Genomic DNA, 119,685 nt, shown 5'->3' with positions numbered 1-119,685 from the left:
TACATGCTGGGAAAGAAGGAGCGGGGAGCCAGCACTAGGAAGCACCTAAGTAGGCTTTCGCCTTCGCAAGTCTGTCCCCCTCCTACAAAGGTGCTCATCCCTTTTAAGGATGACTAAGGGCTCATGCACACGACCGTATGTATTTTGCTGCCCGCAAAAAAAGGGTGACATCCGTATTGCATCCGTTTTTTTTTGTCGATCTATTGTAACAATACCTGTGCTTAAAACGGACAAGAATAGGACATTTGTGTGTTTTTGTTTTTTTTTTGTTTGTTTTTTTTTTATGCAGAATGCACACGGTGTCATTTCCGTGTTTTTTTTTCAAGCCCCCTTGAAGCGAATGGTTGCATTTACGGATCTGTAAAAGGACGGAAACGGAACAAAATAAGCCCAATTTCAGAGATATTGCCAGCCCTTACATTGTTGTAGATGCCCAGCGACCAGTCCTAAAATATACATGCCTTTATGAACACCAGCCTGACATTGGGAACTGAAATCTAGGAGGCGTGTTTCACACGGGGCGTATGATGAATTTATGTCCCCGCCCGACGGAAGGTTCGTACACCCGGCCATAACTACACGTGTGTATCCGGCTGAATGATGCACAACCCCCAAGACCCCCCACGGTGAGTTTTGGGCACCATTGAACCTTATGGCCGTCCATGCTCGTGGTTGGGGTCGGTGGTCTTAAAGGTATAGTCCGACCAACTTGGTTCAGTTCGTTCTCCCCACGTTTGGTAGCTATCAGCCATAGGAGTCACATTTGATGAGGTCGATGACATTTTGTCGCGTTTAGCTGGGGCTTTTTTTTTTTTTTTTTATCATATGTGGTATTTATTGGTCTAGTTTTATGCTTTTATCAGCCATGTGCCTGTCGCATGAGATTCTGCAGTCAAAGACTTGATCTTTCAGCTGCGGCGCTACGCTCATGTCTTCCATACTCTGCGGAGGATCAAGAGAATTAATTTGCTTTTTTTTATTTATTTTTTTTGCATTTTCTTTTACATTGCCCCAAGGGTTTTCTATCTGACTTGTTACGTGGAGCTGCCTGCATCAGGTGGCTTTTTTTATTTTGTTTTATTTTTTATTTGTTCCAGTCTGGCTGGGGTTGTCACTTTTTTTTTTTTTTTTTTTTTTTTTTTTTTTTTTTTCTTTTTTTTTTTCTTTAACCCAGCAGCAAGCAGGACCTGTTTGAGGAACCCATACTTCCCACTAGCTCCTGGGCCGTCTTCACTGGACCTCCGGGCCCCCTCTGTCAACTTCACGTCTGGGGTCACATGTGCTGCTACGGCCAATGACTGGCCTCAGTGGTGACGTTTCCCCAATGCATCACCGCTGAGGCCAGGCATTGGCTGCAGCGGCACACATGACCTTGTCCATGCAGAAGTTTACAGACCAGTACGGGAAATCCAGAGAAGACAGACCAGGACCTCCGTAGCGGGTTTCTCCAAAGGTCCTGCTTGCTGGAGAAAAACGTAAAAAAAAAAAAAAAAAAAACTTGGGCAACCCCTTTAAGGAAAAACTCATATGTAAATCACTCTATGTTTGCATCTTGATTAAAGCGATACTTTAGTCCAAATGACATTTTGGTTTCTATGCGAGTTTTTATTTTCCCATCGACTCCCAGGCAGCGAACCCAACGCTCGTGATAAACGATAAGACCACCAAGTTCACAAATATGTCCACAGACCATCTATGAGTAAGTGATGCAACTTAGAATTTTTAGGACATGTCACAGTCGCATTTAGAAAGTGGCCGTCCTCTGTAAAGGGGCTTTATGGGCTCGATATCCAATCGGTGGCGATTCTGACTCTGAGCGCCTCCTTCGAACAGCTGGTCAAAGAGACTTTGGCGCACTCTGCGCCCCTTTTCGTTGTTTTTTCTGGCACAGCGCCATACATTTGATAGTGGCTGTGAGTAGTATGGCAACTCAGTCCCATTCACTTGAATAGGACTAAGCCGTGAAGAGCTGCAGGACCAGGCACCGCTCACAAACGCCCCTTTAATCAGCTGATCGTTGGAGGAGTCGGGATTCAGACCCCCATGATCTGATATTGATGCCCCTTTACTGGAACACTGTGCTAATATGAGACCCTATGTTATGTCTGGTGCAAATCATGGGACAAAATGTATAACTGATTATGCCTTTGGTGGTGTTTGAACCCCTGTATCGTGCTCTGCCCCCTCGGCTCTGCCCCAACGAGAGCACAGTTAAAGGGGTTATGGGAAAAAAAATAAAACCTAACAAAATTAATCAGGATATACATATACATTAGTCAAGCTTGATTTTTTGAAAAAAGAACGATCCTTACACCTTTTCCAGGTTCTGTTATTGCTGTGTTTACATGCAGCAGTAACAATGACTCATCTCTCCCTCATGAATATTTGTGGGAGGGGTTGATTTCAAGTGGGCGGTCTTCACTGGAACGGAGCAGCCAGCCATACAAGTGCCGAATGAAGAGCTGCGGCAGTGGTGAGGATCGCGCATATGCGATCAGCTATTAGCCGCAGGGAGGAACTTGGAGGGAGCCGCGGCACAAGTGAGGATCGCGCATGCGCGATCAACTCACAGCCGCACGGACTGTAATGCAGAGAGGTGGGGGCGTGGCCAAGGCTGATGACGTTCCGTTGACATGGCTTAGTCACTCCGACAAGCAGAGAGCTCCATGTCAACGGAACGTCACAGCTGATGACGTGGGCGGTCACATGACTGTTTAGTGTAGCAGAGAAACGGCACAAGATAGGTACAGTAAGTGATTTAGGAAAACTAAGGTATAGGAGAGATAAAGCCATAAAGATAAGGTTAAGTTAACTCGGATAACCCCTTTAAGGGTACTTTCACACTTGCAGCAGAGGAGATTTCCGGAAGGCAGTTCCGTCGCCGGAACTGCCTGCCGGATCCGGCAATCCGGACGCAAACTGGCATTTGTCAGACTGATCCGGATCCGTCTGACAAATGCATTGAAATACAGGATCCGTCTCTCCGGTGTCATCCGTAAAAAACGGATCTGGCATTTAATTTTTTTTTGCATGCGCAGACCGGAAAGCTGGATCCGTTTTGCCGGAACACTTAATCCGGCCCTAATACACGTCAATGTAAATTAATGCCGGATCCGGCAAGTGTTCAGTATTTTTGGCCGGAGAGAAAACTGCAGCATGCTGCAGTATTTTCTCCGTCAAAAAAAACGTTGCTCTCCATTCAGAATGCATTAGGATAAAACTGATCCGTTTTTTTCCGATATTGAGCTCCTGTGACGGAACTCAATACCGGAAAACAAAAACGCTAGTGTGAAAGTACCCTAAGCCTCATACACACGTCCGTGCTCAAATCCGTGAGCAGGTGGTCAGTGATGCATCTGTGAAGGATCAGTGTTGGGTCCATGTGTCCTTTTTTTGCTGTCCATGTTGCATCTGTGTTTCGCTGACGCTGATCCGCTAAAAACTGATTTTTAAAGCATCTCTTCTTAATGATCTGTGCAACACGGATGGCATCTGTATTGCATCAGTGGTTTTCACAGACATGTCGTAGTTTTATTCCGGCTGCCTCTCGGCATGTTTGCCGTGCTGCCGCCGGAATTCCGGCCCGCCCCCATTATAGTCAATGGGGCCGGAGCAGACCTCCGGAGGCACTCGTGCGCTAGCGGCAACACGGATCCGGCTGGCTGGTCTTCCGCCGGAGAAGGCTGCCGCTAGTGTGAAACTAGCCTAACCGTATAAGAAAATACCCACATGATTATATGTATTTATAAGTATCTCATCATTAATTATTAATTAACAGCTATCAGCCTACAGCAGGGCATGGTGGGAGTTGTAGTTTTACAACAGCTGGAGGGCCGCAGGTTGGGCATCACTGCTTTAAGGGGTTTTCAGAGCTACGGATATTGATGACCTATCCTCAGGATAAGTCATTAGTATACGATCGGCACCCTCGCCGATCAGCTGTCTGAAGGGGATGCTGCGTCCTCTTCAAGGTTTACTTCCACACTGTCTGCCTTGTAACAGTGGTGCAATGTAGTGACTGGCAGCTGAGCTGCAGTACCGTGGCGCGGCCACTACATGGTGGACGGAGCCTTCTGCTTTCAGCTCCGTACACTGTAGCGTTTACACGCCTCCTGGTGCACCACACATCGGAAAGCAGTGTTAGCGATACGGAAGGCCGCCTGCCACTGGTCCTCTGAGAAGGATTGGTGGAGATCCATTTCCTATCTTGTCAAGGGGGTCGGTTTAGTCCATTCCTTTCCTTGGGTTAGGATATTATAGAAGAGGGAGATACCTCCTCTTTTGGGGAACCTGTCATGTAGATATCTTTTAGCTATCTTAGGGATTTGTAGTGAGGTTTTCGCTCTCCTCCCCAAGAAGGATCTGATCTGCAGGAATTTGTAAAAGTCTTTGGGGGGGATTTGATACGTGTCATGGATGTGGGAGAAGGCTAATATATTCTCTGGGCCTATCATATCCTGTACTGACTTTATGCCTCGGGTGATCCACATCCGGAGGTCCAGTCCTGGGATGTGGTCCATAAGGCAGGTTGTGGATATTGTTGGGGGCTTAGTCTCTCTAAGTAGACTTCCCAAGCCTTAATGGATGATTTTACTGTGAGTTGTGTGGATGTGTATGGCCCAAGTTTCCAAGCTGTACCTATCAACGGGGAGCGAAGAGTGGTTAGCTTAAGCGAGGACCTCTCCATTGCCACCCATTGTTTGTCTGCTGAGTCGTTCCACCAGTGGACTGCTGTGTGATAGTTTTTCAGGTTGGGTACTCCTAGTCCTCCTTCGTTTTTATGTCTGGTTAGGGTTGAGTACGCTACTCTGGGGTGTTTATAGTTCCAGATGAAGTCCATCATCTGTTCCCGGGCTTTCTTAAAGAAAGGCTCAGGGATTGGGATAGGGAGGGTTCTGAAAAGGTAAAGAAGCTTGGGCAAGAGTAGCATCTTGTAAGCTGCCAACCCAAGAAATTAGATGCCATTTCATACTAGTAGTATGGTATGGTATGGTATGGAAAGTCTTTGACACTTGGGTTAATTGGATACCAAGGTAAGCTATGCTTTCTTCTTGCCAGTCTAAGGGAAATACGTTTTTAAGTTGTAGCAGTTGATCAGTTGGAATATTTATTGGGAGGCTCTAAGATTTATCTATATTCAGTTTGTAGTATGAGAAATGTCCTAAGGCCTTTAGTAAGTCAAAAACTCTGAGGAGGGAGTGTTTAGGGTGCGTATAGACCACAATAATATCAGCGAATAACGCCAGATTGTGTTCCGTGGATCCCTCCTCTACTCGGGTCTTGACGAATTAGCTCTGCTAATAACTAGGTAGCTTATAACTAGGCCAAAACACGGACGTGGGGATTTGTGATCGAGGTAGAAAACAGCACAAGATTAAATTATATATTTAATCGCTGTAAGGGCACACTAGATATAACACAATATACACAGAGAATATATACAGTGGTCTGAGGTTACAGATACAGGTTATATGGGTACAACAGGGTTAAGCAGAGTAAAAGTCAGTTACCGGGTAATTGAAAGTTCTATGATGGTGGAATAGTCCTTAGCTGCAGTCACGTGGGGGGCGGTGATGTCAGCGGTTTCCAGGTCTCTCCAAACACATTTGCACGATGTGACCCCCTTTCAGAAAAAGACACCGCCCTCTAGCTTGCATGGGCTTATGACCTGTAGCCGGCTGCTCCCCTCCCCGCCTATGGGTAGGGTCCACCCCTCCTTCTCTGGTGCTGGGAGCAAATGACCCATAGGGCTCATAGCCCCAGACCAGAATGTCGCAGGAAGATGGTTCCGGGCCCAATTGATCCGCCTGGGTTCCGGCTACAACTAGAGTCCAAACACGGTACTGTTATTTGGTTTCTGTGGGGAGATATGGATATCTCCCTTCCCTGACATCCCCCCATCAAACAAAGTCCATGGGCATGTACATTGTGGCCACCGGGGCACAAATATGTGTCCGGTTTCCGACTGAGATGGCCGGGCGATTCAAGGGCTGATACCTCCTGCAGGATTTAGCTTGCCTCCAAACTAAGTGATTGAGGTGTGATCTTCTCCACCTGGGGCCTCCTTGAAGCCTGGACCCCTAGGGCTTTCTTCCTTGTCAGCTAACAATCAGATGGCTGGGGATGGGAACTTATTTTGCATGTACACTGATGTACATGCCAAAGGTGAATCAAATGACAATCAGGGCTGCCAGTAAATAATAATAAATTTTCCTCACAAGGGGATAATCGACAAGAGTCTATTTGCTAATATCTTAGCATAGATCTTCACATCCCAATTTAGCAATGAAATTGGTCGGTAACTGGTGGTTTGCAGGGGTGATTTGCTAGGTTTTGGGATAGTTACTATGAGTGCCTCCAGCATCTTTGATGGGAGGGGACCAGTTTCCATTGCCATAGAACATACTGATAGGAGGTATTTGTTTGAGGGCCATATTTCTTGTAGTATAATGTGGAGAAACCATCAGGGCCCGGGGCTTTGTTTAGAGGGAGGGAGCGAATTACTGCCTGTATCTCTGCAGAGGAGATTGGCCTATTTAGGGCTTCTAGGTCTTCTGGGCGTACTTTTGGAAGGTTGACCTGTTCTAAAAAGGAGTTAATATTCTGTTGGGCAGTATTGGCATCTTCACTTAGGTTATATACAGTCAGGTCCATAAATATTGGGACACCGACACAATTCTAATATTTTTGGCTCTATACACCACCACAATGGATTTAAAATGAAACGAACAAGATGTGCTTTAACATGCCAAGTGTCAGCTTTAATTTGAGGGTATTTACATCCAAATCATGTGAATGGAGTAGGAATTACAACAGTTTACATATGTGCCTCCCACTTGTTAAGGAACCAAAAGTAATGGGACAATTGGCTTCTCGGCTGTTCCATGGCCAGGTGTGTGTTATTCCCTCATTATCCCAATTACAATGAGCAGATAAAAGGTCCTGAGGTCATTTCCAGTCTGCTATTTGTATTTGGAATCTGTTGCTGTCAACTCTCAAGATGAGATCCAAAGAGCTGTCACTATCAGTGAAGCAAGCCATCATTAGGCTGAAAAAACACAACAAACCCATCAGAGAGATAGCAAAAACATTAGGCGCGGCCAAAATAACTGTTTGGAACATTCTTAAAAAGAAGGAACGCACCGGTGAGGTCAGCAACACCAAAAGACCTGGAAGACCACTGAAAACAACTGTGGTGGATGACCGAAGAATTCTTTCTCTGGTGAAGAAAACACCCTTCACAACAGTTGGCCAGACCAAGAACACTCTCCAGGAGGTAGGTGTATGTGTGTCAAAGTCAACAATCAGGAGAAGACTTCACCAGAGTGAATACAGAGGGTTCACCACAAGATGTAAACCATTGGTGAGCCTCAAAAACAGGAAGGCCAGATTAGAGTTTGCCAAACGACATCTAAAAAAGCCTTCACAGTTCTGGAACAACATCCTATGGACAGATGAGACCAAGATAAACTGGTACCAGAGTGATGAGAAGGAAAGGAACTGCTCATGATCCTAAGCATACCACCTCATCAGTGAAGCATGGTGGTGGTAGTGCCATGGCGTGGGCATGTATGGCTGCCAATGGAACTGGTTCTCTTGTATTTATTGATGATGTGACTGCTGACAAAAGCAGCAGGATGAATTCTGAAGTGCTTCAGGGAATATTATCTGCTCATATTCAGCCAAATGCTTCAGAACTCATTGGACGGTGCTTCACAGTGCAGATGGACAATGACCCAAAGCATACTGCAAAAGCAACCAAAGAGTTTTTTTAAGGGAAAGAAGTGGAATGTAATGCTATGGCCAAGTCAATCACCGGACCTGAATCCGATTGAGCATTTCACTTGCTGAAGACAAAACTGAAGGGAAAATGCCCCAAGAACAAGCAGGAACTGAAGACAGTTGCAGTAGAGGCCTGGCAGAGCATCACCAGGAATGAAACCCAACGTCTGGTGATGTCTATGCGTTCCAGACTTCAGGCTGTAATTGACTGCAAAGGATTTGCAACCAAGTATTAAAAAGTGAAAGTTTGATTTATGATTATTCTGTCCCATTACTTTTGGTTCCTTAACAAGTGGGAGGCACATCTGCAAACTGCTGTAATTCCTGCACCGTTCACCTGATTTGGAAAAATGTTAGAATTGTGTCGATGTCCCAATATTTATGGACCTGACTGTAGGAGAGAGTAGTAATCTCAAAAGGTGTTGGCTATGTCTCTAGGGGCGTAGGTTGGGTTCCATGTGGTGGATACACTGTATTTTTTATTTTAGCGTCTGAGACTTAAGTCTTTTCGCCAGGAGCGCCCCGGCTTTGTTGTCTTGGGCATAATATTGGAACTTAAGGCGGCTAAGAGATTTCTCATGGGCATACATGAGGAGGCTTCTCAGACGCAGCCTGGCTTTGGAGAGCGAAGTTAAATGAGAATCCGAAAGGGATTGTTTATTCATTGTCTCGAGCTTTTGAATAGTTTGCATCGTGTTCTGGATGTCTTTATCTCTTTGGTTATGGCATATGCTGCTCTGTTTGATAATCGCCCCCCTCATGTATGCCTTGTGGCAGTTTCACAGGGTATAGGGTTGGATCTCTGAGGTACAGTTTATAGCAAAGAAACTCTCTAAAGGACGACTCCACTTCTGGCACCGACAGAAGGTACGTACAGTCAGGCCCATAAATATTGGGACACTGACACAATTCTAACATTTTTGGCTCTATACACCACCACAATGGATTAGAAATGAAACGAACAAGATGTGCTTTACCTGCAGACTGTCAGCTTTAATTTGAGGGAATTTACATCCAAATCAGGTGACACCCGGGACCCCCGACGATCAGGTGCTGATGATCTATCCAGAGGATAGATCATCAGTTTAAACAAACTGCAGAACCCCTTTAAGTATTATTTTGAGTTACCCAGAAATGATAGGTGTTGTTGGTGAACCTAGTACTCGGGCAACTAGGGGGTTGCCCTAGTTGCCCGAGTACTAGGTCAACTAGGGGGTTGCCCAGCTCCCCCAATCGGTCTATCACAAAGAAAGCCTTCACCCGGACATCCGACATATGAAAATACTACAAAAGTAAAAAGAGAAGTTAACAAGCAGTGAACCGCGGTATAACATTAACAGTACCCACCCGGTCCTGGAGGTACTGTGTGAACTGGGGGTGAAAACAGTTGACATCTTAGTTTACTTCAAAGGGATCCCACCTTCTCCCTCGCCCTAATTAGGGGGCTCTTGGGAGGCAAAGGATGATAGAATAGAAGGCCCGGTATAGGGCTAAGGTTCAGGATGTAGGGATTGCATGCCACTCCTTGGCTAACTTCGCAGGGGGAATGTTTTTGGTCTGCGGGGGTTCTTCTTCCATAGGAAGGTGCCATTTGGAAAGGAGAGTTTTCCTTCTATCGATGTAACTGCATGAAGCGTCCCTTTCCTGTTAATGAGGACTGTAGTGGGAGATCCCCACCGGTAGGGGATAGCTTGCTGTCTCAGGATGGAGGTAAGTGGTGCGAGACGTCTGCGGGCTTGCAGGGTGGCAGCCGATAAGTCAGTGTGAATAATTTCAGGTAGTGGCTGTTCTTTTCGCATCTTTTCCATGAGCCTCTCCTTTATATGGTAGAAGGTGTATCGGGCCAGTACGTCCCTGGGCCGGTAGGTGAGGTGGCTTGGGAAATATGTGCGCTCTGTCTATGCTGAGCTCGTAATCCGCACAGTCGGGGAGTAGAAGTTTGGTGAACTGTTGTATTTTCTGAGTTCTGGGCCCGGAAAGGACTCCGGGATGTTGTGGAACTTTATGTTGTTCCTGTGGCTGCGATCCTCATACTCCACCTGCTTCGCTTGTAGAGAGGCCACTTTATCATCTAGGTTATTGTGGGAGTCTACCAGCTTATTGTGAGCTTCAGCAAAGGAAGCCATTTTAGATTCCACGTGGGATACTCTATCTCCAATGTCATTGATCACCGTGTGGAGCGGAGAGAAAAGCTTAGTAAGGTCCTTGTGCAAGGAGGATCGCAGGGCTCATCTCATCCCCTTCAGTGTATGTTCAGATGCAGCTTTGTCTGACGTTTTGGTTCAGGTTCCTCTGTTGAAGCAGTGGATGGGGGTAAGGCAGCACTTTGTTCTTACCAGCGCTGCGCCTCGGCCATCTCTGGGGGTGGAGGAATGGCTTCCCTCCTCTCCAGGTGCCGTGGCTCCTGCAGGGCCTGTGTCGTAGTTTCAAGGGGGACAGGCGAGTCCCAGTCGCCATCTAGGGAGAACTGCCGAGCGGCTGAGGGAGTCGGGGTTGAGATGGCAGCGGGGTGAGTTGCTGGCGGCGGGAGCTCTGCAAGGGCCATAGTACTGCGCGCACGCGCTCCCTCATACACGCCATCTTTGCCTACTGCCTTTAGTTTTCGGCCCCTTTCTTTCCCCCAGCTGTTTCGCAGCCATTCTTGGGCTTGAGGGAATGCCTTAGGTTGCTGTGGCAGTCGCTAGATGAGGGAGATGGACGGTGGGAGCCGGAGCTCTCTCACCAGGTGGCCATCTCAGTTGTTTTTTTTGTTTGTTTTTTTAAACCAGCCCCTGGATCTGAAAACTTTTGTTATTTCTTGTAATAAAAAATGAATTATACCCTCTGAGTTATTCAATAAAACCTATCTGTATGGCGCCACCTGCTGTTTGTTCTTTTCCTTATTTCTCTGTCCTTGCTGAAGTGGTCGCCCGCGCTCAATTCCCTCTTCAACTGCCACCAGCCGTATCTACTGTTGGAAGCTGTGACAGTTACGGGGGAGAGCTGTTGCAGAAAGTACATGCCCCCCTGGGCTGTGATAGGGAATGAGAGCTGCAGCAGGGCTGTGATAGGGAGAGGCCTCCAGCTGAAAGGACAAGCCCAATCAGCTATGATAGGGAGAGAGCTGCAGAAGAAAAGACAGGTCGCTTGAGTGGTGATAGGGGGAAAAAAAAATAACCACAGCAGAAAGGACACACCCCTTTGAGCTGTGATGGGGAGATAGCTGCAAAAGAAAAGACACGCCCCCCCTGAGTTGTGATAGAAAAAAAAGAACTGCAGCAGAAAGGACACACCCTTGAGCTGTGATGGGGAGAGAGCTGCAGAAGAAAAGACACGCCCCCCTGAGTTGTGATAGAAAAAAGAACTGCAGCAGAAAGGACACACCCCCTTGAGCTGTGATGGGGAGAGAGCTGCAGAAGAAAAGACACACCCCCCCTGAGTTGTGATAGAAAAAAAAAGAACTGCAGCAGAAAGGACACACCCTTGAGCTGTGATGGGGAGAGAGCTGCAAAAGGAAAGACACGCCCCCCTGAGTTGTCATAGAAAAAAAGAACTGCAGCAGAAAGGACACACCCTTGAGCTGTGATGGGGAGAGAGCTGCAGAAGAAAAGACATGCCCCCCTGAGTTGTGATAGAAAAAAGAACTGCAGCAGAAAGGACACACCCCTTGAGCTGTGATGGGGAGAGAGCTGCAGAAGAAAAGACACTCCCACCTGAGTTGTGATAGAAAAAGAACTGAAGCATAAAGGACACACCCCCTTGAGCTGTGATAGGGAGAGAGAGAGATGCAGAAGAAAAGACACGCCCCCTGAGTTGTGATAGAAAAATAATAATAATAAAGGACACACCCCCCTGAGCTTCCAGCTTGAAATAAATATAGCAATGACTGGGGAGATCTCTGGATCCATGTGAGGTCCGGGGCTGGTTCTAGCTTTGTTAAAAAGAGGTTGTCATGTACTATAGGATGTCTGATTTTTCATTTCTACATCCGTCATGGGAGAACCCCTTTAAGTATACATTGATGGCTTTAAACATGAAGATCTACTGAACAACACTTGATAATAAAGGGATTGTCCAGGATTAGAAAAACATGGCTGCTTTCTTCCAGAAACAGCGCCACCCCTGTCCACAGGTTGTGTGCAGTATTGCAGCTTAGTCTCATTCTGTTCAGCGAAGTCGAATTGCGATACCACACAACGCCTCGTTGACAGGAGTGGCGCTGTTTGTGAATGAGAGCAGCCAAATTATTCTATTTCTGGGGAGCCCTGGTTCCACAGCGCCCTCCTCTGGTGTCACACAATCCATCAAGGGTTGAGGAGGTCGTTCAGCAGGACTGATCAAAATAAAAAATTTAGTTTTGTTTTTTTTTGTTTGTTTCTTAGCTAAATTCCCTTCCGGCAGGTCAGCTGACAGTGATCACATGACGGGTGCTGGTATGCTGGGGCCTCTCATTATCTGGCAGCTTCATCTGTTGTCTCCCATCCTCCACTGGTCAGAAGGTTGCAGGCAGCTCTGTCCTCCTCGACATGGCTCTGGTGACGGACGAGCAGATGCAGAAGGTGAGATCTGGTTCTGCTCCACCTGTACAGGCGGAGCAGACGGTGCACGTAGGCTCCTATGGATGTACTACACGTATAATTATACCTAAGGGTCGGGAAGAAGCAGCCACGGCACAGAGGGAGCAGGATTAGTGCAGCACATGGCCGTCCCTATGTCACTGCCACCGGGCGGATTAACCTTCGGCTTGGTCACGGACAAGCAATATCATACATGGGTGTCCGGAGCCTATATGGCGGTACGTAGAGTCCCTACAGGACCATGTGGTGGGCCTGTGAATAGCGCCATAGTGCATCATTCGATGGAGCACAGTGAAAGTACCCCCGTGTGTCTCCATATGAAATGAGCGACATATGGCGGTACAGAATGGACCTTTACGAATGCACTGCTGATTGGCTGATTTAAAGGGGTCTTCACACGATAAGTGTCTGATCGATGGGACCTCCACCAATGATTAGAAAGGGGGAGGGGGGGTCCAGAGCCCCTGGTGCCTCCTCACGGCATAACCGTATGACCGGATTGGTGATCGAGCGCGCCCCCTGATCAACCATAGGCAGCCCCAGGGCGAGTGGCGTGACCACCGCTGCAATCCAACTCATCGCCCCCGCCGGTCTCGCAGTGAGGAACGACGAAGGCTTGGGACCCCCATTCTATTGATCATGAGGGGTTTCAGCTCTGGGACCCCCCCCCCCCCCCACTGACAAAGTAACAGCTGATTACTGGGGGGTCCTAGCTCTGGGACCCCCAGCAATCAGAATATTGTCGTATGATGTGAAGCATGAGCATTTTGCTGCAGATGGGGGTCATTTCCAAAGGCTTTACGCTTGTTAAAAAAAATTTGCAAAATTTGCACAAAAAAAAGAAAAAAAAGATTTGCAATTTTTTTTTTTTTTTTTTTTACTGCCCTCACCACTTTTTAAAAGTGGCGTAGGTAATAAATTGGTGGCGCCTATTAAGATGCCAGTCTTAAGTCAATGAGAAAATGGCGCCACCTGCTGGAGGACAAAACTTGCAGCGCCTGAAAAATTCCTGATCATTTTGTCTAAAACTGGATGCTTTTTGCAGTTCCGTGAAGATGGCTACCTGGTCCTGGAAGGACTTTTCAGCCATGAAGAGTGCGAGTCTATGAAGGAGGAGATCAGGAGGATAATATGGGACACGGACGTTCCCCCGCACTGCCGCACAGAGTTTTCTACGCAGCAGGAAGAACAACTGAAAGCTCAGGTTTTTAGCTATTTTATGTTTTTTGAAATAGTATTCAATGGTTTTATCGTTCACCCCATGTCTAAAATGAAAGGGGGTTGCACAGGATTAGATAAAGATGTCTGCTTTCTTCTCGAAACAGTGCCACACCTGACCAGAGGTGGTTTGTGGTATTGCAGGTCAGCCACCATATAAGTGAGCTGCAATACCAGACACAACCTATGGACTGTCGTACACACTGGAGATCTCAGCCCGGCCATGTAGTACTCGGACGGCCATTCATTTGCCCCACATCGGCCGCTACCTCCGAGTATGGCCACTTTAAGTGGAAATTGCATAAGTTTGGGAGAAGGAAGTCGAAGGTGTGACCGCTTTCCATTGTTTCCCTGACAGGGAAGCGCTGATTATTTCCTGCATAGCGGGGACAAGATCCGCTTCTTCTTTGAGAAAGGAGTGTTCAGTGACCAAGGTAAGAGCGGTTTTATTTATATGGACAAGAAGGCTGAAGGCACAGGGGTCTGAGAAAAGGGGTCTGCTTTGATCCAGAAACCACTCCTCCGCCGTCTTGGGTTTTGCATTTAAAGGGCATCTGTCAGCAGTTTTGTACCTATGACACTGGCTGACCTGTTACATGTGCGCTTGGCAGCTGAAGGCGTCTGTGTTGGTCCTATGTTCCTATGTGCCCGCATTGCTGAGAAAAGTGAAGTTTTATTATATGCAAATGAGCCTCTAGGAGCAACGGGGGCGTTACCGTTACACCTAGAGGCTCTGCTCTCTCTCTCTCTCTGCAACTGTCACGCTCCCTGCATTTTGATTGGTGTGATGACATTTTCACTGTCTGGCCCAGTTGCAGAGAAAGCAGAGCCTCTAGGTGTAACGGCAACGCCCCCGTTGCTCCTAGAGGCTCATTTGCATATAATAAAACTTCATTTTTCTCATATGAACATAGGAACAACACAGATGCCTTCAGCTGCCAAGCGCACATGTAACAGGTCAGTCAGTGTCATAGGTACAAAACTGCTGACAGATGCCCTTTTAAATGGAATAAACTGCAATACCAGACACACCCTGTGGACTAGAGGGGCACTGTTTCTGCAAAAATAACTTTTTTGCATCTGTGTACCACTCTCCATTAGTGGTTGGCTCTTGGCATTGCAGGCATCATGGTGGGACCCGCCGTGCCGGTAATATTTATGCCGCATTATCTGTTCTTCAGGTGACTTTCTGGTGGAAAGAGAAAAATCTGTGAATAAAATAGGACATGGTAAGAAAAATACTTTTCATTCCTATCGTTAATAGTTTCTATTAAAGGGATTTTGCGGCATTTAAATATTGATCATTAGGGGTACGGCTCCCGGCTCCAAGCCGATCAGTTGCCTGAAGGGGGGTGGCGGTGTTTGGACAAGATCTTCAACCTATGCCTCGGCCTGTGACGTCACGTGGGCCCATTCAAGTGAATAGGATTGAGCCGCAGTACCCAGCACAGCCACTATACAATGGGTGGCGCTGTGCTTAGTATAGTATAAAGAGGCTGCAGCCATAGTTTGAACGCCACGGCTGATCTTGGGTGTGCCAGGAGTTGGGCTCCCACCGATCTGATATTGATGACAAGAGGATCCCCTTTAAAGTGAGGCGTGTGCTTTAGATAGGGGTTTTTAACCGCCCTCAAACTGACCCTTGGGGGGTGCTGTAAGCTGCTTTAGCCAAGGCGAGGAGTGGGTGTTGCAGTAGGAGGGGAGCACTGCCGGGTGTTTCAGTGTAATGTAAATGCTGCAGTACCAGACATAGCTCCTAGGTGGCGCTGTTTCTGCGGGGAAAGATGCAACTCTCACACAGTCCCTTTAATTGTGACCAATCTGACAGTAAATACAGGAGACAGCGGTTATGTCCAGCTTGGTATAGGAAGTCTTACTCTATCCCAAATCCTTAGGGATAGAGTCCAGGATTAGAAAAACATGGCTGCTTTCAGCGTCGCCCCAGTCCGCTGCCGCTCAGCTCCATGGAAGTGAATGGGACTGAGCTGCATTACCGCACACCACCTGTGGACGGGGGTGGTGCTGTTTTGTGGAAGGAAGCAGCCACCTTTTTAGAATCCTGGACCTGGGTTACTCAGAACACAAGCGCCATTATGGTGAATACGAATTTATCCTACAACATGGCTACACGCATGTGACTTCTTCCTTTATGTGTTTCATGCATGTGCTCTTGTTTGCTTCTTGCAGCTTTACACGCACATAACCTGGTATATAAAAGGGTAACGCACTCCCCAAAAATACAGGTGAGCAGACAAATCATCAAAACTGTACCCCCTGAAAATGAATGGGATAAGCCTTTGTGATAAAGGGGTTTAGTGCAATGAGGGCGTCACCGTTGCACCTAGTCACACAAAAAGCTCCGCTCCTTATCGCGGCTATCCCCGCCCCCTGCTTTGATTGACAGGGCCAGGCAGTGGCAATGGAATCTCTCCCGGCTCTGTGTACTTGCACCTGAGCTGTCGCTTTGGCAATCGGCGCATGCGCAGTATAGCCCTGATGCTTGCCCGGGCTTAAGTCGCTTGTGCCGCATTAGGACTGTACTGCGCGTGCGACGATTGCCAAAGTGACAGCACAGGGCCAGAAGAGATCACATTGCCACTGCCTGGCCCTGTCAATCAAGGCAGAAGGGACTGGCTGCCATAAGGAGTGGATCTTTGTGACAAGGTGCAACGGTGAGACCCTCGTTGCACCAAACTACTCATTTTCATATTATAATATTACAAATATCACATGCTGTCCCTACTGGGTCCCAGAAAACAACTTCACACGTCTGTTGCAAAACGGACAAGAATAGGGCATTTTCTATTTTTTTTTTTTTTTTTTTTTTTTTACGGAATGCGTCATTTCCGGGTTTTTTTCAAGCTCTATTGAAATAAATGAACCTGTAAAAAAAAAAAAGAATGGAAACGGAAAAAAAGATACGCTTGTGTGCATGAGCCCTTATTCATATGGCCCATTCTGAGCTGCAATACGAAGCTCAGCCACTATACAATGGACGGCGCTGTGATTGGTAAGCTGCGAGGCCATGTTGATCCTTGGATCGGCGGGAGTCCCGAGTGTCAGACCCCTGCCGATCACATACTGATGTCCCGTCCTGAGGATAAGTCATCAGTCTACGACACTCGGAAAACCCCCTTATAATCCTAGATTGGAAACAACTTTACCGTTATTCCACCACTAGGTGGCAGCACAAAAAGCTCCGATCTGAACTCACACTGAGTAAAAGTAGACTAGTTCGTGTAGCCTTCATCTGTGCATTTCTGTCCACAGGAGGTGGGTCGGCGGCTGGGCCTGGTGAAGCCTGTGATAGTGCAGAGCATGTATATATTTAAGGTAACCCTATAGTATCTGTATAGCACCAGAGATGCCGGTTATTACATATATAATATGTCATTCATTATGCATTTTTTTATTAATTTTTTCCCCCAGCAACCTAACATTGGAGGGGAAGGTAAGAACCAGAATAATGCAATGTGGAAAATGTGCCAGAACCAGTTAAGGCGGCCACCCGATGCCTATGGGGGTATCCCGACTTTCTCCCAATGGTAAAGATGGATCGGGCATTTAGATATCAGCATGCTCAATCCTATGTTCTCAAGGAAGCCTGCGGCTTCTTCCGCTTTCCCTATTCAGAACATGTGCATGCTTGGCCCGAGCTGAGCATGCATGTGTATGGATGGATGGGGGAGGGAGTAATAGCCTTCCACTGGCACCAGTCCTAGGTGTATGACCGCCTCTGTCTTCTGTATCAGTGACCCCGCACCAAGATGCCACCTTCCTGCACACGGAGCCTCTCGGTCGGATGGTAGGGTTCTGGATCGCGGTAGAAGATGCTAATGAAGACAATGGCTGCCTGTGGTTTATTCCAGGTTCACACCGGGGTAAGACGTGAGAGGGGAGCACCCCCCCCCCCCCCATGTAAATGCTGATCTCGCCCCATTTTATGGATCGGGTGGAAGGTTATAGCAAAATCCAGAGATAAGCGGCATCATGTTTTATGTCCTCTGTTCCGCTGGAATATACTGGCTGAGCATGCATGTACGTAATAGTCATACCAGTCTATACAAATACTGGGCTCCTGAATACCGCCATATGGTTGTGTTTGTATTACAGCCATAAATCCTGCCCTGAGCCCAGGTCTTATGATCCCTCTGATGCTATTTGGGTCAATAGACCCACGGTTGGTCCGGGATTTGAGCCTTTTTAATATGGACCTAAAAGAGATCACTATGGCTGCCGCTTCACCGCTATCTATCTTCTTCCTAAGCTGGAATATCACGTCGTATGGTGCGCACACCGCCAGGCTCCATACCCTGCACGGCGTTCATTGGGGAAGAGCCCATCTACAGCGATGACCAGTTTGTTCCAGCCCCGGTGCCCAAAGGTACATTAAGCTTATCATAAAAATCACTATATCAATACATGGGGTTATAATTAAAGGAATTGTCCAGTCAGGAGCTCAGGATAGGTCGTCAATATCTGACTGGTGAGGGGTCCGAACCCCCCACTTATCAGTTATTTCGGCCCGGAAACTAAACGGTGGATGGAGCTGGAAGCAGAAGACGCCATGTACGGTGTAGAGGGGACAATATACAGTATAAGTCATACCATTACCCAGAATGCTTTGTTCCTACCTTCACTTACCACTAGGAGGACTAGTTCTGATCCACGGAGAAGTTGTGCACAAAAGTGATCTGAACACTTCACCGAACTCTCGTCACGCCTACTCCTTCCATGTCATGGAGTCCCAGAGTACGACCTGGAATCCGGAGAACTGGTAAGGACCGGCCCGACCACCAGAAAACATGGCCGTCCATCCAGGCCTTCAGTGTCGCACTCACAAGTGTGCAGGAAGCTGAGATTGGGAGGGCTGTTTGATAGATCCGCTCAATGGAAAGAAAAATGGTGACCATAGTCTTCCAATCCTAGGCTGATTCATAGTGTTAGTGCTGGAGCATATATCCCTTTAAGGAATTGCACTATACCTCTTGGGGATGGGTTGGCTATAATTAAAGTCTAAGAACACCTTTGGGGGGCATAATTTTTTTGTATTGTACACATTCTGAGTTCAACTGGTCTTTATTAAAAATGTTGAGCCCTTTTCTCTGTACAGCCTTGAGATTCTCTAGAAGCAGGCTCTGTATTTTTCCCGTCTGGCAGCTCAGCTCACGGCTCCTTATCTCTGATCTCCTGACCTCATAAACACTCATCATAGCAGAATTCTTATCTGACTTTAAGCCACGTTCTTATCAGTAAGACAGTGGTGACATATCTCTAGGATATGCCCTAAATGTCTGATAGGTGTAAAACCCGTACCTATCTTTAGCACAGAGCCTGCAAAGTGAAGGAGGGCACACTGTGCATGCGTGGCCGCCCTCAATTCATTCCTATGGGGCTGCCGAAAATAGCCAAGCCAGCATAGAAGTGAACAGATCGGTGGCCGCGCTGTGCTCTTCCCATTCATTTCAATGGGACTGCGTGCTCGGCAATTTTTGGCGCTCCCATAGGAATGAGTGGAGGGTGGCCGCACATGCGTTGGGGGCTCTGTTCTAGACATAGGTGCGGGTCCCAGAGGATCAGACAGTGGGGGCATATCCTATCTGAGGTGAGACAGCCCCTTTAAATAAGTCTTTATGACCTTTTTAGAGGTTTATCACAGGAGCAGCTAGACAAACAGTTAACCCTTTATGATAGAAGGGTTAAATATTTTTAATAAAGGCATTGCCCCTGAAGGTCTAAATGGCCAGGCGTCGCCTCTACGGTTCGTATGTCAGGTACTTGTCAGTGGTTTGTCTACTGAAAGGAAAAGCCGCAGGGGAAATGTAATATTACACAGTGCACATGACATCCCAATGTCCTGAGGTAGAGGCTGCGCAATTAGGACTATGCCTTAAAGGGATTGTCCAGGATTACAAAAAAACATGGCTGCTTTCTTTCAAAAACAGCGCCACAACTATCCAGAGGATATGTGCGGTACTGCAGCTCAGCGCTGTCCACTTAATGGAGCTGAGTTGCAATACAACATACATCCTGTTGACAGGTGTGGCGCAGTTTTATTTATTTATTTTTATCCTGGACCTCTTTCTTACTTCGGACTCTCTAATTACATCATTTCTTCTCTCCAGGTTACAACCAAGCCAAGAACTCCCCTTTCCATCCTTATACACATGAGAAGAGCCAGCGATGAGAACAAGATGTGTCCTTCTCCTTCATATGTATAACCATAGTAATGATCAGGTCCCCGCTCCTCCTATTCCTGACTTTCTGGTCCTGCTCAACCCACAGGATACAACCGCTCGGCCAATCACTAGCTGAAGCAAGTCACCAGTGCGGCCAGTGATTGGCTGAGTAGTCATTTCCCGCGGGTTGAGAGGTATAAGGAAGTACTGATTGCCCGAGTGTAACAGCAGCTGCAGTACGCTGCTGTTCCCCCGCTTACCGCTGTGCTCAGCAATGATTCTTCTGTCCGCCGCTGCAGTCCTGGACTCGGTCGCCTGTACGTGCTGAGGATTCCGCTCCACGGGTTCCATTCAGCCCTGGCCACAGAATGCTTGTGTCTGGGGGCGTCACGCGTCACTCCCTGGGCTGCAGGGGTTGGGTCATGTGACCTCACTGACCAACCCAGGCTCCCCGGCAAGTATTAAGGTGGCTCAGCCCCCTTTCCCAGGTCCCTTAGTGTCAAGGTCCTTGTGCTGGTTAAGTTCATGATACTCACGTGTGCTCCTGATTTACGCTTCTTTCCTGGACTCTGCTTCTCGTCTGTTCCCTGCCTGCTTGCATTGACTCTCCTGTTGCCGACCCGCATTGCCTGCCCTGACCTTTTTGCCTGTCTGACTACGCCTCTGCTTCATCCTTGATCCTACACTGTTGCTCCTGGTAACGACCCCGCTGTACTGCTGGTACCCACTCAGGTATCTCCTGGTCCGCCCGGACCAGCTGCCTCTGACTCGGGGATTCCTCTGGAGTAGCCCCTGGCAACTACCCTAACGGCCCAAGTCTATCCTCACCATCTGAGGCTCTAGTAAAAACCAGGTAGTTGCTTAGACAAGCGCCTCCAGAGGATAGCCAGTCAGTGGCACAGTGGGTTCACATCCGCTGATCCGTAACACCGAGGACCAGAAAGCATTGTAATGGGAGCAGGGATTGGTAAGATTTTATTTTTTAGCATTTTACACCTTTCTGAGCTGTTTTTTAACAAAATATTGAAAATCGACCAGACAACCCCAAGCAACTTCCTTGATCGTCTTCAATAAAAATTTCCTAACATTTTGCTGCTGCAGAGCATGTGTATGTCCTTCACCTAGCTGGCTGCCCTGCTGATACAGATAGGTCAGAACAGGGCTGGAGCCTCCACAGACACAAGGTATAAGGGAAAGATCTGCACCTGGTTTTGGCTCAAAATCACTGACCAAACACTGATGTGTGAATAAGGTAGCAACAGAAAGGAGAATGCACAGGGCAGATCAGCGTGTGGCTGGGGGGGAAAGCATTCATGTTTTCAGGGAAGTCAGATCCCAAAGGCTGTAGCTAGGGAGGCAAGCACACACATGGTAGTCTGAAGGGAGAGAAGAGGGAACCCATGACAGAATCTGTAGGCAGAGGATGAGGAGGATTAAGTCACACAGTCCTCGGCATCAGTGTATGCTGGTACAAGGGTTGGTACGAAATTTCCCATCGGAGGTGGAAGGAGTAAGCCGTCCAGGAATGAAGTTGTGCTAAAACATGAGAGCTAGTGAAGATAGCAGCATCCTGGACACACAGATCCGGCATATATTACATAGAAGAACATCTAGAAAAACTAGCAGGGGGTCCGATAATGAATGAGGATTGCAGTCGAACTTAGAACAACTTTTAAGGTAACTACTAACCTATGTAAAAAGGGGTCCAAAGCCTTAAAGGATAAGTGTCACATTTAGACCCCAATTTCAATTTTCATATATGTAGTTACTAATAACATGATATTCCAGAATCAGTTACTATTAGACTGACTTACCCCATATTTAATAAGGTTCAGCCCTTAGCAACCAGTCTGCATAAAACTGCAATTTCACTATTCAGTTAAGATGGCCGCCACTGCCCTCACCCTGAGGCTAATCCCGCCTGCCCTCACTAGCCAGTAACAATAGCCCCCCAAAAGTGTCAGTAACCAGAGCCCTCCCCCCTAAAGGGTTAATCTCCTGCACCACAGAGGGGTCCTCTTACCACATGTTACTTTCATCTATACACTGAGCAGACGGCAGATCTCCCTTCCCTGGTCTGCGCTGCTTCAACTCTGCATTCTCCAGCTCTGCTGAGTGAGGGAGCGTCTGCCAAGCGCAGGGACAGGGAGAAGTGCACACAGCCCAGGCACTGTTATCAGCTGCTGGGGAGGACCTGGCTTTAATCATTTACTTACAGTCCTTGGCTGTCAGTAATCTGACCTTGCACGCTGCGTGCTTCTGCGTCCTCCGTCCTTCAACGCACAGACTGTAATACCAGGCACAGCGAGTGGCGCTATTTCTATTCTTATACAACCCAATAACTGGTCATCTTCGCTTAGTCTTCCGCTACTGGTCTTATGAAGTTCCAGGATCTGATGCAATTCTCATGTCGGATGCATTGAAGGGATTTTGCTGAATTATTACACTCAGAGACACCAAAAATACAGAAGACACATTTATTTCCCAAAAACTTTTCGACTTACACCAATTTTCGGGGTGTTTTTTGTATACATTCAAAGTGACAGTACCATGCGTATGAAAATTTCTGAAATTCTAATCTGGTTATAACAATACAGCGTTCTACATGCTTACTGTATCCTGACAACCCGAGTATTCAAATCTGTGATAATACTGTTGTCGCAATTTAGGTAATGACTTCAAAGTGCGTGCAGAGGACTGCTACAAAAATAAGAAGGCGATAGGGTACGCAGGAAAGAAATATGGCCGCATTCACAAGACCGTTCAAACCGTGAATCCGCAAATTACGGGCAACAGCCGTGTGCAGCCCGCATGGTCTTTAATGGGTCCGTGATCCGTGGCAAAAGACAGGACATGTTCTATCTTTTGCGGAACGGACCCGGTAGCACAGGGAAACCCTTCCGGGTCTGTACCGCTGCGACACAAAAGATAACACATGTCCTGTCTTTCGCCACATCTTGGACCCAATGATGATGCGGGTTGAACATGGCTAGTGCACGTGTTTTGCAGACCCGTGTGTATGCGGCCTAACGGAAATATTAGATGTATGTGGGGAGGTATTCTGCAGAGGTAGCGCCATAGAGCATCTGGCAGAGGACTGTACATCTCGTCCTCTTTCCAACCAAGCCTGATGGCTATGCAGTGCCGCAGAGAGCAAGGCCCCGGTTGCGCCTTCCTCTTGTAGATGCCTCCGTTTCTCAACGCCATCTGTAATTTGGTGCACGGGCCTGCATGAGCCATCGGTGATTCGGGCCCCCTGCGTCCAAAGGACGACTCTGTGTACCAGATCCTTATAAATAAAGTTGCTACAAACAAGTGCAAGAAAGGCACATACATGTTCTACCCTGCACTCGTTAGGTGCCCAAAGGCAGATCTTGGCTACTCGGGCAGTAACAGCGCTCAGGATGATGGCTACGAACTGCACCAAATCGGCTCTTCAGGTCCTGGTTTGTATCAACTTTATTTATCCTAAGCCAGAGAAGCATTTGATGATGGGTGACGTTTGCTCACATTTTGTCCTATTTGGTCTCCCCACTTTCTTCATTGAGTGCATTTCTGTGTTCTATACTGTAGGTCATATCAGTCTCCATTATTATGGTACCATTCTGTAGTTTCCCTTTAACCGCCTGTCCGGGTGTGCCGGAAACATAACCCTATTCAATTTCATCCCTCTCTAACACACCTGGCTGGGCTCCGGTGTATCCCCCTAGACCATGGTCTGGTGACCAGCAGTATTGTCGCGATGACTTCCTCAAGGCTTGATGACCCTCTTCTCAGATCATCAGAAGGATGTGCAGGTACAGGGGCAGCAACAGATTGTCGATCTGGGTGGTGAAAGCTTCTAACAGCGACACCAGGGTGATCGAGCCCAGTAACCACCCGTAGCCGCTGTTCATGTTCACATTAGTGTCGAAGATGAGAATCAAGGCGACTGCGATGACCTGGGCAAATATCCCCATCATGGTGCCTTCAAACGTCTTCTTGGTGCCAGGCCATTTAATCTCGCCCATGCTGCTGCCACAAACAGAGGCTATGGTGTCCCCTACACCCACCGCTAGCACCCCACAATAGGGAAGCAAAGTAGAAGGGCTGGAGAGAGAGGCAGCACAAAGTCTTGGAAACAGCCAGACCGGAAGAGACATCCCTAGGAGAAGGTAAATGTGCGTGAGAATCAGAGGACCGCTGTCCCTCTCGTCCAAGAAGAGCGTCAGCAGCTGCCGTAACGTCTGTCCCAGCGGTCTGATTCGGAAGTAGCGAATATATTCTAGGAGCACGAAGACGGCCAAACAGGCCACGGAGGCAACGAAGAGCAGCTGCATGTCGTACAGAATACCAGGTATGTACGTGGCCACTGCAAGGAAGTGGAAGTACTTGCGAGTCACTGTGGACACTTGAAGCTTCTTCGAGTCCGGAGTGCGCTTAGAGTTCTGGTAGAGAACGATGACGCAAGCTGACAGAGCCAGCAACACCCAATAGCCAAGGAGATAGAGACGTGTCCTGCTCTGCACCAGGAACTCCACCAGCCAGAAGAGGGGCTGCCTCTTGATAAGGTACTGTAACCACGGCACAAAGATTCCCAGACCCAACACAGCCGTCATCATGTAGAAGAACAACGAGGAGGTCCAAGTGGAGGAATCCATGAAAAAGAACAAGGCTGAGAAGATAATTCCCAGAAGGACCAGAGCCACCAGGGTGACCAGCAGCAGGTAATCTGCAGGATCTCCTTTGCCACCCGCCGCATTTAAAGAACGTTTGATAAGCTGGTTAAGGACGAAGCTGAGCCCGCCGACAACGAGCAAGGCTTCTCCGGGCGTGAAGCAGCGTGGCATCAGGTACAGGAGAATCATGCTAAGGTATACAAAGATGAGGAGCACCTCCAGAACCTCGATGACTTCTGACACGGCCAGAGAGTTCTTCATGGTGTAGAGAATGGCGCTGCCGGCGGCGCCCGACACTATGCAGGTGTTTTTCGGTACAGGTTTCGTGATCCCTAGTGCAATTATGGAAAGGAAATAGGCTAAGGCCATCCCGGTGGCGGATACGACTACTCCGTACCTCTCAAAGTAAACGTTACCAGAAGCTTTACACCTCTCTCGGATGACAATGCCAAGCAGGGGGATGATCATGCTGGCTGGCAGAAGGCCGCTGTTGGCAGAGGATCTGTACTGAAATACTGCTCCGCCAGACTGTAACAATCTGTCCCATTTGTGCTGCACGTAAAACGCCTGCACGGCCAAGGCCAAGGCGCACCAGGAGAAACGGTCCCACACTACTGCATGGACGCTTAGGACGATGCAGAACACCACCAGAGACTCCGCCACCAACAGCTTGTTCACCATGATGGTGGCTTTCGTGGATTTCGTTATCACTGCTGCTTCGGTGTTAGCAAGGCGTGCAAACTCCCTCTGTTCTGTCATCTTGGTGCCTGTCAGAGCCCCTCATGCCTAAAAAAATAAAAAATAAAAAATAAAAAAATACTCAGATTAGTAAATAGTAGTAACCAGCATCAACCATCACATTAAAACAACTTTCTAAAAAGGAACAGGTTTTTTAAGCCCCCTAAGGGACCTGAACAAAATCAATAGATTTCTTTTCCCATACACTACTGCGAGTTAATACAGTAATGAATGGGAAATTCGGTATATTCCTACGAAGCACTGCCACCTGTGATAGGTTTGGTGGCCTCGCACAGGCTCTGGCCTATGACAACCAACAAATCTCAGCATGGGGAAGCCATTCTGAACCCGAGAGCGCTGCCGCCCGAGATGCCGTGGTCACAATTGATTATGGCATCCAAGAGGACCGGCGCCATCTTTAAAGTGTACATCTACAGCGCATCTGGTTAAAGGGGTTGTCCCATTAAAAATATTCCGCATTTTTCAAACCAACAACTGGGTCTGAATACTTCTGCAATTTCATGTAACTAAGACTTTACTATTACCAATGTGTTATTCAATAACATCTATCTGGATAGCGCCAGCTGCTGTTTGTTCTTTTCCTCATCTCTCTGTCCACTTTGCCGAGGTGGTCGCACATGCTCCGTTCCATCCTGCAACTGCTACCAGCCATATATGCTGTTAGAAACTAAAATTTACAGGAAGAGAGCTGCTGCATGAAGGACACACCGTCTGATCTATCCTCAGTATCTGATCGGTGCGAGAAGGCAGCGGGGCTCACAGTAGTGCAGCGTCCTTCTTGCAGCTTCTCCTAGGCCAGGCCTAGACGTAACTCAGCCCCCTTGAAGTGAATGGGGCTGAGTGCGATACCAAGCACGACCACTATACTACGTACGGAGCATGGAGAAGGCCGCGGCACTCACAGGAGCGCCGCTGCCTTCTCAAACAGCTGATCGGCGGCGGGGGTCACGGATTTTGGACCCCCCACAGATCAGTAAAAATAGCTCGGAAAAGCCTTTTAAGGCTATGGCTGATCTGTGTACATCCCATACACAACAGATCTTGAGTTACAGACTGCATTAAACTCCAGAGCTGCATGCACAATTCTGCTGGGAATAGACAATACGATTGTCATCAGACACACCCTACCTGCTAAAACTGAGCTCCCTGCAATAAGGCAGGCATGCTCGACCTGCGGCCCGCCAGCTGTTGCAAAACTACAACTCCCATCATTCCCTGACAGCCTACAGAAGGGCATTGTGGGAGTTGTAGTTTTACAACAGCTGGAGGGCCGCAGGTTGAGCATGCCTGCAATAAGGCATTCTGCAGAAAGCAAAGCACGAGAATATAAGCCCTGTGTAGACATTGAGCCTGCAAGGAATACTGGAAGATTTCAGCTCTGAAGCTTGCAGAATTGTGAATACAGCTCTGGGTTAAAGAACAGACTGTAGCTCGGGATCAGTACAAGATCGGTCGTGTATTTACCTACCTAACGTCTTATGTTGATAACAGAGCTGTGGCAATCAGCTGATAGGGGACAACCCCTTTAAATGGACAGTTATCTCTCAGTTAAAGAGGTATTCCTACCTTAAACATCTGTGGCATTTCCACATGATGTGCCATAACTGCCTGAGGCTAAGTTTCCAGAGGTGGGAGAATGGGGGTCCATGTCCTCCCCAGGTAGGTGTCGATTTAAAGAGAAGGTTCCCAGTGGTGGGCAATATTAAAGGGGTATCCTATGGATTTTAAATAGAATAAGAGGGGCACACCTACATCTAGTTCACATCGACCACTACACAGTATTATGTTAAAACAATTTATTAAATATACATACGGTACCTGATAAATTAATAATACACCTAAAATACGTAAATCTATACTGTGAATAAATAAATGAATAAATATATATCAATACAGATAGAATGGGATAATACTAAGGGTTATTGACGTCATGCGTCAGATGGTTAATAGTGAATGTCTCTAGTAGGATCGCTGAAGTACAGGATAAGAAAACAGTCACTATATTGGTCCGCAATATGCGATTTTTCCAAGCGTTAGTCCTTCAATATAAGAACAATGGACTGTCCTTAGCGTCTAAGTACAAGCATTCCTTTTTGTAGAGGTAACTTCGTCTCACAGTTATAGCTCCACTATGGCACTGTGATACAATATAGCAAGTACTCACTGTTTGTAGAGGTGGTAAAGTGTTCGGATAGTTGCGCTTAGCGTGGCGTCCCACGAGTTGTCAGCGCAGATGATTATAACTCCAATCTACTTTATCGTGAGTTGTGCACTTGCATTGAAATAAGCTTGCACAAAAGGGGAGAAACAGTCCGTTTGGTGAACTAGGGTCAATGTGAATATGGCCCTACTTGAGATTCGCCTTTGCTTTGTGTCTTTTTCGCACGGCAGGACTTTCGTTTCTTTCCAAATTGGTTGCAAACTTGCAGTTGAGATGCGCAAATAATATTGCGGTTTCCTTTCTTATGTTGCGGTTTCTTTCCTTTTGTTGAGACTTGTCTGCACCATACGCGTTTCGGAGTTAGCACGACTCCTTCCTCAGTGGTCCATGAGTCGTGCTAACTCCGAAATATTATTTGCGCATCTTAACTACAAGTTTGCAACCAATCTGGAAAGAAACGAAAGTCCTGCCGTGCGAAAAAGACACAAAGCAAAGGCGAATCTCAAGTAGGGCATATTGCGGACCAATATAGTGACTGTTTTCTTATCCTGTACTTCAGCGATCCTACTAGAGACATTCACTATTAACCATCTGATGCATGACGTCAATAACCCTTAGTATTATCACATTCTAACTGTATTGATATATATTTATTCATTGATTTATTCACAGTATAGATTTACGTATTTTAGGTGTATTATTAATTTATCAGGTACCGTATGTATATTTAATAAATTGTTTTAACATAATACTGTGTAGTGGTCGATGTGAACTAGATGTAGGTGTGCCCCTCTTATTCTATTTAATATTTTATCTCCTTTTAAGGTTTGGGGTAACCTTTTTAGGGGGAGCACCCTTTTTCATAGCAACTTGGAGGGTGAGCCATTCCGATATATCCTACATATCCTATGGATTTACCATAAATGTGTGATGGGTACAGATCCGGCATCCTGACCCCCACATACACCTCTATGGAGTCAGGGGTGTCACCGCTCACATGCTTGGCCAATTCCCATAGAAGAGAGTGGTGTAGATGGCGACCACCTCCTCATTCACTCACCAGATGGGCACTTCAACCCCAGAGGTGGGATTCATAACCACTGGCAGGAACTCTGCTTGCTGCCAGTGAAAGCGCATATTATTGTTTAAATCCACAGGTTAAAACCTCAGCTGAGGGTTTGCTACAATGTATCCGGTCTAGACACCCCCTCCCTGAGATTAGAGAACTATATGCCCCACCAGGCTACCAGCAGCCAGGCAGTACGCCTCCCCCTTGTCTCGTTATCCACCTTTACCTTGGACAGCGCCATGTTGTATTCCGGTCACCTGTCGGGAAGTGACGTCACGGAGAGCACCAACTTCCGCCAGGAGTAAGGCGTTCACCTCCGAGTTATAATGCGGTCGGTCACGTGACGTACGGACCACGGCCCACGGCCCGGTCGAGTCACGTGTGCGGCAGGGAAAAAAAAAAAAAAAAAGTGAAGATGGCGGCTGCCGGGGGCCTGGACGAGAGGTAAAGGTTACTTGAGAGACCGGCGGCGGCCACCACTGGAAGCGGGTTACGTTTAAATGGGAAAGGGCGGGAGAGTGTGAGGTGCAGGCTGTGTGCAGGGAGAGAGGTGTGTGGCGAACTACAACTCGCTTCATAACTGCTCACAGCACATCTTTTCTCTCAGAGCGGTCTCTTCCCAACTACAACTCCCAGCATGCTCTGGGCGCCTAACGTACAGGAGTACAAACTTCCAGGCAGTTGAGCACAATTATTAAACTACGATACGACTCTCATCAGTCACCAAGTTACAGGAGACAACTCCCAGCATGCTAAGACCCCACCACAGGATTCCTTCTGAATAATGTATGGAACTACAACTCCCAGCATGAGGGTCTGGGGTGCGGAGACTGTCAACCCTGACACAGACACACATTTTAGTAGAGCGCCTCCCCCCCTCTCAGGATGGTGACGGCCTATAGAGAGCGCCCTCCCCGCAGGAGGCTCGACGGCCTATAGAGAGCGCCCTCCCCGCAGGCGGCTCGACGGGCGTTAGAGAGCACCCTCCTCGTAGCAGGTGACGGCGGCATTTAGAGGGCTCCCTCCTCGCAGGCGGCTCGACGGGCGTTGGAGAGCTCCCCCCTCGCAGGTGGTGTCGGCCTTTAGAGAGCTCCCCCCTCGCAGGAGGTGACGACTTAGAGAGCGCCCTCTTCGCAGGCGGCTTGACGGCCGTTAGAGAGCTCCCCCCTCGTAGGAGGTGACAACGGCCTTTAGAGAGCTCCCCCCTCGCAGGAGGTGACGACTTAGAGAGCGCCCTCTTCGCAGGCGGCTTGACGGCCGTTAGAGAGCTCCCCCCTCGTAGGAGGTGACAACGGCTTTTAGAGAGCTCCCTCCTCGTAGGAGGTGACAACGGCTTTTAGAGAGCTCCCTCCTCGTAGGAGGTGACAACGGCTTTTAGAGAGCTCCCCCCTCGTAGGAGGTGACAACGGCCGTTAGAGAGCTCCCCCCTCGTAGGAGGTGACAACGGCCTTTAGAGAGCTCCCCCCTCGTAGGAGGTGACAACGGCCTTTAGAGAGCTCCCCCCTCGTAGGAGGTGACAACGGCCTTTAGAGAGCTCCCCCCTCGTAGGAGGTGACAACGGCTTTTAGAGAGCTCCCCCCTCACAGGAGATGACGGCTTTTAGAGAGCTCCCTCCTCGTAGGCGGCGTCCTTCAGAGAGCGCTCTCGCAGGTAGCCACAGCCTTTAAGAGAGCTCCCCCTCAGGAGGGGGAGGCACCCTCCAGAGAGCATGGACTTCACAGACGGCATCCCCCAGGTAGTGCCCACACACTAATATGTCGGTGTACCTGTCTGTGTAAGTCAGTGGACTGCAGCAGGCCCCCCCCCCCCCCCCCCCCCCCCCCGGTCCTTTAGATGCTATGAAATGTAAAAAAAAAATATATATATATATATATATTAGGGCTGCACGATATGGGAATTTTGTGCGATTGCGATTAGGCCCCTAAAAAATGCGATGCAATATTTTAAGGGAATTGTGCTAGAGGTCTATTTGCTTGGATTTTCAAGGCAAAAGCACACAGAAATTACTGATAATGCTGAAATGTAGTTATGCTTAACTCAAGAACTGAAATGCACAGTGTTTTTTCAAAATAAAACATATTTTTCTAAATTAATGAACATATTAGCATTACTGCAAAAATACAAAATACAAAACTTGCCATTTTCTTAATAGCACTGCACAGAACAGATTAATAAAATAGAATAAATAGAAGAACATTTGTTCATTAAAATAACGACTTGCCTCCAGCCCCTCCTCCCTCCCCGCACTGTAACTGATGTATCGCCGGCCACGCTGTGCAACATAGCGGCCAGCGATACATCCGTGTCATCCACGTAAAAAGTCAACCATCACTTTATAAGATGCACTGCCATTCCCCCCTCCCCCACACTTTTGGGGGGGAAAAAAGTTTGTCTTATGAAGCAAAAAATATGGTAATACAATTGCAGGATTTTTGGGTCGGCCAATTGGCGATTGCGATATGGCGATTTATTGCAATTGCTTTGGCGATATATTGTGCAGGCCTAATATATATATATATATACACACGTACCTTCTATAGCCATCTCCACAAGGGTGATCCTGGGGCCCCCCATGATGTCTTGCCGTTATACCAGGCCGGACATCCATTGGCTGCAGCCTTGACGTGTTGCTGTCACGTGTCCCTCTATGATCTGTCGTGGTTGGGGGGGGGGGGCCTCGGTATCGCCTTCCCCGGTCTTCCTCGTATTCGCCTAATTGATCCGCAACTTTGTTTTTGCAGAAGCAGCCGGGAGCTGTGGACCATCCTGCTTGGCCGCTCCGCTATGAGAGATCCTGTAAGTGCTCACCGAGTCTGCCGGCTACTCCATCACCATCCTCACATCACCTTCCCGCCCCCCCTACTAAACAGCCTGGACTCCGTGACAGAACCCGGCCATCTCCTTAAACACTCTGTGCTTCCTCTGACCAAATGTAATATGCTTTACTTGGCAGATTCAAATCAAGGCAGAGCTCGACCGCTATGGAGAAAGATTCCTGCAGGGATTGTCCTTTTACAAACCACCCAGGTACGTTCATAGACAGACTCTGTGGTCTTTATCACTTCCTCACCGTGTGTAGCCACTGCTTGCTGTCAGTGAATAGAAGGATTCCATTCAGTGTGAAGCCAGTCCCTATCAAGTTCTGATCACATAACTGAAGAGTCTGCTGCTGTGTGTCAGTGTAAGGGCTCATTCACACGCCCGTATGAATGAGTCCGATTACGTTCCGCAATTTTGTTAACGGCTGCGGACCCATTCATTTCAATGGGCCCACAAAAGATGCGGACACATCCGTAGTTCTGTTCGCGCGGCTCCGCAAAAAATATAGAGCATGTCCTATTCTTGTCCGCAATTGCAAGACACTACGGTCGTGTGAATGCGCCCTAAGTAAGAGCCTGGGTTCCTGGACAGGAGAGAGGCTTGTGCTGCGGCTGTGTCTGACTCCTAGACTAGGATTGCCTAGACCGCATGCTACTGTAACAAGCGGGCCTAGTCGCAGTCAGGTTTGCAAAATTTTTATGTAAACTTAACGGCTATGGACACTTTTGGAGAAAATTTTTTTATGATTGCATTTTGCAATTGGCCATTTTTGAGACGGAGGGGTTAAAAATCAGTCTGTTCGCAGAGTATCAGGTCTCAGTCCCGTCAGCTGATGGCTCATATGAAGCTTTATCACTGATCTCCTGACCTCATACATACTCATTCTAGCTAAACTTTTATCGAGCTGATAAGAATATGAATGTTTGAGATGAGGAGATGAGAGCTACACATGAGCCGTCATCTGAAAGGACTGAGAAAAGGGATACTCTGCAAACAGACTGCTTTTTAACCCCTGTTTATTAAAACTGACAATTTTAAATGAAGACCAATAAAAAGAAAGATTTTTAGCCCAAAATGATTAAAATGAAATGATAAAAAAAATAATTGCCCCGAAGCTGTCCATAACCTTTAGGCTGGTTTCACATGAGCGAGTTTCACGCTCCGGACTCGCAGCGTGAGTATCAGACAGCTCCCAGCACTGCCGGGTTCGCATAGCTTTATATTGATTTATGATGCTATGTAACCCTTACAGTTCTGGAATGTATTGGATAACACTGACATAATGTCAGTGTTATCCAATACATTCCAGAACTGTAAGGGTTACATAGCATCATAAATCAATATAATGCTATGTTACCCCAATATTGCTGGGAGGTCAGGACAGGTGCTCTCGCTGACACACACTGCTTGTTTTGAAGTGGCCTTAAAGTGCCACATTCACTGACAGCAAGCAAAGATCTTAAAGAGATTGTTCTTGTCCAGTTCCTTAAAGAGATTTTGAGACTTGATATTGAACCGCCTATCCAGTGGGTACCCCCGTTGATCAGATGACTCTCCGGCAAGCAGCTTGTCACCCTTGTTGTTTTTCGTGCACAGCACCATACATTATGCTCTATAGTACCTCTGCTTGTTGTTCTCTATTAATATGCTTCTTCCTCTTGTAGCACGAGCTCCGCAGATAAAGTGAAGGCCAACAAGAATTTAGCTCCTGCCCTGAAGGAGCTGGGGCAGAGGATCAGCAAATTTCTGGTGAGATTTTTTGGATTCCGGGAGGTGAGGAGGAGAGTCAGGAGAATTACTGGATGCCCATGATATGTAACGCTGCGTTCATTTCCACAGGGCCTGGATGAGGGGCAGAGCGTGCAGTTGCTGCATTGCTATCTCCAGGATGATTACAGAGGGACACAGGACTCTATAAAGGTCAGTCCTCGCCCTGTTCTGACCTGTCGCATAGGGCGTACCCGCTGATTTTTACAGCTCTTCCCTTCTTATATGTTTTTAGCTTGTACCACAGGAGGAAAAGGCAGAGCCAGGCACTGATGCTGAAGGTTTGGTCGTCATTCTGCCCACGAGCATGGATGTCATATGAAGGGTTGGCCAGAAATGAAGGGGGTATTCCCATGTCTTGATATTATGGCGTATCGATAGAAGCTGCCATCAATGGTCCTGATCAGCAAAAGGTTCCAGAAGTGGGACCCGGAACGGGTCCCCCTGAAAATGACATGAAGAGCACATCACATAGTTGCAGCATCTCTCTGTTTACTTCCAAAAAAAGCCCAGCATGCACACTCTGCAATATTCGAAAGTCCTGCAGCAGTGTATGGCGAAAGCTACGCAAGCTTCATGGCAGGGCATTGTTCTTGAGATAGTAGCGGGTCCTAGAGGTGGGACCTGCACCTATCAGACATTTATGGCAGATCCTATTGATATGCCATAAATGTCCAGATTGGAATGCCCCTTTAAATATTGATTAGCTATCCTCAGTACAGGTCAGTTTCTATCAGAATGGTGGGGTCCGACTCGGCACGTTGAAGAAGCTGCCGCTCTTGGATGAGGGCTGTGGCCTCTTTATAGGATACCAAGCACGGCGCTGTATGTTGTGTAGTGGCTGTGCTTGGTGTTGTAGTTCAGTCCCATTCACTTGGGCCTTGTCCCTGATGGACGTGACGTCACAAGACGAAGAGGAGGCTTGAAGCTTTCATCTGAGCACCATGGCACCTTCTAACTGCTCATTGGCCAGGAGTCTGAGTCCCACTGATATGATCTGATCTTGATGAACCTATCTTGAGGATAGGTGGGAACATATTGCACCTCAATTTATGGTGGGCACTGTTGCATTTTAAACCATGCCTTCTTGTCAAGGAAGCTGAAATGTGTCTAAAACACTAGTAGTTCAGTGCAAGGCAAGTGTGCTTTGTTTATCGGAGCTAGTAGAGCCAGAATTCTGACACATTCAGCTTCGAAACCTCCACCGCTATTTTTAACCGTGTTCCCTGTTAAAGTGACCATACGTGTTAGTCCCTGGGGATCGCACACTCTCAGTACTTGTGCCCACATGATCAGCTTGGCCATTGGTTTATACTTATCTAGCAGACGATCACTGACCTAAGATAAATCCATCTTCTGTGCAAGATATGCCATGTTTTTCACCTTTATAAGACGCATCTGCCCATAAGAAGCACCTAGCACCTCAGCTCAGACCCCCAGTGTTAATCAGACCCCAACTCGAAGCCTCAATCAGACCCCAATGTTGATCACACCTAAAAATAGATCAACTCGCCTATCCTGCTCCAGACGGCGCTGCTACTCGGGCAGTGCAATACTCTTCCTACCTCGTCGTACTGTGACTGGATGTTGCACAGCGTGAGGTCTCGGATCGCGCCGACATCTTCACATTGTGCACAGATGACAGCACAGCATGCCGCGCCGGCAGAAGAAGAACAGGAAGCGGTGAGTACGACCAGCACAAGGAGCGCTATATTCGCCACTCCCCGGTCCTGCTGTACTAATGAACGCATCCATAATGGAAGCACTCATTAGTATTCACCCTACAAGACGCACTGCCATTTCTCCCCCACTTTTGGGGGGAAAAAATGCAACTTATAGGGTAAAAAATATTATAGGCTATAGGCCCCTGTAAAAAAAAAAAAAAAATCAAACTCTCACTTCCTGGCCTGATACAGTTTTCCCCAGCTACTAATAAGTGGGGTCTTGTATGTCGTGGCTTTGATATTTAGTATGTGTTCTTGGATTGTATTTAGATCGCGGACTATTACTATGAAGAGAGAATTTGTATGCTGCGCTGCGTCCTGCTCCTGCTGACCTACTTCCAGGATGAGAAGCATCCGTACAAGGTACAAGTCATGTTCACTTTCCCTGACGTTTCAAGTCACTCCCTGATCTATGTGGAGAGGGCGCGTGCCAAACACTTGTGAGCAGCTGGCTAGCTCAATATCCCCTCAAAACGTGGTAGTATGGAGTCCTCCAGAATACATTGCTTTGAGTAAGTGCTGTCCCAATTGCAGACTTTCTTCCAAGACCTCAGTGTTCACTTAGAACTTATGGATAGCACAGCAGTAAGACATGCTGTGCTGTAAAGTAAGGTTATCCTTGATTGCTCACTTGTAGATTTTCATGTTTTATGTTGTCACTTTAGAAAGAATTCAATGACTGCATGGATATGCTGCAACGGGAGGACTTGATGGGGAAATATCGCAAGCACTTTGAAGATATCTGCAAGGAAGAAGCTCCCACATGGGAGACGCACGGGAACCTCATGGTATGTCAGCAGCTTTACTTTTCTCAGATGATTGACACACTGTCTCAGAGAGCCCCTTAGGGTCCATTCACACGTCTGCAACTGTTTTGTGGTCCACAAATTGCGGAAACCGGCCATGTGCATTCTGCATTTTGCGGACCGCACACAGCCGGCCCTATAATAGAAATGCCTTTTCTTGTCCGTGGATGCGGACAACAATAGGACATGTTCTATTTTTTTGCGGAACGGAAGTGCGGACACGGACAGCACACGGTATGCTGTCCGCATCTTTTGCGTCCCCATGAATGGGTCGGATGCGGACCCATTTTGTGGACGTGTAAATGGACCCTTAACTAGTATTCTGCTAATGGACTTGCATGGCAAGGGTGTTTGTTTTATACACACTTGTATACTGATTAATGTATTAGGGAAATGGTAAGTATGCAATTCCCCCATATATTTATGTGGCTTTTCACAAACATGTTTAACATCCTCAAAACATTTCAGTTTTTCACTGCTTTTGTTCTGATTTTTAGACTGAACGTCAGGTGTCCCGGTGGTTTGCACAGTGTCTACGGGAGCAAGCAATGTTGCTGGAGATCATCTTCCTCTATTATGCCTACTTTGCCATCTCCCCCTCCAACCTACTGGCACTTACCAGGCTGTTCAGAGAACAAGGTTTTGGACGCAGACAACAAAACCGTCACTTGGTTGAGCAGAGCTTAGACCCTTTAATAGACAGAATCGGGTGAGTGTTCATGTCAGTGGTTCTTGTTGATTTACATTATGGGGCTAAGGCCTCATGCACACGACCGTTGTGTTCCATTCCGCAAAATGGGGTTCCGTTGTTCCGTGATTTGTTTCCGTGTGTCTTCCTTTATTTTTGGAGGACCACCAGACATAAAGGAAAGTAAAAAAAAAATCTAAGACAGGTTTGCCATGCAAATGATAGGAAAAAAACGGACGCGCGGACACGGATGACAATCTTGTGTGCCTCCGTGTTTTTTAGCGGTCCCATTGAGTTGAATGGGTCCGCGAACCGTTTTCCGTGAAAATAATAGGACAGGTTATATTTTTTTGACGGACTGGAACCACGGATCACGGACGCGGATGACAAACGGGGCATTAGCCGAGTTTTCAACGGACCCATTGAAAGTCAATGGGTCCGCAGAAAAACGGAACAACGGACACGGAATAAAACAACGGTTGTGTGCATGAGGCCTAACTTGAAGGAAAACCCCAGGAAAAACCGTGTACCTGCACCAGGCATAAAGGCGTATGCCAAAGTAAGACATTTATGGCATATCTACTGGATATGACCTAAACTTTTGTGATACAGTCCCACTTATGGCCATATAAAGGGGATGATTAGGTTCAGAGCTGAACCCGGACATAACCCCTTCTTCACCCCTCCGGCCCCTCTGAGTTGCCCTTTGCCCTGTGCTGTATTGTGCAGTGCAAGGGCTTTTTTGTTTATACACTTACACTGCTAGGCAGAGGCTTTCACCTAGCCGTGTTCCCTGTGACGTCACCGGTACTAATGGGCGGGCTTTATCGCTGCCCTAGCCTGTGAGTGAACGGAGTTGTTCAGCTTGGTTCCTCTTATTATTGCAGAATTGATGGCCTATCCTTAGGATAGATCATTAATATCAGATCAATGGTAGTGGCCCGCCTCCCGTAACAATTCCCCTTTGTTGTTTATCTGGTTTAGTGCTGTACATTATTGGTGGTTGTACCTGGTTTTGCAGCCCAGTTCCATTCACTTTAATGGGCTTGGGTTGCAAATGATGCTGTGCCAGCCAGAGCCGCTGTGCTAAGTACAGAGCTGTGTATGGTAAGCGATGAAGGGGGTGCGGTGCTCGTTAAAATGTGGCAGTCGCTCCAATCAGTTCATTAGCTGAGGTTCCTAGTCAGACCCCTACTAATGCGATATTGATGGCCTAACTAAGGATAGGCAATCGGTGTCAAAGTCCTAGAAAACCTCTTTCATATTGGCTGCAGTAGTGTTTTAATTCCATGTCCAGTGCGTGGTCTTTGTTCTGATTATATAACAATGACTCGGTTTTGTATTAGGTATTTTGAAGTTCTCATCCTGTTGGAGGGAATCGACACGGACTCTCTGCAGGACTACCTTTTCAAGGATGACCTCGAGCATCCATTTACCAACGAACAGCAATTCTGCAAGGTGAAGTTTGTCCTCATTCCCATTAGGATACCAGAGGTTTTTGCGTTTTCATATTTCTTCCCTGTCTTCCTGGAGCCATAACTTTTTATTTTTTTCGTTCACATATCCATATGACGGCTTGTTTTATTTTGTGGGACAAGTTGCACTTTCCACCATTTAATATGGTATACAGTGCGGTGAGAAGCGGGAAAAAAATTCCAAATGTGGTTGAATTGGGGGAAAAAAAAAAACAATTCCTCCACAATTTTACGGTCTTTGTTCCTATGGCGTTCCCTATGCGGCGAAACTGACCTGTGCCCTTCATTCTCTGGGTCAGTACGATTACTACAATACCACATACAGTCAGGTCCATAACTATTGGTACATCGACACAATTCTAACATTTCTGGCTCTATACACCACCACAATAGATTTGAAATGAAACAAACAAGATGTGCTTTACCTGCAGACTGTCAGCTTTAATCTGAGGGCATTTACATCCAAATCGGGTGAACGGTGCTGGGATTACAACAGTTTGCATATGTGCCTCCCACTTGTTAAGGGACCAAAAGTAATGGGACAGAATTATAATCATAAATCAAACTTAACTTTTTAATACTTGGTTGCAAATCCTTTGCAGTCAATTACAGCCTGAAGTCTGGAACACATAGACATCACCAGACGCTGGGTCTCATCCCTGGTGATGCTCTGCCAGGCCTCTACTGCAACTGTCTTCAGTTCCTGCTTGTTCTTGGGGCATTTTCCCTTCAGTTTTGTCTTCAGCAAGTGAAATGCTCAATCGGATTCAGGTCCGGTGATTGACTTGGCCATTGGATAACATTCCACTTCTTTCCCTTATAAAACTCTTTGGTTGCTTTTGCAGTATGCTTTGGGTCATTGTCCATCTGCACTGTGAAGCGCCGTCCAATGAGTTCTGAAGCATTTGGCTGAATATGAGCAGATAATATTGCCCAAAACACTTCAGAATTCATCCTGCTGCTTTTGTCAGCAGTCACATCATCAATAAATACAAGAGAAGCAGTTCCATTGGCAGCCATACATGCCCCCGCCATGACACTACCACCACCATGCTTCACTGATGAGGTGGTATGCTTAGGATCATGAGCAGTTCCTTTCCTTCTCCATACTCTTCTCTTCCCATCACTCTGGTACAAATTGATCTTGGTCTCATCTGTCCATAGGATGTTGTTCCAGAACTGTGAAGGCTTTTTAGATGTCGTTTGGCAAACTCTAATCTGGCCTTCCTGTTTTTGAGGCTCACCAATGGTTTACATCTTGTGGTGAACCCTCTGTATTCACTCTGGTGAAGTCTTCTCTTGATTGTTGACTTTGACACACATACACCTACCTCCTGGAGAGTGGTCTTGATCTGGCCAACTGTTGTGAAGGGCGTTTTCTTCACCAGGGAAACAATTCTTCGGTCATCCACCACGGTTGTTTTCCGTGGTCTTCCGGGTCTTTTGGTGTTGCTGAGCTCACCGGTGCGTTCATTCTTTTTAAGAATGTTCCAAACAGTTGTTTTGGCCAGGCCTAATGTTTTTGCTATCTCTCTGATGGGTTTGTGTTTTTTCAGCCTAATGATGGCTTGCTTCACTGATAGTGACAGCTCTTTGGATCTCATCTTGAGAGTTGACAGCAACAGATTCCAAATGCAAATAGCAGACTGGAAATGACCTCTGGACCTTTTATCTGCTCATTGTATTTGGGATAATGAGGGAATAACACACACCTGGCCATGGAACAGCTGAGAAGACAATTGTCCCATTACTTTTGGTCCCCTAACAAGTGGGAGGCACATATGCAAACTGTTGTAATTCCTACACCGTTCACCTGATTTGGATGTAAATACCTCAAATTACAGCTGACAGTCTGCAGGTAAAGCACATCTTGTTCGTTTCATTTCAAATCCGTTGTAGTGGTGTATAGAGCCAAAAATGTTAGAATTGTGTCCATGTCCCAATATTTATGGACCTGACTGTATAGGTTTTGTATGTTTAAATACTGGAAAAAATTAATTAAAACAGTTTTTTATAGTTGTGTCCACTGGGCTGTGTGGGGGCAAATTTTTTGTGGGATGATCTGTAGTTTTTATTGATACCATTTTGGAGTGTGTGTCTTTGATCGCATTTTATTCAATTTTTGGGGGTAAGAGAAGCAATGAGTCGCCATTTTTTTCATTGCTTCTCTTACCCCAAAAAAATTTAATACACCATTCACCGTGTTGGAAAATATTTTTATATTTTAATAGTACTGGCATTTTTTGGTGCGGTGATGACCATGAGGTTTATATTTTTTATTATTTATGTATGTATTTTTTTTTTGTTCTAAGGAAAGGGGACGATTAAAATTTTTATATGTATTTTTTTTTTTTACTTAAATTTTTTTTGTAGCCCCTCTAGGACGCTACAATGTCCACTACTTTGTTTTTTAGAGAGTGTTACTATACTCCCATAAGGAGTATAGTAATTCTCTAATTGCTGATCTCCTATGTTGGTCTGCAGGTGGCAGGTACTATAACTGCAGCTCTCTTCAGATAGACCCAGCCTATTAGATATAATGACCGGCATCCCGGATGATGATCACACTTTAACACGGCATCTAAAGGCTGTAATGACCACGATCGGCATTATTGCCACGGAAATTAGCCGCGGGTCTCTGCTGTTTGGAACAGCAGAGACCCATTGTCTATGCCACCCACTGCATGCGCCAGTGAGCGCCATGTTTAAAGGCCCCACCGGCGCAGTGCATGTATGGCGCTGGTAGCGTAGAGGTTAAAGTAGACTCTGTCTATATTATCCAGTGTCTAACCACATTTTTTCTTAATGATACCTCCACAGGACATGGACAACATCTTGTTAACATTTGGAGATATCCCTCACCATGCTCCTGTCCTTCTGGCCTGGGCTCTGCTGCGGCACACTCTGAGCCCAGATGAAGCGGCTACAACCGTCCGGAAAATGGGCAGTGTCGCCGTCCAGCTCCATGTCTTCAAGTATTTGACGAGTATGCTGCGAGCCCTTGGTAGTGGTGAGAATAATGTAAGGGTCCATTGCAATGCTTTTCTTTTGTATTGTTAATAGGCATCCAGTTGCCATATTGAATCTGGTTGTAGCCTGCATTCATTCTGTTACGACACTACCACAATATTATTATTCAACATTATCTGCTTGCTTTTACGTTGTGATTATTTAATGGGCACGATTTCTCTTCCATGATTTTGATTCTTTTTCCTTTTTATTCCTTGCAGTGTACAACCAGCACAGCATGTCTATGCGTCTACAGTCTGCTGTGTTTCGCTTTGACTTCCATGGAAGAACATACCCTGGGCAAACAGCAGGTAAAACTTGCAGCCATTATTATGTGCACTCGGATACCTTATTTTCAATTGTGCTGAAAAAAAGACACCCTGCAAAGAAATGTCTACCTCGCTGTATATGTTACTGTGGGCTACTTATGCCATGGTAGGCATACAGACTCATATGTTGTGGGTTTATTTGCCACACGTGTCAGGAGATTTTTACAGTTTATAATCTAAACTGAACATAATCCTATATATATAAATAATATTTTCACTGTCTCCACAGGATATTATCGATGCAGCCTGTCAAGTGCTGACCGCCCCAAACCTCTCGGATCTCTTTTGGAATTCGGTGTGTATGGACAGTTGAGCCTAGACAGTAGATTTTTATTGGGGGCTGCACTCCAACTTTTGCAAAGTGAATGGGAGCAGCTCTGTAGTAACCAGGGAAGGCTACTACACAGTGGCTGTTGCTCCAGCACCGGACAGCTGATCGGTGGGGATGCTGGGAGTCAAGCCTGCCAGTTAAAGGGGTTGGCTCACTTCAGTAAATGGTATTTATCATGTAGAGAAAGTTAATACCAGACACTTGCTAATGTATTCTGATTCTCCATATTGCCCCCATTGTATGATAGGTGCGGGTCTTTACCACTGGAACCCTCACCTACACAGAGCCTCAAAAGTTGTGGAGGGCGCACTGCACATGCGCGGCCACTGCTCCCATTCATTTATATGGGGCCACCGAAAATATAGCAATATGTCCCCATTGTCTCAGATGGGGAATACCCCTTTAAACTTTCTGAAGTGAGACAATCCTTTTAAATCTCTGAGAACCCCTTTTATGTCTTTTAGGCTTGACAGTGCTTTTTGTGCGGGGTTGCCACCAGGAGATACCAAGAGTTAAAGGGGTTATCCCATCTTTGACAATGGGGGCATATCGCTAGGATATGCCCCCATTGTCTGATAGGTGCGGGTCCCACCTCTGCTACCCGCACCTACAAGGAGAACGGAGCACAGAAAGTGGAGAAGGGCGCACTGCGCATGCGCAGCCTCCCTCCATTCATTTCTATGGAGCCGCCGAAAATAGCCGAGCGCTGGCTCTGCTCTTTCCGTCGGCCCCATAGAAATGAATGGGAGCGGTGGCCGCGCATGAGCGGTGCGCTCCCATTCACTTCAATGGGAGAGGCGGGGAGCTGCGCCTGGTGGTGGACGGACCCTGGGAAACCCAGGGTCCTCCAGCCACAACTCTCCCCGGCTCCGTTCTCCTTGTAGGTGCTGGTCCCAGAGGTGGGACCCGCACCTATCGGACAATGGGGGCATATCCTAGCGATATGCCCCCATTGTCAAAGATGGGATAACCCCTTTCACAAGTTCAATCCTTAGCTCTCCTCATTACAGATTAATTTGGTTATCCTTAGCTGAAAGCCTCCTACTGTATGTGCAGGAAAGTGGTGGAGCTGCAGAAAAACCGTTCCGTCTTTTCTTCCTGCAGGATACTTCAATAGGCCTGGGAATTTTACTAGACAGCGTGTGCACAATGTTCCCCTATCAGCTCTCTCCTCTACTCCAGTTATTTACCGCTCTTGTCTCAAACAAGTCCACGGCTAAGAAGGTAAAAGGGGGCAGCATTCCTTATATCTTATTCTTGGGGCTCTTACAACTGTTACGTTTGGTTCGACTTGTGTTCTCTTGGCTGTTCCAGGCCTATAACTTCCTGGATAAGATGGCATTTTACACCGAGCATTATAAGCACAAGCCTCATGATGTCATGTCGCACGATGATGAGACGCTTTGGAGGAGACAGACCACCAAACTGCTGTATGCTTTAGGTAATATAATAATGCAGGGAATATATATATAAAATGCTTGTGTCACCTGAGAATGAGCAGAGTTTTTGTTGAATTGCCCAAATCCCCTGCCTCCTTTCCCACAGCGATAGAGTTGAAGGGGTTGTATCATCTGAGACATTGGAATGTCAGATAGGGATGGGACCTGCACCTATCTCTAGCAGAGGCCCTGAAAATGAACGAGAATGCACTGTGCATGCGCTGCGTGCTCTCCATTCACTTCTTTGGGAGTTCCGAATATAGCTGTGTGAGTGCCCTCAGCTATTTTCGGAGACCTCTAGAAGTGAATAGAGAGCGCACCCCGCATGCATGGCCTCCTCTCCGTGCATGCGGGGAGCTCTGCTATTTTCGTAACTCCTATAATTGAATGGAGGGTAGCTGCGCTTGCGCGGTTCGCTCTTGTTCACCTTGGGGCGCAGTTGTAGGGACAGGTGGACCTGCACCTATCTGACATTGGTGGCATATCCTAGCAATATGCCATCAATTTAACTGACGAGACAACCCCTTTAAGGGATGAAATTTTGGTTCACTCCAGATACGACTAGGGGAAGCTCACCGCATATGGATTTTGACAGCCACCTTTGAACTGCATAATAAATTTGTATGCAGTATTTTTCCTGTGCTCCCCCTAGTGGTGGCTGTAAAAGTATAAATCTATGGCTGTATGAAGATAAGCAGTGCATGAGATTATCATTTATTGTGTTCTCTTGCTTGTGTTTTAGGAATGGGCCAGACCAATCTGCGTATATCGCCAGGAACAGTTGGTCAGGTGATATGTGATGAACGCGGGTTTTTTGTGCGATGGGAATACTCGTACAGTAGCTGGACCCTTTTCACCTGTGAGGTTGAGATGCTTCTTCATGTAGTGTCCACAGCTGGTGAGAATCGCGTTACTTGGCCTCATCCTGTGTCCGTGTATTGCACTGCTCATTGCCCTATATCTTCTCCACTCTCTGCTTCTCTCCAGACGTGATACTGCATTGTCACAGAGTAAAGCCCATCATCGACCTTGTGCACAAAGTTATGAAGACAGACCTGTCAGTCACAGACTATCTTCTGCCCATCACCTCTCGGATTTACCTGCTCTTGCAGAGGTAGGTGGACAGGAGAGGGGTGAAGCTGCAATGTGCATGTCATCATTGGATGTGGATAGTCATTCCACTCTCTTACCAGGTTAGCAACTGTCATGAACCCTCCGATGGATTTCATAGCCTCTTGTGTGGACTGCCTGACTGTTTTAACTACTCGATATCCTGGAAAGGTACCAAAGGTTTAAAGCTCCTTCTAAATATGTACTTAATGGGGTTTTCTGGGGACTGCCTGTCAATATTGGTGGAAAGCGTAACTTTTGGCATCCTCGCCAATCAGCGTTTTGGCCTTTCACGGTTTACCGAGCGCAGTGCGGTATATTTTATTGTGGCTGTGCTTGTTATTGCAGCTCAGTCCTATTCAGTTGAATGCGACTGAGCTCTACAAAGGCTCTGTGACCGATAGACGGGGTATCCGAAGTTGGATCCCCCCCACAAATTAGATAATGATGACTGATTCTGACCTTGTCATTGATATTTAAAGCTATTTTCCAAAAATGAATTATTATTATTTTTTTTTTTTAAACTATGAGCTATCCTTTAGATCAGGCATGCTCAACCTGCGGCCCTACAGCTGTTGCCAAACTACAACTCCCAGCATGTCGGAACAGCATACAGCAGGGCATTGTGGGAGTTGTTGTTTTACAACAGCTGGAGGGCCGCAGGTTGAGCATGCCTGCTCTAGATAGGTCATCGTATCTGATCTGTGGGGGTCCGACACCAGGGGACCCCCACCGATCAGCTGTTTGAGAAGACCTCAGAAAATTGCAGTAGCGCACCTCTGGTTTTTCCTAGACCGTATAAATGTCATCTTCGTTGGTCACTTGGCCAAGGTGCAGCTCCACTGATGTGAAATAGGTCAGACGGGCAATACCAAGCACAGCCGCTATACAGTGTATGGCGCTTTGCTTGTGTGGAGCTGAGAGAACGCCATGGTGCTTACTGCAAGCGCCGCTGCCTTCTCAAAGAGCTGATCGACGGGGGGTCCCTGGTCCTGGGTGTCGGTCCCCACCAGAGGATAGGTTATCAGTAAAAAAAAAAAAAAAAAAAAAAAAAAGTCTCAGAAAACCCCCTTAAACACTAAAGTATTGTTATGAAGTTATCAATTACTTTTTTGATTGTTCCCATCCCAGGTTTGGACAGATTTGCACCACACAGGTTTTCTGCCCTTTGCTGCCAGCTCTTCGTCTAGTCACATTATCAGGTACTGTTGTGAGCCCAGGCTTCTCTGTGGCTGCCTGTAAACTGTGTCTGGTTGTGTACTGAAATGCCTCATTTTGTGATATTTTTTTTTTGCCTCTTCTTTCCGGCTTCGCTTCTGGACACAGCACTGAAAACATGAATGTGGAGGATACGGGACGCTCCTGGCGATTGAGCAGTCCAATGTGGGAATATAGTGTCACAGTCTCATTCTCGCCTCATTACCACGTTGGTGAAGGTATGATTTTGTGGAACAGCAGAGAAGTTTTTTTTTTTTTTTCTTAAAGTGTTATATGTCACCGGTGTTAATTTTATGTCTAATTCCTGGGTCAGCTCGGCAATGTGCCAAGGTCAATGGTCTTGTGCCCTGTATTCTGTTTGTGTTGCGAGAAATGCTTCCGAATTACCACAGGTGGCGCTACAACTCTAACGGCGTGAGAGAAAACCTCGGTATGTGTATGCCATCTCTTATCTTATACAGTGTTTGGACTTTTTAAGTGGGAAACTGTGCGGCCCACAATGGGCAGAATATCTGCAGCTAAAATGCCACTATTCATTTTACTGCGGATTTCGCTCTCTACATTACTTAGGCAGGGTACTGGCTCTCCTTAAACGGACCAGCTTAGTCTGGAGACTTATGGGCAACGCTCCATGGGAAAAATATTCCAAGAGGTATCTTCCAAGGAAAGGGAACCATCACGCTACCGCCACCTTGTGGAAGTGGCTCCCTATATTTTCAATAAGCCTTGGAAGATGACAAGGGAAACTGGCCAAGCCAAATATCCGTCCGTAGACCACTGTTTCTGGAGGGGGTTGCCCCCCTCATCAGCAAAGAGTAGGATTCTGGCTGGCTGAGTGCGATGCCTTGACCACAGCTTACACTTCCGCAAGGTGGCGGTACCAAGATGTTTCTCTTTGGAAGATTCCTCTTTGCATATATATTTTTTTCCATTGCCTATAGGTCTCCATACAGGACTGGTCTCTTTATGGAAGGCCAGCACCCTGCCTAATCCACATTCAAGGCATCGCACTTGGCCATCCAGAGTCCTGTACTGATGAGGGGTAGGCACCCCAAAACAGCTGTCTACGGATAGATGTTTGGCTTGTTAAAAAGTTGGACTTTGAGTCATAGGTCACCACTTCCAGAAGGTGGCGCTAGCGATATGTTCTCTTTCTTTGGGAGATACCTCTTTGCATACCCTCTCCATTACAGAGGGTGAAATGCATGGTGGAGATCCTCAGCAGAAATTGACATGCTGCAGATTTAAAATCCACCACTGGGGTCAGTTTTAGAAGAGACTTGTTCTTGTCTCATCCATTTTATTGCTACTGCAAAACGCTGAGGATTTGGAGCATATCCGCAGCCTATCTGTCCCAGGTAGACATACTCTGAGTGCTTTCATGCCATATTTTGCATTGTCTATTATGGTGGACTTTCCCTATACCTCCAATGGAATGTCATTGTACAAGTTTACACAGTCATCCATTACCCATAGGCTCCCATATAAAACAAAAACACTTTGCGGTATATGTTTTAGTCATGCAGTGCCTGTCCATATGTCCTGCTCGGGCATATGAAAGTCTTGTAGGAGGTATCCACATACACATCACCCTACATATACGTATCTATGGAACTGGTGCTGCATCTCGGCCCATTTATGTGAACAGGGCTTAGCTACAGCGCCATGTACATCTACATGGACATTGGAAGTTCTGGGTCTGGGTAAGATGGAACATCCTAAAAAAAACAAAAAACTGCAAATTGTTATTAGTTTCCATATATTTCACAAGTCTTATCAGTTGCATTATGTCTTATACTGACATTCACATTCTGCTCAGATTAGTTATATCACTCAGATGTGGGGAGCCTTTTTCAGATACTTTGGTATCTTTTTCTTCGTGGATGGTCTAATTGCTTCCCATTATTATAAAATGTGGCTACCATGTATTATCTGACTCTGGAATTGTCCCTCTATGTCAGGATACCTCATCTTGAACCTGATACATACCATCCTCAACCTGTGTCCGGACATTGATCCACAAAACAGGTAATGGGCGATGTGTCCGGTCATTTCCTCCTCTCGTCATTTACATATTGCGATGAAGGTAATGTCTGTGTACGAATGTACTTAACCTCCCAAAATATCACCTACAGCTCCCTAAACCTGCAGAGCCTGTGCATCTTCAGTCTAACAAACACCGAGGCAGGTCAGGCCGTCATTAACATTATGGGGATCGGCGTGGATGCGATCAACGTGGTTATGGCCTCTCAGGCTGGGAGGTGAGTGGAGTCCTAGCTCAGGATTTACTGATGGGAATTCTTGCAGATACATCTTTACTCATTTTCTTGATTTTTTTTTTTTTTAATCCTTTCTCAGTAGTGGAACTGAAGGACAAGGCCAGATGTTAATCCAGACGGTTAAATTGGCATTCTCCATAACCAATAATGTCATTAGGTTGAAGCCGCCATCTAGTGGTGTGTCCCCCCTGGAGCAGGCGCTGACGCAGCATGGTGCGTGTCAGATGTCCCTATGATGTTCAGATAATGGTGTTACTGGTGGCTTTCTGTTCTCTGATTGGTATGTTTCCTATCGTCAGGAGCTCACGGGAACAACCTCATTGCTGTTCTGGCAAAATACATTTACCATAAATACGATGCTTCATTGCCGCGGCTGGCTATACAACTGCTGAAACGCCTGGCTACTGTAAGTGTGTTTTTTTTTTTTTTTTTTCCCCCATGTTATATTTCATGTGTTTACTCACAAATTACATGATCATCTTCGAGGTCTCGCCTTCTTGTTTGAGTTAGGATCGGCGAAGCAATATTCAGTGAGAAATTCAAAAACTGAATTTTTTCACTTTTCTTCTTTCTGGTCCTAGTGGCCCCTTTGTCTTCTTCATGTAACCTTACCTAGCTCTTCTTTTGGCGGAACATGGGGTAGACTCGAGTGATTGCGCTATGCACCTCCCCTCCTCATGCTTTGTCTTAGTGATTTCGACAGTGACAGCTGTCATGCGACCAAATATTGTAGAGTAGCAGAGCTGCCATAGGCATGAATGGGGTTGAGTGACTCCCACTTTAGCTGTGAGCGCAAAACGCGATTTTCAAACAATCCAACATTGCTGGATTTTTTTTGCGATTCGTGTGTCTTGTAAGTATACTCACACACTAGCGTTAAAGTTTTCCGGTATTGAGTTCCATAATAGGGGCTCAATACTGGAAAAAAACGCTTCAGTTTTGTCCCCATTCATTGTCAATGGGGACAAAAATGAACTGAAGGGAACTGAATGCTCCAAAATACATTCCGTTCCGTTCCCAGAACGGAGAGAAAACCGCAGCATGCTGCGGTTGTCCTTCCGTCCTGGGATGCGGAGCAAAATTGATCCGTCATGAACCCCAATGCAAGTCAATGGGGACGGATCCGTTTTCTCTGACACAATCTGCCACAATAGAAAACTGATCTGTCCTCCATTGACTTTCAATGGAGTTCAAAACGGATCCATTTTGGCTATGTTAAATAAATGTTAAAGATAATACAACCGGATCCGTTCAAACGGATGCAGACGGTTGTATTATCTGTAACGGAAGCGTTTTTGCTGGACCCTGCCGGATCCAGCAAAACGCTAGTGTGAAAGTACCTTTAGCAGCAAACATGTGAGTTGCTCTGCGATCCCATTCATTCCTGTATCTGCTCTGCTACACTGCGATACTTGGGAGTGAGATGTGCAGACGTTCCCTTAGGCCCCTTTCAGATGAGCGAGTGTCACGCTCCAGACTCGTAGCGTGTGAGTATGCAACAGCCCCCGTCCTGAACTCCCAGAATGGGGTGGATTGGGAAGGTCCCACTGCCAAACCTACCTTCCCCAGTCCAAAAAATCCAGCCCATGAATTACTAAAGAAAATGGCTTCAGCAACTATGTTTGCTGAAGCCAGCAGCATCCTGGATCTTACTCACCTCACCCAGTTGAGGAACCTGGGTGAGATATACACCCCTTCCAGAACTTTATTATTATACATGATTTAAAAATATCAGAGAACCTTTTTCACAGAACTACCCGGTCACTTACCACCTGACTACAGCTTTATGACAGCACGGCGGCTCAGTGGTTAGCACTGGTGCCTTGCAGCGCTGGGTTCAAATCTGACCAAGGACAACATCTGCATGGAGTTTGTATGTTCTCCCCGTGTTTGTCTGGATTTCCCCCGGGTAGTCCAGTTTCCTCCCACACTCGAACGACATACTGATAGGGAACTTAGATTGTGATGCTTATGTCTGGAATATATAAATTACTTCATGGGGTCAGTCCACACAGAGAAATGCTATGGCTTCATCAAAGGGCCTCCAGAACTGGTTTGTGACCTGCATTCAACCTCAAATTATTTTTGGGATGACTATCAGACCCACCTTAACTGATTGGTTCCTTTAGGTGGCGCCCATGTCGGTGTATGCCTGTCTGGGAAGTGACGCAGCTGCTATCCGGGATGCCTTTCTCAACCGTCTGCAGTGCAGCATAGAAGACATGCAGATAAAAGTCATGATTCTGGAGTTCCTCACGGTCGCTGTAGAGACCCAGCCAGGGCTCATTGAACTGTTCCTGAATTTGGAGGTGAAGGACACTAATGGAACAAAGGTAAGGAGTGTTTGTAGTGGAGAGCACCCCCATAATACAGCATTGGAATATGTCACAAATTCTTTACCCTCAGATTCCTTATAAATCCTTGAGGAAATGTCTTTGTATGAGATCAGCGGTGCAGAATGGCCTCAGATTTCTACAGGTTCTGGATTATGTGCATCACTGATCCATAGTGCAGTCATGTGCATGAGGCCTAAATGTTTTTCCCCTGTAGAATAGGTAAATCCAAAAAAACAAAAAGTGATGTCATATTTTATGGACACAGCAAAAGTAAAACGTAATTTTTCACGTTTATATTTTATGGCTAAAGTGCATCCCCTAAATCTGTCCTGCTTACACAGCTGAGGTTTGTTACACTGCATCAGCGTAGGTAGGTCGGAGCCATTATCCTGCATCCAACACAGGTGAAAGATTTGCTCTGCTGCTGACTTTAGCTCACAGAGCATTGCCTACACTGATACATTGCAACAAACCCAGCAGCTGCTGAGACAAGACAGCCACTCAGCCTCTGGATGTAAAACAGAAATATTTTCATCCATTAAGGGTCCATTCACACGTCCGCAAAATGGGTCCGCACCTGTTCCGCAATTTTGCGGAAGGGGTGCAGACCCATTCATTTTCAATGGGGCCGGAATGTGCTGTCCGCATTTGCGGATCCGCACTTCCGCATCCGTGCTTCCGTTTCCCCCAAAAAAATATAACATGTCCTATTAATGTCCGCAATTGCGAACAAGATTAGGCATTTTTTTTTTTATTATAGTGCCGGCGATGTGCGCTCCGCAAATTGCGGAATGAACATTGCCAGTGTCCGTGTTTTGCGGATCCACAATTTGTGGATCCGCAGAACACTTACGGACGTGTGAATGGATCCTAACAGCAACCAGAGTTCTTAAAAATGTGTCGTAGAAGGTTGCAGAATTCAGACTTGAAGACCAGACAGTCTGTAAAATGTACACCTCACTTTTACTGATGCATCTCCTCTACTGTGTGTGTATATAGGAGTATAGCCTGGGGCGGTGGAGCTGTTTGCAGGTTGTACTGGACCTAATTGACCTCCAGCAGTCTGACCGTTTTTGGTGCACGCCTCAGCTGCACCGCTCCGCCATTTCCTTTCTACATGCCTTATGGCAGGATCGCCGTGACAGTGCAATGACCGTCCTAAGAACCAAGTGAGTTATATGGTTAAGTAGCAGGGTTTGTGGTGGAAGAAGTATTCTAAAGGTCACTGAGTGTTCCATTTGTCTCTAGGCCCAATTTCTGGGAGAACCTGACAGCTCCTCTCTTTGGGACACTCGTACCCCCCTCTGAGTCTTCAGATGTGAGTGCGTTACAAGACGGTATTGTGTATAGTGATGTGACGAGCCCCAGACTAACCAATCGGCTGTTCTTTTACAGCTGAGTGTACTGGAGACCTGCGCTTTCATCATGAGAATTATCTGCCTGGAGATCTACTACGCGGTTCAGTAAGTCAGCCTGGTGCTGAGGGAAATTTAACAGTGTTTTTTCCGGGAGTAGAATATTGATGACCTGCCCTCATGATAAGTTATTGATATCTGATTGGCGGGGGTCTGACTCCTGGCACCGCCACCAATCAGCATATCAAGCCCAGCACCGTACATGATATAGCAACTGTGCTTGGTGTTGCAGTCCAGCTCCATTCACTTGAATAGGACTAAGCAGTGCATAGGCAATTTGACCAATGAACCTGGCTTCACTGGCCTAGGAATAGGTTGCGGCCTCTTAAAACAGCTGATTGGCAGGGGTGCCAGGAGTCGGACCCTCACCAGTCAGATATTGATGGCCTGTCCTGTGGATAGGCAAACAATATTGTACTCCTGAAAAAACCCTTTAAGAGTGCCGGTCAGCGCTCCTGGTATGTCTCCTTTACTACATACTTGTATTCCTCTTCAAATAACACTTCTGCAGTTTTCTCTGCATTGCGCTTTTCCTCTGTTGTTCCTACTGACTAAATTAATAGCCGGACATTACCACCCCTTGTCAATGGGGCACATCTCTACACAGTCTGATGTTGTCAGCACAGCACAGACTCAATATTGATAAGGTTAATATTAACACCCTGCTGTCAATATATTTCCAGTAGGAATATTAGTGGAAGAAAATATACTCCAGAATTATTTTTTTGGGGGGAGAAAGTATTTTCTACAGTGGAAATGTCAGGAGAGCTGCAGTACAATGACCGTTTTCCTTGCTGCCACTTCTCCTCCTCACTACCCCTGTCCCTTGTCCTTGTGCAGGGGATCGCTGGACAAGTCTCTGAAGAGCATACTGGGAAAATTCTCCAAGGAGAGACGCTTCACTTACTGGTCAAATTATATGCAGTCACTGGTGCAGCGTGTAGTGGAGACGGAAGGCGGCTGCAGTTCATTCACCGAGTACCAGAGGCTGCTGTCGGCCTGGCGCGTGCTGCTCATCATTTCCACCCATTATGTACGTACAGAGATAATGCTCCTCATTTACTAATGCTGTCTAAAAAGGAAGACGGTGTAAACTTGGACAGACTTATCACAGTTGCTGGATGATAAACCTGACACATCTTAGGCTGGCTAGTCTAAGCTTACACCACCTATTTGTTGGTTTTGTTTACTCCAAGAGATGCCCCCAAAATTTTTGGGTGCACGATGCCACAATGAGTAGCAAAAAGTGCCTGAAAGTGTCTAAAACATGGATACGGCGCAAAGCATGCACTCCATGTTCTCATGGGTTAGTCACCAAATACTATTAGATTTGTCTACTTTCTATAGGTGATTTAAAGGGGTTTTCCTATTAGGGCATATGGACATCATGTGGGGAGGAAAAAGTGTTCACGTTCCGCCTGCTTTTCCATAATGCTGGTTAATAGCTGTCTTTCTGGGCAAGTGCTGTAATTGGGCATATGGATATGTTCTGTTTTATAGGGGATGTGTTGGGAATCACACCCCCATATCTGTTCAGGGGCCCTTTGTTTCCTTTTAGCCCTTCTCTTATTAAAGTTCATCTGTCAGCAGTTTTGTACCCATGACACTGGCTGACCTGTTACATGTACTTGGCAGCTGAAGGCATCTGTGTTGGCCCCATGTTCCTATGTGCCCGCGTTGGTGGGAAATAGGATGTTTTAATATATGCAAATGAGCCTCTAGGAGCAATGGGGGCGTTGCCGTTACACCTAGAGGCTCTGCTGTCTCTGCAACAGCTGCGCTTTCTAAACTTTGACAGGACCAGGCAGTGTAAATGTCACACCTGGTCCTGTCAAAGTGCAGAAAGCGCAGCTGTTGCAGAGACAGCAGAGCCGCTAGGTGTAATGGCAACGCCCCCGTTGCTCCTAGAGGTCCATTTGCATATATTAAAACATCCTTTCTCGCCCATATTCCTTGGGGGACACAGGAAACCATGGGTATAGCTCTGCTCCCTAGGAGGCGTGACACTAAGCGAAAGCTGTAAGCCCCTCCTCCATCAGCTATACCCTTCAGCCTGGAGAAGAGACTGCCAGTTTTTGCTTAGTGTCCAAGGAGGCAAGACACCCCCTGCTTATGCAGGGTTGTTATCCTATGATTTTTATTTTTACGTATTTGTTGTTTTTAACTCGGTTTTCTTCTACCTACAGGGACAACAGAGGCGCATTAGACCCCTCTGTTTCTCCCGGGGTTGAGTTGCGCCAGTGCCGGTAATTCCGCACTGCCGCCTCCCCCACAGAAGACAAGGTGGACCAGGGCAGCCTCGCTCCCCTGCGTCCCGCCAGCTCAGGGTCGCCCGCACGCCAAGTCCCTCCCCCGGCTTCCTGCCACCGCGGTGCCAGGAGCTGAAGGGGCGACCCCCGCTGGATGGACTGAGGGCGAAGACAGCGTATGGTGAGAGTGGCTGCTCCAGCCTCCCCTTCCTCCCTCCCACCGCTGCTACCAACATGGCCACTGTTACATGGCCACTGCTACAATCCCGGACAACCCCCCCCCCCCCCCCCCCCCGCCCCCCGCCACGGAATATCGGGACGTTACCGGGCTTAGTTGGAGGGCAGTCCTAGAACGCTGCCTTACAGGGACGGCTGCAGACATGCAAGCCGTCTGCTACATCTAGGCGCGGTGGGAGCCGTTTTCCTGGCATGAACGGCGCCATGTCATGGCCGGCACTTCAACATCCTTGGGGGTTAAAATCATTTTGCCGCGCGCGCGCGGCTCTGCTTCGGCTTCAGCGCGGCAGAGGGGGGGCGGAGCTTCCTTACACATTCAGCTCCGTGCTGCTGCGCTCCGCTACTTCCGGGTTCATCTCTCTGCCGTGCGATCCTGAAGCCATTCAGCTCCGTGCTGCTGCCTCTCCTCCACAGCCTCCTCAGTCTGTTCCCCTTACAGCTGCCGCTTGTATCTCCGGGTCTGGTAGGACTGTTTAACCCCCTCCGTGCCACAGTACTGTTGCTTGGTTCTCACTTTTAAGTGCAACATCTTTCCACCATGTCAGACCCTTCTGCAGCCGCCAAGCCATGGTACCATGCCTGTACTGCTTGTAGGGAACCCTTTCCCCGGGGGCAGTCTGATCCGCACTGTACTGCATGCCGAGCTCCACCGCAGCCTCAGTCGCCCGCTGTGTCGCTCCCTGCTTCCTCTGACCCGCCTGACTGGGCTAGATCCCTGTCCCAGGCCGTGGAAAGCCTCACTCATGTCGTGGGCCGCCTAATAGACAGGCCACCTACCCCGCAGGACGCCACTCTGACTGTCGCGCCCTCCGGGTCCACTGCTTCTGCCGCTGCAGCGGGTTCACCCTCTCCTAGTGACCCCTCCCGAGCTAGGCACTCTCAGAAGCGTATTAGAGTAGAGCGAGCCTCCTCCTCGGATGCCTCCCTCTCCCCGCCACGCGTGCGCACCCAGACGAGCCTCTCCTCTCCAAAGGATTCGCTCTCTGAAGGTGAATTGGCGGCTTCAGATTTGGAAATGGACTCGGCCCTGCCGTCCAAGCTAGCCTCAGCGATGGGTCAACTCATCTCTGATATACGTGACACCTTTAAGGTGCAGGATGACCCCCCTAGCTCGGACGCAGCTAGCGTCTCCTTTATCAGACCCAGGCAGGCCTCAAAAGTCTTTCCAATCCACTCTGATTTCTCCTCCGTGGTGTCTAAGGCTTGGGCTCGCCCGGACGCCCGTTTTGTCAACCCAACGAAGCTGGACATTTGCTATCCTTTTCCAGCCGATGTCGTGGCCACCTGGTCTTCCCCACCCAAGGTGGACCCCCCTGTGGCCCGGCTGTCAAAGAACACGGCCATCCCTGTTCCCGACGGGTCCTCTCTTCAGTCAGCGGAGGACCGTCGCATGGAGACCCTGTCCAAGGGCATTTTTGCTGCCTCCGGTTCTGCCCTCAGACCGGTTTTTGCCTCTGCTTGGGCAGGGAAAGCAATCTCTGCTTGGGGTACGCAGCTGGAACAGGAGTTGGACTCGGACATCCCCATCCAGGACCTACGTTCCTTGGCCCAGCTTATTATTCGGGCCGGGAATTTTGTCTGTGAGGCCTCCCTTGATGCGGGAGCCCTTATTGCACGCTCCTCCGCCCTGGCAGTTGCCGTCAGGAGGGAGCTCTGGCTGAAGGTCTGGAAAGCGGACGCTGCCTCCAAACGTTCCTTGGCGGGGCTACCGTTTGCGGGTTCCCGCCTTTTCGGGGTCCGCTTAGACGAACTTATTTCAGAGGCCACGGGTGGTAAAAGCACCCATCTTCCTCAACCCCAAGCCAGGGGCGCCCCCCGCGGACGCCCTGGTGCGTCTCGTTTTCGGTCCTCCCGCAGGGCCTCTGGGGCTCCCACCACAGCTGCCGCTTCGGCTCCTCCCCAGGACAAGCGTAGGAAGCCGTTTTTTCGGGCGCAGCCCTCCTGGCGCAAGCCGCAGGCTGCCCGCACACCCGCAGCAAAACAGTCCTCTGCCTGAAGGCGCGCCCCCACCCACCCGGGTGGGGGGCCGGCTCCTCCTTTTCAAGGACGTCTGGATGGCTCACGTCTCCGACGCCTGGGCCCTCGAAATTGTGTCCTCCGGATACAAAATCGAATTTGCATCCTTCCCTCCGGATCGGTTCTTTCGCTCCCGCCCCACGCGAGACCCGAAAGACGCGGCTGCGTTCTCCGCGGCCGTTCAAGCCTTACTGGACAGGGGGGTGATTACCCCCGTTCCTCTAGAGGAAAGATTCCAAGGGTTCTACTCGAACCTCTTTGTAGTTCCCAAGAAGGGAGGTTCGGTGCGGCCCATTTTGGACCTCAAAAAGCTCAACCGTTTTCTCCTCCTTCGACGGTTTCGGATGGAGTCCCTCCGCTCCGCGGTGGCTTCCCTGGAGCAGGGAGATTTCATGTCTTCCATCGATATACAGGATGCCTACCTCCATGTTCCGGTAGCCCAGTGTCACCATCGCTTCCTTCGATTCGCCGTGGGGGACCTCCACTTCCAATTTGTCGCCCTTCCCTTTGGACTGGCAACAGCCCCCCGGGTGTTCACCAAGGTCCTGGCCCCGGTTTTAGCCTTACTCCGTTCCAGGGGTGTTTTTCTGCTACCGTACTTGGACGATATCCTCATCAAGGCTCCGTCCCTTTCTCAAGCGGTTGCCAGCGTGGATCTCACTCTAGAGACTCTGGCGAGGTTCGGTTGGGTCATCAACTTCCCCAAGTCCTCTCTTCCCCCCTCCAGACAACTCGTCTTCCTGGGAATGCTTTTAGACACGGGAGCGGCGGAGGTACGTCTTCCCTCGGAAAAACGTCTGATCCTCCGTGGGGCGGTTCGGGGTCTCCTTCTCCACCGTCGACCGTCCTTCCGCTTCTGCATGCGGGTATTGGGGCAGATGGTTGCCTGCTTCGAGGCGATCCCATTTGCACAGTTTCACCCCCGCCCTCTCCAACGGGCGATCCTCTCCTCCTGGGACAAATCGCCGCAGTCTCTGGATCATCCCTTCCATCTTTCGCCTCCGGTGCGGTCATCTCTCCGCTGGTGGTTACAGTCCCCTCTTCTGGGCAGGTCCTTTCTGCCACTCAACTGGTTGGTGGTTACAACCGATGCCAGTCTCTCGGGCTGGGGAGGCGTGTTTCCTCCCCGATCCGTCCAGGGCATTTGGTCTCCATCGGAGTCCAAACTCTCGATCAATGTCCTGGAACTGAGAGCGGCCCTTCTGTCTCTACGACACTGGACTCATCTGCTGAAGGGTCATCCAGTTCGTGTACAATCAGACAACGCCACGGCCGTGGCGTACATAAACCACCAGGGGGGCACTCGCAGCGCTGCAGCGATGCGGGAGGTCACCAGCATTCTCCGTTGGGCGGAAGCCCACGTCCCGGCCCTATCTGCAATTTTTATTCCAGGGGTGGACAATTGGGCGGCGGACTTCCTCAGTCGCACCACCGTCGACCCCGGCGAGTGGTCTCTTCACCCGGAGGTATTCGAGGCCATTTGCCTTCGTTGGGGCATTCCGGACGTGGACCTCATGGCCTCAAAATTCAATCACAAGGTCCCCGCCTATCTGTCCAGGGCCAGGGATCCGGGAGCTTGCGGAGCCGACGCCCTCGTTCTTCCTTGGCGAGGCTTCGCGCGCCCATACATATTCCCTCCCATCCCTCTCCTGCCCAAGGTCCTTCGGAAGATCGCGGCGGAAGGCGTCTCGGTGATTCTGGTCGCTCCGGACTGGCCCCGCCGGTCTTGGTATGCCGACCTCATGCTGCTCCTGGCAGACGCGCCCTGGCCACTGCCCGCCAGGGAAGATCTTCTCTCTCAGGGACCGATCTTCCACCCGCGTTTAGGGTCCCTACGTTTGACGGCGTGGTTGTTGAGACCACCGTCCTGACACGTAGGGGCTTTTCTGCGGACGTCGTCCGCACCATGATCCGCGCCCGTAAGCCGTCCTCTTCTAGGATCTATTATAGGACCTGGAGGACTTTTTTGGGGTTCTGTGCCGATCTGGGGATTCCTCCGCTCCGCTTTTCTCTCCCCACCGTTTTGTCCTTCCTGCAGAGCGGACTGGCCCAAGGTCTAGGCCTTAGTTCTTTGAAGGGTCAGGTATCTGCGCTGTCCATTTTGTTTCAGCGCCCACTGGCCCCCCTTGGTCCTGTCAAGACCTTCCTTCAGGGCGTGGCTCACGCGGTTCCCCCGTATCACCCTCCGGTACCGCCCTGGGACCTGAACCTGGTTCTCTCAGCGCTCCAGGCTTCTCCTTTCGAGCCTCTGCGGACGGTTTCCTTGCGACTTCTGTCCTGCAAGGTTATTTTCCTTGTAGCCATCACCTCTCTTCGGAGGGTGTCGAATTGGCTGCACTCTCCTGTCTGGATAACCTTTCCTAGTGTTCCACCAGGACAAGGTGGTTCTTCAGTCCGTCCCTTCCTTCCTTCCTAAGGTGGTCTCCGCCTCTTCATCTGAACGAGGACATCGTTCTCCCCTCTTTGTGTCCTTCCCCTTCCCATCCGCAAGGGAGAGGAAGCTTCATCGCCTGGACGTTGTCAGGGCGCTCAAGATTTACCTGGAAGTAACCAGCTCTTTCAGGCATACTGACTCGCTCTTTGTGGTCCCGGAAGGGTCGCGCAGAGGGATGGCGGCATCCAAAGTTGCTATCGCTCGTTTTGTCAAGATGGCTGTTACTGAGGCTTATCTCGCCAAGGGCAGGGTTCCTCCCCTTGGTGTTACCGCTCACTCCACTAGAGCTGGTCGGGGCTTCCTGGGCTCAGAGAAATCGGGCTTCTTCGGAGCAGATTGCAAGGCGGCCACTTGGTCCTCCTTGCACACCTTCACCAAGTTCTACAGGGTGCATACTCATGCGTCGGCTGACGCTGCTGTAGGCCGTCTGGTGTTGCAGGCGGAGTTGATTGTTGCCTCTGGTGTTGGTTGAGTTGTTCTGGTCCCTCCCTTCTGGGACTGCTCTGGAACGTCCCATGGTTTCCTGTGTCCCCCAAGGAATATGGGCGAGAAAAGGAGACTTTTGTATTCTTACCAGTAAAGTCTCTTTCTCGTCTCTTCCTTGGGGGACACAGCACCCCGCCCTTCATTGGGTTACAGTTGTGGTTCCGGCTTGGTTGCCCCCGTTGGGGCTCGACAGTTCTTTTTCCCGGTTGGTGGTTATCTTTCACTACTTGGACACGCAACTGGCAGTCTCTTCTCCAGGCTGAAGGGTATAGCTGATGGAGGAGGGGCTTACAGCTTTCGCTAGTGTCACGCCTCCTAGGGAGCAGAGCTATACCCATGGTTTCCTGTGTCCCCCAAGGAAGAGCGAGAAAGAGACTTTACTGGTAAGTAATACAAAAGTCTCCTTTTCTCGCCCATATTCCTTGGGGGACACAGGAAACCATGGGTATAGCTCTGCTCCCTAGGAGGCGTGACACTAAGTGAAAGCTGTAAGCCCCTCCTCCATCAGCTATACCCTTCAGCCTGGAAAGAGACTGCCAGTTTTGCTTCAAGTGTCCAAGGAGGCAAGACACCCCCTGCTTATGCAGGGTTGTTTTCCTATGATTTTTTATTTTTACGTTATTGTTGTTTTTTAATTCGGTTTTTTTTCTAACCTACAGGGACAACAGAGGCGCATTAGACCCTCTGTTTCTCCGGGTTGAGTTGCGCCAGTGCCGGTAATTCCGCACTGCGCCTCCCCCACAGAAGACCAAGGGTGGACCAGGGCAGCCTCGCTCCCCTGCGTCCCGCCAGCTCAGGGTCGCCCGCACGCCAAGTCCCTCCCCCGGCTTCCTGCCATGCGGTGCCAGGAGCTGAAGGGGCGACCCCCGCTGGATGGACTGAGGGCGAAGACAGCGTATGGTGAGAGTGGCTGCTCCATCTCCCCTTTCCTCCCTCCCACCGCTGCTACCAACATGGCCACTGCTACATTGTCCAAGGGGACCTCCACTTCACCGCCCAACCCCGGCCCGCTTTCCGCTTCTGCATGCGGGTATTGGGGCAGATGGTTGCCTGCTTCGAGGCGATCCCATTTGCGCAGTTTCACTCCCGCCCTCTCCAACGGGCGATCCTCTCCTCCTGGGACAAATCACCGCAGTCTCTGGATCATCCCTTCCATCTTTCGCCTCCGGTGCAGTCATCTCTCCGCTGGTGGTTACAGTCCCCTCTTCTGGGCAGGTCCTTTCTGCCACTCAACTGGTTGGTGGTTACAACCGATGCCAGTCTCTCGGGCTGGGGAGGCGTGTTTCCTCCCCGATCCGTCCAGGGCATTTGGTCTCCATCGGAGTCCAAACTCTCGATCAATGTCCTGGAACTGAGAGCGGCCCTTCTGTCTCTACGACACTGGACTCATCTGCTGAAGGGTCATCCAGTTCGTGTACAATCAGACAACGCCACGGCTGTGGCGTACATAAACCACCAGGGGGGCACTCGCAGCGCTGCTGCGATGCGGGAGGTCTCCAGCATTCTCCGTTGGGCGGAAGCCCACGTCCCGGCCCTATCTGCAATTTTTATTCCAGGGGTGGACAATTGGGCGGCGGACTTCCTCAGTCGCACCACCGTCGACCCCGGCGAGTGGTCTCTTCACCCGGAGGTATTCGAGGCCATTTGCCTTCGTTGGGGCATACCGGACGTGGACCTCATGGCCTCAAAATTCAATCACAAGGTCCCCGCCTATCTGTCCAGGGCCAGGGATCCGGGAGCTTGCGGAGCCGACGCCCTCGTTCTTCCTTGGCGAGGCTTCGCGCGCCCATACATATTCCCTCCCATCCCTCTCCTGCCCAAGGTCCTTCGGAAGATCGCGGCGGAAGGCGTCTCGGTGATTCTGGTCGCTCCGGACTGGCCCCGCCGGTCTTGGTATGCCGACCTCATGCTGCTCCTGGCAGACGCGCCCTGGCCGCTGCCCGCCAGGGAAGATCTTCTCTCTCAGGGACCGATCTTCCACCCGCGTTTAGGGTCCCTACGTTTGACGGCGTGGTTGTTGAGACCACCGTCCTGACACGTAGGGGTTTTTCTGCGGACGTCGTCCGCACCATGATCCGCGCCCGTAAGCCGTCCTCTTCTAGGATCTATTATAGGACCTGGAGGACCTTTTTGGGGTTCTGTGCCGATCTGGGGATTCCTCCGCTCCGCTTTTCTCTCCCCACCGTTTTGTCCTTCCTGCAGAGCGGACTGGCCCAAGGTCTAGGCCTTAGTTCTTTGAAGGGTCAGGTATCTGCGCTGTCCATTTTGTTTCAGCGCCCACTGGCCCCCCTTGGTCCTGTCAAGACCTTCCTTCAGGGCGTGGCTCACGCGGTTCCCCCGTATCACCCTCCGGTACCGCCCTGGGACCTGAACCTGGTTCTCTCAGCGCTCCAGGCTTCTCCTTTCGAGCCTCTGCGGACGGTTTCCTTGCGACTTCTGTCCTGCAAGGTTATTTTCCTTGTAGCCATCACCTCTCTTCGGAGGGTGTCCGAATTGGCTGCACTCTCCTGTCTGGAACCTTTCCTAGTGTTCCACCAGGACAAGGTGGTTCTTCGTCCGGTCCCTTCCTTCCTTCCTAAGGTGGTCTCCGCCTTTCATCTGAACGAGGACATCGTTCTCCCCTCTTTGTGTCCTTCCCCTTCCCATCCGCGGGAGAGGAAGCTTCATCGCCTGGACGTTGTCAGGGCGCTCAAGATTTACCTGGAAGTAACCAGCTCTTTCAGGCATACTGACTCGCTCTTTGTGGTCCCGGAAGGGTCGCGCAGAGGGATGGCGGCATCCAAAGTTGCTATCGCCCGTTTTGTCAAGATGGCTGTTACTGAGGCTTATCTCGCCAAGGGCAGGGTTCCTCCCCTTGGTGTTACCGCTCACTCCACTAGAGCGGTCGGGGCTTCCTGGGCTCAGAGAAATCGGGCTTCTTCGGAGCAGATTTGCAAGGCGGCCACTTGGTCCTCCTTGCACACCTTCACCAAGTTCTACAGGGTGCATACTCATGCGTCGGCTGACGCTGCTTTAGGCCGTCTGGTGTTGCAGGCGGCAGTTGATTGATGCCTCTGGTGTTGGTCTAGTTTGTTCTGGTCCCTCCCTTCTGGGACTGCTCTGGAACGTCCCATGGTTTCCTGTGTCCCCCAAGGAATATGGGCGAGAAAAGGAGACTTTTGTATTACTTACCAGTAAAGTCTCTTTCTCGCTCTTCCTTGGGGGACACAGCACCCGCCCTTCATTGGGTTACAGTTGTGGTTCCGGCTTGGTTGCCCCCGTTGGGGCTCGGCAGTTCTTTTTCCGGTTGGTGGTTATCTTTCACTACTTGGACACGCAACTGGCAGTCTCTTCTCCAGGCTGAAGGGTATAGCTGATGGAGGAGGGGCTTACAGCTTTCGCTTAGTGTCACGCCTCCTAGGGAGCAGAGCTATACCCATGGTTTCCTGTGTCCCCCAAGGAAGAGCGAGAAAGAGACTTTACTGGTAAGTAATACAAAAGTCTCCTTATTTCCCAGCGATGCGGGCACATAGGAACATAGGGCCAAGACAGATGCCTTCAGCTGCCAAGTGCACATGTAACAGGTCAGCCAGTGTCATAGGTACAAAACTGCTGACAGATGCCCTTCAATCTTTTATGTTGTGATAGCACTACCGTGCATATTTTATGCTGTGACTTTTACCTTTGCTGATTTTGTGATTGCTTCCCATGACAGGCAGATGTGATGCACTTGACAGACATGAAAGTAAAGCAGGCGCTCTTCCAGGACATCTTGTCAGGAACAGAAATCTTGGTAACTATCTTGCTGCCACCTTGTCGTACAGGACATTGTGGGCTGAGACTGGTTACATTCTCAGCAGTCAGTATGTGGCATTGATCTGACTGTAAATAACACAAATCTCTGTAGTTCCAGGTCCCCAGCTCGGCGCCTTGTCTGCAGCTCGGCTTCATGCACTGCACGTTGATGATGATTTTACTGCGACGCTGGAAGAAGTAAGTCTGCCCTCAGAGTTCTGATTTCTAATATCCAGAGTTAGGCTACATTCACATCTGCAGCGGACTGTTCACGCTGGAATAAATACAGGGTGGCAGCTCATGTGTGGTGCACCCTCCAGGACTTTGCGGGCACCGTTCTAAGCATAAGTGTGGGTCCCAGAGGTATGCCCCCAATGTCTAAGATGGGACAACCCCTTTAAAGGGGTCCTTTGGGATTTACATATTGATGACCTATCCTAAGCATAGGTCATCAATATGAGATAGGTGGGGTCTGACTCCCGGGACCTCTGAGTGCTTATGCCTCTTCCTGGGCCATGTGATGCCACGTTCATTGGTCTCATGGTCTAGGGGAAGCTCACTCCCATTCAAGTGACTGGGGCTGAGCCGCAATACCAAGCTCAGCCGCCATACAATGTACGGCGCGGTGTTTGGTGAGCTGCGAGGAGGCCATGGCATTGCGATCTCCTCAAAACCAGTTGATCGGCAGGGGTGCCAGGAGTTGGATCTCTGCCAATCTCATATTGATGACCTTTCCTGAGGGTAGGCCATCAATATCAAATATTAATCCCTCCACTATCCTATTGAGTGCATCTTATAGTGCAAAAAAAATGTCATCTAATTGCCCCTTTAAAACCTTGAGGGGGCACAGTTGCATCTAGTAGCTTAAAGGGGTTTTCCAGGACTTTAATACTGATGAAGGATCAGGCAGTTAGATTTCAACATGACCAGTTCCTTCTGCCAGAGGTCACTGACAATGGAGTATTCAACCGGTTGAGAACACATGCACATTCGAAGGAGCAAAGGCTGCATATGTATGGGGATTTTATCTGACCGCTTTCCTAGATGTGTGGCCAGCTTTACATTTAGTGGGGCAGTATACCGCTATCCTGATGCATAAGGAACACCACCTCCTTGTCACGTGTCAGAAGTTTCACATTTCCTAGTATTATTTCATCTGTTTTGGAGATTCCCAGTATCTGAATAGCAGCGTCTCTGTCGTGATTTTAGAGTTTGACAGGATTTTGTGTTGCTGACAGTGAGCTCCATTCACCTGAGGACATTCTCAAATCTCTGGCGAGAATCCTAGAGGGCGTCCTGCAGGCTGAGAAACAGCAGATGGAGAAGGCGAAAGCCCGAATCTTCTCAGCCCTGATCTGTGTGTTAGAAATGAAACCGATGAAAGGTAAGAAAACTGCGAAATGGACTGTAAAGAGGTTTGCCCTAGAAATGATGATGTACTTTTTGTATTACTTTTGAAAACGAATAAAAATAATCTAAATCAAAAAAATAAATGATGATGTATCGCTAGGATTTGCCATTATTGGCGGGGTTCCTCCGAATGCAGTACTTCAAATGGGTGTTGTTCTCCTAAACCTTACAACATTGGGACTCTAATTCCCCATAGAAGCCAAAAGAACAGTGTCCTCGAGCTGCACGTGGCCTCTTCATCTGTGGGTTACAGAAAGCCGGGCACAGCTTGTAGCCATCTGTGTTAAGGATGGGGTTACCCTTTAAACTCTGCTCCTCGCTGGGTGACTGAAAGTGGATCTGTCAGGTTTCCTTTTGTCCATATACAAGGGCTGCATAGAATACAACATGTCAACCCTCACTTCAAGCTAATGGGGCTGAGCTGCAGTACCAGACACGGCCCACAGAGCAGTGGGGCGCTGTTTTGGGAGTAGGTTTGCTTCCGCTCTTTTAAACTTTGCAGTTTGGATTAAGAGAATTTTAAAATGTGTGTGTGTGTGTGTGTGTGTGTGTGTGTGTGTGTGTGTGTGTGTATATATATATTTTTTTTTTAACAATCCGTGCAGCCAGCAATATTCCTCAGTACCAGCAGCTGGTCCTCAGTGTGTGCGAGAATCTGCAGGATGAGGTGATGTCGCTCATAGACGAAACACGTCATGGACTGACAACTGGAGATGGTGCAGAGGACAAGGACAGCATGGACACTGATGACATGCCCAGAACGAGGCACAAAGACCAACGTGATACGGTGAGAGGCGAACATGTGTGAAAACTAGTGCAGAGGTGTCGCCCATAGAGACTCCAGTGCCAGCGCATTGCTCCTAGAATTGCCCTATTCTGGTCATATTGTGGTTAACAGTCTCTAAATTTTGCCTTTTGTGAAGGTTTGCGTGCTGGCTTTACACTTGGCAAAAGAGCTGTGCCAGGCCGACGAAGATGGCGACCAGTGGATACAAGTCATCAGGCAGCTACCCGTCCTACCCTTGCTTTTCAGCGCCCTGGAGATCAGCCTCAGGGGCAAGCAGAACCTCCATTTCTGTGAAGCATCTTTCCACCTGTTGTTCACTTTGGCCAAAACACATCAGGTAAGTTAGTTTTGGCCCATCACTGAATCGTTACTGGGCACAGACTGGCATCTTGCCCTCTTTTGCTGTGTAACCTTCTCTGCTATGACTGGCAGGCGCTGAAAGTTCTGCTTGATATGTACCCAGTGTTTTGTATGTAATTTATAAGCTTTCTTCCTCCTACATGACTGTGTGCATGCCGCCATTATGTGGCCTGGAGGAGTTCTAGCCATGTGAATGCAGCATAGCCATTCACTAGGCCTGAGGCATATAAGACAGCAGCATTAGAGTCAAGCGGAACAGATACAATACTCAATTATGGCTGACATATCTTTTGTTTTTATCTGCAGGGTGCTGCAGCCATAGCAGGTGCTGGCATCACTCAGAGTATGTGCCTGCCTCTGCTGAGTGTCTACCAGCTGAGCACCAATGGTGCGAGCACGGTAAGGGATGCATGTTTCTGCCAATGATGTAATGCCGTAACACACTGTAATTACCTTGCACTATCGTTTAGTTATCTTTCCCATTGCTCTTCCTTTATTACCCCTTAGGGTCCATTCACACGTCCGCAATTTCGTTTCGCATTTTACGAAACGGAATTGCGGACCCATTCATTTCTATCGATCCGCAATTCCGTTCCCGAAAAAAATAGAACATGTCCTATTCTTGTCCGCAATTGCGGACAAGATTAGGCATTTTCTATTAAGTGTCGGCTATGTCCGTGTTTTGTGGATTCCCTGTCTTTTTTTATCTCTTTTTATGCATTTTTTTATTTTTTTTTGTAGCGGTGAAGTGACAAAAAAAAGTGAACCTGCGATCTTGATATTTTTTTTTTTCTGTTACAGCGTTCACCGTGGGGGATGATTAAGTTTATAATTTAATAGTTTTGATGTTTTTTTATTATTATTATTTATTTATGGTTTATTTTTATTATGGGGAACAGAGAGTGATTTAGAATTTTTACTTTTCCTCTCTCCCACTTATATTAAGTCCCCTTAGGGGCCTTGACCATGTGATTGTTTGATCGCTTGTCCCATAGACCAGTGTTTCCCAACCAGTGTGCCTCCAGCTGTTGCAAAACTACAACTCCCAGCATGCCCGCACAGCCAAAGGCTGTCCGGGCATGCTGGGAGTTGTAGTTTTGCAACAGCTGGAGGCACACTGGTTGGGAAACACTGCCATAGACTGCATTGAATTACCATTGCAACCTTTGGGACATTCAATACTTTCCTATGCATAGGAACTATCACTGTGGTAGCCTCAGATCCTTCAGAGGGACCGAGGAAACCACAGGGAAGGAACAGCTCCCCTGATTGCCGTGTGGTCGCCGGAAGCACAGCGCTCTCAGGGAAAACAGCTTCACGGCATCCGAGGGGTTAAATGTCTGCTATCAGCGTTATCGCCGATCGCAGACATTAGTCCCAAGTGTCTGCTGTGTGAAACAGCAGAAACCTGGTGGCCATTTTTTAAGTGCAGGCATCTGATGTCTTGAAGGGGCTTAAAGGGAACCTGTCACCTGGATTTTGTGTATAGAGCTAAGGACATGGGTTGCTAGATGGCGCTAGCACATCCGCAATACCCAGTCCCCATAGCTCTGTGTGCTTTTATTGTGTAAAAAAACTGATTTGATACATATGCAAATTAACCTGAGATGAGTCCTGTATGTGAGATGAGTCAGGGTCAGGACTCATCTCAGGTTAATTTGCATATGTATCAAATCAGTTTTTTTACACAATAAAAGCACACAGAGCTATGGGGACTGGGTATTGCGGATGTGCTAGCGGCCATCTAGCAACCCATGTCCTCAGCTCTATACACAAAATCCCGGTGACAGGTTCCCTTTAATGAAGCACTTATTGTATCCCCTGGGACATGCCAGAAGTATGGGAACACTCCTTTGAGCAAATCACTGTATTTTAGCTTTGATAGAAAAAGTGATTTGTTTTAATGTACCCACCTTAGGTCCAGCCGCCACTGTCCTCCCGCAAAGCTGTTGACGCTCCTTCTTGGCCGGGCGTCTACCGACTGACTGTATCTCTTATGGAAAGGCTGCTAAAGACACTTAGATACAACTTCCTTACAGACGCCTTAGACTTTGTAGGTGTCCACCAGGAGAGGATATTACAGGTAAGATCGGTCACTGTTGTGTGTACGTGTAGATGACGGTGTAGTGACTGCTGTCTGCTCCCCCAGTGCCTGAGCGCAGTACGCACCGTGCAGAGTTTATCCTGCCTGGAAGAGGCAGATCACACAGTCGGCTTCTTGCTGCAACTCTCCAACTTCACCAAAGAATGGCATTTCCATCTTCCGCAGTTAATGAAGGACATTCAGGTAAGAAATGGAACGTCATGACCAGCATCACTTCATACAGAAGCTGGATTTCTAGTAACTTACCCTCCTGTCTCTTCACACAGGTCAGTTTATGTTACTTGTGCCAATCCTGCACCTCTCTGCTGTACAGCCGTAAGATGCTGCAACATTACTTACAGGTGAGGGCCATCATAACTTCGCCCACTAATCTTCTTGAAGGTGTATTCATATTGGTAATCATCTTTCTGGAACATTCTTCAGATAAAAAGTGGAGAAGCTGTGACACAGGGTTCAACCTCTCGTGGTCAGCGCACTCCCCAAACCCCATCCAAGCAGTCGAAGCCAGAAAGTGAGGCCCTGGAGCTGAAAGCTCTGCGCTCTGTCCAACGCAGTCTACTAAAGATCCTCAGCAAGACGCTAGCTGCCTTGAGGGCCTTCACACCAGATCTCTGTCAGATACTTCAGGTTTGTAGCTGAACTTGCACAAAGTGAGCATCATGGTTGGCCACATGGGAATTCACGCAGTCTTTGTCCTTCTCAGCCTCTGGACCTGGCACAGTATGATCTGCTGTTGGCCCTGAACTTCAGCACGCCAGCATTTGATGCAGACGTTGTACCATCATTTGGCACTTTCCTGGCGACTGTAAATGTGATGCTCAACATGCTTGGAGAGGTGAGAGTCCGAATATTACCCACAGTCTAAGTACCAAGGTTTCCTGGGTGCTTTATATTTGCCTACAAGCTTAAAGTCTATGGACACCTTTGGGGGCAATTTTTTTTTTTTATGATTGCATTTTTATTCTTTTTGGCTTAAAAATCATTTTTTCAATTGGTCTTTATTAAAAGATATTCAGCAGCTTTGTCATAAAGGGTTAACCTCTGCCTAGCTGTGAGAATCCTTCTTTCCCTTTGCCATCTAATAACAATTATCTCTAAATTACTAATGGCTCGAAACACTTATTTAAACTACATTCGTATCAGTAAGATAAGAATGAGAGTTTATAAGTAGAGTTGAGACAACCCGAACCCGCACTTTTTCACTGAAGCCCGGTGTTCGGGTGATTTTAATATTTTCCGTTATAATGGAAAATAATAGCATTCTTAAAACAGAATGCTAAATAAAATGTCTATTGAGGGGTTAAAAAACAAAAAAAAAATCACCTCATCCACTTGATTGCGCAGCCGGTATCATCTTTCCTTCGGGACCTGCAAAAGGACCTGCGGTGATGTCACCGCAGGTCCAGCTGAATGTAGATAGAAGGTCCTTCTATCTTCATTCAGCAGGACCTGCGGTGACGTCACCGCAGGTCCCGAAGAAAAGAGGATAATGGCTGCGCGATCAAGTGGATAAAGTAAGGTGTTTTTTTTTTTTTTTTTAACCCCTCAATAGACATTTTATTTAGTATTCTGTATTAAGAATGCTATTTTCCGTTATAACGGAAAATAATAAAGTGAAGTTCGGGTCTCCATTGACTTAAATGGGGCCCGGGTTCGGGGTGAAGTTCCACGGGTTCGCTCAACCCTATTTATAAGGTCAGATAAAAGGAGCCTTCCGCTGAGCTGCCTGAGGGAAAACATGAAAAACATAGAGCCTGCTTCTAGAGAATCTCAAGGCTGTACAGAGAAAGGGGCTCAAATTTATTTGAATAAAGACCAATTGAAAAAAGGATTTTTACCTCCAAATGTGTACAATGCAATAATTAAAAACAATTGCCCCTAAGGTGTACATAGCCTTTAAAGCGAACCTGTCTGGTGATTTCTGCTGTGGTATCTATCATCTCTGACATATAGGTTTTATGATTTGCTGCAGGATTTTAGGATAAAAAGCAACGTAAAACCTGGCAAGACTGCTAGGAGAGACAGTGTGTCCTAATTATCCCGCCCATACACATTGACGGCTCTCTCTGTATGTGTGCGCAAAGAAGGCTGTCGATCACTTTGTGTAGGCGGAGTGAGAAGGACTCTCATCGTTTCTTCTAAGGCTGGTTTCACACGAGCGAGTTGCACGCTGTGGACTTGCAGCGTGAGTATCGGACAGCTCCCAACCTGAACTTCCAGCACTGCCGGGGTCGCATAGCATTATATTGATTTGTGATGTGATTATGTAACCCTTACAGTTCTGGAATGTATTGTATAACACTGACCTAATGCTGTCAGTGTTATCCAATACATTCCAGACCTCTAAGGGTTACATAGCATCATAAATCAATATAATGCTATGCGACCCCGGCAGTGCTGGAACTTCAGGACGGGAGCTGTTTAATACTCGCGCAGCGGGTCCAGAGTGTGCAACTCGCTCGTGTGAAACCAGCCTAGGAGTCCTGTCAGGATCGACTCTGCTTTTTTTACCCAGAAATTCTGCAGTAAATAATATACACTTTTATATATCGCACACTCCGCTTCCTCTTCACATCCTGCTCTCAGATAGGGAGCGGAAATCACTTTAAGAAAGCTTGACATGTCAGATGTTTTAATTGCTGGGGTCTGGATGCTGATACCCCAGACAATTGCTAAAACAAAGGGCCTCCTTCCCTGCTGTGTGCCATGCGTGGTCGGTACTGGCCATCTCTGACCTGTTTCTCATTGCCACTTGTAGCATCCAGATGGGTTATTCCAGGATTTGTGTTATGGAGGACCTATCCTGAGGGTAGGTCATCAATATCTGATCATGAGGGGTCTTAAACTCAGCTGTTCCATCCCTTTTGTAGTGGACGGAGCTGGTCACTGCAGTGCTGCTCTCATTAACCTGCTCCGTCCACAATGGACAGGGCTGAGTAGTTCCCAAAATTGGAGCCACTACAGAATGGCTGATCGGGGAAGGAAGGAAGTGCGGGGTGTTGGACTCCAGTGATCAGATGTTGATGGCCTGTCATGAGGATAGGCCATCTATAAATAAAGCCTCCACTTCAATTCTGAGACTGACTGTTTTATCTTCTTTATATGACAGATGGATAAGAAGAAAGATCCACCATTTCCATCTGCAGCTCCTGCAAGTCCTTCAGAGGAAAACAAGAACCTCAGGTAAGTGAAACGAAAAGTATATGCACTCTGTCCAGACCCCGTGGGGGAGTTTTATCAGAACCGAAAAGTGGAGGAGTTGCTATTGTAATCTCCCCATTGATCATCATTTCTGAGTTCTACTAAATGCACAACCCCCTGGACCCTAGAGCTGGGAGACTGGAGACCTGGGTTCTTGGATGGACCCCTATCCAGATAGAAGGGGAGGCTGAAAAGCTACAAACCTATAACTCAGTGGCACAGGAAAACCCAGTTTAGTATCTCTGTAATCTTTGCTTCACAGGCCGCTGCTGCTGTTCATCATTGAGAACTGCTTTTACCTGTCCATCTCCCAAGCTGTACGCTACCTGCGGGACCCGGCTGTGCACCCCCGGGACAAGCAGCGCATGAAGCAGGAGCTTGGCTCTGAACTGGTATGAAGCCCGACCTATGCCGACTTTTGGTGTACACACACATATAATACTGCCAGATAACAATCTGCTTCTTGTATCTTCCTTCAGAGCACCCTTCTCTCCAGTCTGAATCGTTACACTCGGCGAGGGGTCCCGTCTTCTCCTGCTGTGGGTGTCCTGCCCTCGCCTCAACTGAAAGCAGGCTTTTCTGGCAAGGCAGCCCCCGAGGCACAGGAACCCATCATCCAGCTGGTGCAAGCCTTTATAAGGCACGTACAAAGATAGGATTACTCAGAACTTTACGACAAGGTGGCGACTTGGTGTGTACATAAAAGCCACTATCGGCGGCCATAATGAACATTCTTAAAGGTACACTGCGTCAATGAAGAAACTGTATAAATACCAGCCATTGCCAGTAACGATGGAGGAACCGAGGGATCCTGGTAAGAACAAGGCCAGTCATGCTGCTACATCTACATCCATGTTACTTAGCCCCCGGTTGCTGCCGCCGTGACTCCGTTAACACGCATGCAGCTTGATTCCAATTGCCTGTGTGTTCCACGTTTCCTTTTTTGTACTGTTACTTTATTATTTCCGCCTTGTATTTTTCTGACATTTGTATTTATACCGAGAGTAAAAGCCATTTCCAGACCCGTGTGAACAGACCAGTCGTGTCCACCACCGTGCAGGAATGATCGAATTTATTAATATCTAATCAAACACATACAGGAAAATGCAGACAAGCAATAAATAACACTCAGGAATGAAATCAATGAAGCCGGATGATGGGCGCAGTTGTTAGAAAACAGGAAGCGGTCCGAGTGTACATTAGAAATAATTATCTTTAAGTAAAGCATGCAGATCCCGAGTCTCCTGAGAGCAACATATCTTTTTTTATATATATATATATGAAAAGCCGCAATGTCGTATAATGTATAAATAGGCTACAAATCTTACATTCATAGAAGATTATCTAAACGGTATGGCTGCACAGTCGGTAAAAGGACATTGTATACTTAAAGGTAATTAATTCTAATGTCTTTCCAATACTGCTATTCTGTAGGGCGTGTTCACACAGTCATATATTTCTCTTATGCCTTCAGACAGTCGGTGTACGGCTGTGTGACTGTACAGTGGAGTAAGCAGTGCCTGGGACTGCCGCCATCGCTACACCTGCTCCTAAGCACCACATTTACTCTGCCGGGTGGAGTTCTTCTTTATAGTAGATTGGTCAGGAAGACTTTGAGCATGGGAGGTATATAGCTTTCTATTACTTGATTTGCTGCTGCTAGAGAGCGCCTGCAAATCCTCCTCCCAGACAGTGACTGACAGCTCTTCTATGAACTTATATACAGGAAGCGCTCTCAAACATTGGGGGGGAGCAGGACTCGCAGGGTGTATAACTTTTTGCATGAAAATACGGAATCGCATCAATCAAAACTATATGGTCCAAACGCTGCATCTCCTCTCTAGATGCCGCACTATGGTAGGTGACCTGACAGCCAATTTCACACGGGCGTCATGTTTTTGGGCTGGATAAGATGCGGGTGCGTTGCAGGAAAATGCGTGATTTTTCTGCGCGAGTGCAAAACATTGTAATGCGTTTTGCACGTGCGTGAGAAAAATTAGCATGTTTGGTACCCAAACCACAGAAGTTCAGGTTTGGGTTAGTTGTAGTGTAGATTTTATTATTTTCCCTTATAACATGGTTATAAGGGAAAATAATAGCATTCTGAATACAGAATGCATAGTACAATAGGGCTGGAGGGGTTAAAAAATAATTTAACTCCCCTTAATCCACTTGTTCGCGCAGCCCGGCTTCTCTTCTGTCGTCTTCTTTGAGGAATAGGGCCTTTGATGACGTCACTGAGCTCATCACATGGTCTTTTACCATGGTGATCGATCATGTGACGGACCATGTGATGAGCGTAGTGACGCCACCACAGGTCCTTTTCCTGTGCACAGCAAGAAAGACGACGAGCCGGGGTGCGCGAACAAGTGGATTAAGGTGAGTTAAATTATTATTATTTTTTTTAACCCCTCCAGCCCTATTGTACTAAGCATTCTGTAGAAAGAATGCTATTATTTTCCCTTATAACCATGTTATAAGGGAAAAGAATAATGATCGGGTCCCCATCCCGATTGTCTCCTAGCAACCGTGCGTGAAAATCGCACCGCATCCGCACTTGCTTGCGATTTTCACGCAGCCCCATTCACTTCTATGGGGCCTGCGTTGCGTGAAAAACAATATAAAGCATGCTGCGATTTTCACGCAACGCACAAGTGATGCGTGAAAATCACCGCTCTTGTGCACAGCCCAATAGAAATGAATGGGTCCGAATTCAGTGCGGGTGCAATGCGTTCACCTCACGCATTGCACCCGCGCAGAAATCTCGCCGTGTGAAAGGGGCCTAAGGCTACGTCTACACGATGACATTTGTCGCGCGACAGGGCACAACTAGACTGCAACATTTGTCACGTGACATTTTGTTGCACTAATGTCGCGCGACAATTTTTATAATGGCAGTCTATGGTGTCGCACTGCAACATGCTGCGACTGCAACGCAACAGTCACAGAAGATCCATTCGAGATGGATTTTTCTGCGACTGTTGCGTCGCAGTATGTTGCATGTTGCAGTGCGACACCATAGACTGTCATTATAAAAATTGTTGCGTGACATTATTGCAACAAAATGTTGCGCTACAAATGTTGCAGTCTAGTTGTGCCCTATCTGTCGCGCGACAAATGTCATCGTGTAGACGTAGCCTAAAGGTTATATATATTTTGCAACCAATTTTTTTTTTCTTAAATTAAGCAAATTTGCAACGACTTAATTGAGAAAATTACAATAGTGTATTCAGCCCTATATGTCACGATGGTTATAGACTACAAAGAAACCATAGGTAGAGCTTGGTTTGTGGTCTGTCACCAGTGCGACACCTAGGTCTGCATACATGCTGTGGACGCCAATCAATCAGAGAATTTTAATGAAGACCATAGAGCAGGGATGCCCAACCTCCGGCCCTCCAGCTATTCCAAAACTACAACTCCCAGCATGTCTGGACAGCCTACAGCTATTAGGTCATGTTGAGAGTTGTAGTTTTGCAACAGCTGGAGGGCTGCAGGTTGAGCATCCCTGCCATAGAGTAATAAATGGTTGCAAAATTCTCTGAAAAGCAAAGTGCTATAATAAGCAAATCCTGCCTTAAAGGGAACCTGTCACCGGGATTTTGTGTATAGAGCTGAGGACATGGGTTGTTAGACGGCCGCTAGCACATCTGCAATATCCAGTCCCCATAGCTCTGTGTGCTTTTATTGTGTAAAAGAAAACGATTTGATACATATGCAAATTAACCTGAGATGAGTCCTGTTCCTGAGATGAGTCAGGGACAGGACTCATCTCAGGGTAATTTGCATGTGTATCAAATCGGTTTTTTTACACAATAAAAGCACACAGAGCTATGGGGACTGGGTATTGCGGATGTGCTAGCGGCCATCTAGCAACCCATGTCCTCAGCTCTATACACAAAATCCCGGTGACAGGTTCCCTTTTAAAGGGGGTTGTCTAGCAGCATTTACCGTACTTTTTAATTTTTTTTTTATATATAACTCACAGTGGGTTAAAGTACATCCATTGGCAGGATCAACCCTATTAAATCAGGTGGGTGGAGTTGCCCCTGCTGAGTACAACAATGCTTTATGTATTTATTGTACTGCTGTTACCGACATAGCAGATTTAATTTATATGCAATTAGCTCATGGCAGGCGGGCCCGAGCCCATCAGATCTACACTGATCCGCACCTCCTGGCACTCTTGCATTCCCCTTGATTGACAGGGCCAGGCAACCCGCACCCGTGCTGTAGTTTCCACTAGAGGTGCATGCACGGAGAATTGTCACTGAAGCAGATGCTCTGTACATGTGCCTATAGTGTAGAGCAGCAGGCAGTAAAGATCTGGGGCTTAGATTGCACTTAAATAAAAGCGCTATATTTTGGTAATGTTGCCACATAAAAAATAAATAAAAAAAAGGTATCATTTTACTTGGCAAGATCAACCAGACCTGGCATCATGCCTGGTTCAATAGCGATAATCCTGCTGACAGATGCTCTAACAAGCCATAATCTCGCTGATCCCCACCACTGCTCCAGGCCCTACTAACATGCCAGGAACGCCCCCGCTCAGCCAATTACTTGCAGAGGTGGGTCACCAGTACGGCCAGTGCTTGGCTGAGCGACCATGTCCAGCATGTAGAGTCTGGACCAGGACCTGGAGAGCAGCAGGGGATTTGAGAACCCAATGGACAACCTGTTAAAGTTGCATTCACTCTATCTAGATGAATGCTGCAAACATAAGGGAATGTATATAGGGCCAGCTTGGATAATAATTGTAGGTTACACTGAGGGGTTCATGCAACAGCAGAATGCACCCTAACAGCCGGTTCAGACCTGAGCGTTTTACAGCGCGTTCCTACGTGCTGTAAAACGCTCAACAAGGAGAAACCAATGCTTCCCTATCGGCATGGTTCTCACCTGGGTGTTTTACAGCGCGTTCGATCGCGCTGTAAAACGCCCGACGCCCCAAGAAGTTCAGGAGCTTCTTTGGGGTGTAGTGTCGCGAGTTCCCGTACATAGACTTCCGGGAACGCGCGACAATGGGCGTTCGCTTGTCTCCGCGGCGCGATTGTAAACGCCTGTACAATCGCGCATACAGAGCGTACGTTAAGTACACTCTGGTGTGAACCCGGCGTAAACCTCCTCTCTGCATAGCGGTGATAAAGTGATCTTATTACGTGGACACTACCACGGACCCAGCTCTGGCCCCCGCAGTGCACTCTTCCACCTGTTGCATTCCACATTGGGTGTTCAGAATTGGGACCGACATTTTAGGTTAAAACAAGATTTCGGGACAGACCTGAGGGGTAGGAGTGTATGGCAGAGACCATTGAAATCTGTGACTTTAGTGCAAGCATGATGGGTTCGCCCCCGGGCTGCTCCCTCAACAGCAGGATCATTCAATGACACATTGAGCAATGGTGCTTAACCTCTTATATGCTGGAAGCGATTATAAACTGCGGAGGCTGATCAAACACAGTAAAGGGGACTGGTGAAGAAAGGATTTGCAAGGACAGACAAAGGGAAACTTGAAGAAGAAGAAGCAGCAGCCCCAAGGGGCGATTGGCTTGTTGAGAGATTCTGCACAGCCGCAGCCTTCAGTCTAACTGAGGAGTTCCAGGTACGTAACGGGGACTTTGCCTTTCTGGTTCCCCCTCTCTCCAATGAGCCAGTCTGGGTCCATGCCAGGGAGGCTGTACACCGTGATTAACTGGAAGAGGAAAGGACATGGCTAACGATAAGAAATCCTAATATACACCACATAGGAACAGGCTCAGCATCCTCCTCTCACCTCGTCGGCCATGAGGCGAAGCTCAGTGCTGTCTGCTGCCTCGTAGTCGTATAGTACTTTTGCTTTTCGCGTGCCACTCGCAGGTGGTTTGACGTCTGCTGGATTCAGGGTCCCGTCTGCAGGGTTGGGACTTACGGCTTGGAGCAAGGGGAGAGTGGCGGCTGGAGGGGAGGTGCTGCTGAGAGAGGGGACGACGGCGTCTGCGTTCCCCACAAACGTCGATGGAAATCTGTAAGGACAAAGGTGCACGCTGGTTATCCTGTAGAGGAAGGGAGTCCATTCATAACCAGCGGTGCTGGAAGTGAACCGTTTAATCTTGAAGGTTTTCATTTCCTTTAGGTGGTGATTGGCTGAGGGGGGCAGGGACCCGGTAAGTGATGGATCGGTGAGTACTGCGGTTTCCACGCCCCTGCCCCCTTACAGTGATGGTTCCCTTCTCGGGCATGAACCAGTAAGATGCGACTGCACACGGTGCAGATAATCTGCACTATTTAGCATGTTTTTATTGGAGATTTTTTGTTTGTTAACAACCTCATTGATGTCTATGTGGGGAAAAAAAACGCTCTACAGAAGTTGTGGAATTGCAATTGCAGATTTTAAAAGCCGCACCTACAGAAAAAAAAAACTAAGTGTACACGAGATTTGTCAAATCTCATTCACTTTGCTGTATTATGCTGCGGTTTTCCCACTGAGATCAGATGCCTGGAATAAATGGGGCCATGTTTTTTTTTTGCTGGCTGTTACAGCACAAGGTCTTGAAGGTTGAGTGTGGCCTGATCACACATCACTAATTACTATGAACGCTCGTTAGCGATGACCTGGTTGACTGATTGGGCTGTTTCACACGAGCAGTGCGGAAATCACTCTCCGATTCTGTTCTGGACGCTGCTCATCTTGCAGTATAGTGCACTGCGTTATACGGATTTATAGAGTCACAGTGACAGGTCATGCAGAGGCACATAGCATTATAAATCAGTATAAGGCCTCATGCACACGGCTGTTGTTTTGGTGGCTCGGATGCGAACCCCTTCACTTCAATGGGGCCGCAAAAGATGCGGACAGCACTCCGTGTGCTGTCCGCATCCGTTGCTCCGTAAAAAAAATATAGAACATGTCCTATTCTTGTCCATGCTTTGCGGACAAGAATAGGCAGTTATATTAAAGGCTGTCCGTGCCGTTCTGCAAATTGCGGAATGCGCACGGACGCCATCCGTGTTTTGCAGATCCGCGGACCGCAAAACACACAACGGTCGTGTGCATGTAGCCTAAGGTTGTGCGCTCCTACAAGTCCAGAACGGAAGATCGCGCTCACACACAGAGCGCGATTCCCGCAATGGACTCGCTCGTGTGAAACATCTCTAATACAACCTTTAGGCCTCTTTCACACGAACGATGCAGATTGTGCCAGGATGTGTTCAGTGAAACGCGCACCATTTTGCAAGCAAGTTCATTTAGTTTTATCTGGAATTGCGTTCAGTGCTTCCGTTTTTTTTTTCCGCACGGGTGCAATGCGTTTTGATGCGGTTTTTCACAAGGTTTACAAACGACATCTCTTAGCAACCGTCAAGCCTTATTCCCTTCTATGAGTCCAGGGCTGCGTGAAAATCACAGAATATAGAACGGGCTGCGATTCTCACGCAACGCAGAAGTGATGCATGAAAAAACCCGCTCATGTACACAGACCTATTTGAAATGAATGGGTCAGGATTCAGTTCACTACACACATCGCACGCGCGGGGCCTTACTCTTCCCGAGGACTGCATCTCCTGTCAGTGGCATTCTACAACACCAAGGGTTGTCCGGTGGAGAAAGAAAAACTATTTGAAAAAGGGCAGAAAGGATTTATAAAATAAAATATTACCAATACTCACTGATCCCGAGACAATCCCTAACCTCATTGGGTCCCCGTGACGTTACGCTCTAGGATGCATACGTATGTGAATAGATGCCGTTTATTCTCGTACTATGAATACGTGGCATGCACCATGTCCCCTCCCCCCCAGATACATATAAACATGCAACATCATGTGCTGACCGTCATGTATGATATACCATACTTACACCTCACCCCTGGAACTGGAAGCATAAAGGGAGGAGAGAGAGATTATTGGCAATTTGTAATGGAAAACGGAGGCCGTGGACCAGTGGTCTGCAGCCTGTGGCTGTCCGGACAAGATGGGAGTCATCTCCCCAGCCGGAGGGCCACACGCTGTGGATCATTGGTCTGGACCATAAGGGAACAAACTGCAAAATAGAGAAAGAGAGATACAATCGCCAAAGCATTTTCTTTCCATTATAGGCCCTGGGGCTGACATTTGTGAGATTGATGTAGATTGGGTTTAAAATAAATACTATTCATTTATAGTAAATCGCCACGTGCACATACATGTTCCAATATTACATACAGACTAAAGGGCGTGGCTGGAAATACCACCATTTATGCATTTCTAGGAGCCATAACTGAGGAACAACACAGGCCAGATTTACTAATGTCTGTGCCAAACATCTGTCTAAACATGGGTGCCATTTGGCACATCGAGCTTGCTTGACAAGGGGTTGGGTTTCTCTGGGGTCAATTCTGCACCAAAACTGAGACAACTAATAAGGTAGTTGGTATAGTCAGAGAAGTAGGTCTCTCCCTGCAAAAGATTTACCCTCCACCCCCCTGTGATAAATCTGGTGCAGGTGTGGACAGCCGGTCTAAGGTTACAGCAGCCATAGGGAATACCAGTATTTCAATAGATGTAGCAGGTCTTCTTTAAATTATAGTTGCCCGTTTTTAAAGGGGTATTCTGATCCCAGCAAAAAAAAAATATTCTTAGGCTACATGCACACGAACTTTGTTTGTTTCCGTATCCATTCAGTTTTTTTTTGCGGATAGGATGCGGACGCATTTATTTCAATGGGTCTGCAAATAATGCAGACAGCACACCGTGTGCTGTCCGCATCATTATGTCCGTTCCGTAGCCCTGCAAAAAAAATAGAACATGTCCTATTCTTGTCCGTTTTAGGCATTGTTACAATGGATTGGAAAAATAACAAAAAAAAAACAGATGGCATATGGATGTCATTCGTTTTTTTTTTGCGGATCCGAAATTTGCATACCGCAAAACACATATGGTTGTGTGCATGTAGCGTTAGTATAATGAATGACAAATGTAAGGTTATGCACATGGGAAGGAATAATGCAAGTCACCCGTACATACTAAATGATAAAACACTGGGTAACACTGACATGGAAAAGGATCTAGGAATTTTAGTGAACAGCAAACTAAGCTGCAAAAACCAGTGTCAGGCAGCTGCTGCCAAGGCCAATAAGATAATGGGTTGCATCAGAAGGGGCATAGATGCCTGTGATGAGAACATAGTCCTGCCACTTTACAAATCACTGGTCAGACCACACATAGAGTACTGTGTACAGTTCTGGGCTCCTGTGAACAAGGCAGACATAGCAGAGCTGGAGAGGGTCCAGAGGAGGGCAACTAAAGTAATAACTGGAATGGGGGGGGGGACTACAGTACCCTGAAAGATTATCAACATTAGGGTTATTCACTTTAGAAAAAAGACGACTGAGGGGAGATCTAATTACTATGTATAAATATATCAGGGGTCAGTACAGAGATCTCTCCCATCATCTATTTATCCCCAGGACTGTGACTGTGACGAGGGGACATCCTCTGCGTCTGGAGGACAGAAGGTTTGTACACAAACATAGAAGAGGATTCTTTCCGGTAAGAGCAGTGAGACTATGGAGCTCTCTGCCTGAGGAGGTGGTGATGGTGAGTACAATAAAGGAATTCAAGAGGGGCCTGGATGTATTTCTGGAGTGTAATAATATTACAGGCTATAGCTACTAGAGAGGGGTCGGGGATCCAGGGAGATATTCTGATGCCTGATTGGAGTCGGGAAGGAATTTTATTCCCCTAAGGCCTCATGTACACGGCCGTTGTTCTGGTCCACATCTGAGCCGCAGTTTTGGCGGCTCGGATGCAGACCCATTCACTTCAATGGGACCGCAAAAGATGCGGACAGCACTCTGTGTGCTGTCCGCATCCGTTGCTCCGTTCCGTAGCCCCGCAAAAAATATATAACCTGTCGCGCTTTGCGGACAAGAATAGGCAGTTATATTAAAGGCTGTCCGTGCCGTTCCGCAAATTGCGTAACGCTCACGGACGCCATCTGTGTTTTGCGGATCCGCGATTTGCGGACCGCAAAACACACAACGGTCGTGTGCATGTAGCCTAAAGTGGGGAAAATTGGCTTCTACCTCAGTTTTTTTTTTGCCTTCCTCTGGATCAACTTGCAGGATAACAGGCCGAACTGGATGGATGGATGGAGGACTGTTTTCCGCCTTATAAACTATGTTACTATGAAGTGTTATACACTTTCCCACTTCCTGTATTGATACTTCATAGTTTAAGATTACTGCTTGCTGTCATTGAATAGAAACCCTCACTGTTTACTTCCAGCGTATACAGGTCTGTCCTAGTCATGTGATGGACATAGAGGTGCAGGACCAATTACAGGGCAGTAATCAGATTTATGTGTTGTAACGAGTTGTGCACCTGTGTGCCTGTCACATGACTAGAAAAATGGAGGCAGAAAAGCGAAGATTCTGATATAAGTGAAGAACTGATGCTGAATATACGGAAAATGCAATAACATTTCCATGTGCAAAGAACAACGGCTATAGGCTAAAACTGGAATCTCTCTTTTAGGGCTCATGCACACGAACGTATTTTATTTCCGTGTCCGCTCTGTTTTTTTTGCGGACCGTATACGGAACCATTCATTTCAATGTGTGCATTCCATCTCCGTATTTCCGTCCCGCAAAAAAATAGAACATGTCCTATTCTTGTCCGCATTACGGACAAGGATAGTACTGTTGTATTAGAGGCCAGCTGTTCCGTTTCCGCAAAATACGGAATGCACACAGACGTCATCCGTATTTTTTTTGTGGATCGCGAAATACATACGGTCATGTGCATGAGGCCTTAGAATTATTTTCCAGGAGACCCAACACGTGGCCGGCTGACACAAACAAGAGCTTACTGCATATGGATTTCTACAGCTCCCATTGAAGTCCGTGGGATAGTATAAACTCATATGCAGCAAGCTCCCCCTAGTGATGGCTGCCGATAGCCTGTGTGAGAGACTCGGCAACGCCAGCCGTTCTGAAACGACACCTTCCAGAATCCTCCATTCACTTCTATGGGAGTAACAAGAACAGCTGAGCAAGTATGACTGCTGGGAGTTGTAGTTTCCCAGCAGCTGGAGGATGTGGAAGGTGGTCGATCCCTGCCCTCTGCTTCCTCGGTCACGTACCTGCCCAGTTGTTTCTGCAGGTCCACCATATACTGGTAGCACTGAGCATAGTATGTCGCTTGGGCCTCGGCAAACTCGTGCAGGCAGCGGAGGTGATTGACCTGTGGAAGACACGGCAGGGGACGTAAGGCTCTTTTTCCAGGATAGGGTTTCCTATGTCATGGTTGAAACCCCTGGGTAAACAGGGAAGAAACGTTAGAAATACAGAGGCAGATCTGCTGGGAATTAACCGTTTACTGACACTTCCAGGTCAATCAGCATCTTCCCATCTATAGAGGCACAAGAACCCATTTCATTTTTCTACTACAGGCGACGTCCACATTTACAATTCATTCTGCTCCAATGCATCTAAAATAAAGCAACCGTTAGGTGTCTACAGCTCCTATGTAGAGCTATGTGTCGGCAAGGTTACTGCCTGCACACACATCCTTGTCAGATATTAAACACTCGTTCCCATCTTCCAATGTTCCACTGTTTTTGGAACTCTCTTAGAAATGAATGGAGAGAGCTGGGCCACCTCTCCATTCACAGCAGCCATGACATGGGGACCCAGTGGATCAGCCATAATGGTTGAGAGGAGAATAACCCTTTAAAGGGGTTGTGCATCTTTTTGTGGAAAAAGGGTTTTAGCAGACCTTGGAAGGTGAGCATACTCACCTGCTTCAGCGGCTCCATCCCTTCATCACGGTCTCCCCGCTCCACTTTTGTCCTGAGAAATGGTCACACATTGCACCCCTGTGACCAGCGATTGGCTGCAGCAGCGGCGGCGTCACATAGGAAGTTTACATCCAAGGAGTACAGTGGAGGCCTTTGGAACGGGATCGCATTAGGGCTCTTTCACACGAGCGGATCCCGTGCGGGTAATCTGCTGCGCGAAAGAGACCCAAGCCCCGTTCAAGGCAGCAGAGATTGATAACGCTCCGCGCCTCTCTGTGACCTTTTTGCTACAAAATCACGGTGACAACTTTATCTCACTGTCATTTTGTAGTAGAAAGGTCACAGAGAGGCGCGGAGCGTTATCAATCATGTCAATGCTCCGTGCCTCTGCTGTCCGGAGCGGGGCTTGGTTCTCTTTCACGCAGCAGATTACCCGCACGGCATCCGCTCGAGCCCGAAGAGATTCCGTTATAACGGAATGCAAACCGGAACCCTTTCAAAAGGCATTGCGTTTTGCTGCGTCCTAATACATTTCTATGGGCGCAAATAACAGCTCAGTTTTTAGTTTTTTTTTCGTTATGCATGACAGAAAAAAAAATAAAAAAATGTCCTGTCGACAAGATTTTTTTTTTCCCGCCATGCATAACGAAAAAAACTAAAAAAATGGAACCGTTATTTGTGTCCATAGAAATGTATTAGGACGGAGCAAAACGGAATGCCTCTTAAAGGGTTATAACGGAATCTCTAACGCTAATGCGAACCCGCCCTAAGTATGCGTCCCTTTGCAGGTCTACCCAGGGTGCACACCCCCTTGTACATATGTACCAATAATCCTTACAATTCATTCATTTCCAAATGATCATAATGATTATTGCGGAGTCAAAATGCACAAAAAGTCCTGGTTCACATTAAAGTGTAGCTCTACCTCATCCTGCATTACTTCTCCTCTCCGGAACCCGAATCATGGTCTTTATTACAGTTCACTCCCACGGGTTGGAGCCCATCAATCCAAGTTATCCCCTATCCAGTTGATAACTTCATTTTCTGGGGAAGACTTCTTTAGCGCTGCCACCACCAAATGATTGTACCCAGAAAACTGCTGATACATGACGCTGGTATACACCGTACATAGACTCACGTGAGTGCTGCTGATCCCTTCCAGGAGCAGTCTGGTCACTTCTGCCTGACGGTCAAACTCCGTCTGAGCCACTCGCAGTTCATGTTCTGCCTGCAAGAGAAATTAATCGCCTCCACATTAACAGGATAGGACCTCGTGCACACGACCGTATGTATTTTGCAGTCCGCAAAAAATATGTAGGACGTCCGTGTGCATTCCGGAACGGAACAGCCGGCCCCTAATAGAACAGTCCTATCCTTGTCCGTAATGCGGACAATAATAGGACATGTTCTATTTTTTTGCGGAACGGAAATACCTTCCTTTTTTCTTTTTTTTTTTTGCGGACCCATTGAAATTAATGGTTCCATAAACAGTCCGCAAAAAAAACAAAACGTAACGGACACGGAAAGAAAATACGTTTGTAAACCGGACTGCACTCAGCTGGAAGGTCCTAATGGAGCCACATACTATAGGAGAAAATCCCTCAATAGTAATTCCCTATATCCCCTGCAATTGTCTCACAGAGCTAAGAACAATTATCTCATTAGTGAATTGCTAGTGATATAGATAATTTCTACCTCTGCCATCATATTCTCTTGCCCGTTAAATTCATAATATACAGTACAGACCAAAAGTTTGGACACACCTTCTCATTCAAAGAGTTTTCTTCATTTTCATGACTATGAAAATTGTAGATTCACACTGAAGGCATCAAAACTATGAATTAACACATGTGGAATTATATACATAACAAACAAGTGTGAAACAACTGAAAATATGTCATATTCTAGGTTCTTCAAAGTAGCCACCTTTTGCTTTGATTACTGCTTTGCACACTCTTGGCATTCTCTTGATGAGCTTCAAGAGGTAGTCCCCTGAAATGGTTTTCACTTCACAGGTGTGCCCTGTCAGGTTTAATAAGTGGGATTTCTTGCCTTATAAATGGGGTTGGGACCATCAGTTGCGTTGAGGAGAAGTCAGGTGGATACACAGCTGATAGTCCTACTGAATAGACTGTTAGAATTGGTATTATGGCAAGAAAAAAGCAGCTAAGTAAAGAAAAACGAGTGTCCATCATTACTTTAAGAAATGAAGGTCAGTCAGTCAGGCGAAAAATTGGGAAAACTTTGAAAGTAAGGGCTATTTGACCATGAAGGAGAGTGACGGGGTGCTGCGCCAGATGACCTGGCCTCCACAGTCACCGGACCTGAACCCAATCGAGATGGTTTGGGGTGAGCTGGACCGCAGAGTGAAGGCAAAAGGGCCAACAAGTGCTAAGCATCTCTGGGAACTCCTTCAAGACTGTTGGAAGACCATTTCAGGTGACTACCTCTTGAAGCTCATCAAGAGAATGCCAAGAGTGTGCAAAGCAGTAATCAAAGCAAAAGGTGGCTACTTTGAAGAACCTAGAATATGACATATTTTCAGTTGTTTCACACTTGTTTGTTATGTATATAATTCCACATGTGTTAATTCATAGTTTTGATGCCTTCATAGTCATGAAAATAAAGAAAACTCTTTGAAGGAGAAGGTGTGTCCAAACTTTTGGTCTGTACTGTATATCTATTGGCCCGAGATCAGTTTTTTGATACAAACCTCCCAATCCCCTGCATAGACTCAGATGTCATTTATGACATACCGGCAGCCACCACTAGAGGGAGGTTACTGTATTTTTTTTATTGATTGTACAGTATAACAGTAAGCAGTCGGCTCCCCCTAGTGGTGGCTGAAGGCAGCCTGAAATTCATTAACAAAAAGGCAAAAAAATCAATAACCTATTCTCAGGATAGATGAACAATGTCTGATCGGTGGGGGTTTGACTCCCGGCACCCGCGCTGATCAGCTGTTTGTCACATATACCAAGCAGAGAGCCTAGAATACCGTTTTTTTTTTTTTTTACTTTAAGCATGACATTTTTTTTTAGCTGATTGAGTTATTATATTGCCCTGTAAGGTGGCTCCAAAGGGGTAGCCCAAAGGCATATGTCACACAGATATACCATCTGCATGATGTATTTTCCAGCCAGAAAACTCCAGTAATGTGCGGGATTACCCAGAATACATTCCATACATCCAGCACGGTAAATACATTAGGCAGATAATCCACCTGTGTGACCTGGCCGCTCCTGACATTTCTTTCAGGTCAATAGGAAGAGATATCGTCTGTAGCCAAGTATTAATATTACAGCAGAAGAACGACTATCATAAAAGCAATGTAGCCAAAACCTTTCGATTGGAAATTAGTAATTTACATAGATGGAGCTCATACTGTGTCTCCTGGATGCAGGCGACCTTCACCAGAGATCGGTTTATGGTGGACAGAGGACCTATGTATGAGAGGTCAAAAACTCTGATGGGTCAGTGCAAATATAACAGCTTACTCTGTGAGCGGATATCAAAATTCACTTTTGTGCCACTTGCCCCTCTCGGACTTTTGATGGTGCCCTCTCCTTTTCGGCCTGGTTGGACAAGTCACCCATGACAGTGTATAGTCCTACTGTTTGATGGGACAAGCCACCATAGATCTGAGCTGGATCAGATCACCATGAAGTTCACAATCTGCCACGGTGAGTATCCTGGGTGGCGGCTCCAGGACAAGGCACCGTAGTAGATTTAGGGCAACATGCCACCACCCATTGGACTGGGCTTCTTCCTTCGGATCATGACACCATCATTGCATGTAAAGTGGTTTCATCATCCATCCCGTCCTCTCCTCCATCCCATCAGGTTTCAGAAAGAGGGGTTCTTTCCACAAGGAACAGGTTGGATCATGCCAATTAAAAGGGATATTCAGCGATTGCATAATTAATATGCACAGAATTTTCCTGACTATAAGACACATCACTAAAATATATCTGCGTCTAATTGTCCAGAATAACTAGATGGATTTTCCTCTTGACCTCCAGCTAAACGTGGGTTCTTCATATGCAGCGAGTCTTACAGTGTAAAAATTTTATTTTCCTGACTATAAGACACATCGCTAAAATATTTCTACTTCTAATTGTCCAGAATAACTGGGTGGATTTTCCTCTTGACCTTCAGCTAAACCTGGGTTCTTCATATGCAGTGAGTCTTACAGTATGAAAACTATGGATGAGCAGTGAAGGCAGCCATGAAAATTCTCCACTAGAAACCAGTGATGGTGTCCCTCTGTGACATCACTAGGGTCTAGTAAAGGTGGGCTCGTAGTGTTCAATATGGCTGCCTCCACATGACAGGCTCACATTACAGGAAAGTCCTGGTGACACAAGAGAAGCAGAATGCATGACTGGACATGGTCACATGAAGCCTCGGAGATAGAAGCGCCCATCCCTACGGATGAGTACGTGCATCCTACTGAAGGTGGAGAGGATCATGCTGGGAGGGAAGCAGCAATCAACAAAATGGGGAACATAGGAGCTTAAACGGCAATCAAACAGGTGGCTCCTGCAGTCCTATATCTGGATGTCTATATATTAGTCTACGTATCACACGTGCCCTCAGAGATGTAGGCCTTACAAGAAATATTAGCAGGGCATCTTGAATATGTGCCTCAAAAAAGTCCACAATACACAGTGCACGGGGGACATGGGAGGTGAGGATATAGAAGTGACCTCACTTACAGGATGGATGTGCATAGATCCTGGTGGTCAATCACCTCATGCCCTGACAGTTTGCAATGTGGTGGATCCATAACAGGATAAGCCCCACTGTCGTTCAGTGGCGTATTTTTCCACCGCAGTAAGTTTCCGATGTACAGTACAGACCAAAAGTTTGGACACACCTTCTCATTCAAAGAGTTTTCTTTATTTTCATGACTATGAAGGCATCAAAACTATGAATTAACACATGTGGAATTGTATACATAACAAACAAGTGTGAAACAACTGAAAATATGTCATATTCTAGGTTCTTCAAAGTAGCCACCTTTTGCTTTGATTACTGCTTTGCACACTCTTGGCATTCTCTTGATGAGCTTCAAGAGGTAGTCCCCTGAAATGGTCTTCCAACAGTCTTGAAGGAGTTCCCAGAGATGCTTAGCACTTGTTGGCCCTTTTGGCTTAACTCTGCGGTCCAGCTCACCCCAAACCATCTTGATTGGGTTCAGGTCCGGTGACTGTGGAGGCCAGGTCATCTGGCGCAGCACCCCATCACTCTCCTTCATGGTCAAATAGCCCTTACTTTCAAAGTTTTCCCAATTTTTCGGCTGACTGACTGACCTTCATTTCTTAAAGTAATGATGGCCACTCGTTTTTCTTTACTTAGCTGCTTTTTTCTTGCCAGTCTATTCAGAAGGACTATCAGCTGTGTATCCACCTGACTTCTCCTCAACGCCACTGATGGTCCCAACCCCATTTATAAGGCAAGAAATCCCACTTATTAAACCTGACAGGGCACACCTGTGAAGTGAAAACCATTTCAGGGGACTACCTCTTGAAGCTCATCAAGAGAATGCCAAGAGTGTGCAAAGCAGTAATCAAAGCAAAAGGTGGCTACTTTGAAGAACCTAGAATATTACATATTTTCAGTTGTTTCACACTTGTTTGTTATGTATATAATTCCACATGTGTTAATTCATAGTTTTGATGCCTTCATAGTCATGAAAATAAAGAAAACTCTTTAAATGAGAAGGTGTGTCCAAACTTTTGGTCTGTACTGTATGTTAATGGAGCTGTAGAAAATCCATTCACATGCATGGGATGTAGATCGCACCTGAATGCAGGGGTGCAGCAGTCCCAGGCCCACTTGCATGGTGGGATCTATCAGGACGGGCACCTCTCTCAAAAGGTATCAACATCTGCAGGACGCCGATATAGTTGAAGCATGTGCGTGTCCCAGCCTCCATCTTGTAAACTGCTGGCCAGTTCAGCATAGGACGCCAGAACGTGCACAGTATGTCAGCATCCCGGCACAGGTGGCACAACGATGTCACCACATCACTCACAGAGGTCATTATCTAGGGGATTCAAAAGGGTCATTATTACTGTCTAGAGGACACACAGGGGGCGTGAACACTACGTAAGGTGTATTCGTAGTGGTCATGATGTGGCTTTACCTGGGTTGGAGGCCCACTCAGGTGACGGAAGTGTTTTGCGCACCCCCATGCTGAATCCCTATCTACGCCTACAAACCCCACACCTCTGGCTATATGCAATACAGACGATCTTTGGATTTCAATTAAAAATAATTTAAAGGGCAAGTACTTCTACTATTCGGAGAAAGGAAATTAGATTTATGCGAGAGGCTGAATCGTATATAACCGACTACTGTTCCCTTGGCTCTCTGCATCATCACGGTATCAGAGAGGGGCTTAAGGGTCCACTACCCTGGAGCAGGCACTTTAGGTTATTAGAAGAGCTGCCTATATTATTTACACATCTATTACTCTGGACATCCTTACAACTAGAGATATGGGAGATGATTTCTGAAGAACGTTAGGGTCCTCCTCTCCTCAACCTGTTAAATTAAAGGGATGGCAAACAAAAACAAAGCCCAAACTGTAGAACAGTGGAAAACCTATAAACGTACAGCTTGTGAGAAGCAGGGTCAATATCATACGTAGATCTGGAGAGGTGTGAGATGGAGGGGGGGATGGGGCAGACATCTTTTAATCCTAATAAAAGACAATGCAGCCAACCACTACCTCTAGCTAATAACGGGACTGTAGACTTCTATATCATCCATCCCCATAATCCTGAGGAAACGCGATGGTAAACGCAGTCAGTATTTATACCGCTGCAGGACCTGGAGTCGGATTCTGTGGACTGTGTAGTGATGGGATTTTCTGAAGACACAGAACGAGAGGCCTGATTTTAATCGGGAAACAATTTCAGAGGAGCATAGGGCACAACATTAGTCCTCGGCGTAGTCTTGGGTGTGCTTACCTTGTCCACCTCGTCACTCCAAAGCTGCAGTCACAGAGTAACAGGAGAGATGAGTCTGAGATACGTCATAGGCACTCAACAAAACACAACAGCCAGTGATGGTTCACAGATGGGAAGGAAAGGGAAGGGTTAAGTTGGGGCATTGAACAATGGAATGTCATAATTTACATAGGTCCTTAGGGATTTGAGTCCCCCCCCAAATACTAACTTAAATATGCAATACCTAACCCATCAAATCATTACTATTTTGCACTTAAATTAGGTCCTTCACATTGTTTTTGCCCAGGAACTGTCCTACTTGGATGTGCTTAGCTGCCATCATTTGGGCATGGCAAGGTCCACAAGGTGCATCCATGAGAGATCATATATGTCTAACCCACAAATCCCCCATACTATGTACAACCAAAGGTTTGGAGTCCCCATAAGGGTATCATGGAGATGGTTGTACAATCATGCCTTCTCCATAAGGACCTAGATAATACTGGATGGGAGTTAGTGGCAGTGTATTTGTGGAAGGGATGATACCAAAATGAAGTGTTGGACCATGAGACCTTCAACCAACCTGACACAAGCCAACGTGACAAGACGGAGGGTAGGTTCACACCTCCTTTTAGTTACTGGAACAGCCTGTGGATCCAGCCTAGCTGGATATTGCAGTTCTCTGCTGGACCCCTTTGACTATAATGGGATCCAGACAGTTTCCAGCATGAGTGACCATAATAGTCAAAGGGGTCTGGCGGTGAATGGACGTAGGATTTAGTAAGCTCCGGCAGGCTGTCCTCTGCTGCAATAGCCTGCCGGATCAGTCAAGTAGAGGTGGGAACGTACCCTAACATCATCTAGAGATACAAGGGCTACACAACGGCAAGGACCATACTGGGTCAAAATGGTCTCAACCCAATTGCCAAAGTTTTTTTTTGGACGTTCTTCACTACTGAACGAAGACATGGGTTCATGACAAACCACCACGTGTACGTGGACAACATGCTGACCCTACGGTGCCTGATCATTCTTGATGGCCACATAATCTCACAAGGTTCTTCCCATGAATCAGCACAACTGGATTGATCTATAAATCTAACAGATGTTCCTAATTTCTGCCAGTGATATCTGTACCCCGCCCCCCCCAGGAGTGCAGATAGCATAGAGACCCAACAAGTCCATCAATGTCCTGAGACTAGTCAGCTTATTTTATGATATAACTATGGTGTCTCCAATATTAGGCTGGAGTCTTACTACTGAACTACTCACAGAAAATGGGGAACAGTTATGAAACCGTCTAAAAGAAAAACAGTTTTTCAATCCCAGGGGGTGCTAATAGGAATCGAGGGGCTGAGGAAAGGGGAGGAGTTTAGATTGATCTTACCGCTGACGCACTGGCCGACAGTACGTAATTACGAGGCCGGGTCTCCTGAAAATCAGGCAAAGCCTGCGGGGAACAGAGCTCATGTCATGCAGGGAGAACATGAATGTGAAAACAGAAACACACAAATGAAAAAAAATAAAAATGAACACGGACGGGTAAAGGGTGGGGGGCAAAGAGCAGCAATAACAAGGGGCACGCCCTAGATCCTGACACTACATTAGGAATATATTCTGTATATTGCTGGCTCACTCTTCTTGGCGTTTTCTACCTGCTGTAACAATACAAATGGCGCATGTCTCTTATAAATATGGAGGACAGAGTGGCTGCTAGGGTTGATACCGCCATCTTTAGGTTCCACTAGTTTCTATTCTTGACACCCAATGGTCCTTCTCATCCAAACAGTCACTGGGAAAAAAGGGCCTTGTTGTCCACAGCAACCAACCAGAGGTCCAAAATTGTAAGGTGGTTCTCCACCTGAATGTATTATCTTGGTTTGGGCAGAAAGAGTCTACTTTCCTATTCTCTGCCCTCAGTTCACTGAATACTTGCCAAAAGTCTAGATTTTGCCAGGACCATAAATTGATCTTCAAAAAAAGGTGGGGTTTCCAAAACCCTGCCCAAAAGTGGGCACTCGGGGGACGTTCCCAAGGTGGGGCTTTCTAAAACTTGGTACGTATGTCATTGTCAAGTCAGCTTTGAGCTGGAGACAAGACAGACTGGTTGTTAGAGACAGTATGAGCTAATTTTTAGCAACTTAAAGGGGTTTTCTGCGATTTTCAAATTGATGGCCTATCCTCTGGATAGGTCATCAGCATGAGATTGGCGGGGTCTGACTCTTGGCACCCACGCCGATCAGCTGTACAAACAGGCTGCGGCGCTCCGGTGACCACTTAGCCAGCTTCATAGGCCACGCTCATCGGCCATATGGCCTAGACACAACTCTGTATATTGCTGGCTCACTCCTATTCAAGTGAATAGGGCTAAGCTGCGATACCAAGCACAGCCGCTATTAAATGGATGGCGTTGTGCTTGGTATGTTGCGAGGAGGCGGTGGTCCAATGAGCGCCGCGGCTTCCTCAAACAGCTGATCGGCGGGGGTGCTGCGAGTCAGACCCCCCACCGATCACATATTGATGACCTACCCTGAGGATAGGCCAGCAATAAGAAAATTACAAAAAAATACCACTTTAATAGAAAGTAGATGACTCGAGGACTAGTTCTTAACTTTACAAGGGAAATTTGGCTTCTGATGGATGTGGGCACCGGACTGGTTGGTTGCTATGAGCGCCGGGCACACTTTGCAAAACGGACAGTTTTATTAAATGAACCCCCGGGATCACAACATAAATCTACTCTAATGCACGTAACCATTCTGGATGAGGCGGGCACAGCGGGGGGTCCCCGGGGGCATCTAATTCCATATAGATATCTCCTGTCCAGTTAAAATAGTTGAGCTGCAGAATTTCAAAGCACAACGCAGAGAGGCCGGCAACATGCAAAGAGCAGAATTAAGGGAGGCACGACACAGGGATATGGAAATGTCACAGCAGGTAGGAGGTGGGGATCCTAGTGCACCGCAAATCTAATGACATCCGGCACAAACTGGTGGCGGGCATTACCAGCGGAAACGAATTACACAGCAACGTATAACACCGTCAGTGAGGCACGAGGAGATTTGTGCCTCATGTCTCAATACGGCCTTTTTTTTGTTTTCGATTCTGTCGTGTGCCTATGTCCCAATGACAACTACTTCATCCCCGGAATTTGGCTATTCAGTGTTGTCATAGGGACACTATGTGGATTCCAATCTGTATATCTTCATTGCCATGATTACGGGCATGGTTGGCACCTACACAATCAGAATCTTGAATTCCAGTTGGTTATACAAAAATCCAGTCTGGCCATTATGGTGTCAAAACTTCAGGATAGACCATGCACGGAGGAGCGGGGAAACCGGGGATTAACAGAACGGGATAATACATACACATATTGTATATATGATGTATACAAAATACTAGGAAAACAGATGTAGCAGTGCTGAACCAGTCAAGGCGCTTCAGTAGAGTTTGTCACTCGGCACCTCTTGATGTGACGTTGCAAGGCGCTAGCTGTCCTGTTCCAACTGCAGTCCTATAGAAATCCACATCCTGCGACAAGTGACAAACTTGGCTCTGCTACATCTGTCAGGCTAATACCAGTAAAGAGGGCTTGAAGTCGCTGCTTATTAGCTGAGGGCCCCCCTCCCCTCATAACATCTTATGGTCTAATGGGGCAGGTATCAAGTGACCTCATTTCTACATCACCAAATAATTATTCTCCAGCGCACCCTGACCCCCAATCCTACAAGGTCGATAACGAGGGCAGCGGAAAATAAAAAAAGTTTACAGATGGACAGAAGGAAGCAAAAAGAAGAAATCACGCAATGTGACCTCAGCGACAAATACTCACATCGCCCTCGAGCTGAGCAAATCACAAAAAAACACAACAGAAAACAAAACACCACAAGGTTAGTGAGGGGCAAACAGAACGCAACAAGGGAGGACGTTAATAGCAGCCAAACACGGCACCACCAAAGAAGTAGTATGAAGATTGAGATATGGGTAATTCTCGTCTGATGTGATGGGATGTGTATAATGGAACAGACACGACGCAATGATAGGAGCATTCACCACCGATATCCTACTAAAAGCCCCTTAACCCCAAAGCTACAGTAAAGAAAAAAAATAAAATAGTGATGGCAAATAGGTAGACACATGTCAACTGGGAGGAGTATATGGAAAGATGGCCGCCTTCAACCCCCAATATGCATGCACCCCCTACCCCCATCACGTAGCAACATGATTCTCAGATGGGACATTACCGCGGCTTTCGCCTCCGCTGCTTTAGCTTTCTTCAGTCGTGCTTTACAGGCATCAAGATCCAGGCGACGGTTCTGCAGAATTCTCCTCTCCTTCTGTAAAGTCAGGAAAACAGACAAGTGTGAACATGTGTTACAGAAGAAATAACGATGTGTGATGGGGCTGATGAATAATTGGGCGCTAAGGATATAGAATATCTGGGGGTCAGGTGATCACTGCAGCAGCGGCAAACAGAATATGGATGGCGGGAGACCCAAGTGCTGCAGCAGTGGAGCGAAGGAGGCAAATATGCTTCCCTCTGCAGGTCTGGCCATGACAAGTCTGCCGAGAGACCCCCAGAAGATGATCAACGCCTTTAATGGAATTGCGTTATCGTCCGTGGTATCGGATTCCATAACGCAATTCAGCATATGCCTGAAACTTGAAGTTCGCTCATCCCTACTAGGGATGAATTGGCCATAAACCTTACTGGGAAATTTCCCAGTGGGCCGATGCACAAGGGGCCACCCAAGCCCTCCTATTTGCCGCTGGTCGGGTACATAATGTGCTCTCAGTGATGGGTAACGCTGTGAGAATCAGGTATTCACGTATCTGGCCAGCGACCGCACAACTGCTATGACCCGCATCTCACCTCCTAAGCCCCCTGCTCCATATCTTAATCAGAGAAAACTGGAGGAGAAGGAGGTGGCATCTATTGATGGCGACCAGACTGACAGCTTTTGGGGCAATATGTAATGCCGCACTGTGGTGTATGGTTCTGATGGGATGGTATTTTGTGCTATGGTATTCCTGACCATGCCTACTTGGTTGACCCAGCTTCTGTCAATTTGGACCCCCCTACAACATAACGTTTTTTTCCAGGGCCACGTTCAATTCCCAGGCTGTCCCCTTATTAGGGGACCGCTAATACACGAATATTGAAGCATTATATATTAAAAGGGGTTGTCCACGTTATTTTTATTGATTACCTATCCTGAGGATAGGTCATCAATATCAGATCGGCAGAGGTAAGACACCCGGCAGCCCCACCGATCAGCTGGTTGAAGAAAAGGTGCACGCCGGGTCACTGCAGCCTTCTCATCATGGTTTACCTGCTCGTCGTCGCAACCGCAGCCGCCCCATTCGCTTCACTTCACGGCAACTCTCTCGCTGTAAACTCATTGGCACAGAAATGTGATTATGGGGGCAGACGTGCTAATGGCCCATGTGTGCCACATACCAGAGCCTATTAGGCCCTTCCAGAAATGGAGCATGACTTTAAAGGGTTTTTCAAGGACTCACATATTGATGACCTATCCTCAAGACAGGTCATCCATATCTGATCAGTAGGGGTCTGCCTCTCGTTGTAACCTCCTCACAGAATACCAAGCACAGTGCTGTACATTGTATAGAGGCTGTACTTGTAGCTCAATCCCAGTCACTTGAATGGGACTGAGCTGCGACCAATGGAGGTGACAGCAAAGGCCAAAGAAGAGGCTGAGGATAGGTCACGAGTCCTGGACAAACCCTTTAAGACGAAGCACAACTTACAGAAATGGTTCTCCAATCTCCTTCCAGAAAGTTGCGCAGAGGAGTCAGGAAGTTGATAGAAGAGGAGTGGATGAAGTCTCGTTCTGCAATCCCCAGACGTTTCTGCGTCTCCCCGACCTTGATAAGTGTTTGCCCTGAGAATACGAGGGAACAGCGCACAATTAGGCTGGTGTGATGGGGGGAGACAATGCGGTTTAGCTGTACACGGAATGAGATTAAAATCCAGTCAAGCGCATGGAGAGAGCACAATGCAATTAAGGCAAAGACACAGCCCGCCCGCAGGCTCCAATTACAGCCCCATCAGTTTTATCAGCCAGGCAACGGGAGCCAGAAACTGAATTGGTATCACATAAGATGTATCGGGAAGAGGACATCTGGGAAATGTGCCCGCTGTATATACGGAGTGGAAAGACTGGCAGCACTTTATTTTCCATCTTGGCCTGTGACGTGTATGATTCACAACGTGGTCAATCCATAGCACTAAATTCTATAGGGAACACAGTGGATGTACACAGGGAACATGAATGAAGTTCTGCAGAGAGTGCTACTAATATCCGTTCTACATCTGCAGGTAGGCAGGACAATAAAGAGACCAGAAGAAGAATACCTGGCACACACTTCCAGGACTTCCGCTGTAAAGCAGGACTATAAGGAGACCAGACACAGAATACCTGGCACACACTTCCAGGACATCAGCTGTGAAGCAAAGCTATTAAGGAGACCAGACACAGAATACATGGCACACACTTCCAGGATATCCTCTGTAAAGCAGGACCATAAGGAGACCAGAAGCAGAATACATGGCACACACTTCCAGGATATCCTCTGTAAAGCAGGACCATAAGGAGACCAGAAGCAGAATACCTGGCACACACTTCCAGGACTTCCACTGTAAAGCAGGACTATAAGGAGACCAGAAGCAGAATACCTGGCACACACTTCCAGGATATCCTCTGTAAAGCAGGACTATAAGGAGACCAGAAGCAGAATACCTGGCACACATTTCCAGGACATCCTCTAAAGCAGGACTATAAAGAGACCAGAAGCAGAATACCTGGCGCACACTTCCAGGACTTCCGCTGTAATGCAGGACTATAAGGAGACCAGAAGCAGAATACCTGGCACACACTTCCAGGATATCCTCTAAAGTAGGACTATAAGGAGACCAGAAGCAGAATACCAGGCACACACTTCCAGGACATCCTCTGTAAAGCAGGACAATAAGGAGACCAGAAGCAGAATACCTGGCAGACACTTCCAGGACATCCTCTGTAAAGCAGGACTATAAGGAGACCAGAAGCAGAATACCTGGCACACACTTCCAGGATATCCTCTAAAGTAGGACTATAAGGAGACCAGAAGCAGAATACCTGGCACAAACTTCCAGGACATCCTTTGTAAAGCAGGACAATAAGGAGACCAGAAGCAGAATACCTGGCACACATTTCCAGGACATCCTCTAAAGCAGGACTATAAAGAGACCAGAAGCAGAATACCTGGCACACACTTCCAGGATATCCTCTAAAGTAGGACTATAAGGAGACCAGAAGCAGAATACCTGGCACAAACTTCCAGGACATCCTCTGTAAAGCAGGACAATAAGGAGACCAGAAGCAGAATACCTGGCACACACTTCCAGGATATCCTCTAAAGCAGGACTATAAGGAGACCAGAAGCAGAATACCTGGCACACACTTCCAGGACATACTCTGTAAAGCAGGACTATAAGGAGACCAGAAGCAGAATACATGGCACACACTTCCAGGACATCAGCTGTGAAGCAGGGCTATAAAGGAGACCAGACACAGAATACCTGGCACACCCATCTTTTCTTTTTTTACCTATTATTATATACACTTGCATATACAGCTGGGTGATTTTGCCCAAAAAAAAAATAATAATCTTGATTATTTTTAATCTAAGGACAATTATCAATTTTTCTCAAGTATTTTTTTTTTCTAGTGGTAACTTATTTTTCTGCCCAATTTTAGAGACATCCTTTAGGTGTGCATATAACTTATTGATTTACTTTTATTATTATTTTTTTTATCATGTGGTAATTCAAAAAGAAAAAAACAAAAACAATTCAACTATTGTTTTTTTGCACTTAAAATTTATGATATTCACATCTCAGGAGTTACCAGAAAGCGGCCAGCATCAGAGTTATCTCCAATTGGACAGTTACAGCTGGAGTCCGGCTACAGTCAGTGCAGGGTCCAGTGGTAAATTGCAGAACTGTGCAGGCCTCTTCCGTCCCTGTAGCCCAAGCTAGTATTAATTGTTTGGGTGGCAGAGACTGAAAAAGAGTTATCCAGGTGCCGCACCTGAGGGGTTAATTGCCGCAGATCGCACCGCCCTGTCATAGAGGTTGGGTGCCAGCTATGTGATTCTGCCGCCGGCACCCGCCTCCTGCATTTGTATTAAACGTTAGTTATCTTCATTGGTGGCGCAGTGGCCACAGCCCCTCCCCTCCTCCGCCCCTCTCTATCCTCATTGGTGGCGCAGTGGCCACAGCCCCGCCCCTCTTCCGCCCCTTTCTATCCTCATTGGCGGCAGCGGCACAGAGGGAGGGACTCCTTCTCCACTGTGCTGCTGAGGAGAGCATGACGCGTGCCATGTTCTCTGATACTAGGATGCGCAGTAGAGAGGCCTAGTATCGGTAAAAGGCAAATCCCGGTACAAAAGTATCGATAATTCGGTACCCGATGCAACCCTAGGTAGGTAGTGACGGCTCCACCTATATTGATGTCTAAATCACCTTTCTTCCACAAGATGGCGCTTTACGAATATTACCCTGGGATCACCCGAATTTTTTTTGCAGCTGCTGCCTGACATTGAGTGCTTCTGCTTACCACAATACCCATGTCCTTTTCTTGTTCTGTTGCCTCCAGTTTTATTCTATTCAATATTTACGCAGCCATACGATTACCGTGGCCCCAGGTGCATTACTTTTTATAAACACTAAAATTCACCCGCCACTTTCTCGCCCATGTTGCCAGGTATTTGACAATCACGCTTGGTTTTAAAGGAGTGGTCTGCTTTTCCTCTATTGTTTACCTATCCTCAGGATACGTCATCAATGTGTGATCGGTGGGGGTCCGATTCCAGGCTAATGTATGAATAGACTGAGGCGCTTGTGCGAGCGCTGCGTTCTCTTCATTGTCTACCTGCGCGCTGTCGACATTGCGCTGGTGGTGCAGTGTAACTACAGCTGCTCCTGCCCATTTAAGTGAATGGGTCGGAGCAGTTGTAATTACACTGCACTGCGATGTTGAAAGTTTGCAGGTAAACATTGAAGAGAACGCAGTGCGCGCACAAGCGCCACTGACCCTTCAAACAGCTGATCGGTGGGGGGTGCCAGGAGCCGGACCCCCGCCAATCTGATATTGATGACCTACAGTATCTTGAGGATACATCATCAATATGGGAAAGTGGACAACCCCTTTAGCCCATTTTGAGTATGTCCTATTGACAAGGACTAATGTTTTCTGTCCTGTCACCAATTCTTTACCCATGTGCATAAATTGTCCCCTAGTCCAGGCTTTATTACGACACTGAAAGTGTTAATTTATATTAAAAAAAATATATTTAAATATGGAAGAAACTGCAGTTATTCCATACAACTCACCATAAGGAGAGCTGGGTCCAAAGTCATTGGCTGCTTCGGTCATGTACTGGCCCAACAACTCCCCATTAGTCACCCGAGAGGGAATCTTCCGGTCCAATTTTTCATATAAAAACTCTTCTACTCGAGCACCTACAGGAAGGACAACACACAGCGTCTTTCTTCTGGATTTCCATTCTTTCTTTACATCAGCCCTATTTATTCATCTACTCACTGGGGTTGGGCTGCAAGAGGACCTCGGTCTGACGTAGGATCTTCTCGGTCCAGTTCTTTGTACCGTCGGCTCTGGACAAGAGGTTCTCGAAGTGAGCGTCCAACTCCGTCTTCTCTGCCGAACCCAACTTCTCCTCTGTAAACTGAAATGAAGAGAATGGGCTTTCACGGATCAAGGATCAGAAAGTGGTGCTGCCAATCATCAAAATGATAACCTATTGTACAAATTGCTGATGGAAGGGCTTAAAGATGGCTCCCGACTCCAACATTCGGTCATGACGGATCTACATGGGCTTGTGGAATCGGCATTCATGTCGACCAATGGTGATGTCCATGGCTTAGCTAGATATTGACATGGGATCCCTCATATTGCACATATCCTTTAGCCTGGGGGGGTGGGCATAAGCCATGCACTGATCCTCAATCCAGAGGGTGCATAGTGGGAGCAGTCTATAGGCGTTTTAACTCTTTATGGACAGTCTTTGTAGTTAAAGGGGTTTTCGAGGAGTCCAATGCTAAAGACCTATCCAGCGGAGTGCCGCGAATCCTTCCTAGGCCACTGACGTTACATTTAGCTTCAATGGGGACTAAGCACAACTCAGTCCCATTCAATTGAATGGGCCTGATCTGCAATACCAAGTCCAGCCACTATACAATGTGTGGCACTGTGCTTGGTAAGACATGAGGGGGCCGCAGCGCTCACCAGAGAGCCACAGTCTCCTCAAACAGCTAATCGGTGGCATTGCCCGGAGTTGAACCCCCACTGATCTGATTTTGAGGACCTACAGAATCAGAAAATCATGGCGCTCCACATTTGCGATGCAATCAGTTTAGATTTTAATAAAGAAGATCATACATCCAAGTGAAGATCCAGATACATGTGACTGAATATATCAGAGCGGATGTTTTGGTCCTTTATGGACCTTCCTTAACGACTAATCTGTGTCCACAATGTGTGAGGAGCATTGGATGGTCTGGATTGCATATGTATCAGATGACGGACATGTCCTTCATGAGCACCAGCTTTCTTTTATGACAAAACTATCCTGAGGACAAGTCATCAATATCGAAACTCTAAGAAAACCCCTTTAAGGTGCATCTGTCAGCAGTTTTGTACCCATGACACTGGCTGACCTGTTAGATGCCTTCAGCCGCCAAGCGCACATGTGTGTTGGTCCCATGTTCATATGTGCCCGCATTACTGAGAAAAATGAGGTTTTACTATATGCAAATGAGCCTCTAGGAGCAACGAGGGCGTTACCATTACACCTAGAGGCTCTGCTCTCTCTGCAACTGCTGTGTCCTCTGCACTTTGATTGACAGGACCAGACAGCGAAAAAGTCATCACCTCTGGCCCTGTCAATAAAAGTGCAGAGGGTGCGGCAGTTTCAGAGAGAGCAGAGCCTCTAGGTGTAATGGCAACGCCCCCGTTGCTCCTAGAGGCTCATTTGCATATATTAAAACCTCATTTTTCTCAGCAATGCGGGCACATATGAACATGGGACCAACACAGATGCCTTCAGCTGCCAAGTGCACATGTAACAGGTCAGCCAGTGTCATAGGTACAAAACTGCTGACAGATGCCATTTAAACTCACCCTCCTGTTGTGTCTGTTTTAATGAATAATTGCATTCCCTGTGCAACAGAACTATCCATGGGACGGCTCCTTATTCCTCCTGGAAATGTATAAAAAAAAAGGCGACACTTGGGTGTTACCATTCCCCTTACTAATGCAGTGCGCCCCTATAGACACTGTCCAATTAGCGCTCATATTCTGTAGGTAGAAACTCCCATTCTCTAAACGAGTGGAAATCCTCAATCTATTCACAGATTTCTAGGAGGAATAACAGAAGAATGCACAAAGTAGTAAAAAATGTGCTCCTGAATTGTTGTTTTATGAGGAACTTATATATGTATTTATGACAGATCCGCCTTCCATTTCCACCAAACTGTTTTTTACCGAGCGCAGAGTCCATATATCCGCACGCACACAGTACATAAAGCATTTCCCATCGTGTACGTGCTCAATTATTTACACTGTATATAGCTGAAGACGTTGGGTAAGTGGTTAAGTCCTATCATCGTCCTAATCAATAAGAGCAGCCAGGTTAATAAAATGCAGATTTATATATCCAGGCCATCAATACCTGCCACCTTGTAAGACGGCTTAGAAGCATTTCTAAAGGGAACCTGTTGCCTTGGAAATACTGTGTAATCTATGGGCACCTTGTAATAGAGCGGGAGGAGCTGAGCAGATTGATATATAGTTTGTAGGAAAAGACTTGTATTATATTCGATGAAATCCCTGCTTTTTTTATGCTTGAGAGTCCAGTGGGCTGTCCTATCAATGAAATCCCTGTTTATTTTATGCTTCTGAGTCCAGTGGGCAGTCCTATCAATAAAATCCCTGTTTTTGTTATGCTCGGGAGTCCAGTGGGCGGTCCTGTCAATGAAATCCCATTTTATTCTATGTTTGGGAGTCTAGTGGGCAGTCCTGTCAGTGAAATCCCTGCTTTTTCTATGCTCAGGAGTCCAGTGGGCGGTCCTATCCGTGAAATCCCTGCTTTCTTTATGCTCAGGAGTCGTGGGCGGTCCTATCAGTGAAATCCCTGCTTTTTCTATGCTCGGGAGTCCAGTGGGCTGTCCTATCAATGAAATCCTTGTTTATTCTATGCTTCTGAGTCCAGTGGGCGGTCCTATCAATAAAATCCCTGTTTTTGTTATGCTCGGGAGTCCAGTGGGCGGTCCTGTCAATGAAATCCCATTTTATTCTATGTTTGGGAGTCTAGTGGGCAGTCCTGTCAGTGAAATCCCTGCTTTTTCTATGCTCAGGAGTCCAGTGGGCGGTCCTATCCGTGAAATCCCTGCTTTTTCTATGCTCAGGAGTCGTGGGCGGTCCTATCCGTGAAATCCCTGCTTTTTATATGCTTGGGAGTCCAGTGGGCGATCCTATCCGTGAAATCCCTGCTTTTTATATGCTTGGGAGTCCAGTGGGCGATCCTATCAGTGAAATCCCTGCTTTTTCTATGCTCTGGAGTCCAGTGGGCGGTCCTATCAGTGAAATCCCTGCTTTTTCTATGCTCGGGAGTCCAGTGGGCGGTCCTATCAATGAAATCCCTGCTTTTTTTATGCTTGGGAGTCCAGCAGGCAGTCCTATCAATGAAATCCATTTTTTTCTATGCTTGAGAGTCCAGTGGGCAGTCCTATCAGTGAAATCCCTGCTTTTTCTATGCTTGGGAGTCCAGTGGGCGGTCCTATCAGTGAAATCCCTGCTTTTTCTATGCTTGGGAGTCCAGTGGGCGGTCCTATCAGTGACCCGGGCTACAGCAGAAAGGACACATGCCCTGATATCAATCTAACAAAGCAATAAGCAATCGGAACAATGAATGTGGAGATCTCTGGATCCATGTGAGGTACAGGGCTGGTTCTAGCTTTGTTAGAAAGAGATTGTCATGTACTGTCTGATTTGATTTTTTGGGATAACCCCTTTGCCATGATATTGTTTTACTGATGCCTGAAGGTTCCGGCCTTGCTCCCTCTGTTCCAGACATAATCAGCCGATCAGGTAAATCAATTCAGGGTCACACCAGCCGGCTGATAACTGACTGATTGCCATCTGCCCACAGGGATAATGAACGCTCAGGATGCTCTGACCTGTTTTCCTGCTGGCGTGGAGATAAATAATGCAATGTCACACACCTGTAGCCCCCGCTTCACGCTGCCAGTGGGACCCGCCATCCATTATTCATAGGGGGCTAAGGTTTCCAGTGGTCACTTAAATAGGATTCGCAACTTCTGAAGAGCAGCAAACTTGAGGTGGGGGATGGGAACTCCAGCAGAGGCCACAACCCCGGGGACACAAAAACTATTCCATTTATGCCATAATCATGGGCGTATACATCACAATGGAAGGTGCAGCTGAGCGAGATCCAAAAAAGCCAGGAGGACGAACATTAAACATGACTGCGGGAGACCAAATTTTAAGAGCAGTCGTTCTGGATAATGTAGAATCGGAAAGCCGGTACATTAGAGTCTAATGTATATTACATCGACCATTATCAAATATAATATATATTCACTGGGATCACTAATCTACAGTATAAGGCCTCTTGCACACGACCGAATGTATTTTGCGGTCCGCAAAAATACGGATGACATCCGTGTGCATTCTGTATTTTGCGGAACAGCTGGCCCTTCATAGAACAGTCCTATCCTTGTCCGTGATGCGGACAATAATAAGGCATGTTCTATTTTTTTTGCGGAACGGAAATACGGAAACGGAATGCACACGGAGTACCTTCCGTTTTTTTTGCGGACCCATTGAAATTGAAACCGGAACGGACACGGAATGAAAATACGTTCGTATGCAAGAGGCCTAACTCCCAAAAAGAAAGGACATCCGGTGCACACCTCTCTTTCAGGGATGGCCAATTCCCGATCGCTCCTCCTTCAGGGGCTCCTGCATTTAGTGGAGAAGATGGACGGTGCCCCTTCTCTGACCCATGTTCGAGGGCAAACATACTAAGTGCCCCCATTTCATGTTCAGGATCAACAAGGGGAAGTGCCCAATGTTTAGGAATGAAGAGGGCGGAGGGGTTGGTGAGGAGTTACTATTCGAGCACATTCACATAGCACAGATACGCCAAAGGCAAAACCACTGCAGAGTTTTTAAAAAAAATGCACAGCAGAAATCTGAAGCCTCCATCCTCATTGTAAGGGCTCACGCACACGAACCGCAAATAGCGGTCTGTAATGTACGAGCACTGGCCATGTGCCTGCCGTTTGGGGATGCGGACCCATTCTCTTGAATGGGTCCACGATCCACAAGATTCACGAACCAAAGCATGAACCGAAATCCCACAGAAACGTTCTTCCACTCCGTATCTTGAATGGGTCTGCATCCACATGGAGCACACGCGGCTGGTGCCCGTATATTGAGGACCACAATACGGGCACGAGGCACAAACTTTTGAGTGCATGAGCCCTAACTTAAAGGGGTTGTCCAGCCTACAAGTTAAAAACCTCAATGGGGGTAACCTGTCCGAAAGTGGCTTGGTCTCGTGATTGGGTTTGGCCAATCGCTTACCTCAATAGTCACGTGCTAGAATGGCCGGTTCCAGCACTTGTGACCAGCTGTGGCTGGAGGCGTCACGGGACCAAGCCACTTATGGTCCAGTGGGGACTGGAAGCGGCAGGGAATGGCAGGGCTGTGAACAGGTTCCAACCATTGGGGTTGTTAGCTTGTAGGCCAGACAACCCTTGTAATGAAGCTAAATTTGTGCCCCTTTAGTACGCCGGGTCCACAGCAATGAAAAACACGCTGTGACTTCTAAAATCCGCAGCAATGTTCTGCACGGAGCGGCAGACGAGCATCAGCTCTATGAGCTCTGCCGTCTCCGAAAGGCCAAATGTGAATGCAGCAGCAGAAGGTATGCTCGCCATGATGCTTAGGCTACATGCACACGACTGTATGTGTTTTGCGGTCCGCAAAAAAGACGGATGACGTTCCGTATGGCATCCGTTATTTTGCGGATCCATTATAATAATGCCTATATCCTTGTCCGCAAACTAGAAAAAAATAGGACATGCACTATTTTTTTTGCGGGGCAACGGAACGGACACACTAATGCGGACAGCACACGGTTGAAATGAATGGGTCCGCATCCTATCCGCAAAAAAAAAAAAGGAACGGACCAGACACGGAAACAAACAACGTTCGTGTGCATGTAGCCTTACACTCAGGAACCCAGTTCTTGTGATCAGTCGGGAACCTAGTGGTCGGCACCCCGCCAATGAGGATCGGTGCTAAGGAGGAACAACCCATTTAATCTAGGCAGAATCCTGGATGTGTGAACATGGCCCAACTGGAAACAGCGGGGTGACTATAATCAGCCTTCCGTATCACAGAGGATGCATTTAGGGGCTTATCCGCCTACACACCTCAGCCTCTCGGGGCCTTTACTAACCCTTCTTTAGCCTGGCAACCCGAGCCAGAAGAAAGAGATTAAGGAGACTTATGTCACATAGCTGGAATTTCTGAACAGCTACTTGGAAAGCTTCCTAGACAACGCGCTGCGGGTCGCTGTCACAATTACGAAAACGGTCGGCTGGAAGTCGCGGCAAGAAGCACCGGGAGGGACGGCGAAATAAATGTTACCCTGCTTAGTCCAGTAATGGTCCGACTTAATGAAACTGAACGGTCATATATCCCTTAGTCACCAGCCAGTTTGGGGCCTTAGGCGACTTTCACACTAGCGTTTTTACTGGATCCGGCAGGGTTCAGCAAAAACGCTTCCGTTGCTGATAATACAACCGTCTGCATCCATTGTGAACGGATCCGGTTTTGTTATCTTTAACATTGCCAGGACGGATCCGTCATGAACTCCTTTAAAAGTCAATGGGGGACGGATCAGTTTTCTATTGTGTCAGAGAAAACGGATCCGTCCCCATTGACTTGCATTGTGGGTCATGATCCGTTATGCTCTGCATCCCAGGGCGGAAAACATGCTGCGGTTTGATCTCCTGTACGAGAACGGAACGGAATGCATTTTGGAGCGCTCCGTTCTGTTCAGTTACGTTTCATCCCCATTGACAATGAATGGGGACAAAACGGAAGCGTTTTTCTCCAGTATTGAGACCCTATGACGGATCTCAATAGCGGAAAACATTAACGCTAGTGTGAAAGTAGCCTTAGTGACCAAACATTTTTTATTTGTCACAGTTCAAGAGTTGTAACTTTTTTATTTTTCCGTCTATGCAGCCATATGAGGGCTTGTTTTTTTTTGTGGGCGAGGTTGTAGTTTTTAACCACCTCCGGACCGCCTAATGCAGGATCACGTTCCGGAGGCGGCAGCCCTGCGCACAGTCACGCATATATGCGTCATCTCGCGAGACGCGAGATTTCCTGTGAACGCGCGCACACAGGCGCGCGCGTTCACAGGATCGGAAGGTAAGCGAGTGGATCTCCAGCCTGCCAGCGGCGATCGTTCGCTGGCAGGCTAGAGATGTGATTTTTTTAACCCCTAACAGGTATATTAGACGCTGTTTTGATAACCGCGTCTAATATACCTGCTACCTGGTCCTCTGGTGGTCCCCTTTGTTTGGATCGACCACCAGAGGACACAGGTAGCTCAGCAATATGTAGCACCAAACACCACTACACTACACCCCCCCCCCTGTCACTTATTAACCCCTTATTCACCCCTGATCACCCCCCTGTCATTGATCACCCCCCTGTAAGGCTCCATTCAGACGTCCGTATGATTTTTACGGATCCACTGATACATGGATCGGATCCGCAAAACACATACGGACGTTTGAATGGAGCCTTACAGGGGGGTGATCAATGACGGGGGTGATCACCCCATATAGACTCCCTGATCACCCCCCTGTCATTGATCACCCCCCTGTCATTGATCACTCCCCTGTAAGGCTCCATTCAGACTTCCGTATGTTTTTTACGGATCCACGGATACATAGATCGGATCCGCAAAACACATACAGACGTCTGAATGGAGCCTTACAGGGGGGTGATCACCCCATATAGACTCCCTGATCACCCCCCTGTAAGGCTCCATTCAGATGTCCGTATGTTTTTTACGGATCCACGGATACATGGATCGGATCCGCAAAACACATACGGACATCTGAATGGAGCCTTATAGGGGGGTGATCAATGACAGGGGGTGATCACCCCATATAGACTCCCTGATCACCACCCTGTCATTGATCACCCCCCTGTAAGGCTCCATTCAGACATTATTTTGGCCCAAGTTAGCGGAAATTATATATTTTTTTTCTTACAAAGTCTCATATTCCACTAACTTGTGTCCAAAAATTTAATCTCACATGAACTCACCATACCCCTCACGGAAACCAAATGCGTAAAAATTTTTTTACATTTATATTCCAGACTTCTTCTCACGCTTTAGGGCCCCTAGAATGCCAGGGCAGTATAAATACCCCACATGTGACCCCATTTCGGAAAGAAGACACCCCAAGGTATTCGCTGAGGGGCATATTGAGTCCATGAAAGATTGAAATTTTTGTCCCAAGTTAGCGGAAAGGGAGACTTTGTGGAAAAAAAAAAATCTATATATCAATTTCCGCTAACTTGTGCCAAAAAAAAAAAAATTCTATGAACTCGCCATGCCCCTCATTGAATACCTTGGGGTCTTTTCTTTCCAAAATGGGGTCACATATGGGGTATTTATACTGCCCTGGCATTTTAGGGGCCCTAAAGCATGAGAAGAAGTCTGTGATCCAAATGTCTAAAAATGCCCTCATAAAAGGAATGTGGGCCCCTTTGCACATCTAGGCTGCAAAAAAGTGTCACACATCTGATATCGCCGTACTCAGGAGAAGTTGGGCAATGTGTTTTGGGGTGTCATTTTACATATACCCATGCTGGGTGAGATAAATATCTTGGTCAAATGCCAACTTTGTATAAAAAAAAATAGGAAAAGTTGTCTTTTGCCGAGATATTTCTCTCACCCAGCATGAGTATATATAAAAAGACACCCTAAAACACATTGCCCAACTTCTCCTGAATACGGCGATACCACATGTGTGACACTTTTTTGCAGCCTAGGTGGGCAAAGGGGCCCACATTCCAAAGAGCACCTTTAGGATTTCACAGGTCATTTACCTACTTACCACACATTAGGGCCCCATAACTACCCCACAAGTGACCCCATTTTGGAAATAAGACACCCCAAGGTATTCCGTGAGGGGCATGGCGAGTTCCTAGAATTTTTTATTTTTTGTCACAAGTTAGCGGAAAATTATGATTTTTTTGAATTTTTTTTTCTTCTTACATTTACAGTAGGATCTTGGCAAAAGACAACTTTTCCCATATTTTTATACAAAGTTGGCATTTGACCAAGATATTTCTCTCACCCAGCATGGGTATATGTAAAATGACACCCCAAAACACATTGCCCAACTTCTCCTGAGTACGGAGATACCAGATGTGTGACACTTTTTTGCAGCCTAGGTGGGCAAAGGGGCCCACATTCCAAAGAGCACCTTTCGGATTTCACCGGCCATTTTTTACAGATTTTGATTTTCAAACTAGGCATGTCTACAATGGGTCGCCCATTCCGTTCCGCAAATTGCGGAAGGCACACGGGCGGCACGGTCGTGTGCATGAGGCCTTAACAAAAAATTTTGAAACTTTTTTTTAACCATTTACATGGCCCCCAAGGGGACTTTAACAGGCAATCTTTTGATTGCTTCTATAATACCCTGTACTGATCATACAGTGTAGAGTACTATACTGTCAGCAATATACTGCGGTGTACACTGAGGATACACTACAGGCGGGCCTGAGGCCTTCATTGGGCCCCAAGCTGCCATGCCAAGACATCAGCAGCCCACAAACCACTTTGATGCCGTGATTGCCAAAAAAACGCTGTTAGAAATGACGGTTTTTGGTGCAGTTTGGGTGTACAAATGCACAGAAATCCGTGTGGAAATTTGTGCGTATCTTCTGCATGGTGACCTTCACTGTGTGCAGGTTCCCTAACAGCTCTGGGTCTTAGAGCAGCTTTTTGCTCCACAGCCAGGATTGGAGGTAGCTCCAGTCCTAACTGTTAACCCTTTGATTGCCACAGCCTATGACCACGGTCTATGATCAAAGGAAATTTCCCCCTCTGATTAGGTCTCAGTGATCTTGGAAGCTGAGTAAGCCCTCTGCCGTCAGCCCAGGGGACCTAGAAAAGACCCCAGGACTGTAGGTTCAGTAATCCTATTAGGGTACACTAGTGTTGCCCTAACTACAGCCTGGGCCATAGACACACAGATATTAGCGTATTAGAATACAGGGCGCTTTCCGACTAATATGTCGGCTTTTAATCGGACAAAAAAATTCTGAGCGTTGCATTTTTTGTCCAGGAGAAAGCCGTCATATTAACCGGCTACAGTGAATTCTGGCAGTATGCTCCTCCGCCGGTACACGCCGCCGGATTTAAAAACGCAGATATGAACCCAGTCTAAGGCTACATTCACATGACCGTAGGTGTTTTGCAGTCCGCAAAACACTGATCTGCAAAAAATACGGATGTGGTCCTTTTGGCATCTGCACTGCATCTGGGTTTTTTTGCGGATCCATTGTAACAATGCCTATCCTTGTTCGCAAAACGGACAAGAATAGGACATGCGCTATATTGTTTGCGGGGCTACGAAATGGACAGCACACAGTGTGCTGTCCGCATTTTTTGGGTCCTCGTCCAATCCGCAATAAAAGATGGAACGGCCATGGAAACAAAATACGTTCGTGTGCATGTAGCCTAAGATAGTAATTCCTTAATGGATTTTTATATTTTTTTATAAAAATAAATAAATAAAAAAAAAAACTTGCAAAAAATAAGAAATTATTTTACATCAAATACATTTTATGGTACATCCACGATTTGTGCACCTCGTCCACACGTACCCAAAAATGGCACCAATAAAAACTACAGCTCTATAGACAGAAATATGAAAAGTTACAGCTGTAAGAAAACAGCGATGCAAATAAAATATGTTGATTTTTTTCAACGTTTTTTTTTTGTAAAATAAAATCTATATAAATTTGGTAGCGCTGTAAGTGTACTGAATAAATACGTCATGTCATTTTTAGTGCACAGTAAAGGCTGTAATATGAAAAGCCAAAAAACCTTGGTGGAATTGTTTTTTTTTTGGTTTTTTTTTCATTTTCACCCCACAAAAGATTTTTTTGTCTGTTTTCCAATACAAAACATGGTAAATTGAATGGTATGTACCATTAAAAAAAAATAATATATATATATTTTACACACACATTGTCCTGCAAAAATAAGCCCTCCTATGTCAACGGAAGATGAAAAAAGTGGGGAGGAAAAGCTGAAAACGCAGTACGCTTTTATATAAACTGAAAAAAATAAAACCTGTTATATTTCTGCATGTGCTGAATGCAAATACCTCCTACTAGTCACCTGGGCGGTGCAGCGCTTGTGAAAAACTATAGAAATAGTCATCCAATCCGGTCGGGTATCACGCCCACTGTGGCATAACTGACGTCCCAAAGAGGCCCCAACACCGCCAATGCTATGTTCCCCACCTCTTGGCACATGCGCAGTGAATTTCGAGCGGAATACAAGCCGAAATCCACATGTAAAATCTGCCGTCAAGCCAGTGGCCGCCACAGCTCCATGAAGGGTCACCCTGCCTCAGCATGGCGGCAACTATCAAGAAAAAGAGCGGGACCTTCCACTGAAATTTGCAAACGACAGTGGGAGGCCATCATACAAGGCACGTCCACACAAAGCCTGACGCCACGACGGCAGAGCTCTGCGGGAGCGGCGTATAATTGTGTTACCAGCCTGATCCCCCTGACCCTACATTTCGCTCCACTGCTTGCCAATTTCGGCAGAAGATGCAGCTTATTCTTCTTAGAGCTTGTGCACAAAACCGTGATTTTTTTTTGTCCGCATCCGATCCGCATTTTATGCGCTATACGCTGATCGCATCAGCACCGCGGCCCCTTCATACAGCTGATCTGCAGCAGTGCCAGGAGTCGAAACCCCACCGAACTGATATCGATGACCCATCCTCAGGATAGGTCATCAATTATCTACAGCCTGTACAACCTCTTTACAATTCGCCTATGAAAGGATAGACAAAAAGTGCTTATAGGCCGGCGACATCACGTTCATTGGTCACGTGGCTTAGGAGCAGTTCAATCCCATTCAAGTGAATGAGGCTGAGCTGCAATACCAAGCACGGCCACCATGCAATGTACGGCGCTGTGCATGGAAAGACGTGATGTGGCCGCAGCGCTCACAGGAGCGCCGCAGCCCCCTCAAACAGCTGATCGGGGGTGCCGGGAGGGAGTCAGAGGTCAACTGATCAGATAGGGATAACCTGTCCTGAAGATAAAAAAAATAATAAATAGAGCATGCCCTGTTCTTGTCCGTTTTACCGGCAAGGTTAGGACTGTTCTATAAAGGACAGGACGTTCCATTCTGCAAAATGCGGAACGCACTCAGACGGTATCGGTGTTTGGCGGATCCGCAATTTGGGGACCATAAAAAACGGCTACAGCCGTGTGCATGAGCCCTTAAGAGTATAATAACAGATATGCCATTTGGGGGGGTCTGATGGCTTCCAGGAGTCACTTCCACATTAGGCTACATTCATATGACTATATCGGTTTTGCGGTCTGCAAAATATGGATGCAGTTCGTGTGCATCCTGCACCTTTAGCGGTCCTCGCTGTAAAAATGCCTATTCTTATCTGCAAAACAGCACCACCGCACGGATGCAGACAGCACCGCCGCTAGATGGAGTCCTGTCCCTTTAAGGCGCCGTCATCCCTTTACATCAGATGTTTACTACAGACCGAGCGCTCCTGTATAAATCCTTCCATGACCCGTAACACAAATACCAGCATTGCACAAAACCCGTCACATTTACAAGCTTTAAAATGAGAAGTCGATGACGTGTGACTCACTAAAAGCACTGACTCGGTGTCAGTGTAATGGCTGGCCGGCAGTCGATGTGCTCCTGAGTCCTTGCAGAGTGCGGTTTAATGTGCGGCGCCATTAAACCGCACTCTGCAGGGACTCGGGAGCACATCAACTGCCGGCCAGCCATTACACCGACACATAAATGGAACTCACTGCATCAAAAAAATATAATTTATAAACAGGCTAAATATGTGGTGCTATCGCTTTAAGGGACCCTAAAAAGCCATAGCCCCCTTTATGACCGTCCATAAAACTTACAAACCAAAAGGGAAAAATTCTACATTCTAGATGGCTTTGAAGCAGCTTCCTGACACAGAAATGTTCCTCTGCTGTTCTGTCTGCTATGAAGACCACGGTCTGAACTGAAAACCTTCTCAGTACTCCTGAGGGCCCGGGAGGGCCTTTTAAGGTTGATCCCAACGACCACGCTCGGTCCGGGAAACACAGGCCGTGTGTCGGACGCCTGTCCCGGACCGAACGGATTACATCATAGTGATTTATGATACAGTCAGTTCCTGCAAAACTTGTCCTGCAAAAAATAAGCCCTCCTATGGCTAGGTCAACGGAAAATTAAAAAAAGTGAGGAGGAAAAACTGAAAATGCAAAATGGGACCGGTCCTTAAAGGGTTAAGGATCGTCAGGTCCATATCAAATCCAAGTGGCCATTGGAATAGTGTTTCTGCTTCCGGCATGTCTTCTCTACGAGTCTTCTACTAAACCACCGCCACAGTGTTATTCAGCTTGTCAGTAGGTTTAGCAGCGCAGGTCCTGTTTTGGACGCCTTTCCCGGATCTGAACTGTTTACATCATAGATTTATGACACAGTCACTTCCTATCTGATTGTGGCTCTATTGTACTGTAAAGTCAGCACATCCCAATGCGCAGGTGCACGTTGCTGTGGCTGAAAACACTAAGTAAAAAAATACAATGCAACAGCTCTCTGCAAACCAAATAAAGTGCAAAAAAGTATTATAATGCTAATGCTACGCTTATTATGTAAATTAGAGATGCTTGGCAAATACATTTTGTACAAAATTATTTGGGCCCGTCTGCCACACGTCAAGGCGATCTCTGTAAGACGGGAACCTAACACTAAGGCTACTTTCACACTAGCGGCAGGACGGATCCGACAGGCTGTTCACCCTGTCGGATTCATCCTGCCGCTATTTCGCCGTGCTGCCGCTCCGTCCCCATTGACTAGAATGGGGACGGGGGTGGAGCTCCGGCGCAGCACGGCAGTGCAAGGCGAAAGCCCGTCAGACTAATAGTACTGCATGTCCGACTTTTCAGTCCGGCGGCCTCTCACCGCGTACTGCCGTGCTGCGCCGGAGCTTCAATGTCAATGGAGACGGACCGGCGGCACGGCGAAATAGCTGCAGGACGGATCCGACAGGGTGAACAGCCTGTCGTTTCCGTCCTGCCGCTAGTGTGAAAGTACCCTAAATTCTACCTCTTATGTGCCATGACGGCTACCATACAATTCAAGGAGAGTAGGTTCCACATGCATGCTGGGCCTACCTTAATTTTTGTAATCTTTGGTGCCAAAATGGCCTCCATTAAATCCAGGGAATGCAGGTACCAAAATGCATGCCGAGCCCACTCCACACCTCTCCTGGTGCCAAATGGCCACCAACAAATGCAATAAGAGTCCACCCTATTTTTCTCCTGGTGCCAAATGGCTTCCAGTGAGTGAGGGAGAGCAGGCTAAGCTTTACAGTGTGTGCGTGTGAGATCGCCTTGACGTGTGGCAGACGGGCCCAAATAATTTTGTACAAAATGTATTTGCCAAGTATCTCTAATTGACATAATAAGCATAGCATTAGAATACTTTCTTGTACTTTATTTGGTTTGCAGAGAGCTGTTGCATTGTATTTTTTACTCTATTGTACTGTACTAACATGATGATGATGTGAGCACAGTACAACAGACCCACAATCAGATGGGAACTGACAGTATGATAAATCACTATGATGCAGTCAGTTCCAGTCGGGAAAGGCATTCAACACACAACCAGTGTTCCCCGGACCGAGCACATATCAATCAGTCCTTAAGATAGCAGTACACCTTAAATAGCTGTTGGCCAAATATCCCCCCCTACTTAAAGAGGTTTAGCACTAAACCCGGACATCCCTCCATTTTCCCCCCGGCAGCCCCCCTGACTTGACCATTGGAACACTTCATGCTCCGATGCTCTCCTTTGCCCTGCGCTAAATCGCGCAGGGCAAAGGCATTTTTAGGAGTTCCGGTGACGTACCGGGGCTCTCCACGGGGCCGCCGGCAGTGTGTTATTGTAAACAAAATAGCCCTTGCCCTGCACGATCTAGCGCAGGGCAAGGGAGCGCATCGGAGCATGAGATGCTCCGATGCTAGCCTCAGGGGGGCTGCCTGTGTGAAAATAAGGGTATGAACCCAGACAACCCCTTTAATAAGCCGCAGTTAGACACCACTGGTGGCAGCTCATCTCCCTTGAAAACTGGACATGTCCAATCCTCATCTCCCCTAAAGAGATGGGACGCCCCCATACACGTTACATAATTGGGCAGATTTATTAAACTGTCTAAAAACGCTATGTTGCCCAGAGTAACCAATCACAAGAGCGCATTCATTTTTCAAATGCACCATAAGAAATGACAGCTCGGTTGCGATCGGTCTGTAAGGGCATCAGAGACAGTTCTTCTTCTAGACAGGTTCGCAAATCTCCCTCTTGATGCTTTTCGATGGCCACAGAGAAGTTTCTACTGCTATTTCCATGGTGCATTATAAGACAGCGCTCTCTTGCAGCTCCGCATCTCTGGGGAGCCATACCCATGGGCCTAGACCTCATGGCGGGCGTGCCACCTACATAAACAGCAATATTCATTATAAAACGCCTCATGACATTATAATCCCCATGCACTGGGTAACCTACCTCTTCCACAACTTACTGAACTCACTGCCCCCCCCCCCCCATATCTCCCCCATGTACAGCACCTGCAGTTATTTAACTCAACACTTCACAAAATGATGTCATTTGGGGCATTTTATGGTCATTCTGGCCCATTTTTGAGGGGCTTAGTTTTCCTGATGTTTGCATTTTCAATGTCGGTAAGTATGGGAGCCCACGAGGAGAAACCAGAAGCCAGTTTGATTTTTTTATTTGATTTTTTAAGAAAAACTTCCATAGACATCAATAGAAATGGCCAAAGATTTACTGCTATAGGTTTGCGTCTGTATTACAGCAAGTATATCCTATTTAAACCTTGTCGCACTCTGTTGTTCTTGCTTGGAGTATGGTTCCCACCCCAACTGTCAGTGAAGAAAAGACTCCAGCATATGATGTGTTAAATTATTATTTTATTTTATTATTATGAGGTTACTGCGGCTTTGAGTAACGTTTCAGCCTTATGGCCTTCTTCAGACTAATGCCGCTGGTGAGAGAAGGAATAAGGTTGAGCGCAGTGTAGAATGTGGATATACCGCTGGTGAGAGCTGGTTGAGCTTAGCGCTTCTCTCACCAGAGGTATATCCGCATTCTACACTGCGCTCTACCTTATTCCTTCTCTCACCAGCGGTATATCCGCATTCTACACTGCGCTCTACCTTATTCCTTCTCTCACCAGCGGTATATCCGCATTCTACACTGCGCTCTACCTTATTCCTTCTCTCACCAGCGGTATATCCGCATTCTACACTGCGCTCTACCTTATTCCTTCTCTCACTAGTGGAATTAATTTGAAGAAGGCCATAAGGCCGAAACGTTACTCAAAGCCGCAGTAACCTCATAATAATAAAATAAAATAATAATTTAACACATCATATGCTGGAGTCTTTTCTTCACTGAATTACAGCAAGTTCACATGCGGCAGATTTGTTGCCAAAGTTTCTGCATCCCATTCATCTTGGATGAGTCCTACAGCATCCATGTGCTTCGTGCAGAAACAACTCTATCACATTAATTAGACTGAGTTTTAGTAACGGGAACATCTGCAACAAATCTTCCAAATGTGAATTCACTTTTATGGCTGCAACACCCCCCTACAGACCTGGAGTTGTGTCACCATAGTGCTCAACAGGTCCTGGTAGAACCTCTGAGGGTTCAGGTGTTACAGTCGCTAAAAAGCAAGCCGCCTTAGAAGCCCTCAGAGATGTCACAGTATTACTGGCTACGAGGATGCTGGGATTCGTCTGGGTTGGTAGCTTCAGGTTAGTATGGGCTCCTAACCGCTTGCTAAAGGGTTCACTCTAGGTAGCCATCATGTGTGCAGGGGCGCCATGACCAATGCACCAGATCCTAAAAATCCACCAGAGAAGCCATGACTACAATGATGCCATTGACACCTCGCTAGCTACTGCTTCTAGTATTGACAAGCATAGTGATTAATATTTCAGAGCTTCAGCCTTCCTCTCGAGGATCCTTCCTCCCATCTCAACCAGACAGACCCTGTCGATAAAGAGCAGGACACATATTATTAGGTGGCTCACAACGTCCATGAGTTCGGATCTCAACTGCGGCCACAGCTCAGTGAACAGTGCCTTGTTATTAGACAGAAACCCAAGGGAGGGTGACTGTCACAAGACAGCTGCGACTAGCGCCACCTTAACCCTTTTGATTCTTGTGTACTGTGACGAGGTCAGAGATACGCCACAATTTTTACTTCCTAAATGCAGAAATGCCCCCCCCCCTACGAGTCTTTACAGCAAAATGACGGCTTTCGGCCAGAAAAAAACTGTTGCATGCAACGTTTTTCTCCAGCCAAAACCCGGCACTCATACAGGAAAGTAGCCAGATCCCATTATAGATTATGGGGTCCGGCAGTGAACAGCAATATCCGGCAATGGTGCGGGAACAGCCTGTCAGATCAGGTTACGGGTGATGTGAACGTCGCCTGACTTTGAGATACTGAATTTAAAGGGTTGTGCCACAATGGATGGGATTCTAGTGGAGGTCCCAGCGATCAGATCCTGTGGATAGGTGAGGAACGTCTACTATGGCACAAACCTTTCTACAGAAAAGGGCTTAGTCGGTGACGGAGGACAATAACTTTTTACAATCTATGGATGTCCTATCTGATGAACCCCCAACGACTCCATCATCGTATGTTAAGATGAAGATCAAACCTAATACCAGGTCAGAATGCCTAACATACGATCCTCCATAGGGTCTGGGTTGTGGTAGTGCCACAACGGATGGGATTCTAGTGGAGGTCCCAGCGATCAGATCCTGTGGATAGGTGAGGAACGTCTACTATGGCACAAACCTTTCTACAGAAAAGGGCTTAGTCGGTGACGGAGGACAATAACTTTTTACAATCTATGGATGTCCTATCTGATGAACCTCCAACGATTCTATCATCGTATGTTAAGATGAAGATCAAACCTAATACCAGGTCAGAATGCCTAACATACGATCCTCTATAGGGTCTGGGTTGTGGTAGTGCCACAACGGATGGGATTCTAGTGGAGGTCCCAGCGATCAGATCCTGTGGATAGGTGAGGAACGTCTACTATGGCACAAACCTTTCTACAGAAAAGGGCTTAGTCGGTGACGGAGGACAATAACTTTTTACAATCTATGGATGTCCTATCTGATGAACCTCCAACGATTCTATCATCGTATGTTAAGATGAAGATCAAACCTAATACCAGGTCAGAATGCCTAACATACGATCCTCTATAGGGTCTGGGTTGTGATTGTGCCACAATGGATGGGATTCTAGTGGAGGTCCCAGCGATTAGATCCTGTGGATAGGTGAGGAACGTCTACTATGGCACAAACCTTTCTACAGAAAAGGGCTTAGTCGGTGACGGAGGACAATAACTTTTTACAATCTATGGATGTCCTATCTGATGAGCCTCCAACGATTCTATCATCATATGTTAAGATGAAGATCAAACCTAATACCAGGTCAGAATGGCTCTCTCCATAGGATCTGGGTTCTGGCATGATCAGGTCACAATCTATGAGGTCGAGTGGACACCGACATTGAAGCGGGTCACTTTCTGTTGAGGGTTATTACATTTTTGGGTTATTTTACAAATCAATTGTAAGTCCTTAGTGATGAAATGAATGTGATAGGTGGATGGACCTTCACCATAATCAGACCTGGTTGTCCCAAGAGATAAGAAATATACAACTGATGGCCTACAGGATGTCCACAACTAACTATTTTCATATGTAGGCATACAACCCAGTGTGTAAAGTAGTAGAAGATCACAGGGAGTGATCCTTTAAAGGGAGACTTTAATATGGAGGACCCATTAGTATCAGATCAGTGGGGGTCTGGCCCCCAGCCGTTCAATAGTCTGAATGGGCTGCTGCGCTCCACTGACCGCTCCGTACACTGGGTCGAGACTGTCCTTGGATACTGTGCTGATCCAATGCAAAAAAGCTCCGGCAAACATCTGATTGGTAAGGGATCCAGAAGTCGGAGCACCAACTATCGGGTATCGATGGTCAACCCTAAGGATAGGTCAGCAACGTTTAAGTCCGGGAATCACTTTAACAGCAAAAATAGAGTGAACACCACTGCCCCAGAAGTAAAAATATTGCATGATGTCACTTTTTGGGGGTCTGTTCACACTTCAGGATTCCGCATCTAAATACTCGTCAAGTCAGGAACTTTCCGTATCCAACGCAAGTGAATGTAGTATTTTATATGCCACTCGTGCTCCTGACAAAATCGGGACAAAAAATGTACACAAGAAGAATGGGCATGCGTCTTCTTGTGGAAGCGGTGGTTTAGGCCTACGTTCGTCCTGCAGCAGAAATCCAAATGCCGGCCTCGAATTTGCCATAGGCAAAACAGTAATGTGTGAACATACCCCTAGATGTCCTAAGGGCGGCGTACACATTTTTGCAGTTTTAGGCCTCATGCACGCAAGTGTGTTTATATTGCGATCTGCAAAATACGGGCACCTTCTGTACACTAGAAATGACTAGTCTTGTCCGCAATCCAGAGAAGAATAGGACATGTTCTATGATTTGCTGATGCAGAATACGGTCGTGTGCATTAGGCCTAACCTTACAGATGTTTTTTTCCGCTGGTCCCGATAGCACAGACGCGCTGAGCTGGGGACGATGACAAGATTCTCACCTCCTGACATTTGTACAAATGGGGGACGAATTGAAACGGAGCCGGGCTCAGCAAACTCTGACGTTCCACCTGTGGTGAAACTACAACTCCCAGCGTGCTCCAGTGAATTTTATGGACATCCGGAGAACAGCCAAGCGAGTGTGCATGCTGAGAGTTGCAGTTTCACAACAGCTGGAGCGCTGCAGGTTGCTGATTGTTGATATGCAGGGACGCATTTTACCTAAAAATGCTTTTATAGTGGGGGCTCTATCCCTATCTCTAGGAGGCCCCCTTTATTAGACAGAATAGAGACAGCATCGTACTGCTGCCAACCCCCCAGTGAATGGGAGTCTATGTAATACAAGAATGTGCCGAGTCAGCTTATGTCGGGATCCAGTCATACGCCAGAGTTTCACCCCACCCCAAAATTAGCTCATTTATTAGGGGGGCTCACTCAAATAGGGCTGCATGCTTCCCCTTTGCACATGGCTGAATGACAAGTCCTGGATCCCTATGCAATTATCAGTCTACCGATCCCCACTAGGGATGAGTGGAGAAAAAAACAATGCACATATAAAATATGCATTCGGAGCATTCATAAGATGTTCTGCAGCAGCTCCCAGCATGCAGAGGCTACCTGTCATCATCCTCCATGGATGCTCCAGCTCCCAGCAGGTGGATGGAGGACAGTCTAGGGAGATGCAGCAAAGATGGAGGGATAAGAAGCGGCATCTGTCAGAGGATGCTGCAGAGGGGAGGGCTGCACATCCCAGGGGCACAAACCCCCCCATACACCTACATACATATGCCCCCTTACCTGCACAGCTCTGGTGAAGAACACCCCTGCATCAGAAGCCAGCTTCTTCACGTTGAAATCCATGGTGTCTGCAGCAGCTCCTGCCTCCTGTACTGCCAGTAGTCACCAGCTGCCTCTGCTCCCAGATCCTCCCACCCACAGCTCCTGGCCAGGCCAGCTCAATCCATCACAGAGCGTCCAACATACTCAATCCATCTCTTCCGGCATCGACTGCTTGGCTTGTTAAAGGGGAAGTGTCATCTATACGCCTATCCAAAAAAGGCCTATTTTGATGAATTCTGCAATTAGGGGAAAAAAGGAAAAAAAATGGAGGAATTTCTGAATTCCAGTTCACTCGTACGTTTTATACTATGGCCTTACCATAATCATCCGCAGAAAACTAGTGCAAAGGACAAGCGGAAAAATTGCCCATAGCAACAAATCCATCGTCCCACATCCAGGAGGACAGTCCCATGTTTCGGCCTGTGTCCTGTGGTCCCGGGATGTGTGGACTTCAAATGTATCTGCGTCCTTAGGGTGCACATATAGCTGAACACGAGGGCGAAGGGAGCCTCACCATTCCAAAGCTGACGGAGTTTCGGCGCAGTGATGTTCGTGGGAACATGGGATAGGGGAGTATTCAAACTAAGGGGTATCACCATGCATTGGAATACTTATGGGGGGGCCCCATACTGTGAGGGTGTACTTAGGGGACAAGTAGGGGCATCATACCATCTGGGAAGGCACTAATAGGGCATCATCCTGAGTCAGGGGAACCAAGGGGACATGCTTAAAGGGAACCTGTCATCAACTTTATGCTACCCACACTAACGG

The 119,685-nt window shown here is 47.3% G+C and overlaps 4 protein-coding genes across 7 annotated transcripts; 2 read left to right on the top strand and 2 right to left on the bottom strand.

The window, feature by feature from the left end:
• Nucleotides 1-8,565: 8,565 nt before the first annotated feature.
• Nucleotides 8,566-20,493, top strand: PHYHD1 (phytanoyl-CoA dioxygenase domain containing 1). 2 transcript variants are annotated; one of them, XM_040405992.1, is made up of 12 exons: nt 8,566-8,649; nt 12,144-12,320; nt 13,384-13,542; nt 13,915-13,990; nt 14,738-14,785; nt 15,744-15,799; nt 16,827-16,889; nt 16,986-17,007; nt 17,309-17,437; nt 17,824-17,940; nt 18,207-18,333; nt 19,682-20,493. In XM_040405992.1, the coding sequence occupies exons 2-12, from the start codon at nt 12,288-12,290 to the stop codon at nt 19,725-19,727; spliced, it is 876 nt and encodes a 291-aa protein (XP_040261926.1). In that variant the 5' UTR covers nt 8,566-8,649; nt 12,144-12,287; the 3' UTR covers nt 19,728-20,493. The 2 variants fall into 2 exon arrangements, with proteins under 2 accessions (XP_040261926.1, XP_040261925.1); XM_040405991.1 differs by lacking the exons at nt 8,566-8,649; nt 12,144-12,320 and adding an exon at nt 12,347-12,556.
• A 1,705-nt stretch (nt 20,494-22,198) lies between these two features.
• On the bottom strand, nt 22,199-28,664 carry DOLK (dolichol kinase). Its single transcript, XM_040405989.1, has 2 exons — nt 28,609-28,664; nt 22,199-25,179 (listed from the first exon to the last, which is right to left on the bottom strand). Exon 2 carries the CDS (start codon nt 25,150-25,152, stop codon nt 23,509-23,511), a length of 1,644 nt encoding a protein of 547 aa, XP_040261923.1. The 5' UTR covers nt 25,153-25,179; nt 28,609-28,664; the 3' UTR covers nt 22,199-23,508.
• A 44-nt stretch (nt 28,665-28,708) lies between these two features.
• On the top strand, nt 28,709-71,208 carry NUP188 (nucleoporin 188). Of its 2 annotated transcripts, XM_040405635.1 has the most exons (45): nt 28,709-28,826; nt 31,124-31,178; nt 31,336-31,409; nt 32,867-32,951; nt 33,042-33,122; nt 33,157-33,171; nt 33,221-33,250; nt 34,964-35,056; nt 35,359-35,481; nt 35,997-36,208; nt 37,534-37,645; nt 40,483-40,683; nt 40,893-40,982; nt 41,230-41,295; nt 42,436-42,555; nt 42,646-42,772; nt 43,513-43,668; nt 43,758-43,884; nt 43,964-44,051; nt 45,012-45,082; nt 45,207-45,316; nt 45,406-45,528; nt 47,060-47,126; nt 47,234-47,359; nt 47,457-47,590; nt 47,677-47,783; nt 49,507-49,710; nt 50,713-50,882; nt 50,962-51,031; nt 51,109-51,176; nt 51,969-52,161; nt 62,245-62,322; nt 62,437-62,522; nt 63,563-63,708; nt 64,340-64,521; nt 64,658-64,858; nt 65,188-65,280; nt 66,800-66,964; nt 67,031-67,168; nt 67,252-67,326; nt 67,409-67,612; nt 67,689-67,820; nt 70,095-70,168; nt 70,449-70,578; nt 70,666-71,208. In XM_040405635.1, the coding sequence occupies exons 1-45, from the start codon at nt 28,798-28,800 to the stop codon at nt 70,840-70,842; spliced, it is 5,208 nt and encodes a 1,735-aa protein (XP_040261569.1). In that variant the 5' UTR covers nt 28,709-28,797; the 3' UTR covers nt 70,843-71,208. The 2 variants fall into 2 exon arrangements, with proteins under 2 accessions (XP_040261569.1, XP_040261568.1); XM_040405634.1 differs by lacking the exons at nt 28,709-28,826; nt 31,124-31,178; nt 31,336-31,409; nt 33,157-33,171 and having other exon boundaries at nt 32,941-32,951; nt 33,205-33,250.
• Nucleotides 71,209-75,630: 4,422 nt separating this feature from the next.
• SH3GLB2 (SH3 domain containing GRB2 like, endophilin B2) lies at nt 75,631-119,104 on the bottom strand. Of its 2 annotated transcripts, XM_040405638.1 has the most exons (11): nt 118,873-119,103; nt 98,518-98,659; nt 98,307-98,435; nt 94,679-94,812; nt 93,151-93,243; nt 90,291-90,353; nt 88,925-88,948; nt 83,083-83,172; nt 81,288-81,388; nt 75,963-76,191; nt 75,631-75,881 (listed from the first exon to the last, which is right to left on the bottom strand). In XM_040405638.1, exons 1-11 carry the CDS (start codon nt 118,933-118,935, stop codon nt 75,774-75,776), a joined length of 1,176 nt encoding a protein of 391 aa, XP_040261572.1. In that variant the 5' UTR covers nt 118,936-119,103; the 3' UTR covers nt 75,631-75,773. The 2 variants fall into 2 exon arrangements, with proteins under 2 accessions (XP_040261572.1, XP_040261573.1); XM_040405639.1 differs by lacking the exons at nt 88,925-88,948; nt 90,291-90,353 and having other exon boundaries at nt 118,873-119,104.
• Between the last annotated feature and the right edge of the window lie 581 nt (nt 119,105-119,685).

Source organism: Bufo bufo, chromosome 8, assembly GCF_905171765.1.
Source record: "Bufo bufo chromosome 8, aBufBuf1.1, whole genome shotgun sequence".
Taxonomy (NCBI): Eukaryota; Metazoa; Chordata; class Amphibia; order Anura; family Bufonidae; genus Bufo; species Bufo bufo.
This window is presented reverse-complemented; position numbering and strand designations above follow the sequence as displayed.

Bases quoted from the DNA above. Each gene is read 5' to 3' on its own strand.
- PHYHD1 (XM_040405991.1), top strand. From the start codon at position 12,461: ATGGCCGTCCCTATGTCACTGCCACCGGGCGGATTAACCTTCGGCTTG. The intron at 12,557-13,383 runs GTACGTAGAGTC...TGCTTTTTGCAG, and splicing joins TGTCCGGAGCCTATATGGCG to TTCCGTGAAGATGGCTACCT. The intron at 17,438-17,823 runs GTAAGACGTGAG...CTTCTTCCTAAG, and splicing joins TATTCCAGGTTCACACCGGG to CTGGAATATCACGTCGTATG.
- DOLK (XM_040405989.1), bottom strand. From the start codon at position 25,152: ATGACAGAACAGAGGGAGTTTGCACGCCTTGCTAACACCGAAGCAGCA.
- NUP188 (XM_040405635.1), top strand. From the start codon at position 28,798: ATGGCGGCTGCCGGGGGCCTGGACGAGAG. The intron at 33,251-34,963 runs GTTTGGTCGTCA...GATTGTATTTAG, and splicing joins GCCAGGCACTGATGCTGAAG to ATCGCGGACTATTACTATGA. The intron at 67,821-70,094 runs GTGAGAGTCCGA...TTTATATGACAG, and splicing joins TGCTCAACATGCTTGGAGAG to ATGGATAAGAAGAAAGATCC.
- SH3GLB2 (XM_040405638.1), bottom strand. From the start codon at position 118,935: ATGGATTTCAACGTGAAGAAGCTGGCTTCTGATGCAGGGGTGTTCTTC. The intron at 83,173-88,924 runs GTAAGCACACCC...TTTCTCTTGCAG, and splicing joins GGAGTGACGAGGTGGACAAG to GCAGAACATGAACTGCGAGT. The intron at 81,389-83,082 runs GTGAGTCTATGT...TGTCTTCCACAG, and splicing joins AAGGGATCAGCAGCACTCAC to GTCAATCACCTCCGCTGCCT.